The sequence below is a fragment of the Staurois parvus genome, unplaced genomic scaffold (assembly GCF_062004578.1).
Source record: "Staurois parvus isolate SC_StPar_1 unplaced genomic scaffold, SC_StPar_1.0 ptg000013l, whole genome shotgun sequence".
Lineage (NCBI taxonomy): Eukaryota > Metazoa > Chordata > Amphibia > Anura > Ranidae > Staurois > Staurois parvus.
In genome coordinates, this window is record NW_028317809.1 from 6,020,909 (window position 1) to 6,165,087 (window position 144,179).

The following is a 144,179-nucleotide window of genomic DNA, read 5'->3' on the forward strand; positions in this document are numbered from 1 at the left end:
CCTGGTACCATTTTCATAGGCTTTTTTGAGTTTGGACAAGGACACAGGGGCCCCATGATCCCCTATTGCCCGGGGGCCCCATGAGTTGTCAGTCCGCCCCTGGTTATTAGGCTCCTAAGCGACAACATATAGAAAAATTAGACAGATTGTTAACAATAAACAGCCTCGTTTTCTAAGGTGTGACGTTTGATATAGTGCTATTAGATAAATGAAAAATGTATAGTGATTGAAGTTATAAATTACCAGGAATTTCGGAAAAAAAATGGTTTCCTAAGTTATCTTTGGTGGTTGGTCCCTTAAAACTGACAGAATCAGCAGAGCCCCTAATTGGTTGGCTTTGCCTGAGCATCACTTACCCAAGTCTGCAGTAGAAGCTTGAGAGTTGATTTACTAAAGGGAAATAGACTGTTCACTTTGCAAGGGAAGTTTCACTGTTAAAAGGGAAATTTTCTTAGAGCTAGAATGAGATGAAGCCCTGTTGACTTCTATCATCCAATCATGTGCAAGCAAAATGCATTTTTTAAATTTTCCTTGCACTTGATTGGGTATCCTTTGCAAAGTGGAACTTCGCCACATTCACTGAGAAAAATTCCCTTGCAAAGTACAACTTCCCTTCAAAGTTCATTCTATTCAATAGAAAACACATAGGAGCTTATCTCAAAGATGATTGACAAAGCTCAGTATTCAATCAACCATTCTGATGAAAGATACTTGCTAATTTGTTATTAGGGTTACTTCACTTTCCTTATTGCTTTTTTCCCTTTATTAAAGGTCTGTTCAAATACCGACACTAAGCAAAAATACAATATAACTTTGTGAAGCAAGAAAATGTGATGCATACTATAGTGGTAAGTCAAGTGTTCATAATTGGAGTTCTGTAAGCTCAGCACCTGTATTTCACTGGAGATGAAGCACAGGCAAGTTTTGTGAAGCTTCATGTTGTGACAGCATCACTAGATCACAGCATGAAAGCAATCTTCTGTCTTTCTTCCTGAATTGAAAATGTTAGAAAATAGCAGCCTAGGTAAGTGCAACAGACATATACACCTAAACAAGAAGGTCACTTGGTGTTTGGAAATATTAAACATGTATACAACAACCAGAGGAAAGGTTATAATTAGTACTAGTACTATAATTAGTAATGCTATTTTATAACGTGCACACATCTTTTTGAGTGTTAAATACAATAAGCAGCATTAACAATACAACTCAAGCTGCTGTACTTTACAATGCACAGTTTTGGTATATAATGCAAAGATTATTAGAAAATGAATCACATTCATTCTAATTTTTCCATTATCTCAGCTTAACCGCTTTCCTGCCACCCTATAGCAGAAATACTGCTACAGGGAGGCAGGGGTGCACAAAATCGTGTATATATACGTGACTTCGTATTTGATTCACATGCGCCCCCTACCCGCGCTGCCATTGGTAGCCTCGGCTGTTAATCACCGGGTCCCGGCCGGTGATTCCCTGCCGGCACATGGTGATCTCTGTGTATCACGGACGGGGGAGAGACCTGTGTGTAAATAATACAAATCTCTCCCCTGTCAGCTCCTGCACACTGCTTTGTATGGCTCTGCTATGCAGAGCCATACAAAGCAGTGTACTTACAGTGGAAATGACACACACAGCACACAGTGAAACAGCCCACAGCTCACAGTTAACCCTTTGATCGCCCAAAATGTTAACCCCTTCCTGCCCAGTGTCATTAGTACAGTGTCAGTGCTTTTTATTAGCACTGATCACTGTATTGGTGTCACCGGGGATGTCAGTGACAGTTAGTCAGTTCCCCCCCAGTGTCAGAATGCCTGCCGCAATCAGTCACCACTATTACCAGTATAAAAAACAATTCCCAGTATAAACAGTATACCGCCATTTGTAGACGCTATAACTTTCACGTAAACCAATTAATTTAAACGTATTTGGATTTTTTTTAGCAAAGACATGTAGCAGAATACATTTTGGCATAAATTTATGAAGAAATTTGATTTTTAAAATGTTTTTACTGGACATGTTTAATAGCAAAAAGTCAAAAATATAGTTTTTTCTCAAAATTGGTAGTCTTTTAAAATGCAGAGGTGATCAAATACCACCAAAAGAAAGCTCTATTTGTGGGAACAAAGGACATAAATTGCATTTGAGTGCAGCGCTGCATGACTGTGCAATTGTTAGTTAAAGTAACGCAGCACCATATAGCAAAAAATGGTCTGGTCAGGAAGAGGGGTAAATCCTCTGGAGGGCAAGTGATTAAAGGGGTTGATTTACTAAGAGGAAATAGACTGTTCACTTTGAAAGTGCAGTTGCATGGGAATTATCCCCAGAGCATAGTGAATGTGCTGAAGCTTCACCTTGCAAAGAATACCCAATCACATTCAAGGAAAATAAAAAACAGCATTTTTGCTTGCACATGATTGGATTATGGAAGTCATTAGAGCTTCACCCCATTTATAAAGCTCTGGAGCAAATTCCCGTGCAGAGTGCAACTGCATTTGTAAAGTGAATAGTCTATTTGCCTTTAGTAAATCAACCCTAAAGTGTAGCTAAAGCCAATTTTTCTTTAGTTTTGGATTGATTGATGCCCCTGTCTAAAAGCAGATTTTCTGTCACTTTGGAGAGATTTCCTGCCAATTCCTGTTCTGTGTCAAGAAAATAAAGAGTAATCTCACTATTGGGACAGAGACAGCGATATTCCTTACCAAAGGAAATAAAGGCTTTGTATTTGGATATACCATTAACCACATGAGCTCCAGAGGATTTTTAATGACCAGGCCTCTTTTTGCTACTCGGCACTGCACTAATTCAACTGATAATTGCACGGTCATGCAATGCTCCCCCGAAACGAAATTTACGTCCTTTTTTTCACACAAATAGAGCTTTCTTTTGGTGGTATTTGATCATCTGTGTGCTTTTTATTTTTCACGCTATAAACAAAAAAATGCCAAAAATTGTGAAGAAAAACAATATTTTTTACTTTCAGCTATAAAAAATATATAGTAAACTCAAAGTTGGTTATAAATTTAGGCCAAAATGTATTCTGCTACATGTTTTTGGTAAAAAAAATCCCAATGAGTGTATATTGATTGCTTTGTGTGAAAGTTATAGCGTCTACAAACTATGGTATAGATACTGCAATTTACGCCATTTTTCTGCTATACAGCGCTGCGCTAGTTTAACGGACAATTGCGCGGTCATGCAATACGGTACATAAATTAAATTTACATCCTTTTTTTCCCCACAAATTGAACTTTCTTTTGGTGGTATCTGATTTCTTGTGCGGTTTTTATTTTTTGCGCTATAAAAAAAAAGACTGACAATTTTGAGGAAAAAATAACAATATTTTGGACTTTTTGCTATAAAACATGTCCAGTAAAAAAAAAATGCAAAAATCAAATATAGTCATAAATTTCTGCCAAAATGCATTCTGCAACATGTCTTTGCTAAAAAAAAAAACCAATACGTGTAAATTAATTGGTTTACGTGAAAGTTATAGCGTTTACAAATGGCGGGAAAGATACTGGGATTTTTAGGGTTTTTTTTATACTAATAATGGCGGCGATCAGTGAATTATGGCAGCGACCAGTGACTTATGGCGGGACTGCAGCGGACATTCTGACATTGGGGGGTACTGACTTGGGGTCACTGACATCCCCAAAAACACTAATACAGTGATCAGTGCAAAAAAAAAACCACTGACTCTGTACTAATGGCACTGGGGAGGAAGGGGTTAACTTTATTTTGCAGGGAAGGGTTATCTGTGTGAGGGGGAGTGCTTTACTAGGGGGCGGGGGTGTGTACTGGGCGGGACACCACTGATCGAGAGAGAGAAACTCTTCTTTCTCAATCAGCTCGTCCTCGAGCTGTCAGGGAAGTGACAGACAGCACAGCTACTGCAGCTGTGCTGTCTGTCACCGTTTGCCGCCGATCGCCGGGAAACAGCCGGTAAGGACCGGCTGTGACCCGGCGACTGACATCCGTGGAGGTGATCGGCGGGACAGATAGGGCGGCGGCGCGCCCCCTATCTGTTTACAAAAGACACGTTTTAAAACATGGTTTTGCCTGCCCGTGCCGCCCTGCCGCCGTATTTCTACAGTGGCAGGGCGGCAAGTGGTTTAACAAGGTTGAATTTGCCCCACGGAGTTTCTCAGATGACATTAACTTTGTGGCTTTTGCAATTTTAAGATACCTTTTAGATTGGTGCTTTAGTGCTCAAATCAACACAGCTCTATTAGGATCAGCTGCTTTACACAGAACTTGTTTTGTTGGACCTAACGTGGCTTAGAATATTGGGATAATCTCCAAAATACTTTCAGGAAAATCCTTAGAAGGTTTTTCCTTTTCTGCATGTCCTTCGGGCTTAACTAATAGACCTTTCTTGGCAGAGTTATTTTTATCCAGTCAGATGACATTACATGCTCACCCAGGCCTGTCTAACTTTACGAATTTTACAATGTCACACAACAACAGATACACCCTTATGTTTGTGTCTGTGGTACCAATTTTCTCTTTCAGATTCTGAGCCATAAATTTTAAAAGGACTTTCTAGAAGTCCCCGAGCTGCATTTCATGTTGTTTTAAAAGTGTAGGTCTTAGTTCCCAATGTAATTACTGATTTGATTAGCGTGTCTTAGAGAGAGCACCACTACATTTCTAGGAAGAAGTCTTCTCAACTCCCATCCACCGAATCTGAACCCCACCCAGTTTAATCGTTTGCTAAGTAACTACTGCTGCCAAGCAAGCTATGGTGAATTCCTGGAATTCCCCTTCCCTCTACATAGTGGAGGCCAAGAACCAAATCATTCAATACAATGACTCATGCTAAAATCGAAGATATCCAGCTAGCTAGAGCATGGAGATATGAAAAACTATGGCAACCCTAGGTGGCTCACTTCCTTCCACTAAACTTTGATGAGTCTTTACTGTTACCTTAGCAAAATTACTGCGCCATTTGCAAACCCTTTCAACACGACACCTACCTGCACATGACTTCCTGGGAATTCCCTTTCCACCCCTCCCCTTCTTTCTTCCTCTCCTTGTCTGCACATTATATACCTATATGGTGCCCAGACAAACTTAACCATACCCAATTATCGCTCCTTATGAGTGCTCATTCAACCCATGAACATCCATGGCCCCTCTTTCTCCATGCATGAGTAGCCCAGACTAGGCTAACTATTGATAACATCATGGGCCCGTTACTACCTTTATTTTGTATCCAACTTTATATTTTTACCCCTTCCCCTCTTGGAGCATGTTGTTGTTAATCCTGTACCCTTTTATTGCCTTTGATGTGTGCACCTATTACCCGTGATGTCCGTACTTTTATTCTCTTCTGTAATTTTCCACATTTGCAATGAAATATTTGCACAAGACACTTCAAGGAAAATACATATTTATACCTGGTACTTTGTTTTCCATCACATCTTGTGCTTACATCAGTATTTATTTTTTAGGGTGCAATCTAAACTCCTCCTCAAAATCACTAACGACCTACTAAACGCCAAAGCCAAGGGCGACTACTCTGTCCTTCTCCTGGACCTCTCTGCGGCCTTCGACACAGTCGACCACCCCCTCCTCCTTAATAAACTACTCTCCCTTGGCATCAGAGATACCGCTCTCTCCTGGTTCTCATCCTACCTATCCCGACGCTCCTTCAGCATCACCTACAATGGCGCCACCTCCCCCTCTCTGTTGGGGTCCCTCAAGGCTCTGTCCTTGGACCCCTTCTCTTCTCCATCTACACCTCCTCCCTGGGCACACTCATACACTCCCATGGCTTCAATTATCGTCTCTATGCTGACGACACCCAAATTTACCTCTCCACCCCTCTCCTCACCCCCACTATCTCCGCCCGCATCACTCACCTCCTAAACGACATCTCAGACTGGATGTCGCTCCATTTCCTCAAGCTTAACCTCTCCAAATCCAAACTCCTCATCTTCCCCCCTGCCTACACCCCCCCCCCAGCCTATCCATCACCACCACCAACACCACTATCACTCTTGCCCCGCAAGCCAAAGTCCTTGGTGTCATTCTTGACTCGAACCTCTCCTTCCTCCCTCATGTCAAATCACTTGCAAACACCTGCAGGCTCCATCTCCACAATATTGCCAAGATACGTGCCTTCCTCACCCCAGACACCACCAATCTTCTTGTACACTCCCTCATCATCTCACTCCTTGACTACTGCAACTCTCTTCTCACTGGCCTACCTAAGTGCAGGCTCTCCCCGCTCCAGACCATCCTGAACTCAGCGGCCAGACTCATCCACCTCACCACCCGCTCCACCTCTGCCACCCCCCTCTGCCTCTCCCTCCACTGGCTCCCGATTGTCCAACGCATCAAATTTAAACTTCTAATCCTGACCTACAAAGCCGTTCATAACACTGCCCCTGACTACCTCACCAACCTGATCCCCAAGTACCACCCTACCCGTACCCTTCGCTCCTCACAGGACCTCCTTCTATCCTGCTCCCTGGTCTCCTCCTCCCATGCACGACTGCAGGACTTCTCCAGGTCCTCCCCTATCCTCTGGAACTCACTGCCCCAATCCATCCGACTGTCGCCTTCCCTCCCCACATTCAGGCGCTCCCTCAAAACCCATCTTTTCAGGGAAGCCTACCCCACCCTCACCTAACGGCCTTTCTCCCTCATTCCTCCCACCACTTCATCCCCCTCAGCCACTTCATTCCCCTCAGCCACTTCCTATTGTTCCACTACCCCCTCCCTCCTAGATTGTAAGCTTGAAAGAGTAGGGCCCTCTTACCCCTCGTACGCTGTCTGTCTTTGTTGTACTGTGCCATGTATTGTCCCCCTATTGTACAGCGCTGATCAAACCCTTTGGCGCTATATAAACTCGATGTAATAATAATAATAATAAACTGAAGACTGCCTGGGATTTCTTAGGTATACTTTAAGAGAATTAAGTATAGAACTTTGGAAATAATGTTATGTTGAGTAAAGATATTTAATTTCCACATCTCTTTTGGTTTCCGTTTTTTATAAAAAGGTAAATTATTAAATAGCAATATTTTATGCGTAGTTCTTCTTGAATCCAAATATTCCAAATTTTCAGATAAAATCTCTTGTGTTCTGAACTACTGTATAATGCATAATGTACTGTATGATGTACTGTATACTGCATAAATGCCTAGGGTTTTCTTGCAGTTAGGCTTTATGATGACTCCAAGCTCCTCTTCATGTGAGTTCTACTTCAGCTATGTTTTAAGTTAAATTGTTGACCATTCATAAAAGGTGTCTCCATTCTCATCTAATGTTACTCCTACTTCACTCAGAAGCTCCCTAAAATATGCATTCCAGTGCACAAAAATGCCCAGTTGGCTACAGGTGATCCTTACTTTCACACAAGAAGATTCTGGTAATAATCCTATTAAAATATATGTATTACCCTCTAGAACTTGTTTTAATAAAGGTCCTCTATTTCCTCAGACTGCTTTCTAGAGGGCCCTGTATATACTAGTCCATGACTAACTCTCCGGCCCTTTTCTTAAAGTGTCATTAAATCCAAATCATTATAAACTGTCAATACATGCTAAATTACATTATGTTAGTACTCAGTTTGTCACTAGAGCATTCATTTTCTGTAGATTGCAAAACACCTGGTTGATCTTGCTGTTCACTGTCCCTCCCTCCTTGTCTTTGTCCCTGCTGTAGCCTGATATTGTGTAGACCAGTCATTGCTAAACCTACTGAACATGCTCCAGTTTCAGTTTTCTTCTAAACTGTTAATTTCCTCCTTTTTCTTATCTGTGCAGACCACTTGATTATAGAGTCACACATATGTGACAATCCCCTTACTCCATCCCTCTCCATGTCCTCCTATTGCTAAACACTATAGGGGCGGGATATAAGATGGTGATTGATGGAGGCTTTACCTCCCTGTTAGTCCCAGTACATACACACCATAGACACAGGCTGCAGGGGCATGACACAGTCTGTGATTGGCAGCACCTCCTCAAGATTTCTTTATAGTATGAACAAAGTGAAGGCTATTGTCAGTCAACTTAAACTCCATCTACAACATGTTATTGCAAAAAATAAATAAATACATAAATAAATAAAATAAACATTTGTTTTGAATATAGACTTGTACGAAGCTTGAAAACACTTTATTGCTAATAATTATTTATTTAAATTCTCTATCATGAAAGCAGTTTTTTAATGTCATGTGACTGGCACAGCACCAATCAATGCAGATTCATATTCTAGATGACCTCTGCTGCGAAAGAGCATATATCAGCATCCTCTTTCCCTAAGGATGTGAAAGACCTGTGAAATGTCACGCGACTGCTGAAGAGCAATGATTAAATAAGGTACTCAGGTGATTTTGTTTTTATATTCAATTAAATACAGTGGTATGATCTTTATACATAAATAGAAGTGATGATGGCAATTAAAGATTGTATGTTTAGCATCACTTTAACTCCTCCCGTCCCCTAAATAGCCCAGAGGCAGGATCTTCCTGAACAGACAGGGCTTTCCATGCCTTGGAAGGCAGGACCAAATGAAAGGAAAAGTAATTCCCTGTTACATTTAGTGAACAAGGTAAACAGCGAGTGCTAGGTATCAAGCTGCTTGCATCAAGGCGAAACCTCTTACCCTCTAAATAAATATGTAAAAAAAAATGCAGCGCTAAGAAACTATAATAAGCAATAAAGTGAGATACATGTAAGCGCCTTGTAGCTCTATATGTGACACAATATAATACAAAGTGGTTCATCCCAAAATAGACGTATTGGTATAGTGAATAAATATGTTAATAAGGTTCAAATGAAATAAAATGACTTGAGTGGTTATTGGTAAATATCATAAAGCCCAGTAAAAAAGTATTCCATATTGGTGAATTCCCAGACTGGGAGCTGATAATATGATTGCACTCACCAGAAGCGCAATATAAAAGCGCATTTGTGAATAAATTTATCCCATCATGGTCATCTGCATGTGGATGGGGATGTAGGAAATCATCTGGCACACGTCAGCATACAAGGTGATTAACAGGCCTCTCGCACAGTCTCCATGGACACCTCATCAGATATCGTTGACCATTGGATGGGAACACAGTGGGCACTTCGAAAACTCCACCTTAGAGGCTCGTTAATAATGAGCCAAAGAAAATACTTGATAGTGCAGTAATTTTATTATGACTTGGCGAATAATGAACAGAGTAAGGATACACTCACATCTGGCAACAGGTAAAAGTAAGATGGCCGACGGCCTTCCATGCGGCCTCAGTGGTGTGACATCAACAGCTAGGCTCCTCCCTAATGCTTTCGTGCTCATGCACGTTTTCAAAGGGCACGAGCACGAAACGCGTACAAGGCACTTGCACGTATCTCACTTTATTGCTTATTATAGTTTCTTAGCGCTGCATTTTTGTTTACATAATTCCGTGTTAAATGTTTGTCTCCCAATTCCTGCTTTTTCTTGCAATGTGTTTTCTACTCAGCAGTTTTTGTGCTGTTTAATAGCACACTGCTTTGCTATAATTATGTTTGTATAGCCAGGTAAGCTTTATTATTCTCTTCAGTGACCTTGTTATGTTTCATATTAAACCAGGAGCTTTTACCATATCTCCCATTCTGTATAAACTGGGCCATTTTCAAAATTAAATCACCGCAGAGGACAATATGCATTCAATTTCTTCATGTTGTATAGCTCCTATGTACAATCTAAATCTATTGAATCTAACAAATTCGCAAAGTGCTAAAGATCAGGAAGAAAATGGTCAGTCTGGTTTTACAGTAACCTACTGGGGGATATGCTTATGTACTTTGTATGTGCTGATCTGGAACACCTGCTGGCACTATGGTTCATGAACCTGAAGAGTTAATTTCTGGTGTCCACCAGCAGATGTCTATCAGCAGTCAACAGGTCCCATGAATAAGGCTTCACTTGCTTGTGGCTCCTGACCCAGCTGTTGTCCATGAACCTCCTCATCCTGCTGTCTACAATTGTTGTATATGAACCTCCTGATCCTCTATGGTTGCTGGTCCTGGACGTTTCTGAGCCTGCTGCCTGCAACAGTTGTCCATGAACCTCCTCATTCTGCTGCCTGCAACTATTGTCCATGAACCTCAGGATCCTGCAGCTCTGGTCAGGTGCAAGACATTTTTCCAATGATGGTTTTGACCTGAGTTGCAGCCCACATACAGTAGAGAGAGTTGGTTAGTGTAGTGTGCTACTACTGCTTTGTGCTGGTATCAGTGCTATATACGGTACTATATTCTGTGCTGTATATTTGCAGTGAATTGCAGTTTGTGAGGTTAGGGAGAGTTGAGTATAAGCCCACCTGCATTCACTGTGATTTCCTAAGATCCAACGGTCCTTTTTAGGACTACGTTTGTGTGTGTGCGCGCGTGTCAACAGCAGGTTCTGTTGCTGTATTGATGCTGTCCCCCTTTTGTTTGATCTTTTGGGGGGAGGGTCATTACCAAATGTCTCTTCTCTCCACCAGCAGACAAGGTGAGGCTATGGTAAAGGAGAAGATGGGACTATAATTGCACCTCATAGAGATCCACAAATAAACACAACGTTAAAATCAATTTATAACAAAGGTAAAATGTAATCAACATATTATACACTGTGACCATCAATTAATCTATTAAAAAAACCATTATGAATTATGTTGTCCCACAGAATTTATCATCCATACAGGGGCGGACTGACCATTCGAACACTCGAGCACTGCCCGAGGGCCCGGGGTCAGTAGGAGGCCCCATGAAATGCCCCTGGTACCCTTTATAGGCTTTTTTGGGAGTACTTTGAGTGTGGGTAAGGACACAGGGGCCCCATGATCCCCTATTGCCCGAGGGCCCCATGAGTTGTCAGTCCGCCCTTGCATCCATATATGGCATTTTTAGATCAATGCGTTTCATGATTCATTCACTTCTTCAGGACACAAACCACAGTCTGTGGAACATGAAGATTGTAACGTGTAAACATATCCAAAAGTTGATTAATCTTTGGAGAAATTTTATGCAGCAAATCACGTGAATTAAAAAAAAAAAAAATCACAAAGGGAAATAAGAGAACCTACCCCATTGCCAGGAAAAAGAAAAAAACACAGCATATCCCCCTCCCCACATTTTGAGCATGGGATCTTGTCCAGTCTGCTGTGGGGCAAAGATGTTGGGCACCCTGCTATACATCAAAACTCCAAGTTAATAAAATAAATAAATATAAATCTTACCCATATTAAGGGCATCAATTTTAACTTTTTAATTTTTTTAAAATCTTTGTGTCGCAGTATTATAGAACCCGTTAACCAAAGGAAACATGCTTCTCATGATGTCAACCCAGGGAAGGAAAAAGAAAATTTGGAGCCACAGGTTAAGACAAGGAAACAAAGATAGAAATAATAATGACAAAACCCCATCTATTGACACAATGCTCCATACACAAGTGCTTAAAGTAGGTAGGATCCCCAGGAAGATGTCCCTTGAGACGAAACATGCATAGGGCTGAGCATAGCAGTGATGTCAGTACACCCGCCAAAGAGAGTGGAGCATCTTCTGTGTTATGCTGCATGAGTTTGTGAGCACCTACAATAGTAAACATAATACTACACTATGGAGTTTTTTTCTGAGGTTCCTTGTGAATCTTTTTGAGCTTTGCAGACCGATTTTGGCATCTTGAAAAGGGAAATAGTCTGACCCAGCCATTCATCTGGAATTTGTACTAAAGCGCTGTGTGAAAGTGGGATCTATTGCTCAGGTAAGCAGTTCTGTGTGTAGGTGGAGCAGCACTGGATGGTTTTGACTGAGATCTCACACACCAGAAGAATGTTTCTTTACATGTTGGTGGACTGTTTTATCACTGATGAATATTGAGCAATGTGATTCATATTGATTGGATATTACTATGTGTTTGATATAGTAGATGGATTTTTACACAATATCTGTGATTATATATATATATCTGTTGAATATATAATTTAGAGACATTGCAACATGTTTTTTGCTGAGTTGGATGAATTACATGATTTTCTCCCTCATTCAAAGTTTGTGTTACATGCTGTGTAATTAATGAAAGAACTTTTCTCAATGGAGGAGGAAGAACTGAGTGAGTCCCTGTTAGACCATCTTCACTGCAGTTTTACCCAAGCACCTGAAGCTATTAGGCTTCACAGCTCTGGATGTTCAGCAACAGGAAGAGGACCAGCATCCATGCACATACGTTTTCTATAGAATTCGGTTGTTTGCACAATGCAGGTAAATATTCATTACAGACAAGTAATATCACTCAAGCTGTAGAGAATATTTTTTCCAGCTAAACTTTAACCACCTCCCGCACGCCATATAGTCCAATGATGGGCGCAAGGTGGTTCACTCATTCTGGGAGGACATCATATGATGTCCTCCCATTCTCACCGTGCATGCGCGGCTCAGGGAGCGCGCAGCGTGGTGATCGGCGGTGCGCTGTGTCCCTCGGACACAGCGGATCACCGATCTACGGAAAAAAACAAAGATGTCGGCTGGGTCATGTGATCAGCTGTGTCCAATCACAGCTGATCACATGTAAACAGGGAAATGCCGGTAATCGGCATTCTGCGGAGGGGACATGTACACTGATCATCAGGGCACTGATGATCAGTGTGCCCTGATGATCAGTGTGGCCCCAGGAGTGCCACCAGTCAGTGTCCATCAGTGCCAGCTGTCAGTGCTAAACAGTGCCACGTGCCAGTGCCCATCAGTGCCACATCAATGCCACATATCAGTGCCTACCAGTGCACATAAATGCCACATATCAGTGCCCATCTGAGCTGCCTTTCAGTGTCACCCATCAGTGCCAGTCAGTGCCACCTATCAATGCAAATCAGTGCCACCTATCAGTGCTGCCAATCAGTGCCACCTATCAGTGCCAGTCAGCGCCGCCTATCAGTGTGTGTCAGTGCCGCCTATCAGTGCTCGTCAGTGCTGCCTATCAGTGCCAGTCAGTACCGCCTAACAGTGCCAGTTAGTGCCACCTAACAGTGCCAGTCAGTGCCGCCTATCAATGCCAGTCAGTGCCGCCTAACAGTGCCAATTAGTGCCACCTAACAGTGACAGTCAGTGCCGCCTATCAGTGCTGCTTTTCAGTGCCCATCAGTGATGCCTGTCAATGCCCATCAGTGCCACCTACCAGTGCCTCCTCATCAGTGCCACCTATCAGTGTCCATCAGTGCAGCCTATCAGTGTCCATCAGTGCAGCCTCATTAGTGCACATCAGTGAAGGAGAAAAATCACTTATTTACAAAATTTTTAACAAAAACTAAGAAAAAAAATTTTTTTTCAACATTTTCAGCGGTTTTTGGTTTGTTTAAGAAAAAATAAAAAACCCAGAGATGATTAAATACCACCAAAATAAAGCTCTATCTGTCACAAAAAAATAATAAAAATTTCATATGGGTACAGTGTTGCATGACCGCGCAATTGTCATTCAAAGTGTGACAGCGCTGAGAGCTGGAAATTGGCCTGGGCAGGAGGGGGGTATAAGTGCCCTGTAGGCTAGCGGTTAAAGCTGAAGTTTAGGTACAGCTTTTGTGCATAGTTACATTAACCCAGCAATGTAAATATTAATGCAATTATGTATGTGTTATGCCTGACCGATCATTGAGGAAGCTGGAAATTGCTTCTGGGTTCCATGCTAAGTGGGTGCCCTGCTGCATTGTGAACACAGGAGCACGGGTGCCATTCAGAACACTTTCTATTTACTCAAAAAAAGTAAAGCATTCTGTTTTTGGAGGAAGTGGGGAGGTGGGCAGTGAGGCCATGATCTCCACCTTGTTCAATGACGGAATGGTTTGCATTACTTGAGAAACTGTTCTCTTAGCAGTGCCCATGCCAATCGAGTGACCTCCTATGTTTACTAAGTAGCAGGGAACCTGCTTGGTGTGGGACCCAGAAGTCAGCAGTGATTACAGTAATAGCTGTGGCTACTACAGTGATTTCCCACTTCCGTGGGAATCAGCCAGGTATGACATTATGCATACCAAGCTGGACCAATGCAACTGCAAAAAACGCCATAACACAATTTCAGCTTTAAGCATTTTCACTCGAGAGAATGTATGAAAAGAATTAGGAATGTGGGTAAAAAGGAAACCAAACGTATCAACTGCTAATCTAAAAGATAAATCAGTCTATTCTTTAAAAGTATTTGAAATAATTCAAGAAGGATGATAATGATCTGTTATTACTGTTCTAATTGCATCTACCCAAATTAAAATAATCTACTAATCATTGCCAACTATTTGTTATGTGTGGTTTATTGTATAAAATGTTAAATTCACTGGATTATGTTGTCATTGTAAGCGCCTAACAACTTGTTAATTATGTGTATATATTTTTATAACTAATCAAGTGACAAACCCTTAAGCAGAGGTTAATAAACATGTACTCTTGTCTCTTAATATTTAGGGAACAGTTTTACATTATTTAACAGTTCTTTTATCAGTTATTTATTGCAACATTAAAAAAAAGAGTGAGCAAGCTAAGCTGAAGATATGATGGGTAGCTCGAGCTTCCTATACACAGAATGAAGCTGCTGAACTTAATGCTCAGCTAGCAAGGAAATGCAGGAAAATATAACAGGTTCACTTAAAGAACCAACTCAGGGCTTGGGTTCTTGGCCTCCTTTTCCTGCCCCACCTCAAAGGAGCCCTAATGCTTTGAAGAAGAAACTTTATACTTACCTTTTTTGAGGTATCTTTGTCCAGCTTTCAAAATGTTGCTGTTGCTCTTCTCCCTCCTCTTCGTACAGCAGTTGGTTGATCTCAAAGGTTGAAGATGTGAGCCAAGGGCAAGGTATAGAATGTTGACACTAGGGGACTACAGGAAGTGCGTTGAATGATGTTGGCCATCATTCAACCCGGAAAAAAGAGCAATGGGTGGACCTGAAGTAAATCTACAATGGACAACAGCTGGAGATGCTTCTTTTTAAATTGCTCTTGGGGTTCTAATTTGTTAGATTATGCCCAAACTAGACTCGACTTAAAGTGGTTGCAAAACCTCAAACATGAAAAATGAACAAAGCACATCCCATTATCACGTGTACTAGCCTGAATCCAAAGCACTGAGTGTGGTTGCTCTCTGATCTCTCCTCTCTCTGCTATCTGTTTGAGTCACAGCAGGTGACTCATAGCATCAACTTTGTATGCTTCTTCTATGAGCCTGTTAGAGGGGGCTGTGCACCTTCCCTCCAATCAGCTATTAAATCTTTGCACCAGCTCCGTGGTGTGAGTATGATGTCAGATCTCTGTCTCCTGTTTTTTAGAGCTTAGAGATGTTGTGTAAAATGTGTGTTTTGGAAGACTTTAGAGGAGAGAGGGCTACAGATAAACAGATACAACTTATATAGGGAAATTTGTTTTATCACCGTGTATCACCTGAGGATAGTCATTTCACTGGGACTATGTAAAGGTTTACAACCACTTTAGCAGCCAGGAATGCATAAATGTAAGCAGTACTTTTGCTGTGGGGAGCATATAACTGACGTCCTTGCTTCCATTTTCAAGCCCTGGTTTTTGGCTGCTTAGGCACCCAGCACATAAGTGGAGGCAGGGAAAAACTCTTGAGCCATTTATATGTTTAAATCTCAACTACAGGCAAACCACTAAATTCACAAATAAGATACACTGTGGGAGAGAGGATATAGTGAATGTAGGGTCCTGGGTTTAGTAACACTTTAAGAACAGACCCTATCTTGTTTGTAACCCAGGGACCGCCTATAGCTTTTTTACCTGACAAGGGATTTGCATTTCCATGGATTTACACCATTTATCAACACAACACAGACCTGTCTGGCAAGGCAGGAGACCTGACTTATCTCTACTGCAGTCAATTAACACTTACAGGTCTTGCCCCTCCCTCAGCTTGTGACTGGACAGTGAAATGAGAGCAGTTAATTGATGAGCTTATCTCACTGTCATTCTTTTCTCTAATCCTATCATCATGTCAGCACATATGCATTGCATGTGAACCAACTAGCTTTTTGTGCTGCTTATCATGCTCCTTTGAGCTCTGCTGTACAGGGACTGCCAGAGCTCAATACCAGGTCAAACCCAGATACTTACTGTCCCTGCATTTGTTTCTTTCATATGTATGTATCTAGAGTTCATCTTTAAGTTGTGGCTTGGAAATTTACCTAAGGCTAACTCTTATTGATACTAATGACCAAACATGGTGGTGGGGGAGCCTAGGGAAGGTAATTATTTTATACTGCTGGTGGGGTTGCATTCAAAGTTAATGAACAAAGCTTGGGTCAATTAGAAAAAAAAAATTATATATAAATAAATTATATATATATATATTGTGGGGTTAGCTCAGGTGGGGGATCTCCTTCCCTGGGACAAAGGTAGACCGCACAGCAGGCTTTCGTCAAAATCTGACTGGTTGTCAGTTTTATTAAAAAGGTTTGCAAGAAATATCAAAATAAACAAAACATCAAAATAAACCCTTGCCATCCAGGCACTAACTAAACAGAAGATGATTCCTCTCTCAGAGGTGAAGGGCTTCTCCCTGTCACCAAAACAAAATAACAGCAAACCTTTTCTTGCAGGTATAGTCCATACACACAGCTCTCTCAGAATACCTCTCTGAGTCCCAGGCCACAAGCGACTCCTTGCTCCAGCCCTGCCCTTTTTGTATCACCTGTTGGTGGTCATTAGTGGAGTTCAAACTCTGGTTCGGAACCACCTCTGCCATTGTGGCCCCGAAAACCCGGAGTGGACTCCACCTTACACCTCACAGTATGACCTCATGCGAGGTGACACATATCTTCCATCCATCACTTTGCCGTTCATACTGTCACATATCCCCCCCCACTGCTCAAGCCCCTGCGGCTGAGCAACTGTCCCAACCAGGCAATGGACCCGGGAAAGGGCATCTACATTTCTTTGCAGTTTCCCCGCTCTGTGTTCCACTGTGAATTTGAACACTTGTAGCGCGAGAAACCACCTTGTCACTCGACTGTTTTTCTCCTTATTATCACACATCCATTTGAGCGGGGCATGATCAGTAACCAACTTGAACGGTCTTCCTAACAGGTAATATTTCAGGGCCTCCAAGGCCCATTTGATGGCCAAACATTCCTTCTCCACAATGGCATAGTTTCTCTCATGTTTGTTGAGTTTTCTACTTAGGTAGACCACAGGGTGCTCCTCCCCATCTCTGATTTGGGACAGTACCGCACCTAGTCCCACGTCAGAGGCATCAGTCTGTACCACAAACTCTGTTGTGAAATCTGGAGTCACAAGCACAGGTTGGGCACAGAGAGCTTGTTTCAGCCTTTGAAATGCGGTCTCCGCCTCGGGATTCCACTTAATCATGACCGACCCCCTACCTTTCGTCAGATCTGTCAGTGGGGCTGCAATGGTGGCAAAATTGGAGATAAACCGCCTGTAGTATCCTGTGATCCCAAGAAATGCCCGGACTTGCTTTTTATTTACAGGTTGGGGCCACTTTTGAATTGCCTCAATTTTATTGATCTGAGGCCTAATGAGACCTCGACCAATGATGTAGCCAAGATATTTGGCCTCCTCTAAGCCTATGGCACACTTTCTGGGGTTGGCGGTAAGACCTGCTTCCCTCAGCGAATCTAATACCGCTTGCAGGCAGGACAAATGAGACTCCCAGTCTGGACTGTGGATGACGACATCGTCCAAATAGGCAGCTGCATATTGGTGATGTGGTCTTAACGTTTTGTCCATCATTCGTTGGAATGATGCCGGAGCACCATGTAGACCAAACGGCATCCGCTTATACTGAAAGGACCCCTCGGGGGTAGAGAATGCCGTCTTTTCTTTTGCAGCTTCCGTTAAAGGAATCTGCCAATAGCCTTTGGTTAAATCTAAGGTGGTTATGTACCGAGCCGTTCCCAACCTGTCAATGAGCTCATCCACCTGAGGCATCGGGTACGCATCAAATTTAGACACACTGTTCAGTTTTCTGAAATCATTACAGAAACGAATAGTTCCATCGGGTTTTGGGACCAACACTATGGGACTCGACCACTCACTGTGAGATTCCTCAATCACTCCCAACTCTAACATGTCCTTTATTTCCTTTGCCACCGCTTCCCGCCTGGCCTCGGGTATTCTATAAGGCTTGACATTTACGCGGACCCCGGGCTGGGTAACTATGTCATGCTGTATGACCGTCGTCAGTCCAGGTAGGTGGGAGAAGAAATCTCCATTTTTCCTCACAAACTCCTTAACATCATTTTGTTGGGCTACTGACAAGGTTTCCGTTATAGGTACCTGAGGGGCCGCGGGAACCACGTCCTTTTGGGGGCTTGGTACTGCCAACAAACTTTCCCTGTCTTTCCAAGGTTTTAAGAGATTAACATGATAGATTTGTTCGGGTTTCCTTTTTCCTGGCTGGTAAACTTTATAATTTACTTCCCCCACTTTCTCCCTAATTTCAAAGGGACCTTGCCACTTTGCGAGGAATTTACTTTCCACGGTGGGGACTAGCACCAGCACTCTATCGCCAGGGTTGAAGGTACGGATCCTGGCATCCCGGTTATAAACCCTTCTCTGGACCTCCTGGGCTTGCTCCATGTGTTCCCGAACAAGTGGCATGACAGCTGCGATTCTATCCTGCATCTGTGAGATATGCTGGATGACACTTCTATAGGGCGTGGACTCTGTCTCCCAGGTTTCTTTTGCAACATCTAGCAATCCCCTGGGATGTCTACCATACAGTAATTCAAAAGGTGAATATCCTGTGGATGCCTGAGGTACTTCCCGTATAGCAAACATGAGATATGGTAGCAAAAAATCCCAATTTCTCCCATCTTTGTACACCACCTTTTTTAACATATTCTTAAGGGTCTTGTTAAACCTTTCCACAAGCCCATCGGTTTGGGGGTGGTAGACCGAGGTACGGAGATGGGAGATTTTGAACAATTTGCATAACTCTTTCATAACTCTGGACATAAATGGCGTGCCCTGATCCGTTAATATCTCCTTTGGAATACCTACACGACTAAACACCCGGACAAGCTCTTTGGCGATATCTTTAGCATAGGTATTACGCAAGGGGATGGCTTCAGGATACCGGGTGGCATAGTCAATTATCACCAGTATGTGCTGATGGCCCCGGGCAGACTTTACTACTGGACCCACTAGGTCCATGCCCACTCTTTCAAACGGTACTTCAATTATGGGTAGAGGTACTAGCGGACTGCGAAAATGGGGTGAGGGCGCAGAATATTGACATTCCGGACATGACTCACAATGCGCTTTGACGTCTCCATGTAAGCCTGGCCAAAAGAATCTCTGGGTTATTCTCTCCTTTGTTTTCTCTACACCCAGGTGTCCACCCATTATATGCCCATGGGCTAAATCTAGTACCATCCGGCGAAAGGGTTTGGGGACATCTAACTGTTCTACCACCTCCTCCCCTTGCTTTACCACTTGATACAACAAGTTATTGTTAAGAGCCATGTAGGGAAAAGACACCGCTACATCATTTTCAACTGGTTCCCCATCAATTATTTTAATGTTTTCACGGGCTCTATTAAGTGTGGAATCTTTCAGTTGTTCCGTACAAAAATCCTCTTTTCTGACCTCTAGGTCAGGCACCACATTCTGTCCACTCTCACTAGAGCCAGCGATCATCTCTTGTTCTATATCCTCAGTGTCTGGGGTTGGATCCACCTCCTCCTGCTCCCCAGCCATTACAGAGAAAGGACACACTTGGACACACCAACAGTTTCCCCTTCCACCTTGCCGTCAAAGGGGTCAGGAGAGAGTTCAGGAGTTTTCAGTGTTTCCCCAGCAGGGGGAGCTCGGTCCTCCTGACTCCCCTCCTTATCCCATAACTTCCAGAAATGTGGAAAATCTCTCCCCACTATGGCTTCATGAAGCAGAGAGGGTACCACCCCCACAGAATGAGTCACAGGGCCCCAGGGAGTATCAATCTCCACCAGAGCAGTCTGGTAATTACGTGTATCACCATGAATATAAATAACCCCAATAGTGCTAGGGTGTAACCTTTCCGGGTTTACCAAATCACTTTTAACTAAGGTCACAACACTACCCGAGTCTAGCAGAGCAGTTACTGGCTTTTCATCAATGGCAATCACACACATTTGCTTTTCCATGCGTTTCTGACATGCTGCAGTACATACCACCTGTGCAAAAAGAGACATGCTTTTTGCTAAATAAGCATTTTCACATTGCATAGGTTCATCATTTAAAGGACAGTTTGCAGCAATATGACCTAACGCATGACACCGATAACATTTGATATGTTCAGTACCTAAACCTCTAAACGGCTTTGGGGACCTTCCTGACCTATTTGGCCAGTCTCTAGGTCCTAAGCCTACAGTCTCATTATCTGACACAATAGTCTTATCGTTTTTTCCTGAGCCTTTGGCCCATGGAACAGTCTTACCGGATCCTCCGGATAGTTTTCCACCCCTAGTGACCTTGGGGTACGGCCCAGGTAAATGAAAAAAGTCCTCAGTGGCTGCATATCTCTCCACCAGGTCCACCAGCTCGTTTGCAGATTTAGGGTCTCCACGGCCGACCCACTTCCTCAAAGTGGCAGGGAGTGCACGCAAATATTGGTCCATGACCACACGCTCCACAATCTGAGGGCCGGACAATACCTCTGGCTGGAGCCACTTTTTGGAGAGATGTATCAAATCGAACATCTGAGATCTGGGTGGTTTGTCAGCCCTGTAATGCCACTGATGCACCCGCTGAGCCCGGACTGCAATGGTGACACCCAGGCGTGCAAGGACCTCAGCCTTCAGTTTTTCATAGTCCTGGGCATCCCCTGGTTCCAGGTCATAATAGGCTTTTTGGGATTCACCTGTCAAAAATGGTGCAAGCAGTCCTGCCCATTGCTCCTTTTTCCATCCTTCCCGAACAGCAACCCTTTCAAAAGTTGTGAGGTAGGCCTCCACATCATCCTCAGGTGTCATCTTCTGCAAAACATAGCTGGCCCGTGCCATTTTCTGCTCCACTGGCAGCGGATCTGCAGATTCCTTCTTTAATTCTAATAGGTGTTGGGCCACCTGCTTAAGGAGCTCTCGGTCTGCTTCTTGGGCCTCCGCAAACTGGCGATTTGTCTCCCGTTGTGCTGCATTGGCCTGCAGCAAGGCTCTTATTATTTCCTCCATCTTCCCACTTGCTCAGGAAGTGCCCGCATCCTCCACCATGTGTGGGGTTAGCTCAGGTGGGGGATCTCCTTCCCTGGGACAAAGGTAGACCGCACAGCAGGCTTTCGTCAAAATCTGACTGGCTGTCAGTTTTATTAAAAAGGTTTGCAAGAAATATCAAAATAAACAAAACATCAAAATAAACCCTTGCCATCCAGGCACTAACTAAACAGAAGATGATTCCTCTCTCAGAGGTGAAGGGCTTCTCCCTGTCACCAAAACAAAATAACAGCAAACCTTTTCTTGCAGGTATAGTCCATACACACAGCTCTCTCAGAATACCTCTCTGAGTCCCAGGCCACAAGCGACTCCTTGCTCCAGCCCACCTGTTGGTGGTCATTAGTGGAGTTCAAACTCTGGTTCGGAACCACCTCTGCCATTGTGGCCCCGAAAACCCGGAGTGGACTCCACCTTACACCTCACAGTATGACCTCATGCGAGGTGACACATATCTTCCATCCACCACTTTGCCGTTCATACTGTCACAATATATATATATATATATATATATATATATACACACACACAGTATAATATATATATATATATACACACACATACTGTATATATATCAATTAGCAACACATATATATATATAAAATTGACCACTAAACAGTCCCGTGATGTCTAATGAAAGTGTTAGTAAGACCAAAACAGTAAAATCAGTCTGTATATGCAGTACAGCATGCTTGATATTCTCACTGTGGAACCTAAGGGGTTAATCCTCTGCATTGTGTACAAACACTGTTTGATCCTGACTTCTCTGAGCCTCCCCTTTTTCCAGTGCCCCCTTCTTATCTCCTGATAAGACATATGTGTGGAGTCACTCTGCACATGCTCAGCTTGATGTGTATTGACAGGGAGGTTTTTTTCTCGGGAGAGTGCATGTGATCAGACAGAGGTCAGGGGTTCTGCATCCTCCTAGAACAGAAAAAAACTCCTCCTACAAGCTTTAACCAGAGCTCTGCTGGACACTGATAGAAGTCATAAGACTGCTCTACCTGCTGATGAGAAAAGGCATTTAGCAGTTTATATTTACTAAAATAATTTCATTTTCTTGTAGTGTGTACTGTGGAAGACCAGATATAGTGAATGCAGAGTCCTGGGTTTAGTAACACTTTAATACTCCCACAATGGAACTGGTATTATTTATTTAGCCTATAGCTTGTTTATTCTCTTGGTCAGTTAAGTTACATTACAGCATTTGCTGTGGCCCTCCCACTGAAAAACCTCAAATTGTTGTACAAAAAGTAAAAAAACTGAATAACAAAAATGTGTATGTAATGAATTTATATCATACCTAAAACATTAGATGAAATGAGCTTACAGTAAAAAGTTTTATATTAGCTGTTGAAGTGAAAGGAAAACAAAAATAAAAAGTGGAAGCAGGAATGTGTGACATGAGTAACAAAAATTTCGAACCCATAATCTCTTTGGATATTTATTAAGGAGCATAATCAGGAAAGAGTTAATGTTTTTATTTTTAACGGAACATGGGAGGCTGTTGATTTCCAGTCCTTAGTTCAATAACTTCCATGGAAGAGACAGTGTCTGTTTGGAATCAAAGCTCTAATCTGATATAAAATGTGCTTAGATGAATTGGCTGCTGCTAATTGTAATCATTAAATTCTATGAGTATGCATGACAGTGTTTCCACTGACAGTTTGTCTCAGCATGCCTGATTTTATATAGTGGCTTATCAGAAGCTCTCCTGTGACTGTAAGTCATCTGAGATCTGAATAACCAAGTAAGTAGAAAGCATTTAAAGCCAAATTTAATTCACAGAAGTACACATTCAGTCAGATAGTTATTGTGCTAACAATAGATAGATTGTTAGACTTATTTAAACTTTCCCATTATAGCAGTAACTGCACAGCCTGTTAGGCGCCAGAGTTTGACCACTCTGCGCAGCACACTCAGAAATCTTTCAGATCTGGTCAGACACACCCTCTCTCTTTCTCAGCACTATAAATCTCTATGATGATTCACTGTATGCCTGTCCTCTTCCTGTCTCTGAACTTCCAGTGCTGCAATGGTTAACAGCTTTGGGTCTTCGGGCATAACAGCAGTACAGATGGGCCAATGGGGACACACACCATTTCTCTATTGAGAAAAGTTATTTCATTGATCACACTGCTTCTGACACAATCTGTGATTGGGGAAGAGGATCCATTCTGTGGCTGAGCTCCTGTCAGGGCAGGGGCCGAGGAACGGACAGGCAGGCCTAACAATGTAACGCACTGGCTGACGACAACCACTACCCACAGACCGAAGTCCCTCAGGGCGCGGAGTCTAAGTCCCAGGCTGCCCTTCACCAGGGCCCCTGATGGTGGGGATGGACTTGACGCAGCCAGGAACCAGGTCGCGGCCCCCGAGACACCTCAGTTGCGGTAATGGCCGCCGCCAATGGCGTGTAGCTGGTGGAAGAGACAAAAGAGTAGTCAGACAAGCCGGGTCAACAACAACAGGACAAAACTAGTACAGGACAGCAGACGAGAATCACAGGTCACGAGCCGGGTTCAGCAACAGAGGATCAGATCAAGGGAGAATACAAAGAATAGTCAAGTCACAAGCCGAATCAGATACCAGGAGAGTCATGAGAGTCATAACAGAGTAATAGCAACACAAAGACACAAGTGCAAAGAGCATGTGCGGGCCACAGGCTTATATGTCATCAGCCACACCCCTCTGGGGGATGGACCACAGAGACCTGAAGGCATAAAAGGATTCCCATCATGCACAGCAGAATCCAAGATGGACGCCAGCACATGGAGTAACATAACCTCAGGGAAAAGGTAGGACCTTGACAGCTTCCCCATTTACAGATGGTGTTACAATTAATGTAATCATTTAAAAAACTTTTCTCAATAGAGGAAAGAGGGGAGTGCCCCCTTGGACCGCATGAAGACACAAAGTTAACTATTGTAGAGCCAGGATAAGGACAGGCATCTGTGCAGTGAAGATATCTCCAGGAACCATCTGCCTGGACAATGTAAGACAAACTGCATTACAAGTAAGTGATATGTACAAGCTTTAGGAATTTTGTTTATTGAATTTCATCAAAACCAAAAAGTTTACTTTGCTCATTGAACAGGGATGTAAAATAAAGCAAAGCTTCAAAAAGAAAAAAAAAATTTTTTTTTCAAGAAACACATACTTGTAAGCTAAGAACAGTCTATGTTAAAATCACATATCCAACGCCTGTTTTACCCCCAACCTTTAGGCTACTTTACTATACATTACTATGCATTAAGTTAATGTACTGTATTTTTCGCTCCATAAGAAAATGGGGGAAAATGTCTGTGCATCTTATGGAGTGAGTATGGAGCGGCCGGCCCAGTATTCTCACGCCACCGTGTTAGAATACTGGGCCGGCCGCTCGGCTCTTCTGTGCTGCTCAGTCCTACCTGTTCCTCAGTCCAGCACTGTCCTCACCGTCTTCTCTCCCTGGCGTCTTTAGTGTGGGCACCCAGCTGTGACAGCTTACAGCTTCACAGCCGGACGCCCACTGTGCATGCGCGAGAAGCGCTGCGCTTTGTGAATGGTCCGGCAGTCTTCTAGAACCTGTCACGTGTCCCAGAAGATGGGGAGGGAGGACAACTCTGCAGAAGTGGGAGCCCCCCCCTGCTTCCCAAAGGTCCACAGTCTCTGGTCATCTCCTGTACCATGTCCGCAGTCTCTGATCAGCCCCTGTACCGTGTCCGCAGTCTCTGGTCAGTCCCTGTACCGTGTCCGCAGTCTATGGTCTTCCCCTGTACCGTGTCTGCAGTCTCTGGTCATCCCCTGTACCATGTCTGCAATCTCTGGTCATCACCTGTCTGCAATCTCTGGTCATCCCCTGTACCATGTCCGCAGTCTCTGGTCACCTCCTGTACCATGTTCGCAGTCTCTGGTCATCTCCTGTACCGTGTCCGCAGTCTCTGGTCATCTCCTGTACCATGTCCGCAGTCTCTGGTCATCTCATGTAGTATGTCCGCAGTCTCTGGTCATCTCCTGTACTGTGTCCGCAGTCTCTGGTCATCTCCTGTACTGTGTCCGCAGTCTCTGGTCATCTCCTATACTGTGTCCGCAGTCTCTGGTCATCTCCTGTACTGTGTCCGCAGTCTCTGGTCATCTCCCGTACTGTGTCCGCAGTCTCTGGTCATCTCCCGTACTGTGTCCGCAGTCTCTGGTCATCTCTTGTCCTGTGTCCGCAGTCTCTGGTCTTCTCCTGTACTGTGTCCGCAGTCTCTGGTCATCTCCTGTACTATGTCTGCAGTCTCTGGTCATCTCCTGTACTATATCCACAGTCTCTGGTCATTTCCTGTACTGTGTCCTCAGTCTCTGGTTATCTCCTGTACTGTGTGTGCAGTCTCTGGTCATCTCCTGTACTGTGTCCGCAGTCTCTGGTCATCTCCTGTACTATGTCTGCAGTCTCTGGTCATCTCCTGTACTGTGTCCGCAGTCTCTGGTCATCTCCTGTACTATGTCTGCAGTCTCTGGTCATCTCCTGTACTGTGTCCACAGTCTCTGGTCATCTCCTGTACTGTGTCCGCAGTCTCTGGTCGTCTCCTGTACTGTGTCCGCAGTCTCTGGTCATCTCCTGTACTGTGTCCGCAGTCTCTGGTCATCTCCTGTACTGTGTCCGCAGTCTCTGGTCATCTCCTGTACTGTGTCCGCAGTCTCTGGTCATCACCTGTACTATGTTCGCATTCTCTGGTCATCTCCTGTACTGTGTGTGCAGTCTCTGGTCATTTCCTGTACTGTGTCCTCAGTCTCTGGTTATCTCCTGTACTGTGTGTGCAGTCTCTGGTCATCTCCTGTACTGTGTCCGCAGTCTCTGGTCATCTCCTGTACTGTGTCCGCAGTCTCTGGTCATCTCCTGTACTGTGTCCGCAGTCTCTGGTCATCTCCTGTACTGTGTCCGCAGTCTCTGGTCATCTCCTGTACTGTGTCCGCAGTCTCTGGTCATCACCTGTACTATGTTCGCATTCTCTGGTCATCTCCTGTACTGTGTTTGCAGTCTCTGGTCATTTCCTGTACTATGTCCACAGTCTCTGGTCATCTCTTATGATCAGGTGCGTTTTATGTAGCGAAAAATAAGGCATATATTCATCTGAAGTTTCCTAGTTTTGCTATTCTGATGAAATCCAGTTTTCTTTAATGCATTTCAGACCAATGTGTATTGTATTTAAAATGCCTGATAAGTCATTAGTTTGCAGACAGGCAGATATAGAATGTTAGGATTACATTCATAATGATTTTGCATTTATTTTATTATTTTCAGGACAATAAAATTTACATTTTAACATTATTTTCCTTGTGTTTTGTAGCCAGGTAAATGTGAAATACTGGGTATTCTCTTTTTATATATTTTTATTTATTTTTTTTCTTTTCATCCAACCTGTGGAACCTGCAACCTGATGAAGTCAGAACAATGGCTCATCTCCCTCTCATTTTCTTTGGATAATTCGGTACAATGCTTTACTTACAGAAAGGGACTGAAAGTAAACAGTTTCAGCTGTACTTTCTCTTTAGAAAACTCTTAATGCTCTGTGAATGCACTGTCAGGAGTATCAGTGTTATAGTCAAAATTGATTTCTTTTTTTAGTTACTTTTTTATTGAAAATAATGACATTTTCATGGTTTTATTACACTATAGAAAAGTTTATACATTATATGTCACCTGGACACTTTCCCTCTAAGTCTGTTTGTTGACATTTCTTGCTAGCTGAGAAGTTACAAATAAAATTTAACATATTTTCATCACAGCAGTTTGAAAGAATGGCAGCGTTCAGAAAGTGTATCGCTTACCACAACGCAGGTGGTCAGACACTATAGCTAACTTCTGTGTTCTTCTCCTGTAGCAGTCCCCTTTCCCATAAGGCAAGCACTTTGGTGCCCCCAGGACTTATACAGAATGCTATAGTGCCTGGCCACCACAATGGGGTGGGCGCAAATGGAGCAAAGCACACAGGTACTTGCAGTTGGCAGACAGGCAGAGTGGTAAGTTGACAGTCCAGATAAAAGGCAAGCATAAGTTCAGAGAGTAGTTGATATCAGATCCGAGGTTGTCAACGAGAGAATCCAAACAGCAGGACAGACAAAGAGGGAGCTTGTAGCACGTGTTACAAATGCAACATCACAAGCATGAGACTGCAGGTTTGGCTGGCTTAAATCATGTTTGGTCAGCACAAAAAGACTGGCCACATCAGTCACCTTTAAGGTGGACAGACAGACAGGGAGAATGCATCATAGCCAAAACCATGATTCTGGTATGAGACCAGCAGCTGTGATGGATCAAGAGCACTAGACACTCCTGACAGAAACATGGCATATCAATAGAAACCTATAAAATTAATGATACATAGATAACTGATTAAGCTGTAGATGTGTTCTGAAATTTTTTATTATTGAAATTCACTACTGATTTCATTAAAAGCTTGCTCTGTGTCACCAGTGATATAATCATAGCAATAATAAGTACATCTTGTACAAAAAATTCACAGGGTTTGACAAAAAGGGTTTCTTGCAAATCCCATTTCCCTCTGGCTTCACAGGAGTAATTTTCTGCCCCTCAATCTTTGTTTTGCCATTTGGAACCTCTAGTGCAGGGATATTGAGATAAAATTCATGGAGGTCTGATCATTAAAACTTTCATCCGAATGACTCGGGTTCTTCATATCACAGCCCCCCCCCCCCCCCTTACATTACAATTTCCCCTTTACATCACAACCCTCTTCGCATCACAGCCCCTCCTTTATACCTCAGTACTACCATTAAAATTGTTGAACCTCCTCTTTACATCACAGCACCCCCCTTTACAATACAGTGCCTTCTTTACTTTACAGTACCTGCTTTACATCACAGCCCCCTTTTGCATTTAAATCCGCCCATATTACATCACAGTGCCTCCTTTATTTAATTGTCCTTTGTCTCCCCTTCACATCACAACCCCCCAACCTTTACATTAGTGTCCTCAGCCCCCACCTCACATCAAAGCCCCCCTCTCCTTCACATCAGTGTCCTTTGTCACCCCTTTACATTACTGCCCCCTTACCTAAATCCCAGTCCCCTTTACAGCCCCCTTCTTACTTGCACCTCAGTCCCCTTCACAGCCCCCCCCCCCTTGTATCCCAGTCCCCTACACAGCTGCCCTTTTTTGCACCCTAGTCTCCTTTAAAGCCCCCCGCCCCCCTTACTTACATATCAGTCCCCTTCACATCACTTCTTCTTTGCACTTCAGTCTTCTTTACAACCTTACTTGCATCTCAGTCACCTTTACAGCCCCCTTCTTACTTGCACCTCAGTCCCCTTCACAGCCCCCCCCCTTGCATCCCAGTCCCCTACACAGCTGCCCTTTTTTGCACCCTAGTCTCCTTTAAAGCCCCCCCACTTACATTTTAGTCCCCTTCACATCCCTTCTTCCTTGCACTTCAGTCTTCTGTACAACCTTACTTCTCAGTCCCATTTTTAGCCCCCCCCCCCCTTACTTGCACCCAAGTCCCTTTCACAGACCACTTTCTTGCACCCCAGTCTCCTTTACAGCGCCCCCTTATTTACATCTCAACATCCTTCACAGCCCCCCTTCCTTGCAGCCCAGTCCTCACAACCCCCCCCCCCTTTCTTGTTTCCCAGTCCCTTTCACAGCCCGACTTCCTTGCACTGAAGTCCTCTTCACAGCCCCCCTTTTTTTGCACCCCAGTCCCCTTTACAGCCCCCCTTACTTTCATCTCAGCCCCCTTCACAGTTTATCCCTTCCTTGCACCCCAGTCCCCTTTACAACCCTCTTTTTGTTTACTGTTCCCCCTTCACAGCCCCCCCTTTCTTTCCTTGCAGCCAAGTCCCCTTAATACCCTTCTTTTCGATCCTACCTTCCACAGCAGGTAGAAGGCATGGGACATGTGGGACATGCTTTTCATGTTATCAGGCAGGTGATTAGTTGCTAGGAAAGCCTAGAAACCAATAGCTGGCTTGTTAATTTGAAACGTTAGATAGCTCCCGCCTGCTGGCTGGACATGCCGTGCCTTCTGCTTTCTATGAAGATGAATGTTGTGGCGGTGGGGAGGGGGGTAGGAGGATATCAACTGCAGAGGACATCCAGGCTTCCAAATGTTGGAGCTGGGGTCTGTATGGGATTGTCATTCAGTCCATTTAGTGATGCCTGCTCTAGCGGGTGGTCAGGCGAGGAGGGGGATCTGACTCCCCTTCCGATGCCCAGGTACCTCCCCCTCCCCTTCTCCCCTCCTTGATTCCCTTTTCTGTTACCTCCTCCCCTCCCCCTTTTTCTTCTTCTTTGCCCCCCCTCCTTTTTTGTAAAAACTTAAGAAAATTCCAGGAACAGCACATGCTAAGATGGTAAGCAGTGTACTACAAAGAATGGTTACCTATATTCCAGATTTCTGCATCTGTGTAATTGTGCTGTATGGAGTCGATATGTTCTTATCTTTTGGCCTCTTGCACTATGTTGAATAGTGCTGTATGCACACATTTCTGATTCTGTAACCTCTTGGAGACTCAGATTGTAATGTATGTGTCCATCATAAGTGCATAGAATTTTAAAAATACACATACAGACCTAAGCAGTATGACATTGTCAATACTGATAAGAAATGTAACACTACCCCTGTAGCGGCTGGTTCTTCCCCAAAAGTGTAGAGGCTGCCTGTCCACCCAAGCAACAGTCCACTCATCCCAGCTCCAATAAACAGCCTAGGGGTTGTCTTATTATTATTTATTGCTTGAAGTAACTTTAGCAGGAAAGTTGTTAGGTCATAGGAACTAGTAGTATTTAGCAATGGGAGAACAATCTTCTCCTTGAGTAATTGTGGGTGCTGGACAGTCTAATGCCTCACAGCTGGTTACCATGAAGCAAGTCTCTGAGCAGTCTAAAGCCTCACAGCTGAAAACCACTAGGCAAGTCTTTGGCATCTTGATACCATTTTCCTCTGCTCAACTGTTGGTACCCTGTGCAATCTCTGGAACACTACACAGTCACAGGGATCAGTTTAAGGTCATTGCTCACAGGTCCCCAGGACAGCTGCCACCTTCTATCTTCCTCTGGACACAGTCCAGTGAAACAGCTCCTTTCTAGACCAGATCCCCTGTGGTGATTTTCTACATTTGGTTCCAAGCAAAATCCATCCAGACCCTCAGCCCTAACACCGCTGGGGCCTCTAGAGCAGAGGTACAGTCCATGGACTGCCCTTCTGGCTCTGGAACTCTCCTGGGAAAAAGGAACCCTGCTCTCCACTGCTTCAGACTATTTACCACCTTTCCAGCCCCCCCCCCCCTCTCTATACTCTTCCAGGGATTGGCTGAATCATGATAAATATTCAGTCTGGTTATTTGAATCTTTCACCCTAAGCTCTAGAAGCGTCTTCCAGAGGAAGGGGGAAGCAATTAAACTCCTAGCCTGTGAAACCCTGAACAGATCAGGCCAAGCAATCACTGCTCCCTTGATTACAAAAGGAGACAAAAAAAATCAACCTACCTATGCTAGGAGGGTGCTATACATAAATGCAGGAAATTCTTGTGCAACTTATCGATATCTGCTGTCCATTATACACAGCAGAGAAAACACTTTAATCAAAAGAGTCAGTCACATGACTATGATAGGACACATGGCCAGACTCTCCTCCTGTTGTTTATATTTTACATTTAATTAGGCTTCTCCAGCTTTGGAGTCCAAAAGTCTGCAGAGTGCTAAGGACTTTTGTAAAGAACACTACTGCTCTTTATACATGTGCATTCTTTTAAGCAGCAGTATGGTCATGGTTGGGCCATACTGCTGCTTTAAATGGACCTCTTAGTGTTGGTAGCTAGGAAGGGCAGGGGATGGCACTTGGGAAAGCTTAGCCATGGTGACAAGGAAATTCAGGCCCAATAAGAAAGTGAAATAAAATCAGAGTAGGGCATTTTTTTTTTGAGTGCTTGTTCTCTTTAACTAGTTTGAGTGTAGACATGATGGAATCATACTGGCAAAGAAAGCCTTATTCCCTTACCTAGCTAATAGCCAAATCATTTAGGACGTTTAATCCAATTTTCTATCTAATTAAAACATTCCTCGTTCACTGCTCAGTAATGTTCTAAATTGCATTTTCTTCACTTTCTGTACTGCTGAATCGTCTCTTCCATGATATAGAGAATACAGTATAATGTAACAATTGCCCAGGCTTTCAGTTGTGCAATGCTTTATAACCTGGCACTGTAACATGGGGATGGGTGCGATTGTGCATTGTCTTAAGTATGTTTTGACTCTGTGAATGCTGAAAACTGCCCAGGACTTTCAAGAGCTGTATTCCACGTACAGTTTTCATTCTTTTTTTTTTAAATGATACCTGTGGTATTTCACATGCTGATAAAAAAAAAAAGAAATCATTCCAAAGGCTAAAGTAGTACTGTCCATGGATGAGTCTCTTCTAAGCTTTAACCTTTCAGAGGTTCTTTTTACAGCTATTTATTTTAAAATGTGTTTTTAGCTATGCCTGTGCAAATTGTAATAAACGGTTGTATAATTAATCAGAAGAACTAAACATGCAATGACAATAAAGTACTATGAAGACAAATTGCACTAAATATGGCTGCCAAACTAATATGATTCATTTTGCTCTTTCAAGCTTTCAAGCTTCAGTAATCAAAACTGTTAGGTGGACAGTATTATTATATATAGAAAGAATTATATAAGAAAATATTATCCTCTATTCCTAGTGTTGTAATTTTGTCTGTTGTGACTGTGAATACGTAGATTGTAAGCTCTAGTATGCACTTGTATAGAATTGTATTGCAACTGTGCTGCCTCCCTCAATTTTTTTAAAGTGCTGTGCAAACTGTTGATGCCATATAAACTCTGTATAATAATAATACGTTATAAGGGGTACTTATTTATCCCGCAATCACTGCAATGTGTGGGGGGGGGGGCAGGTATGTGGGGGACCCTTTATTTTATTGGGACCTCTACATTCTGATAGGCCCCCCCCCCCAAACTCCCAAATCCTCTTGGGGATCAGATGTGGGGAAGGCAGCAAGCATGTATCCCAGTTTTCTGTGCCATACTAAGCCACATACCTTTCAACAGTTGGAGGCTACTTTGCAAGGGAGGGGCAGCAAAGCCTCCCTTCCCTTGCAAAGCACTCTATTCCCATGTTGAGGGGACAAGGGCCTCATTACCACGTTCTGTGCCCCAAAAGAGATGGGGATGTGGGGGTTTAAAAATAAGGGGGCCCCCAGATATCTGTCTCTCATAGGGGAAGGAATATGGGGTACATGAGTACCCTTTATTACTCATAATGGGACAATTTCCACACAAATGTTAAAATCTGCATTTTAAGAAAAATTAAAAAGTAAGACATACAGTCAGGTCCATAAATATTGGGACATCGACACAATTTTAAAATTTTTGGATCTATACACCACCACAATGGATTTGAAATGAAACAAACAAGATATGCTTTAACTGCAGACTGTCGGCTTTAATTTGAGGGTATTTACATCCAAATCAGGTGAACGGTGTAGGAATTACAACAGTTTGCATATGTGCCTCCCACTTGTTAAGGGGCCAAAAGTAATGGGACAGAATAATAATCATAAATCAAACTTTCACTTTTTAATACTTGGTTGCAAATCTTTTGCAGTCAATTACAGCCTGAAGTCTGGAACGCATAGACATCACCAGATGCTGGGTTTCATCCCTGGTGATGCTCTGCCAGGCCTCTACTGCAACTGTCTTCAGTTCCTGCTTGTTCTTGGGGCATTTTCCCTTCAGTTTTGTCTTCAGCAAGTGAAATGCATGCTCAATCGGATTCAGGTCAGGTGATTGACTTGGCCATTGCATAACATTCCACTTCTTTCCCTTAAAAAACTCTTTGGTTGCTTTTGCAGTATGCTTTGGGTCATTGTCCATCTGCACTGTGAAGCGGCGTCCAATGAGTTCTGAAGCATTTGGCTGAATATGAGCAGATAATATTGCCCGAAACACTTCAGAATTCATCCTGCTGCTTTTGTCAGCAGTCACACCATCAATAAATACAGGAGAACCAGTTCCATTGGCAGCCATACATGCCCACGCCATGACACTACCACCACCATGGTTCACTGGTGAGGTGATATGCTTAGGATCACGAGCAGTTCTTTTCCTTCTCCATGTTCTTCTCTTCCCATTACTCTGGTATAAGTTGATCTTGGTCTCATCTGTCCATAGGATGTTGTTCCAGAACTGTGAATGCTTATTAGATGTCGTTTGGCAAACTCTAATCTGTCCTTCCTGTTTTTGAGGCTCACCAATGGTTTACATCTTGTGGTGAACCCTCTGTATTCACTCTGGTGCAGTCTTCTCTTGATTGCTGACTTTAACACACATACACCTACCTCCTGGAGAGTGTTCTTGATCTGGCCAACTGTTGTGAAGGGTGTTTTCTTCACCAGGGAAAGAATTCTTCGGTCATCCACCACAGTTGTTTTCCGTGGTCTTCCGGGTCTTTTGGTGTTGCTGAGCTCACCGGTGCGTTCCTTCTTTTTAAGAATGTTCCAAACAGTTGTTTTGGCCACGCCTAATGTTTTTGCTATCTCTCTGATGGGTTTGTTTTGTTTTTTTCTGCCTAATGATGGCTTGCTTCACTGATAGTGACAACTCTTTGGATCTCATCTTGAGAGTTGACAGCAACAGATTCCAAATGCAAATAGCACACTTGAAATGAACTCTGGACCTTTTATCTGCTCATTGTAATTGGGATAATGAGGGAATAACACACACCTGGCCATGGAACAGCTGAGAAGCCAATTGTCCCATTACTTTTGGTCCCTTAACAAGTGGGAGGCAAATATGCAAACTGTTGTGATTCCTACACCGTTCACCTGATTTGGATGTAAATACCCTCAAATTAAAGCTGACAGTCTGCAGTTAAAGAACATCTTGTTCGTTTCATTTCAAATCCATTGTGGTGATGTATTGTGTCGATGTCCCAATATTTATGGACCTGACTGTATATATATATATATATATATACACACACGCGCACATACATATATATATATACACACATACACACACACAATATTGCCATAAATATTGGGACACTCCTCCAAATGATTGGATTCAGGTGTTCCAATCACCTCCATGACCACAGGTGTATAAAATCAAGCACCTAGGCATGCAGACTGCTTCTACGAGCATTTGTGAAAGAATAGGTTTCCACCTGTGCAATAAGTTCATCCGTGAAATTTCCTTGCTACTAAATATTCCACGCTCAACTGTTGGTGGTATTATAACAAAGTGGAAGCAATGTGGAACAACAGCAACTCAGCCACAAAGTGGTAGACAACGTAAAATGACAGAGCGGGGTCAGCGCATGCTGAAGGGCACAGAAGTCACCAACTGTCTGCATAGTTAATAGCTATAGACCTCCAAACTTCACTGGACCTTTAAATTTGCACAACAACAGTGCGTAGAGAGCTTCATGGAATGGGTTTACATGGCAGAGCAGCTGCATCCAAGTGCAATGCCAAGCGTTGGATGCAGTAGTGTAAAGCACGCCACCACTGGACTCTAGAGCAGTGAAGATGTGTTCTCTGGAGTGACAATCATGCTTCTCTATCTAGCAATACGAAGGACGTGTCTGGGTTTGGCGGTTACCAGGAGAATGGTACCTGCCTGAGTGCATTGTCACAAGTGTAAAGTTTGGTGGAGGGGGGATTATGGTGTGGGGTTGTTTTTCAGGGGTTGGGCTTGGCCCCTTAGTTCCAATGAAGAGAACTCTTAAGGCATCAGCATACCAAGACATTTTGGACAATTTCATTCTCCCAACTTTATGGGAACAGTTTGGGGATGGCTCCTTCCAGTTCCCACATGACTGCACACCAGTGCATAAAGCAAGGTCCATAAAGACATGGATGAGCGAGTTTGGGGTGGAGGAACTTGACTGGCCTGCACACAGTCCTGACCTTAACCCGAAAAAGAACACCTTTGGGATAAATTAGAGTGGAGACTGTGAGCCAGGCCTTCTCGTCCGACATCAGTGTCTGACCTCACAAATGCGCTTCTGGAAGAATGGTCAAGCATTCTCATAGACACTCCTAAACCTTGTGGACAGCCTTCCCAGAAGAGTTAAAGCTGTTAAAGCTGCACAGGGTAGGCCAACTCAATATTGAATCCTACGGACTAAGACTGGGATGCCATTAAAATTCATGTGCGTGTAGGCAGGCGTCCCAATACTTCTGGCACTATAGTGTGTATGTATATATATATATATATATATACAGTTGCAAGAAAAAGTATGTGAACCCCTTGGGATTACGTGGAGTTTTGCATGAATTGGGCATAAAATGTGCTCTGAACGTCATCTAAGTCACAACGATAGAAGAACACAGTCTGCTGAACATAATACTACACAAACATTAGATGTTGGCATGGTTTAATTGCACATAACATGTAAACATTCACAGTGCAGGGAGGAAAAAGTATGTGAGGCTATAGCTTAATGACTTCTCCCAGAGCTAATTGGAGCCAGGAGTGAGCCAACCTTGACTCCAATCAATGTGATGATATTGGATGTGTTGCTGACAGCTGTCCTGCCCTTAAAAAACACACACCTGTTTTGGGTTTACTGGTTTCAAGAAGCACTGTCTGATGTGAACCATGCCTCGCAGAAAAGAGCTCTCAGAAGACCTACGATCAACAATTGTTGACTTGCATGAAGCTGGAAAGGGTTACAAAAGTATCTCCAAAAGCCTTGATGTTCATGTGTCCACGGTAAGACAGACTGTCTACAAATGGAGAAAGTTTAGCACTGTTGCTACTCTCCCTAGGCGTGGTTGTCCTGTAAAAAAGAGCACAGCGCAGAATGCTGCTTGAGGTAAAGAAGAATCCCAGAGTGTCAGCTAAAGACCTACAGAATTCTCTGGCACATGCTAACATTTTTGTTGACACATCTACAATAAGGAAAACATTAAACAAGAATGGAGTACATGGGAGGACACCACGGAGGAAGCAATTTCTGTCCAAAAAGAATATTGCAGCACGTTTGAGGTTTGCAAAAGAGCACCTGGATGTTCCACAGCACTACTGACAAAATATACTGTGGACAGATGAAACCAAGATTGAGTTGTTTGGGAAGAACACACAACACTATGTGTGGAGAAAAAAAGGCACAGCACACCAACATCAAAACCTCATCCCCACTGTAAAACATGGTGGAGGGAGCATCATGGTTTGGGGCTGCTTTGCTGCCTCAGGGACTGGACGGATTGTTGCCATTGATGGGAAAATGAATTCCAGAGTTTATCAAGACATTTTGCAGGAAAACGTACGATCATCTGTCCGCCAACTGAAGCTCCGCAGAGGATGGGTGATGCAACAGGACAATGACCCACAGCATACAAGTCATTCAACAAAACAATGGCTGCAACAGCACAGAATACGCCTTCTGGAGTGGCCCAGTCAGAGTCCTGACCTCAACCCGATTGAAATGCTGTGGATGACCTTAAGAGAGCGATTCACACCAGACATCCCAAGAATATTGCTACACTGAAACAGTTTTGTGAAGAGGAGTGGTCCAAAATGACTCCAGATCGTTGTGCAGGTCTGATCTGTAACTACAGGAAATGTTTGGTTGAGGTTATTGCTGCCAAAGGAGGGTCAACCAGTTATTAAGTCCAAAGGTTCACATACTTTTTCCTCCCTGCACTGTGAATGTTTACATGTTATGTGCAATTAAACCATGGCAACATCTAATGTTTGTGTAGTATTATGTTCAGCAGACTGTGTTCTTCTATTGTTGTGACTTAGATGACGTTCAGAGCACATTTTATGTCCAATTCATGCAAAACTCCATGCAATCCCTAAAACCTCAGCTTCATTCAAAAATGTCCCCTCCGCTGCTCACAAGTAGCACTGATGGACTGAAACCTGACCTAACCACTCCCTAACTGGGCATCTGCCTCATCTTCAGAGGTAATTTCACAGACCTGCAATTATCTATTGCAGTTTGCTGCCCAGGACTCAAGGTGCAGAGGGTCACAAATACACAGAAAATTGGCCCTGTTTTATTGAAGTTTCAAGTATTCAAAACATTTTTTTGAAAGCGGTATTAAGATATTAAAAGTAACCCATTTTAAGACAATTAAGTGTATATAAAGAAGGTGATGAAAAATCTTATTATCTCATGTCACCCTTAGAGTAATGGAAGAAAAGTAATAAAGCAGCTCCGTTCTAATGTACACAGCTGTGCTGGCTGTATAGGCTTATCCAGAGCTTGCAAGTCATGCTCATGAAAGGTCACAAGCAACAGCGCAAGTTCGACAATGCTGAACATCTTGGTGTTTTTTTGTAAAAGCAGTACTGTACATGGATCAGTACAGCCAACACAAATTGAATGTGTTTTTGTGTAGTGCCTTGCAAAGTGAGACCTGCTGAAGATCATGGTATTTTTCTTCTTTCACCCATTTAGGGCCTTTTTACATAGTTGTCAGTATTAACAATCAGCTAATACAGTATCTGCATTGTATTACATACTATTCATCTCATACAATCAATTTGAGGGATTGTATCTGCTGAAACTAATCCTATAGATCTACAGTAAAAAGCATACTTTTTTCCAACTACAAAAGGCAAAGAACAAAGACAAATTACAGAACCTAGAGGGGCCTATTTATAGACCAGGTTTAGTAACATAATTCTTGTTTGGCAGGCCAGTGATCCCTGTATTTTATAATCTACTTCTAGCCATAAAAATAATAATGAGCAAATGGCTGTGCATATTTTTAAGTACTTATCTGAGACAATGAATATGAAAATGTAATAAAGACCTGCACAAAAGCCATGCCTGGAAGCTCCTAGTTGCAACCATACAACCCCCTAGTCTTGGGGCAATGCCATCCTGAAATGTTGTAAATAAAGTGTACCTAAACCCTAAAACTAAAATAATTACATTGTATCTTACTAGTTCTTAGATGTGAATATTTATTTTCATATTTTTGTGATTTATTGGTTGTAAAAGATAAGCACACTTCTACCTTCCTTAGAGTATATGCTATACATACATACATGAGTAAATACATACAATGTGCATATGGGCCAGAGCAGCACAGCCACTGCCCTTAATTGTCTGAGCAGGGCTGGATTTATATAAATTGGGGCTGTGGGAAGGACCCATTCCAATACTTTTCTCCATTGTGATTCAAACCAGAATTGGGGACCATACAGTGAGGAACAGAAGTATTTGAACACCCTGCGATTTTGCAAGTTCTCCCACTTAGAAATCATGGAGGGATCTGAAATTCACATTGTAGGTGCATTCCCACTCTGAGAGACAGAATTTAAAAACAAATTCAGGAAATCGCATTGTATGATTTTTAAAGAATTTATTTGTCTTGCACTGCTAAACATAAGTACTTGAACACCTGAGAAAATCAGTGTTAATATTTGGTACAGAAGTCTTTGTTTGCAATTACAGAGGTCAAACGTTTCCTGTAGTTCTTGACCAGGTTTGCACACACTGCAACAGAGATTTTGGCCCACTCCTCCACACTGATCTCCTCTAGATCTGTCAGGTTTTGGGGCTGTTGCTGAGCAACACGGAATTTCAGCTCCCTCCAAAGATGTTCTATTGGATTTAGGTCTGGAGACTGGCTAGGCCACTCCAGAACCTTGATATGCTTCTTACAGAGCCACTCCTTGGTTATCCTGGCTGTGTGCTTCGGGCCGTTGTCATGTTGGAAGACCCAGCCACGACCCATCTTCAATGCTCTGACTGAGGGAAGGAGGTTGTTGCTCAAAAGCTCACAATAAATGGCCCCATTCATCCTCTCCTTAATACAGTGCAATCGTCATGTCCCCTTTGCAGAAAAGCACCCCCAAAGCATGATGTTACCACCCCCATGCTTCACAGTAGGGACGGTGTTCTTGGGATGCAACTCATCCTTCTTTTTCTGGTCTTGCCCATGGTAGTAGTTGGCGTCTGACTGACTGTGGGGTGGACAGGTGTCTTTAAAGAGCTCAGACAGGTGCTACTAAGTTAGATTAATGAGTGGAGTAGAGGTGGACCTTTTAAAGGCACAGTAACAGGTCTTTGAGAGACAGAATTCTTGCTGTTTCTTAGGTGTTCAAATACTTATGTTCAGCAGTGCAACACAAATAAATTCTTTAAAAATCATACAATGTGTTTTCCTGAATTTTTTTTTAAATTCTGTCTCTCAGAGTGGGAATGCACCTACAATGTGAATTTCAGACCACTCCATGATTTCTAAGTGGGAGAACTTGCAAAATCGCAGGGTGTTCAAATACTTCTGTTCCTCACTCTACTCTTGTTAATGGGGGTAAACAAATGCCTCACTATAAGTGATTCAGTGAAATAAAAAATGATCCTACATTTGTGGTCATTGAGAATAAAAGTGTTCCTGCGTTCGTAGGAGTAAAAAATGTCCCTGCATTAGTGGTCAGTGGGAATAAAAAATATCCTTTCATCAGTGGTCAGTAGAAGTAATAAATGCCCCTCCATCATTGGTCAGTGGGGGTAAAATACTGCCCCTATGTCAGTGGAAGTAAAAATTGCCCAAGTGAGTTGAGAGATATATGGGGCCATTATAAATCTACAGTATCTGCTACCTATCTAGGTCATAGATCACAGTGTGCCTCAGAAGGAAGCCTTCCAGCTTCATGACTCATGAATAACCATGTCCTTAAGTAACACTCACCTTTCCCATTACCACCGATCAATGCAGCACTATGGCACATTTTTTTAGTCTACAGAAATCTGTCCCTACCATCAAAAGGATATGTGACTGTGCTTTTGACAATAGTGAGAAATAATTACTTTTAATAGAATAGTTATTTGTGAGCCACCAGGAGTTAACTTACTCTATTATTAGTGTTAATTGTGTGCTTAAGTGAATATTTATTAAATATTGGATCGCCAGGCACTAATTACACCCTCTCTAGGTGTATGAAATCACAAAAGGTTGATAATATTGGAGCGCGGTACAGTATAAGAATTCATAGAGAAATAATTAATATAAACCCTATAATTGCTTAAAGCTCCACACTATTTATGTTGCCTCACTTCATATTATCTTACCTGCGGATTACAATATTAAAGCTGATCTTCATGCAGTCCTAAAACTTTCTCTTTAACTCATTCTCCATGGCGAACTAGGCTCCTAATTCTTTTTTACTAACCTTTTAGTCTTGAGTTGTTTTCATGGTCATAGTTACATGGTCATGGTTTTTCAGGTTTAAAAATCTAAATTTTGTAGTACCAGAAGGAGGCATCTGCATGACAGCCAACATCACTTCTGGTCTAAGCAATCCTACAACTTCCAGGAGACCTTGGTGCTGGCTATTGGGAGTAGAAGGTGGAGTATGACTGCTTAACCTATAGTATATACTGTTTACAAGCCTTTGTTGGCCTTCAATTGATTAGAACTGGAATTTTACCCCTACCTCCCTAGACTGCTCAATACAATTTGTTGCCAACCCAACCCCTTCGTTTTTGTACTTCTCTACTTTACAATTTTGCCTTCCACATTTGTGCCTGGATTATATGTCTTTTTTTTTCTTCTGCCTACTTGCTAACAGCCATTCATTCCTGTAGACAAATAAAACATAAGAGCATTACAAAAAGTTGTCTTCTTTTCTTCTGTCTATCCCTATGGCTGCCATATTTGCATCTTGTAAAATACTGACAGCATTGTGTGTGGATATATAGAAGGGAGTGTCCCTCAAAGGACTTGTTTGGCCACATAAAAATAACATATGGACAGACTGACACCAGAAGGGTTGAGTGATTGGTAATTAATTGCAAGACAATGACGCACATGTATCAAATTCTAGTGCTGGGAGATGGTTTAGACTGTTGGTAGTCAAAGTACTAAGAGTAAGAATGGGCCAGCACAAATTCTGAAATTTGTGAAATTTGCTGCCATGTGCCTCGTGAAGCCTCTTGTCTTGAAACCCCTGTAAGTTGTGACAGGGAATGTAAGTTTAGAGATTGGCTAGAGAACCAATGTTGCAGGTAGTACTGATCATGTTTCAATGTTTTAATTATTCTCTTCTAGATGTGTAATGTATGTTGTGAAACTGTTTTGCTGCTGCTAAGTTGTGCCTTGCAAATTTGTGCAGTTTAAGAATGAGTCGTGTGGTACTTTGGTTGGCACAGGGGTGTGCCATCATTAAGGGTGGAGGGATGTAGGCAGGTGGAAAGCTCCCTATTACGGTTGGCTTCTCCTTAGGAGAAGTCTTTATGTGATGTTCTACTGGGTGTGGTGAGTTAAGTAGAGCCAATGCCTGGGATGAAGAGTTTATTGGTGCAAACCTGGTCAGCTATGGAAGGGGCGATGATGAAGGAAAGGAGTCCCCTGCCTGACCATGAGAGAGCACCCCCTCATGTACCATGTGTCAGGTGGCCCAGTCTCCCGTGTTTCATGTTTTGGGAGATTGTACATTTGTAGAGATGCATCTCTGGGCATGTGTAATTGAAATCCAATGAGATCTGCAAAATTTTACAAGATTTCGTCATTACATCCAAGAGATTTGCATGCAACTGGAGAAGCTGGAGGAGCTGGGTGAAATAGGCCAGTACCAATTAAAAAATTATTGCACAGATGTTTTACTGTTTTTGTGATTAATAGCAATTGCTTTACATTTTGTCTTGATTTAAAAAAGCAATGGGCTCCATTCACAGAAGCAGACTGCATGCAGTATTTAGACATAAGGACACATTTTGCCTAAATACCACATGCGTTCCTAAAACTGTCAATTCAATATACAGTTTTGCAGTATTTACCACAAAACGCTTGGTAAAGACTGCATGAAAAGGTGTTAAACTCAATTCACAGAAGGAAATAAATAATTAAATGCATGTGGTAATTAAGTAGTGGTGCAGGCATGTGGTATTTAAGCAATATAAAAATATAATAGGCAATTGTAAGTAGTTTCTGCCATTTTTAGATCAGTTCTCTCCACAGTAATGCATAGAAACCTAAATATGGAAATCATTGGGGTTGATTTACTAAAGGAAAAACATCTTTTTAGTTTTGGAGAGTGGAGCCGGATTAGAACATCTGTCAAGTTTTTATGTCTGTGCCCCCATTAGATTCATCCTCTCTATTTGTCCTGTTTACCATTATCATTGAAAGTGAAACTAAAAGAAAATCCCAAATTTTGGGTTATCCCCAGAAAAGTAATAGAGGGGATATCTTCCAATGGGACACAGATGGCACAAAAAAAAAAACTGACTGGGGGTTATAACCTCCCTTACTCAATCCAAAATGAAAAAAAAAATAATTTTGCCTATAGTTTTACTTTAAGGCAAATAGATAAAGTGCAATTTACCCAATCACATGCAAAGAAAAAAAACAGAATTTTTGCTTGCATATGATTGGATTATGGAAGTCAGCAGAGCTCCCTCTCATTTACTAAGCTCTGGAGCAACTGCATTTGCAAAGTGCTCAAACTATGAGCCTTTAGTAAATCAACTCCACTACATTTAGTAAATCCACCCAATTACATGTAGTAAAATATTCTTATTTTCTCCTGCCATTTTGCCAGATTTTTAGAGACTTTTTTGTGCATATACAAGCATAAACATCATATGCTGCAAAAAAACTCCCAATTACTCCAAACATAATACAACATACATGTATATCACACTGGTCTAATCCCTTGTTAGAACATATGCCGTATGTAGTGGGGATACTGCACTTTTTCACAATTATTTTTAGAGATAACTTCCCACTGACAAGTTCCCACTGACATAATTTATCTTTTTAGCGATCTATATGGGGGAATTCTTTCCAGTGATCATGAGTGTAAAGTGCATTCTTCCCTCTGACCATCACACTAATGTATCATGCGTTGTAGATATTTTTAGCAGGGGTTCCCTGAGACTGGAAAGTTATTTCAAGGGTTCCTCTGTGTTGAAAAGGTTGAGAAAGGCTGCTTGAAATTGTAACTAAAGGGAAAACTTTATTTTTAATTTTGGATAGAGTAATGGAGGGTTATAACCCCTGTCAGTTTTTTATGTTTTTATTTTTTGTCCCCATTAAAAGATGTCCCCTCTATTACGTTTCTGGGGATAACAAAAAATGTGGGATTCTCTTTTCATTTCACCTTCAATGATAATGGTAAACATGACAAATATAGAGGTAAATCTTCCTAATGGTGACAGAAATCAGTGAAAACCTAATAGGTGTTCTAATACCTCCCCACACTATCCAAAACTACAAAAAAGGTTTTCCTTTAGTTATACTTAAGTAAATACATACATGTCAAATACAGAATGAAAAAAGTATCAAAATCTCACACATAAATAAATACCCTTCTTCCACCAATACAAATAGACAACATAGTATTTTTTATTGGCGGAAGAAGAGTATTTATTTATGTGTGTGATTTTTGATACTATATTTCATTCAGTATTTGACATTTAGGAATACAGTTGTGCTCAAAAGTTTGCATACCCTGGCAGAAATTGTGACATTTTGGCATTGATATTCAAAACACAACTGATCATGCCAAAAAATACTCTTTTATTGAAGGATGATGATCATATGAAGCCATTTATTATCAAATAGTTGTTTGGCTCCTTTTTAACCGGTTCCCGCCCGGCCTATGGCCGAATGGCGGCCGGCAAAAACCCTCGTCCCTCTGGGTGGACGCCATATGGCGTCCTTTCAGGCATGCGCAGTTTGCATGCCTGCAGAGCCAAGCAGCAGCGCGATCTGTCACCGGCCGTGTACCTCGGACACAGCCGATGACAGATCTGTGTACCGGCCCCGTTGCCAGTACCATGTGACAGCAATCACAGCAGGTCACATGACAGTTGTATACAATGGATGGCTTCCTATCATGTCATCCATTGTATACAAGTGTGGCTAGCTGTGAATGGTCACAGCGATCACATGCACAAGCTGGGCCAATCACAGCCCAGCTGTGTCATGTGATTAGCTGTGGCCAAATCACAGTTAAGAAAAAAAAAATCCTGAATGAATCGATTTCATTCAGGTAAATGCTTGCTTATAGCAAAGAAATTCTTTAGCAAATTGTGTAAAAAAAAAATACTGATCACTTCCCCAAAGTAGTACAATGTTACTATGGTACTATAGTTACTATGTTATATGTTACTATGGTAACATTGTACTACTTTGGTCATAGTGAAATATGAAAAAAAAAATCTTTAAAAAAAGAGAGAAAATATAATAATAAAAAAAATAAATAAAAAAAAATTATCAATTTTTATTTTTTTCGTACTATCACCAGTCAGTGTCCCTGATCACCGCCATGTCAGTTATATGATGACACTGTACTGCACTGGTGACAGTATGTAAAAAAAAAATAGTGAAAATAATTTTTTTTATTTCCTCATTTCCGAAAAATTATGACAAAAAAATTACAACTTCAAAAAACTTGCCATGCTGTTATGAAATATGTCGGACTGTCTACTTTGCAAAAAGGGGTCATTTGGGGGATATCTGTACTGTTTTGATATTCTTGGACCTCAATTCTTCTGGCAGTTGTGGCTGCAATCTTTCTTGGTCTACCTGACCTGGCTTAGTATCAAGAGATCCCCAAACTTTCCACTTCTTAATAGGTGATTTAACAGTACTGATTGGCATATTCAAGGCTTTGGACATCTTTTTATATCCTTTTCCATCTTTATAAAGTTCCATTACCTTGTTATGCAGGACTTTTGACAGTTCTTTTCTGATCCGCATGGCTCAATATCTAGCCTAGTCAGTGCTTCCACGTAAGAGCTAACAAACTCATTTACTATTTATACACTGACACTAATTGCAATTTAAAAGGCCACAGATGTGCGATATTAACCTCTAATTGGCATTTTAACCCGTGTGTGTCACCTTGTGTGTCTGTACCAAGGCCAAACATTCCAGGGTATGTAAACTTTTGATCCTGGCCTTTTGGGTGATTCCTGTCATCCTTATGATTTAAAAAAGGAGCCAAACAACTATTTCATAATAAATAGCTTCATATGATCATCATCCTTCAATAAAAGAACATGTTTTGGCATGACCAGTCATATTTTCAATATCAATGCCAAAATTTCACAATTTCTGCCAGGGTATGCAAACTTTTGAGCAGAACTGTATATTTTGTATTACGTAATTTAAAAGACAAGTATGGTATTTATTTATTTTTTAAACCATACTTACCTAGGTGGAAGCAGCATTGGTCTGAAGCTGCATCTGTCCCCTGTCGGCTGCAAGTGTAAGAACTCAGCGATCACATGACCGATGTTCGCTGCGTTTTCACAGCTGCTCTGAGCAGAGAGCGGTAACTATCAGTCACCGCTCTCTGCTCTGCCCCCTCCCACCTTGCTCACTGGAGTGCTGGACTGTGGATGGGGAGGGAGCAGCTGGTTCAGGCTCTCAGCACACTGCTGAGAGGCTGAGCCTGGTGCCGCTCCAGACTCTGGGATGGATCCCAGCTTTGAAGTTGGAATCTTTCCCCAGCCTGGACCAGTTGAGTGATGCTAGCCGACAGTAGGCTTCAGCCCGCTCTCAGGGGAAAACGGGTCACAGGAATGCAGAATGAACTGTGATCTACAGGGGAAGTACAGCCAAAAGAGCTTTGGCTGTACTTCTCCTTTAACTTAGTTGTTCTTGATACACCATGTGTGTCTTGTGAAAGCAGCTTCCCTTTGACTGGTATTCCAGTCACCTTTTTTCTTTTATATTTATTTATTTCATGTACTTATAAAGCGCCATCAATTTACAGTGCTTTACATAGATATATTGTACATTCACATCAGTCCCTGACCCTCACGGGCATACAATCTAAGGACTCTAACTCACATTCATGGATACACATACTAGGGACAATTTAGACAGGATCCAATTAACCTACCAGCATGTCTTTGGAGTGTGGCAGGAAACTGGAGTACCCGGAGGAAACCCACGCAGGCACAGGGAGAACATGCAACTCCAGGCAGGTGGTGCCGTGGCTGGGATTATGAACCAACGATCCGAGTACTGCCAGGCAGAAGTGCTAACCATTTAGCCGCTGTGCTGCCCATATACATACGTTGTAGGGACTGCACAGACTTAGTGAGTTGGCATATTTATACAGTTTAAACCATTTTACCTCTTTATTAGCAATAAAAACTGACAAGGGTTCTAATTCTTCTCCACTGTGTCCATCCCACTGGATATTTCAGAAAAATACTGCAGCAATATTAGAAATTTTTTGTGAATGTCCAAAAAATTTGGAAAGATGCTAATCTGTATTTTACTGCATTTCTTAAAGTGGCCAATACTGCTTTGTGAATGGAGCCCATTATAACATAACACCGCCCCACCCCCCAAAAAAAACCCATCAATAAATAGTAAGAAAGTAATTTAAGCTGCCTCCTGTTTAGTTATAGTTAATGCAGTACAAGCTAGACCCTCCCTGTTTCCTCAGTCAGTGTTAGTTCTTTGTAGGGGCATAGCTTAGGAAAGTCATTGTCTTCTTACACATCAAAAGACTGAATATATTTCCTCTGTACTGAGAAGTAAAATTGCATTGGATTCAACTTCAGTGTCTCATTGAAGAGTTAAGCTGCCCATAGATGGTGCCCGGTCAGCAGGTGGTTAGTGTGTCTGGACAGACTGGGTCTAAGGAGGTATATCAATGCATAATTGAGAAAATCAATGTTACGGTCTAAAGTCAGGCTTGGAGGCCAGTAGCTATAGCAGTGGAGCAGCACCCAAGCAGGGCAGATATACAAGCAGGTCACACTGGTGGATGGCATGGGTTCACCTGAGGTGCTGGGTCTAAGTACTAACCGGTATACACCAGAGCTCCTGATGGTGGAGATGGGTTTTACTGTGTGTTAGTACCAGGTTGCGGTCCTCAGGATTGCCCCACCAGGAGGTGAGCAAGCCAGAGTCTAGTAGTAGATAAGCAGGTAGGGTTCAAGCAGAAGTGTAGCCAGTAAACAGGGGATAAGACAAAGTGAGCACTCTTGGTGTAGCAGCTGTAGCACTAAAGGTAACCATATAAACCTCAATAAAACTGTATAAATAAAAGTGCAGCGCTGATAAAATGACAAATAAAATGACAATATAAGTTCATAAAAGTTCATAAATAATAAATGATAATGAATGATCTCACTGTAGCAGAATTCATCCCCTCTGACGACGTGTGTGGCATGAAAAGCTTTAGGAGGAACCAACACACCGTGACGTCACGCCGCTGGAGCCACGTGCAGGTCCAGCGACCATCTTTTATCTCGGTCAGTGCTGCGTTCACTCTGCAATACTGTTAACCCATTTTTAACCAAATTGTCATGGAATAAAGCTTTTTGAAATTACTACACTATGGGCACTTATTCTGTGGCTTTTCTTGGAGCTACTACTTACAGAGCCTGCAGATGATCCTTACCTATCCAGCACCCAGAGGAGGGAATCCCTGTAACCAGGCTGAGCATCCATCCATCCTAAAGGGGACCTCTGGATGAGCAGATTTCACTTAATCCCAAGATTCACTGCTGTGCTGTTCCATACCTAGAAGGAAGTTCACCAGATGCCTGACATACCTCGCCTCCCTAAGTGGTCCATGGTGGATTTATTTATATGCGCATATTCTATGTGCTTCTGGTAAATGCGCAATTTTACCGCTACTACCAAGCACAAGCATTTGAATTCTGCTACAGTGAGGATCATTCATCATCATTTATTATTTATGAACTTTTATGAACTTATATTGTTGTTTTATTTGTCATTTTATCAGCGCTGCACTTTTATTTATATAGTCAGTAAATGAGCCAAAGGTCAGTAATGAATGGTTGCAGGTTGGGATTAAGTAGAAGCATAGTCGAGGAACAAGCCAAAAATCGGTAACAAATGGAAGCGAAGATATGGACGGCAGTGGGAGAGACAAGAGTGAGATATCGGCTTCTGAGAGACAGGCCGGGTCGGTATCGTGCGGGCAGCGTGGTACAGGAGGAACAAGCAGAGAATGGTCGGGGTCACAAGCCAGGTTTAGCAGGTAGCGTCAGCGCGGTACCGAGGATCAGGCAGAAGGATGGTCAGGCAAGCCAGGGGTTCAACAGGAGACGGTCAGCAGAGGTCAGGATCAAAGCAGGGTCAGCAACGAGGCAGGAATACAGGATACCAGGTACAGGGGCTCATGGGAAACATACACCAAGGCCCTGATCACAGGCCTGGTCATTCCTTAAATACACCTCCTGCAATCAGCCCCAGGTGTTGGCTGACTACAGGAGTGAGCTTCTGGCTGCTGAGAGCACCCGCTGGTCAGCCCTGGTACTGCAGCCCACATGGCAGGTGAGTCCCACCACCAGTACTGAGTCCATTCCTTACACCCAGGTTCAAGTCCAGGACCTGATCATCAATCACTTTATATCAAACTTTACTGATGAAAGGTTATGAGACGCTTCAATAAATTGACAATATCTTCTGACTGCATTCTTTATTTCATGTATAGCAACCATGACAGGCTCTGGTAAACAAAGCAGCTTGTGGCACATAAATTATTCAGTTTAGTCACCTCAGTCATTGCAGTGTCAGAGGTCAGTGTGTATGCCCAGCTTCTTTGTAATAATTTATGGTATTTTTCATTCATTGTATAATTTACAGCTGTGGTTTATACATAATAGATGGCTTTAGCACACAATTTCCAGATTATCCAGATAATCCAGTAATAGAATCTTGGGTTAGACTACCATGTGAAGAGTTGAGAAAAAACATATCAGGTTTGCCACTTGCGGTAACAGATTACTGGGAGGATTAGCAATGTCAAAGAGACATTAGGGTGTGGAAAAAAAAGAAAATCATGACTGTGCAGGGATTGACAAGCAGGATAATGAGAATCACATGTACGTATCAGTGCAGGCTTTATATGACCACAAACATATCAGTCATATGGGAATCACATTGATAAGGATTTGCAAAAATCTTTTAGAAGCACTTATATTATACTTAATACTTTTCTAACCCTAATTACATTCACTGCACATTTCACATAGCTTTCATTTTTTGTTGCAGGATGACTTCACCAAGTGGCTGTGTTTTCCCACACTTGTGTATCTACTGGATCATTACCTACTAATGTAGTCACTAATAATTGCTGTAAAGGAGACTTTTGTTTAACATGGATGTTATACTGGTTCTCAGACACAGTTGGGGGGATTTACTAAAACTGGTGCACACAGAATCTGGTTCAGCTGTAAAAAGTAACCAATCAGCTTCTAACTTCATGTTGTTCAATTAAGCTTTGCCATGAAAACCTGGAAGCTGATTGGTTTCTGTGCATAGCAGGACCAGATTTTGCACTCTCCAGTTTTACTAAATAACCCTACTGTGTCAAAAGCAGATGGAAGTATTATAACCAGGGGCGGACTGACAACTCATGGGGCCCCCGGGCAATAGGGGGATCATGGGGCCCCTGTGTCCTTGCCCAAACTCAAAAAAGCCTATGAAAAAGGTACCAGGGGCATCTCATGGGGCCCCCTACTGACCCCCGGGCAATAGGGGATCATGGGGCTCCTGTGTCCTTGCCCAAACTCAAAAAAGCCTATGAAAAAGGTACCAGGGGCATCTCATGGGGCCCCCTACTGACCTCGGGCCCTCGGGCAGTGCCCGAGTTTCCAAATGGTCAGTCCGCTCCTGATTATAACACAAGATATAAGGCGAGTGCAGATAATATGGTAGCTGCTAGCACAAAAGGCAAGGTAACAAACCCACAGTAATCAATTCAAATGTAAGTGCAGCGCTAAAGCATAAGTGACAAATGCAATCAGAGTGCTTATGTGAATAGAAGTGTTCATACAACAAAAACGTCTCAGATCATATAAAATCATAGAATCATAAAAAACTCTACAAATCTGAACATAAATAGTGAATATAAATAGTCAGTGGCACTAAAGGTCACAGAAGTGCCAAGTGATACGTGTGTGCTTTTTAGCAATATTAGTGATTATACATAGTCCGTGGCACTACAGGTCACAGCAATGCCCGGTGTTCGCAGAACTACAAGGTGCAGCAATACCAGCTGGGATGCTCGAGAATGCTCATGATCCAACATGGGAATCCACCACCTTACATGGATGTGCACTCACCAGAACGCTACTTATATAATAGCGTTAATGCTGATCCTTATGGGGGGTCTCAAGAAGCCATAAATAGGGACCGGAGTTCTCCAGGTTCAGGGCTATGCAAAACCAGCCAAGGATCCTCCTAGGAGGAGAAGCTCACCACAGGAGCCGAAGGTATGGCAATATAGTGTAGTATTTATTGTAAATAGTTAAAAATAATCCACGTGGATACAGCAAAGAGTTTAAATGCATAAAAGCATACCAAGATGGCCGCTGCTCCGAACTCTGGCTCCTGCGGCGGCGTGACGTCAGCACGTAAGGCTCACCCAAGTATTGACAGGGATCAGTAAAAAGAAAGAGGAAGATTTTTTTTTAGATTTTTTTATATAGCATATAAGGGAAAAAAGGTTACAGTTACTCTTTGAAGGAAGACCATTATGAAGCAAACTAGCCTCCAAGATGTCACCCTCTAATTCTTGGACTGCGGACTTCTTCTGCATCAAGGAAGTTTAATCTTTTACTTTACTTCACCTCACTGCCCCAAAGCTAGCATGCCACCCAGGAGTCAAAGAATGGACGCTCCAAGCTGAGATGTACCACATTTTGTTTCATGACAATCTCCCTTTAGACAATAGTTATCTGTAGGGGTCCATGCATACTGAGCTTAAAAATACACCAGCTCTTTTGACAGGAAAAAAACATTCATATAGAGCTCTTTTGTACAGCCGTTTAGGAGTGTTTATCGTTTTTTCTGCCAGGAAACTCCTCTAAAAAAACTTAAACCAGATTTGTTTAGGCCTCTAAACACTGAGCCTAAAATATGCCTCTGAACATCGTATTGGGCATGGACACATAAAATAACACTGAGCTGCTTCTACAGGCAAAATACAAAACTCCTGTAGAAGCAGTGTTTTTTAAGCCCATGGACCCTGAGGCTCGGTTCACACTCCTGTGACTTGGGATCTGACTTGTGAGACCCTCATTGCATGATATGTGAAATCCCATGTTAGTCAATGAGAGCTGTCTTAACTAGCACTACTGAAGTTGCTCTGACTTTAGAAAAGGTTCCTGTACTACTTCAAGGTGACTTCTTTAATGAAAGTCGAATCCTCATCTATATTGATGTGATTTAGATCCAACATCACAGGAAGATTACCTGTAGTTGATGTTCTCATTTTCCACAGGCAAATTTGCATGGCATGAAAGCCACTTCAAAATTGCATCAAGTTGCATCAATGTAGTACCCAAGTCGCATCAAGTTGCCAGGAAATCATCTGGCAATGTCGTGCCATAAGTTGCAGGACTTTCAGGTCGCAGTAGTGTGAACCAACACTAAATTTAAAACATTATCACAGTAACATTTTAATTGTATCCTAACACTTTTCCTAATATTTAACTTCATAACTTCCCTTCCACAAAATTGGCTTACAATTATTTATGCTGATCAGTGTTAAGCAATGAGAATTTTTAAGTTAAAAAAAAATGTGAAAAAATAAAATCCTAGCATTAGATTTGTTTTAGTTGGTTAAATCTAAGGCAGCTCATACAATAAAATGAAAGCAGATTAGTCGCATATTGGGGGGGGGGGGGAAAGGGGCAGTGGAATGGGGTAATACAAGGCAGAGACTGTTGCTTCCATATCCAGGTAAAGATGGCCAAATATGATCAGATTCGGCACCTACCTAAAATTATTCATTTTTATGCTCAGGGAACATAGTATGCAACAATCTTTCCCTTTTTTAGTGTGGACTAAATATAACCAGTCTGGACCTTTGGATACTGTGCTAAGCACGCATCCATGAAAGGGCTAACAAAAAAGGTAATATGAGAGTCATAAAGCAGTGCAGTCCTCATAGGACAACAATTGCACCCCCACAACCACCTGACCAGGGATGTTTGGAAGAATCTGTTGTCCTCATCAATATAAAGCACCCCTTTATGTTCAGGTCATGTGGCCTTGTATGGCTCAGGAGTGGGGGGCGCATGCCCAACCCCGCCTTTCCTGGCCTACCGGGTCACATGTTCAGATAAGGGTCTGGTATAGATTTTGGGGGGGAACCACACGCCAATTTTTTTTCAATTTTGGTGTGACGCCCCCCTCAAAATCCATACCAAACATGAAGAGACCCGAAGTGGGTGCCACCTCCCAGCTAAAAGTTCATATATTCCTTAAATTTCACATGCCTGGACCAGTACTTAATGCATGCAATTGTTTATTGCCTTTAGTGAATTTAATTGAAATCTGTCCCATTCCTACTAAACTGGATCCATCTATGGCCAGTTTAAGTCTGTTAATTTTCAACTTTCTTTAACAGACCAACCTGTCCTGCAAAAGTGGCAATTAGAGTAATGTGTGTGTGTGTGGGGGGGGGCCTACAATGGTCAACTTTTATTCATATATGTACAATGTGAACCTTTATTCAAGAAAGGAAAAAAATGTTGCTGTAACTGCTTAAAAATGGTTATCTGGAGTTCAGCTTTAGTTTGTTACTCAAATCCATCTAAATCTGCTAATCTAACATTACCTTCTCCCCAGATTGACAATGCTGCTGTCCAAGGGTGTCTCTGTTGCACCAGAGTGGAGCCACACTAAAACAAGGAGCGTGTTACTCACCAGATCACCAGGTGAAAATAAAGGAAAAAAGCCTAAGGCCTCATATAGACTTCTGTTTAGGAGCTTTTGGCGTTTTTTTGCCAAAGCCCCAAAACTCAACTCAATAAAAGACTATGAAGTTGACTCACTAAAGGCAAAATAAGCTGTGCACCTGAAGCTCTAGATATGAGGGGAACATGCAAGGAAAATAAAAAAAACAGCATTTTTGCTTGCAGATGATTGGATGAAAGAAATCAGCAGAGCTTTGCCTCATTTCTGAGCTTCTCCTCGGATCTAAAGCAACTGCACTTGCAGTGCACAGCCTATTTGCCTTTAGTAAATCAATCCCTATGTGTCTACAGTATGTACACATAGACTTTTACCAGAGCTTAGGAGCAGCAGAGTATAGGGGCAGTTAAGCCCTGGTTCACGTATATGCGGCCGTGTGGGCCGCGTTTTGTGCGGGCACGAGAGTCCAATCATTTGAATGGACTCCCGTGCCCCGTGACACGCAGGGAAGAAGTTCCTGCACTTCTTCTGAAAACGCAGCCCACACGGGAACCTCAGTTCCCAGTACGGTTGCGTTTTCCAGTGAGGGCGGCACGCCATTAGAACTAATGGCACCTGCCCGTGGGTCTGCATTCCTCTGTGCGGGTGCTGAGGCTGCATGGATTTTCATGCGGATCAGCAGCGGCACCTCCCGCACAGATGTGAACCTAGCCTTAACATTCCTCTTCTGAATGCAGAAGAATTGTGTTCAGGAGAGAAACGTTTTAGCCCAAAAACGCGAAATCGGGTGTAAGCGCATGTAAACGCTAGCCGTGTTTAGCGCTTGGGCATTTATTCATGCCAATGGAAAATACTCTGGCCAATCAAATGAATAAACATCCAAAGGCTAAATGCAGGTAAACACACATACATGTAGCTAAACACGGTACAGCGTTTATGAGCGTCTTTGCTGCGTTTGGTGTTTTTTTTTTCCTGCCAGGAGAGCTAAATGTCTAGGGGAGTACATGTGCATATGAGGCCTAAAACAGAAAAACAACTGCACCACATCTATGAATTGGTAAGCTGCAATACATTACATTCTTGTTTTTGGGTTTAACACCGCGTTACCTGGGGTTCTAGGGATAGGTAACCACATTCAGCCAGCCTCTCCAAAACTCCACACAAAACAGACACACATAGGTTACAACCCAATAGAAAGAAAACAAATCTGCTTAAAAAAGCTTTAAAAGGGATGAGACCCAAGCTTGCATTTGCAGCCTTACAGAAAGGATAAACAGGGCTCTTTTATTTAAGTCCAATGCATTATACTTTGCATAACTCACAAGCTAGCACCATGTTCAGTAAGAATGATATGTGGAAAAAGAAATAAATATGTATCTTGTAAAACTACTGTCTGTAAAATGCCCACTGATGCAGATCTGTGCTTTCAGAAAGAGCAGAAGAAAATGATTCACAAATTTCCATTAACATTCCAGTGATAGCAATAACAATTGTTACAAGAACAGAGCTGCATGCGGTGCTGATGCTTTGGGCTCTACTGCCATCTGGAGGACCCATTTGTCCAGACACGTTCAATTAAAAAGAGGTTCCCATAGTTCTTTATATAATGCTGTAGTGCACTTTTTCATATGAAAGCGGAGTTCTATTCACCCTGTCAAAAAATAAAAGTTAGCAGCTACAAAAACTGTAGCTGCTGACTTTTAAAAAACAGCCACTTCAGTGTGGGCACCCGGCTGTGACAGCTTGCGGATTCACAGCCGGGTATCCACTGCGCGTGCGCGAGTAGCGATGCGCTTCATGAATGGTCCTGTAGTTTTCTGGGACCTGTCACGTGTCCCAAAAGACGACAGGGAGGGAGGGAGGACACCTTCCGCTTTCGATTGCCTAGGCGATCGGATTGGAAGTGGAAGCGAGTACCTCTCAAATTCGGGTACCCACTCCCCCCCTGCTCCCCAAAGGTGTTAATCCTTAATGGGGAGGAGGGGAGCAGTCCTTAACCTCCATAGCGGTCTGATTATGTCCATATTTCTGTGCTCAAAGCGGTACATTTTTTTGCATGGAAATATGTATTTTTTTTATTGTAGGCCTGTAATTTTTAGGAATATCTCACTGAAATCTGTCCGAACAAGAGTATAGTAAACATTCTGGGTAGGATAAAACTTGAAACACAAAATCATAAATTATAATTGAATAAATAATCATAAAAAATAATAATATCATAATAAGAAATTTAATTCAATAATATAATCAAACCAACGTCCCAACGCTCACAGGGGACGGAACCCAGATGACAGATGCCGGCATCCGCCGGATTACATTGCCGGGGACACTGCAGGAGGGACATCGCGGGAGCGCAGGACAAGGTAAGTGATCGAGGGATCGGGGAGCAGTGCCGCATGGTAAGCCTGACTGTAGCTCGGGGTTACCGCTTGTGGTACTGAAACTTTACCCCGAGCTACACTCGGGAATACCGCCAGGGGGGTTAGAGCGGAACTTCCCCTTTTGGGTGGAGCTCTGGTTTAAGGATAGTTACTGAAATACATTTCTGCCCAAGCTTCATGGATTAGTTTAAACAATTGCAAAAGTGAACACATTTTTGCAAGACTGTAGGAAAATGTTGAAAGATATCTGCATCAGTGTGGCTTCCTAAAGCCTATTATTCATCTTCATCACGGGTGTCAAACTGACGGCACTCCAGCTATTGCCAAACTACGAGTCCCATGAGGCATTGCAAGGCTGACAGTTGCAAGCATGACTCCCAAAGGCAGAGGCATGATGGGACTTGTAGTTTCGGAACAGCTGGAGGGCCGCCAGTTTGACACCCCTGGTCTACATTAAAAAAGAATTCCAGGTATGGATATTTTTACATGGTTACATTGGTCCAGCTTGGACCGATATACTGTAACTATGTATGTACCATAACCTGGCCAATTATCCTGGAAACTGTTTCAGCAGTGATTTCCACTAGTTTCCAGGTACCATACCAAGTGGCTGCCCTGCTGCATTGTGAGCACAGGATATTGCTAGCTCGGCATGGGTACTGTTCAAAGATTACTTTGCATTTTCTCAATGAATGCAAAGCATTCTCTGATTGGATGAGGTGGAGAGGCAGGGTGGTGATGTCACTGCCTCCACCTCATCAAATCAGAGAATGCTTTGCATTCACCCGTGCCAAGCTAGCAACCTTCTGTGTTCAGTAAACAGCAGGGAACCTACTTGGCACGGGACACGGAAGATAGTGGAGATCACTAGAGAAGTACTGCCGGGATTAACCAAGTATAATATATGCATAGTTACATCAGTCCAATCTGGACCAATGTAACTATTTGATCAGTTCAATACACTTCCCCCCCTTCCTGCCCAGGCCATTTTTCAGCTTTCAGTGCTGTCACACTTTGAATGCCAATTACTCAGTCATGAAACACTGTACCCAAATGAAATGTTGTATCATATTGTTCACACAAATAGAGATTTCTTTTGTTGGTATTTAATCACCACTGTTTTTTTATTTCTATGACAAACAAAAAAAGACCAATATTTGTAAAAAAAAACCCACATTTTTCTTCATCTCATCTTAGTATCTGTGAAAATTATGGAATCCATGAATTATTGTTTATATATTTGAAAATCGATCAGTCCTGATGTACTGATGGCCTGTCTCATTTCTCGAGGCCCCAAAATGCCAGGACAGTACAAATACCCCCGAGAATGACCACTTTTTGGACAGTAGAAAGTCTGAGGTATTTATTAAGGGGCATGGCAAGTTTTTTTAAGGTAATTTAAAAAAATATATATATTTTAACATACTGTCAATAGTGCAGTACAGAGTCATCATATATAAGGTGTGGCGGTGATCAGAGACACTAACTGGTGACAGTATGCAAAAAAAAAATATTCATTTGTTTCATTATTTTTTTTTTTTATGACATTTATTTATTTAATTTTTCCATACAGTGACCAGGGCAGTACAGTGTTACAATAGTAACACTGTACTACTTTGGGGAGGTGATCAGGATTTTTTTACACACTATGATAATCACTATTTGTTGTGAATGAATCCATTGATCAAGTGTGTATTGCTGTGATTAACTGCGATTGGCCACAGATAATTACATGGTACAGATGGATTGTGATTGGCCCTGTCTGTACCATGTTATCACTGTGACCGATCACAGCAAGCAACAGATTAGTACACAATGAATGGCTATGAATGGAAGCCATTCATTGTGTACAATTGCCATGTGATCTACTGTATTTGGTCTGTCATCCGCTGTGTCCAGTGGACACAGTGGGTGACAGATCGCATGGCAACACGGCCTGTGGGGGGTACACTAGGTGCAATCCTGGGAGAACATTATATGACGTCCACATAGGAATGGGAGTGCTCCCACTTGGCTGTCTTTTGATTATAAGCTGCGTGGGAAGCAGTTAAAAATACTCATACCTAGAATTCTTCTTTAAATCAGCTGCATGCATGATCAGACTGAAAGTCCTAAAGACAAGATATTTTTCTGAAACCTGGTTTGAGGAATTTCACCGATGCTCACCGATAGCACCTGAGAAATTATTTGCCATATATTAAATGCTTGTCTGTAAGACAAAGAATGACGATATTGAGATGACAGCATCTTTGCTTTAGCCATTTCTTGGAATAGACTGCCTTAAACGTAGGATTTTGTTGAATTAGCAACAACCCATATAGCAGAGAAGTCTTGCTGGACAGCTAGTGTGAGCACTCATATCCATATGTGTCTCACCATTTGGAACTATGGTTGGGTGTGCACCTTCATGCAGGGGCATGCACATTTGCACCAAATGCACTACTTGAGGCTCAGCTACTTAGTGTTGAGTGATCTTCAGCTGTAGCCTGTGATCTGGTTTGACCTGGGCTTTATGGATTGTTACCAACTCAGCTTGTTGACTATCTGCTCCTTGAATTCTCCTCTTCTGTCAATGCCTCGACTACCAATTACCGACTACTTGGCCTGTTACTAGACCCTGTGTAAATTAATGTAAAGATAAACAGGATTCCCAGGATCAAGAAACCAGTGTGAACTTCTGGACATGCTTCTAGGCAAAAGGGCAACACTAGATGTGCTGTGATGGGTCAGTGCATGCACATAGCAATTGGCGTGCATGCTTGGAGCCCAGTGGCCTATTTAAACTGATGTGGTCACTGAGAGAAGTTGCAAAACAGTTGAAAACCTGCTGTATCTGCTTATCCGTGTATGACCTGGTTATCCCCTTGGACACTGAATCTGCCTCTTGTCTCTTCTCTTCTCATCTGATTACCAATGACCTCAGCCTGTTTACTGGACTTGTCTTTTCCTTCTGATTTTGTAGTGGTTTGTCCGACTGTTTCCAACCTTGACCTGCTTCTTAGACTATGCCCTGTCTGCTAATTCGGTTTCATTCTGTCCTGCTATTTATGATTTTGGCCTGCTCTCTGGTTTCCTCTAATTCTTCCTACTCTGGTGCCAAGCTGTTCCTGTGTCCCGAGGTTCTTGTAGCTCCTGGTTCTACCCATTTACAGTGTGGATTTTGTGAGTCAGCTACCACTGCACTCATGCCACTCTGTGTCTTCACATGTCTTCCATCTCCTTGCCCTCACACATCTTCACCTTCAGGATTGTTGAGCAGGAGGTACAACAGAAGCTTCTACAACATTCCAGTCTTCAACAGGTATATGATACCTGGCTGCTGCTCCTCATGATCCTTAACTGCCCACAAGTAGCTGACCTTTCCTTGTTTACTGCAGAGCTGGTATCTTTGTTGCCTCATTTTGTTGTTGACCTTGACTTGATTTCTGACTGTGCACCAATTTGACCTTGAGTCTTTCACTGTTTACCTACTGGAAATAATCCATTCCTTTTCAACTGCAATTTTCTGTAGGTCACAATCTGCTCTGTAGCTACATTGGTGTGTTCAGACTCCAGTTGTTGCTGCTCATACACAACTACAAAGGCCCTGCACTGCTTCCTTGCCCAAGTGCTATGTGTTATATTGGTAGGTGATTTGGGGCTAGAAAAGCAAGAAAGGTTACCCTTGTCACCTTGGTGTCCTCTCAGCAATATGTAACAGGTCAAAGAGGGAGCCAAATGAAAATTCCTGAGCAGGGGCAGACTGACAACTCATGGGGCCCCCGGGCAATAGAGGATCATGGGGCCCCTGTGTCCTTGCCCAAACTCAAAAAAGCCTATGAAAAAGGTACCAGGGGAATCTCATGGGGCCCCCTACTGACCCCGGGCCCTCGGGCAGTGCCCGAGTTTCCAAGTGGTCAGTCCGCCCCTGTTCCCTGAGGAGTCTTTATTGTTCAACTGATTAGCACAAGCTAGTGCTGGTGTTTACAGTAGAAGTGACAAGTATCTTCTCACTTTTACTGTGAACACCAGCACTGACTGTTCTTCATAACATCCTTTGCCTGAAGATCAGTCTGTTTAGCAGTACATTGGAGTCCATTTAATATTCTGCTATTTCACTCAGCCCTGATGAAGGGGGATAGTGAGGTCCCCAAAATGCATTGGCTGACTTTTGCCCTGTTTGCTGTGGCCAGTTGAACAGTAAAAACTTTAGACTACTAATGAGTTTTCATTTGACATTCTCTTGGGTTTCTTAATTCAAATTCGGGTGAATGTAAATCCCGACATGGGCACAGCGTGACCTTACTGGGCACCACAGACCAACCAAAAGTCAGGTTCCCTTTTCTGTGTGAGTCCCCACTTCCATAGGAAATACCTTAACTTACAGTTCGGCTGACACATCACGCTTGCTGCTATTTCTCAGCTGAACCAGGTTCTTAACTGAAGGAGATGCCAGTCTAACGAGGTTTCAAAACTTTTCTTGATAACTTAATTGAAGGTATAATAAGAACAGTTCCGTAACATGACAGAGGCATTTGGACAAATTAGAAACACTTCATAATTCTTTTATGTGCGAAAGCTGATAGCGTTACACTGGATACGTTCTGATACTCTGGATTTGAGGGCATGGAAAAAATTGGTTAATGTGGATCTTCAGATGTATGAGATGATGTATGAAGCAAGGGGGTGTGCAGGGAAATTCAGAAAGATATGGTCCCAGTGGGTGGACTCCAGTGAAACGGTACCGGATGATTCTTAACCACTTGCCTACAGGGCACTTATACCCCCTTCCTGCCCAGGCCAGTTTTCAGCTTTCAGCACTGTCGCACTTTGAATGACAATTGCTCAGTCATGCAACACTGTACCCATATGAAATCTTTATAATTTTTCTAAGACAGATAGAGCTTTCTTTTGGTAGTATTTAATCACCTCTGGGTTTTTTATTTTTTGCTAAACAAACCAAAAACTAGATGTATGATACATATGTCACAAATCTTGGAAGAATGTAACATTCCTACTGTTTGATGGATTGCTAATGTTTTTTTGACATGTATGCATATTTGGATATGTATTTGTTTGCATACGGAAATAAAAACGCTTTAAAAAAAAAAAAAAGAAACACTTCATAGGCGGTTCAGCACTCTCCCTCTTGCAGGTTACTTCCATCCTGCTCTAGTGTTCTCCCCAGGGCCACAGGACAACAGGTACTCCCCAGATAGAGAAGACTTCTTATTGTTGAGACTACATGATAGCAGTACAGACCCAGGGGTGGACTGACCATTTGGAAACTCGGGCACTGCCTGAGGGCCCGGGGTCAGTAGGGGGCCCCATGAGATGCCCCTGGTACCTTTTTCATAGGCTTTTTTGAGTTTGGGCAAGGACACAGGGGCCCCATGATCCCCTATTGCCTGGGGGCCCCATGAGTTGCCCCTGGACAGACCCCAACCAGTCCAACAAGGGTAGATGCAGCCAGAAGCTGCTACTTATTCTGTTGCATATGACTTCTCCTCCCCTATGTCTACGCACAGTGCTTTTTATAGTTCTACGGGGGTGCCACCTAGTCAGTGACCTGCAACCCTCCAAAATGCTGATCTGTCTACTACACTACTCCTGCAGACTGAAAAGCTACAGGAGAAAAACAGGAATGCCTGCCCCAGGTCTATAGTCATTTAAAAGGGAAGTATGGGCTGTATAAAAATATATATATACTCACCTAGATGGATGCAGCATCAGTCCAATACTGCATCTGTCCCCACTGGCTCTACACAGAGAAGTGAGTGATCAAAGACCGCGATCGCTCAGTTCTCCCCCTGCGCTCTGAGCAGAGAGCCAGGACTGACAGTCTACAGCTCTCTACTATGCCTCACTGAAGTGTTGGCCTGTGGAGGGGGTGGGAGAGGCTGCCTCAGGCTCTCGGTGGATCCCTGAAAGGCTGAGCCAGGTGCTAGTCCAGGGTTCTGGGTGGATCCTGACCAGGGGTGGACTGACCATTTGGAAACTCGGGCACTGCCCGAGGGCCCGGGGTCAGTAGGGGGCCCCATGAGATGCCCCTGGTACCTTTTTCATAGGCTTTTTGATTTTGGGCAAGGACACAGGGGCCCCATGATCCCCTATTGCCCGGGGGCCCCATGAGTTGTCAATCTGCCCCTGATCCTGACCATATGGTTGGGATCTTTTCAGAGCCTGCACCGGCTCTGTGACGTCAGCCAACAGCAGGCTTCAACCCGCTGTCAGCTGAAAATGTGTCAGGAGTGCAGAATGAACTGCAATCCTGCGATCCATAGAAGTACAGCCAAAGACGTTTTGGTTAAACTCCTTTAAATAGTAAACCAGCTATCTGAACCCTGCAGTATCTGACTAACACTTGCTACCTGCTGGCTGCAAAGGTTTAATATCAAGTAGTTATATGCTTCTTATTATACACTAGTACATATTTACCTGTCTATAAAGGAACTGGAAACATGTATTTCTTATTCCTGGGCCCAATATAACAATTATGAAAATACATAGAAAAATACTATATATTTTTTTTAAACAACAGCAACTGCAACTATAATGAGATGTCTCTTGTGTATTGTTAGTAGCAATATAATAAATCTCTAGCCAAAACTTTGTTGTGTATACGGCAGGGAAGGATCTAACCCTTTCCCACCCAAAAAGTTTTTTGTTTTTTTTTATACATACAATATACTGTCTGTCTTTCCCTATATTCAAGTCTTGATAACCACTTGTTACCTCCTTAGTAGGGTCACAGGCAGCAGTAAAGCATCTCCTAGATTGTAAGCTCCAAGGAGCAGGGCCCTCCTAACCCTCTTGTATTGAACTGTATTGTTTCTGTATTGTCTCCCTCTATAATGTAAAGCGCTGAGCAAACTGTTGGCGCTATATAAATCCTGCATAATAATAATCTTAGATTGTAAGCTCCAAGGAGCAGGGCCCTCCTAACCCTCTTGTATTGAACTGTATTGTTGCTGTATTGTCTCCCTTTATATTGTAAAGCGCTGAGCAAACTAATGGCGCTATATAAATCCTGTATAATAATAATAATATTAGACTTTTTAGCAAAGTAGTGGTCAACTTACTAAATATCAACATGCCTATAGGTCTACACAATATATTTGTTTTTGTATTTTTGCTATTGTAAGGACATTACATTGTGATGCACCCATAAAAAATATTCTGATATGGACAGCAGAGGGCGCATTTGAGTGTAGTGGTTATTAAAAAATATTATTTAAGTAGACAATTGTCAACTTATTTGATACACATGGTAATAATTGGCATGTAAGTGTAAAACACACATACAGTATGTCAGCCTTTGTGGGCGAATCTTCTCACAGGATACTCTTCCTTAAAGGAATTCCAGGCTTTAAAAAAGCAATTTAAATCAAAAGCATAGCTAAAACACAAAACTTGGCTTCCAAATAGGAAATTTACAGCATGCCCAGTAGCATTCATTGAAAACATTTTCTTTCAAGAGCATTAATAGCATAACACTAGGTGGCGTTACAAAACATGGGACAGCAGGTTTTCAATAGATTCTGTGAGGAGTATCATGTATCATGTCATAACAATATTCATTATCCTTCCATCAATGTATGGTGAGTCACTTTTCTTGAACAAGTAAGTACATATCAGGCGTCCTATTTATTATAACACTAAAATTATGTTTTTGATTAAAAGCTTGGTGAAGTTATTTGCAAATGATATGGAGACAATTTTTATTGCAAACCACAAAAAAACTAACAAATATGGAAAAAAATAGAGAAACAGAATTTTTTTTTTCTTTTACAAAAGCTAAAAACCTGCCAAGAAGAAAAGAGAGAGATAGTAGTTGAGCTAAGATCTTTCACGTATAGGTTAGGACCACAGCTGTCCAACTTACTGATGACCTCTACACCTCTAAAAGTAACACACATCAGGTATGGGAAGAGGACTCTGCAAGGGCTTGTTATGACAAAAGATGTTGTAAGATGATGCCTTTTGCATTTAACTTATCACTGAGTTTCTTGTACCAAAGATCCAGGGAATATCTGATTGCCTTCAGGAGATCAGGAAAAGATTTTTTATCCCAACTGGAGCAAATAGATTTTTTGGATTTGTTTTGTCTTTCTCTGGAGCAACTGTGGGTATAGGGTTCTGTATATGGATGTATTCCATTTTCTATTTGTTTACTTTTTCAATTGGTTGCTTTAGATTGAGTTTTTTCTCTTTTCTTTTTTTTCAATCTTACTATGTAACTGCTGCAGTGCGGACATGCCTTAACCTCCCTGGCGGCATGATTATTTCAGATTTTTGGTGCTGAAAGCGGTACCATTATTTTGCATGGAAATTTGGCGTTTTATATTGTAGGCCTGTAATTCTTAGGAATAACTCACTGAAATCTGTCCGAACAAGAGTCTAGTAAACATCCCGGGTAGGATAAAACTTGAAACACGAAATCATAAATTATAATTTAATAAATAATCATAAAAAATAATAATATAATAATAAATTTAATTCAATAATATAATCAAACCAAAAACACTGAAATTTGAAATATAGCGCCAAGTTCGCACATCACTGAGCAAAGTCGCAAAATCATTTTCAGTGTCTGATGACGAATTTCCCCACGAATCATTATCACTCAATTCTGCAAGTAGTTCTAATTTACTATCGCTGTTCTCTAGCTGGTCTAAAACCGCTTTTGAACTAAAGGGACGCTTTTTGGACACCATGGACATTTCTCAGTTTCCAGGTAGAAAGAACAGTAAAAATGCAGGCAGGGCACAGGACAAAGCACTAGGGACAAAATGTATGTGAAATGGTTTGGTACAGTAATGTTTTACTATGTGATTTTAGTGATTTTAGTGAATGTCACTTTGTGTCATTTTCAAATTTCCCGCAGTTCCGTCCCCCGTACGTCCCAACGCTCACAGGGGACGGAACCCAGATGACAGATGCCGGCATCCGCTGGATTACATTGCCGGGGACACTGCAGGAGGGACATCGCGGGAGTGCAGGACAAGGTAAGTGACCGAGGGATCGTGGAGCAACGCCGCATGGTAAGCCCGAGTGTAGCTCGGGGTTACCGCTTGTGGTACTGAAACTTTACCCCGAGCTACACTCGGGAATACCGCCAGGGAGCCTACAAGAGCTCTGAGGAAGAAGGAATCCCCCTTCAAAACGCGTCAGCTTTACCCTGAGAGTCTCCCCTCTTGATGGGATTTGCACATGTCTCCTATTGCAGTGCTTTCATTTTGGATTTTAAATGCCTTAGATATTTCCACTTTTGTGAGTATATTTCTTAATCCATTAAATTTACCATTTGCTTACTGAGGTAAGGCGCAAGGTTGGTGCACTTTTGTTTTTGTTCTTCACTACATGCCTTAAAAGGACTTGTCTTGTTCAAAGAAACACAAATCAGGTCAAATTCAGCATCGGGACTGTCAACCACACTGCAAAAAATTGTACATAAGATTCCGCTGAACTGAGTTTCATGCTCATTTCACATATATCAAAAGCAGAAAAAAATTAAATGGTCATGTCATGGCAAATGATCATCCGTTTACATCCATTTCTGATCAAGTCTGTTTTTTTAAAATGGAACAAGTCTCTATCTTTGTTCCATTTAAAAAAAATGGAAGTGGATGAAAATACTTTGATTTACTTATTTTTATGTACTTTATGAACCAAAAGTTAACCTCTGACCCAGGTAATGGTCAGCAAAGGAAGTATCCCCTTCCAAGCAAGCATGGCAAAAGACATGTCTCATGAGCACCTCATTAACCTGGTATATGCCAGGCCTGGCCTGCAGGGCACCTAATGCCTTTACTACAGGGACAGATTGAAAAGCTCTGTTTCAGGCAGTGACACCTAACTGGACCTAATTGGACATCATTAATCACTTCAAGACTTGACACTTTCACCCCCTTCCAGTCCAGGCCAATTTTCAGCTTTCATCACTGTAAAAATTTGAATTAAAATTACTCTGGCATGCAACACTGTATCCAAATGAAATTTTTTTTCCATTTATAGCATTTTTTGGAGACAGACAGAGCTCTTTTTGGTGATATTTATTTACCACTGGGTTTTTTTTTTTTTTGCTATATAAAAGAAAAAAATACCGAAAATGTTGTTAGTTTTTGTTATCACATTTTGAGAATAAATATACTTTCTTCATAAATTTTGACCAAATGTATTCTGCTACCCTTTTTGGTAAAAATAACCCAAAATAGCATATATTATTTAGTCTGTGTGAAAGGTATAGCGTCCACAAATCATGATACGTATATATATATTTGAAAATTGATCAGTCCTGATGTACTGACTACCTTTTATAATTTCTTGGGGCCCTAAAATACCAGGACAGTAAAAACACCCCCCAAATGACCCCTTTTGGAAAGTGGACAGTCTGAGGTATTTAATAAGAGGCATGTTGAGTTTTTGTAAGTTGTCATTTTTTGGCAACATTTTTTGGAAAATGATGAAAGCCGGAAAAAATCTGTTTTTTTTTTCACAAAGTTATCATGCGAAAGTTATTTCTCTCACGCAGCATAGGCATGCTTACAATTACACCCCAAAACGCATTCTCTAACTCCTCCTGTATATGGCGATAACACATGTATGAAACTTTTTCATAGGCTAGCCACATAGAGCGGCCTCACATATAATAAGCACCGTTAGACATTCTAGAGTCAAAAATTACACATCTAATTTTTTGATTACCTATCACATTTTTGGAGGCCTTGGAGCACCAGGACAGTGAAAACACCCACAAAATGCCCACATTTTGGAAAGCAAACACCCCAAGGTATTTTCTAAAAAGGCATGTGGGGTCTTCTGAAGATTTCATTTTCTGCCACAGGTTTTTGGAAAAGGTGGAAAGAAAATGAAAACGTATTTTTCTTAATGCAAAGTTATCAATTAGTAAGATATTTCTAATACACAGCATAGGCATACTTAAAATTACACCTCAAAACACATTCTGATACTTCTCCTGAGTATAGCGATACCACATCTGTAAAACTTTTTTGCAGCCTAGCCACATAGAGGGGCCCCATATCCAATAAGCACCATTGGTGCTCTAGGGGTAAAAATTACACATCTACTTTTTTGACTGCCTCTCGCAATTTTGGAGACCTTGGAGCACCAGTGGAACAGTGGAAACACCCACAAAATGAACACGTTTTGGTAAGCAAACATCCCAAGGTATCTTCTAAGAGACATGTGGTGTCTTCTGAAGATTTCATTTTTGCCACAAGTTTTTGGAAATTGTGGAAAGAAAATTCAATTGTATTTTTTTATGCAGGTTGTCAATTAGTACGATATTTCTAATACACAGCATAGGCATATTTAACATTATACCTCAAAACACATTCTACTCCTCCTCCTGAGTATGGTGATACCACATGTGTGAGACCTTTTCAAAACCAAGCCACATAGAAGGCCCCATATCCAATAAGCACCTTCAGGTGTTCTAGGGACAAAAATTACACATCTCATTTCTTGACTGCCTATCACATTCTTGAAGGTCCTGGAGCACCAGGACAGTAAAAACACATATAAAGTGACCGCATTTTAGAAAGAAAACACTCCAAGGTATCTTATAAGAGGCATGAAGAATTCTGAAGAATTCATGCGCTTGAGAAATTTTTTTGGAAAATGAGGAATGAAAATGAAAATTTATTTTTTAACGCAGAGTTGTCAATTAATAAGATATTTTTAATACACAGAATTGTAATACTTAAATATACACCTTAAAATACATTCTTCTACTTCTGAGTATGGTGATACCACTTGTGTGAGACTTTTTCACATTATAGTCACATAGAGGGGCCCCACATCCAATAAGCACCTTTAGGCACCTTTAGGAGTTCTAGGGGCAAAAATTACACATCTTATTTCTTGACTTCCTATCACATTTTTGAAGGCCCGGGAGCGCCTGTACAGTGGAAACACTTAAAAGTGACCACATTTTAGAAAGCAAACACCCCAAGGTATCTTATAAGAGGCACAAGGAGTCTTCTGAAGACTTCATGTGTTTGGAAAATAAGCAATGAAAATGAAAATGTTTTTTGTACTCAAATTTGTCAATTAATGGGATATTTCTAACACCACAGCATAAGCATACTTAAAATGACACCTCAACACATTCAGTATGCTACTCCTCCTGAATATGGCAATACCACATGTATGAGACTTTTTCACAGCTTAGCCACATAGAGGGGCCCCACATCCAATAAGCACCTTTAGGCATTCTAGGGGCATAAATTACATATCTAATTTCTTGACTACCTACCACATTTCTGAAAGCCCTGGAGCACAGGACAGTGGAAACACCCACAAGGTGGCCACATTTTAGAAAGCAAGCACCCCAAGGTATCTTTTAGGAGGCATGGGGAGTCTTATGAAGACGTCATGCTTTTGCCACAAGTTTTTGGAAAATGAGGAATGAAAATGCATTTTTTTAATGCAAAGTTGTCAATTAATTAGATATGTCTAATACACAGCATAGGAATCTTTAAATTACACCTCAAAATACATTCTGCTACACCTCCCTAGTATGTTGATACCACATGTGTGAGACTTTTTCACAGCCTAGCCACATAGAGGGGCCCCACGTCCAATAAGCATCTTTAGGTGCTCTATGGGCATAAATTACACATATAATTTCTTGACTACCTACTGTTACGTGACTGCCCCCATAGCACCAGGAAGTTGAACAAAGGGTAAACTGAAGAGTATCTGTGGTTTCAGTAGTGTAGCTGTCTGCAGAGGATGGGTTGCACTGGTGTTGCGCACAAACGTAGCCAGATGGGTCAGAATTGGTGCCTGGCAGAGACATGGTCAAAGGATTGGTCCAGACTACCCCTGTCTTGTCTTAAATCCTACTTCCACAGTGGCAGGGCAAAAGATCAGTCCAGGCGTTAGGCAAAAATCATGGTCACTTAACAGGCCAAGGTCAGTTCAGATGGAAAGCAAAGTGTCAGAGTCACATCAGCCTCAGTTTGGTGCCAGACGGCCTTTATAAGAAGGCTCATCACTTCCTTTAGTTGCTAGATAATCTCTAGCTCCCCGTGCCCTGTTCCTGGTTCCTGTTTCCTGCGATTCTGACTTGTGATTACCTGTTACCGACTCGGCTTGCTCCTGGACCTGTCTACTCTGATTTACCCCTGATCTGACCTCGGCTTGGCTTACGGACACTCTCTCCCTCTTGCTCCTCTGTGAATGACCTCGGCTTTCCCATCTGACTACGTCCACTCTGATTCCCACATGGTTCCTGACTTTGGCTTGAACCGACTACCCAGTAAACATCCAAATCCCGGAAGGGCTTGCATACTACGCACAGGTGCCTCCTGTCTACAGACCTATCTCCGTGCACCAGCTGTGCTTCTGAGTGGACCACTAACCAGCTCTCCTACAGGCGACCTGTGCAACTTTGGGCCTGACTCCCGCTGTCCCACTCTCAGGAGAGCCCGGAACTTAGCCACAAGGGAAGTCCTCTCTCCATTGGCCTCCATCACCACGTAAGTGATACAGAGGCATGGTTGATTAACAGGCCGAGGTCAGTTCAAGAAAAAGGCAGAAACTAGGTGGATAAACAGTTCAGGTGGCAGGCAGAGGCATAGTTAATGAACAAGCCAGGGTCAGTTCAGTTGGGAGGCAGAGGCAGGCAAATGGGTCCAGACAGCAGGTAGAAACATGGCAGGGAAATGTCAGGTAGAAACAAGGGAAATATCATCACCATACCTTCAGCAATATCGAATTGAAGTGTTATATCGAAGGAGGCACTCTGCTATACAGAGGTCAGGCTGGTCAGGGCTTTGGTCACAATAGTATCGGGTGTCATGGCGAATTCTGTTTTTGGAACACACACGACATCTACTTTGAGGTTTGCAGTCTGTTTGGGTAGGGGGGATGATATTGGGAAAATGTCTTTCGTGCAGTCTACTCACTGCATCAGAGCAACCTTGTTGAAGTGCGGGTCTCTCCTGATAGATGAGGGATGTGACAATCTCTTCCTGATAGTGTAAGAAGGTGACGGGTCTTTGTGTGGACTTCTGATAAACTACATAGGAATTGTACAGGGCCAGGTAAAAAGGTATATGGATACTTTTATATACCAGTGGAGTGATCGTCTGGTGGCTAAGGATGGACGTAACATCTGATCATTTAAATTCACTCCCTCCATGAACTGGTTGTAATCGTGTATGCACTGGGGTTTTTGGATGGGTCCATGCCTTGTTTGAATTTTCAATGAGCTATTGTTGTGGATAGAGGACACATCTCATTGTCTTGCCACTGAAGGGCCAAGATTTCATCATTCCTCAGACTGGCTGACTCCCTTATGTTCAGCCTGGTGGCAGCTAGTTGTTGTGGGAAGCCCTTCCAGGTGGGTCCAACTGTACCTCAGGCTACAGTTTTGTTGAGGTAAAGGTGGCAAAAAAGCTTGTATAAAAATTGTCCGCCTAAAGGTGGTAGCCCTTCTTGAAGAGGGGGAATACAAGGTCCCAGACAATTCTGCTGCTGGTCCCCATATAGGTTGGGGAGTCAGGGGGGTTCAGCTTGCTGTCCTTTCCTTCATAAACCTGGAAATTGTTTACATACCCTGTGGCCATTTCACAGAATTTGTACATCTTTAACCCATTTCTAGCCCATTTGCTTGAGATGTATTGTTTTATGCCCAGAAGTGGATTAGTGATTCATCCACGCAGATGATTTTGTCTGGACAATATATTTCAGGAAATTTTGGTTAAAAAATTGATCAGTGGCTGAATTTTATAAAGTTTGCCATACTCAGAGTGACTTCTTGGAGGGCACTGGGAATTATTGCTAAAGTGTAAAAATCACAAATTATTTTATAGCGGGTTTGGGACATAGTGGCGGAATAGATTGGCATGTGTTGTATGGGATTTGTGGACCAATAAGTCTGCAGTTAATTTTTTTTCCATTAGTCCCATATTTAGTATGAGGCCAAGAAACAATTTAAATTCTTGAATGGTCAGGGGTCTCCACTCAAACGGATAAACAGAGGTGGGATTTTGGATAATATACTGCTAAGCATAAAGGTTGCATTGATCTACAACCAAATTCTAAAAAGCCTCTGTGACAAATAAATTTAAAAAATCAATGGGACTAAAATTTTTGAGTTTTTACCTGAATGTAAGGCTGGGCTATGAATAGGGGGAATATAGGTGCTCCTAAATCTGAAGGTAGCCACACAGGGTTTAAAAGTGCCTCTGGGACAGCACTATGGGCCCTCATCCTTGGTGGCCGACGTGGATGTGGTGGATGAACTGCACTACTAGTGCTAGCCATGTCACAGGGAGGTATTGAGCTGCTGGTTGTTGCCTGCTGATTGTTGAAATGCATTATTCTTTTAGTTGAAAACTGTTCTTCTTCGGAGTCAGATTCTGAACCACTGCCATCTGCAGGTTCATATTCTGAATCTGAGTCTGACAGTGAGAGTTTCCCGCTACTTTCATTCATCATGCTCAGAATTTGGAACGCCTCCTTGCTGGTATAGGTTTTTTTTACATGGCATTGGCACTAGTGTGGCAGTGATTAGGACCCACTGGTATGGCAATGACCAGGACCTGCTGGTATGGTACACACTGGACACTGTTGGGCAGAGATCAGGGACACCTTGAGTTGGCTGGCAATGTTGTGTGTGTGTGTTTGTGTAAACTGTGTGCAGAGGCTGAAAATTATTCACAGTTAGCTGGAATTGCGGTGATCAGGACCCGCTGGTATGGCGGTGATCAGGAACTGGCTGGCATGGCAGTGATTAAGAACCGGGTGGCATGGCAAGGATCATGAACCAAGCTGGCGATGATCAGGAACCAAGGGGTATGGTGGTGATCAGATAGGGAGGTGACTTGGGCAGTGGTATGGCAGCACTGATGACAGCCTGGGCAGTGATCAAGGACACTGAAGAGGCTGCTGGTGCTGTAACTGTATATAACTGTCACACTTCAACTGTTGTAAACGGCTCCTCCTCTCACAGGCAGATCTCTGTGTGAGGAGAAGAAGCTGGAAGCTGCACCATGCGGCTTGTGTTTACATTTACACTGTGTCCTCATTGGACATACTGGATCACATGGTATAGGACCGATTTAATTGGTTCTATATCATGTCATGTGATCCGCTGTCTCTGGGCAACAGATCAATCACACGGCTCGCAGGTGTACGCTCTAGGAGTCACACACGAGCCTCAGATGCAGGCTGACGTTCCAGTATGTTAGCCGGCATCGGCGCTGCTCACGTCCTGCTGTCTATATGCTTTCAGCGGACTGAAGAAGTTAAAGTGGATCTTTAGCCAGAAAATTAAGTCCTGATAGATCAGTTCATGCTGGCCCCTGTTGCAGGTATAGCTATGTAACATTAAAAATAAGTGCCTATACTGTTTAAGATCCAGTAATGCACTCAACCTGCTCTGCACATGCTCATTTGCTTTCTATTCTTGGCACTGTGCCTAAAATCAGAGTCATTATGGGCTGATCTGCTGACAGCCTCAAGATTTACTATTGCTGAAGGGGAAAGAAAGAACACAGATTAGGGAAGGAGCAAAGAAAAGTAGGAGAGGTAAAAGGACAAACTCTGCTTCCAGGGAGACAAAAAAGAGTTAAAATTACAAGGATAGTTTCTTATCTTTTCTCCCTAATATTCTGTCAGACTTCCACTCCTCTTCCCCTACCCCCAGACTGACAATGCTGCTGTCCAAAGGTGCCCCCTGTACTTCTTCAACCAGAGTGGGGTCACTCGAATACAGGAGGTGTGTTACTGACTGGATCACCAGGGTACAATAGACAGAAAACATCCAAAAATAAATAAATAAGGAGGCAAATGTAAATAAATATAATAAATGTGAAATTATAATAATTTCATAAATAAGATGGCACAATCATACTAAGACTGGCTATTCTTGCATAAGCTCAGTCATGGCTGGTTCTCTTTAATCACTTGTCTACCAGACATTTATACCCCCTTCCTGTCCAGGCCAATTTTCAGCTTTCAGCGCTGTCGCACTTTGAGTGACAATTGCGGGGTCATGCAACACTGCACCCATATGAAATTTTTATAATTTTTTCACACAAATAGAGCTTTCTTTTGGTGGTATGTACTCACTGCTGGGTGTTTTATTTTTTGCGCTATAAACAAAAAAAATTCTTTGTTTCTATTATAACATTTTGCAAACAGGTCATTTTTCTCCTTCACTGATGTGCATTAATGAGGCTGCACTGATAGGCAACTCTGATGGGCACTGATAGGCAGCACTGATGGGCACTGATGGGAACTGATAGGCGGCGTAGATGAGGTGGCACTGATAGGCGGTACTGATGAGCTGGCACTGATATGCAACAATGATAGGCACTGATAGGCAGCACTGATAGGCGGCACTGATAGGTGGCACTGATATGTGACAATGATGCGGTCGGCAAGTGGTTAAAAAGCCTCTGTGAGCATTGTAAAAAATGATAACCTTGTAGCAGGTAGTTTGTTAAATCTGTTACTCTCTTGAAGAGTTCCAAGCACTGCTGCTCTCTGACATTTCTAGGTGTGTCAGATTGTGTGTTTTTTGCCTGCCCTACCCCTACATCACTACTTTGGCATGTACTGATGTAGGGGTTGGTAGAAGAAACTACATTGAGCAATGAGGGACATGCTATCTGGCACATAGAAACACCCAGAGCTCCTCAGGAGAGCAAAGATTTACCAAATTACCTTCCAATAAATCAATAATAGCAAATGCAGTGCTACACAAGTGATAAATGAATAAATATATATAAATAAATATATCTTCATATATGCATACTGTAATAAATGTATAAACATGCGCTGTGGAGCGCCATATTAGATGGTGATAATAACGTCTAGATATGACGTATAAAGTGCAGTAGTGACACAAAGATAAATAGATATACAAATTTAAAGTCCAAAATCAGTATAAAGTGAATTCCGTGACTCCAGTGGCTGGAAAACGAATGTATATTGCACTAACCAGAAAGTGCAATAAATCAGTCACTTGAGTATATCAAACCACTCCTGGTCATCTGGATCCGAAAGGGTAACTCAGAGGATCATCTGGCACGCGTCAGCACATCAGGTGATCAGTAGACTATATACATTAGTTTTCCAGCCACTGGAGTCACGGAATTCACTTTATACTGATTTTGGACTTTAAATGTATATATCTATTTATCTTTGTTTCACTACTGCACTTTATACGTCATATCTAGACGTTATTATCACCATCTAATATAGCTCTCCACAGCGCATGTTTATACATTTATTACAGTATGCATATATGAAGATATATTTATATTTATTTATTCATTCATTTATCACTTGTGTAGAGCTGCATTTGCTATTATTGATTTATTGGAAGGATTTGACGTTTTACCTTTATGCTAGCGGATTACCTTTTTTACCTAGCGCTCGTTTAGCCTTTATTATTTTACCAAATTACCTGCTGAAAGGGTGAGTATTAAGCTTCTTATTTCACAGGGTGTTCCATGTGTATTTTTTTTTTTTTTTACTGCAAAAATTGTTACTCTCACTGTTCTGCTTGCATACTGTAATGGTCAAATATCTCAATTTCAGATTTTCATACATTTACCAATTCTAGGCTGAGATTAACTCAAGCACCTAGTGACTTCTCTGTGCATATTATGGGCACTTTTACATGCATACTTCTGAATGTTATTTCGCATAGCGTACATTTTTAGATATGTTTTGCCAACTTAGGTAACAACTTTACCCTGCCAGTAAAACAGGAGGAAAACATGTGACTTAGAAAGCTGGAATTAGTACTCAGTAATCCAGCAGAGTGTATTAAAATAAGGGCTCGTGTACACTGCAGCTGCTAAACTGAAGCTGTTCAGCATTTTTTTCAGCAGCCCCTGAACTCTCCCTAATGTTTTCCTATGTGTCCATGTACACATCTTCATTTACAGGCATTTGAGTTTACAGTCTTTTTTTAACACACCAAACTTGCGTTCAGGAGTAGATTTTACCTGCATTTCAAACGCCAAACACTTGTAAATGCGGTTATCCGCGTTTATAAGCGTTTGCGTTTAGAAGCGTTTTTTAACTGCTCAATATCCAGATGCTGTCCAGAGCCTTTTTTCATCATCAGAAATGCATGCAAAGCGTTTTCCATGTATTCAAATGGACCCAGTACACCAGTGCAGTCAGTTCCAGGTTTCGTGTGAAGGAAAAAACAGTAGAACGTGCTGCATTATGCTCATGATGGGATCCATAGTGAATACAACCAGAAAAGACAGGTCATCTCAACACATACTGCCCTCTCTGCTTCTGCTCTCTCTATTTCTTTCAAAATGTCTGAAATAGTTAACTATTTACTATTTTTAAGTGCATTCTGGGCATTTGGGAAGGTCTCCCGAGATTATTTTTTAAAAATGCAAATGCACATAAATGCATTATGCAAACCCTGCTAAACTGACTTTTTTTAACCTACGTTTTACAGCAGTCAGTTTCCATTATTCAGAAGAGTTTTCCAAACGCCCCGTGCACATGAGCCCTAAGGGTAACAGAGCTGGTATATTATATGTAGAAAGTGAGACTGACAGTTTACCATTTTAGAAACATACTTGCCATTATTGCTCTTTTATTTTGAATGAGAGGCAAAAAGTCCTACACTGACAGCCAACCAAATGAAGTATTTTGGAAACAGAAATAAAAGGGTCCTCTCAGCTGTGGGAACAATGACCTCTTGAAAAATACAAGTAGGACTTGATGAGGCATGGCTAGATTCCATGATGAAGCTGCTTGTGTCTCAGTCACAGTAGGTCTGTGTCTTCAGAAGCCTGATTTTATTTAAAGAAGATCAGGAATTTTTTTTCTTCACATAATTTTTTTTTATTTTGAAACTCCTATTTACATTCTATGGTGTTGATTTAGGCTGGCCATACATTATACAATTATCTGCAGATTTTCTGCCCAATTTCCTTTAGATTTACCTTCAACTATGTAGTGCAAGGGCCTGCCTAATTGGATACAACTGAAAGTGTTGTTTAGGTTTGTCCTCCTATTATATGGTTTTTGGTAAATCTAAACCAAAAATCTGCAGATAATTGTATAATGTATGGCCAGCCTTAGTAAAACTGGAGAGTGCAAAATCTGGTGCAGCTCTGTGTAGACACCAATCAGCTTCTATCTTTTTTGTCAAATATTAACTGAACAAGCTGAAGTTAGACGCTGATTGGCTACCATGCACAGCTGCACCAGATTTTGCACTCTCCAGTTTTAGTAAATCAAACCCTATGTTTCTCAATGTGTGCATTATATACGTCAATTGCATCCATTACTGTTTTCTTGCTTTTGGTGTGTTGACTTGGTCACTAGGATGTAAGTTTTGTTTCTTAGGTTGAGATGGCTAGTTAATAATAAAAGTAATAGAAAGTAAAACAGAAAAAAGAACCTTAATTTGTGCACATACTGTTAAAAAATGAATCAATTTGTTGGTTATATTAATTTGTATTGGATTCAGGAGGCTCAAGTATTCAGAGAGGTTTTTCTGAAAAATGTTACCTTCTCAATAGTAACAATTCCTGTGTATTTAAAGCAGAACTTTAATAGGACTTAACCACTTCAATACTAGACACTTATACCCCCTTCCTGCCCAGGCCAATTTTCAGCTTTCAGTACTGTCACACTTTGAATGACAATTGTGCTGTCATGCAACACTGTACACATATGAAATTTTTATCAGTTTTTTTCACACAAATAGAACTTTCTTTTGGTTGTATTTAATCACCACTGAGTGCCAAAAAAAACGGAAACTTTTGAAGCTGCCCATCTCATTTCTTGAGACCCGAAAACGCCAGGATAATACAAATACCCCCCAAATCACCCATTTTTGGAAAATAGACAGTTCAAGGTATTTAGTAAGAGGCATGGTGAGTTATTTGGAGGTTGTAACTTTTTGTTGCAATTTTTTTGGAAAATGTAGAAATTTAAAAAAAAAATCACAATTTATTTTTTAACATATTGTCACCAGTCCAGTACAGCGTTTTTATATAACTGGTGTGGTGGTGATCAGAGCCACTGACTGGTGACAGTATGTAATAAAAATAATAATAATTTAATTTTTATTTTTTTCAACATTTTCTATTATTTTGTTTTATTTTTTACATTATTCTTTCTTTTTTTTTTACTATTTTTTTCAATACACTGTGACCAAAGCAGGGGCGGACTGACAACTCATGGGGCCCCCGGGCAATAGGGGATCATGGGGCCCCTGTGTCTTTGCCCAAACTCAAAAAAGCCTATGAAAAAGGTACCAGGGGCATCTCATGGGGCCCCCTACTGACCCCGGGCCCTCGGGCAGTGCCCGAGTTTCCAAATGGTCAGTCCGTCCCTGGACCAAAGCAATACAATGTTACCATAGTATCATTGAACTACTCTGGGCAAGTGATCAGGATTGTTTTTCTTAACACATTATGATTGCTAATACCAAAGTATTTCATTGATATTTGCAGTCATTGTTACTGAATGAAACTGATTCATTCAGTCTTTTGTTGTGATTAGCTGTGATTGGTCAAAGCTCATCACATGATACATATGGGCTGTGATTGGCCCTGTCTGTATCATGTGACTGCTTTGACCAGTCACAGCTAACAACATAATTGTATACAATTAATGGTATGACAGGAAGCCATCCATTGTATACAATTGACATGTGATCTGCTGTGAATAGTCACAGCGGTCACATGACACTGGCAACAGGTCGGTGTTGTGATATGTTATCGTCTGTGTCCCGTGGACACAGCCGTTGACAGATTGCGCTGCTGCGCGGCTGATGAGCGGCTACTTTTGACAGGATGTCATATGACACCCAGTCACAATGAGGAGTGTCCCACCTGGCAGTCAATCTGCTATAGGCCGGGCGGGAAGGTGTTAATAACCTATTATAATATATATTAAAAGATATATTTTGCTGCAATACCTGTCTTAATTCCAGAGCTGTCCCTAGTAGTACTTTTTTTGCTATTTGATGTCCTCAGTCTTCTGGCTTTGACAATGACTAGCATAATTCAACCCCTTCCACTCAACCCAGGTTGTCATAGACCCACCCTCATTCAGTCTGTGACTTGTCATGGAAAGGGAGCACAGTGATGAGCTCATTTTTGTCAGACTACTTTTTGCTGCCTATATTCCATTGAGATTTCCATTCACTTTCTGTCCTGAAGACACAAGAGGAAGCCAAAGGGAACGTCTTCAAAAACTAGGTACAGCGCCTTCCTATACAACTACCACTGGAACTAGTAACCCCAGTGAAAAATATTCACTCACCTGCTGTTCAAATTACAGCTAGAACATTTTGGATTTCCCATTACTATCTTTAACCCACTGTTTGCTGAAAACGGGTCACTGGAGTGCAGAACTAAGTGCACTCTTGTGATCAGTGTTGTATTTAGGTTCCATGCTGCCCTAGGCAACACAAAAATTGCCCTCCCCACGGAGAGACCCTGACACCGACCAACACCCCCTTCCCCATGAAGAGAGCCTGACATTGGCCAACAACACCCCAGCCCCTCCCCCCCTCATCCGAGAGAGCCTTCGACTACCACTGCCCCCCATACACTTGCAAACCCCCCTGGCAAGAGATAAGACACTCACCTTCACAGCTCCAGACATCCCCGGGAACAAGAGTTAGGCTCTGCATACACCATCAAACAGGGGAGGACTTACAACTCATGGAGCCCCCAGGCAATAGGGGATCATGGGTCCCCTGTGTACTTGACCACACTCAAAGCACACCCAAAAAAGCCTATAAAAGGTACCAGGGGCATTTCATGGAGCCCCCTACTGACCCTGGGCCCTCGGGCAGTGCCCGAGTGCTCTAATGGTCAGTCCGCCCCTGCCATCAAACAGCCCACAGCCTCTCTCAGATCCCACCTGGTCCCCGTGCTGTGTGTGTCCCTTCTTCCTTTCCTTCTTTCGGGGGATGGCGCTGCCCCCCTGAAAAATACTGCTGCCTCCCTAAAAAATGCCGCCCTAGGCAAATGCCTTGTTTGCCTTGTGGTAAATACACCCCTGCTTGTGATCCATAGAAGTAGGGCCACTTAGGCAAAATGCCTTGTAAATTATACAAGCATATTCATCATTCTGAAATGACAGTGGAATGTAGTCTTAGTGCAAGTCCATAAATGTGTAAGCTGGGTTGGTAGATCAGCAAAAACAATGCTTATAGGACACACACAATATCCGTCAGCTCCTCGCCCAAGATCAGGGAATCTCTCGCAGACATGTACAGCAAAAAACAGCAGGGCCCCAGATCAGAGTAAAAAACTTGAATATATACTCACTCAGTGTACACAGCCTGTATACTACTCCAGTGGTTGCCTTCTTTGTCAAGGTATTCTCATTTACAGTGTTGATAGCTGAAACTATTTTTAGTTTGGATAGAAAAGGAGAGGGCTAAAACCCTAGCAGGTTATTTTTACCTCTCTTTGTCCTTCTGGGGAGATTTCCCTTAATTTCCTTTCCTGGAGACGCAACAGGAAATAGAAGGAAATCTCATCACAGTAAGAGGAATTCCATCTTACCCTAGGTTCACACCTAAGTGTTTTCTGTAGCGTTTTGCAGAAACACGGTACAGTCCATTTAATATGATTTCCAATGGGACACGTTCACATCTGCGCATTTTGACCCGGTGCGTTTTTTGAAAAGGGTCAGGGACTTTTTTGAACTCAAACAGTTGCGTTTTTGGTTTAATAGACTTCAATGGAAACGCTACAGAAAAGCATGTATTGAGTTTTTGTGCATTTTTGCCACATTTTTTGATACATTTTAAATCTGCCAAGCAACAAGAAAAATTTTAAAATAATAAAAAAACGTGAAACGCTTCAAAACGCTGCAAAAATACAAAATGCAACGCAGAAATGGCTCAAACGCAACCTGCATAGGTGTGAACCTAGCCTTAGGCAGGTGTTATCAAAACATTTGTCCACATTGAATGATTTACACACACATCTTGATCTGGTGACTGCTGTTAAAATGTAGACAGACTGCTCTTAAAATGCTGACAGATAGAGGTGTAGATCCCTGAGGGGACATAGCAGTAAGACATTGACAGGTGTAATTCCCCACTGTAATCAAAACCAGGAAAACACGTTTTGTCTTTACTATAAGCATAGCATTTATACCATTACTATAAGCATTTGTAAAAAATATATATATATATATATATATATATATATATATATATATATATATATATATAATAAAAATACCATTACTATAAGCATATTTATATATATATATATATATATATATATTTATATAGTTATTTATAGATTATGAAAATGATTTAAAACATCAGTTTAAACATTCATAATCTGTAAGAATATTTAATATACAGTTGACTCGAAACCATGATATTTTTTACTTCCTCTAACCTCTTAGAGAGCCGGTTCTCCAGGTTCTATTATTTACAAGAAATCAAATGAAGAGCAGCTATTGCTATTTTTAGTCTGAAAGTGATTCCCAATAACAGGTAGATTAAAAGTATTTTTTCCTAGCACAAGCTGAGTTGATTTTTTTTCAAAGGTTACTGCAGCACTTTGCACTTTATCATTGATATTTGCTATGTCTTGCTATAAGCTTTTGTAAGTAATAAAAATCCAGTAAACTCTAGCGAGGTTACTGATTTCATCTCTGCTATGTTACTTATTTTCGGAGATACTGGAATATTTAATTAGCAGTGATGAGCAGATCAATTTACTCAAACTGAACTGATATGCAGCTCAGATGTTTGTTATGGAATAGCATTCCAGCTGATCCACACAGAGAATTTGCAATAGGGTCATTTAGACCTTTTAATGTATCCCATGTTCTCTTCCAGAGAGCATAAACTGATATGAATATGTCAAAAAGCGTTCAACTAATATACTTGGTTAATACAGAACAAAACCAATATGAAAATGAACTGAGGAGGGATCAAAGGTATCCTCCTCCAATTCTTCAGTGCTGACAGATTAACAAGTAGTCTAAATAACAAAATAAATTGCAGCCCTAGATTTGTAGATAGTCTATACAATTAATGATTGTAGGAAATGCAAATGTGCAAAGTGTAGTTATTTATAGCAACCATATTTCTTTTTATTCCTGATTTGCTTAAATTCACACAGGCGATTACTCTCCACTGTTACATAGTTAGTCTGGCTGAAAAAAGACAAAAGTCCATCCAGTTCAACCATAAAAAATGTGAGTGTGAGGAGCAAAGTGAGCTAGAAGATCATATCTATAAAGAAAGTGTGTCCATGCAAACACTATAAAAAGTCTTGGAAATTGTAAAAATCATTCAGAGCAATAGAATATAAATATATGGCCATATATTCATCATATCATTGCAGCCGTCGAATGATCACGTCATTGCAGCCAACAGGAGGTCATCACAGTAGGAGGTTACATAGTTATTTAGTCTGGCTGAAAAAAGACAAAAGTCCTTCCAGTTCAACCATAAAAAAAAAAAATGTTGTAATCCTACACCCACAGTTGTTCCAGAGGAAGAAAAAAAAACCCAGCAAAGCATGATCCAATTTGCTCCTACAGGGAAAAAATTCCTTCCTGATCATCAAGAGGCAATCAGATATTCCCTGGATAAACTTTACCTATAAATGTTAGTATCCAGTTATATTCTGGGTATCCATTAAAGAATCCAGGCCTTTTTTAAAGCAATCCACTGAGCTGGCCAGAACCAACTCTTGAAGGAGTCTGTTCCACATTCTCACAGCTCTTACTGTGAAGAAACCTTTCCGTATTTGGAGATTAAATTTTTTTTCCTCCAGACATAAAGAGTGTCCCCTTGTCCTCTGTGATGACCTCAGGGTGAATAGCTCTACACCGAGTTCACTATATGAACCACTGATGTATTTATACATGTTGATCATATCCCCCCTTAATCTCCTCTTCTCAAGAGAGAATGAATTCAGTTCCTCTAATCTTTCCTCATAGCTGAGCTCCTCCATGCCTCTTATCAGTTTGGTTGCCCTTCTCTGTACTTTCTCCAGTTCCCCAATGTTCTTTTTGTGAATTGATGCCCAAAACTGAACTGCATATTCCAGATGAGGTCTTACTAATGATTTGTACAGGGGTAATATGATATCTCTCTCTGGAGTCTATACCTCTTTTAATACAGGAGAGGATTTTGCTTGCTTTAGAAACCGCAACTTGGCATTGCATGCCATTATTAACCACTTCCCACCTGGCCTATAGGAAAATAAAGACCGGGTGGGACTGTTGTCAATACGGGAGGGCATCATATTCCTTAACAGATTGCGCCTTGCCAGGGTGAGATCTGTCGGACACAGCTGAAGACAGATCTGTGTAACGGCCACGTTGCTAGTACCATGTTACCTGCTGTGACCAATCAGAGCAGGTCACATGACAGTTGCAAATAATGGATGGCTTCCTTTCATGCCATCCATTGTATACAAGTGTGTTTAGCTGTGAATGGTCACAGTGATTACATGCACAGGCTGAGCCAATCACATCCCATCTATGTCATCTGATTAGCCGTGGCCAATCACAGCCAATCACAACAAAAAAACCTGAATTAATTGATTTCATTCATTTAAATGCTTACTTATAGCAAAGAAATTGTTTGCTATAAGCAATCAAATTGTGTAAAAAAAAAATACTGATCACTTCCCCAAAGTAGTACAATGTAACTATGGTAACATTATACTACTTTGGTCATAGTGTAATATGAAAAAAAAACATTTGTGAAAATAATTTCTTCACTTTCCAAAAAATGATGACAAAAAATTTACAACTTCAAAAAACTCGCCACGCCTCTTATAAAATACGTTGACTGTATACTTTATAAAAAGGGGTCATTTGGGGGATATCTGTACTGTTCTGACATTTTTGGGCCTCAAAAAATTAGATTGGCTGTCAGTACTTCAGGACTGATCGATTTTCAGATATATTCCATAGTCTGTGAACTCTATGACTTTCCTACAGACTAAAAAATAAATACTGATTTGGGTTATTTTCACTAAAGAAATTTAGCAGAACACTGGCCTAAATTTAGGAAGAACAATTATTTATTTGCAAACTTTTATAACAGAAACAAAGAAAAACTTTTTTTTTTCAAGATTTTCTGTGTTTTTTTGTTAATTTAGCAAAAATATAGCAAAAAAATTAAAACCCCAGTGGTGATTAAATACCACCAAAATAAAGCTCTAGTTGTGTGAACAAAATGATAAAAATTTAGCTTGGGTACAGTGTTGCATGATCGCTCAATTGTCATTCAAAGTGTAAGAGTGCTGAAACCTGAAAATTGGCCTGGGCAGGAAGGGGGTAAAAGTTCCCGGTATTGGAGTGGTTAAGCTTATGATCTACCAGAACTCCCAGATCCTTCTCCACCATTGATTCCCCCAGTTGTACTCCCCCTAGTATGTATGATGCATGCTGTTCTTTCAACTTTTTTCCGATCACTTCTACTACTAAATGCCTGCAATGTGTACACTTGTTCTTTTTACTATCAAATTTTGCCATGATACAACATAGTGCCAAAGAGCACTTAAAAGGCCAGGAATAGGTACGTACACACCCTCACAACAGTCATACAGCTTAACCCCTTGGCGCCGGTGCCTCCCGGCCCTTTAAGGGTTTCAGAAGCTGGGAGGCGGGTGGGGTTTTAGGGTCATGTGAATGCTGTGATTCGATGTCACGGCAGTTACATGATTGGGAAAGGTCCCGATCACAAGAGGAGATCGGGACCTTTCCGTGAGTACCGGACATGTGTGCTGAGAGCATGCAGGGCGCACACTCTCAGCACATGTTTTTTTTAATTGGACGCAAATGTGCGGCCACTCGGTGTCAAGGCCCAGACTCCGAGAGGCCGCACATTTGCGTGCACTCGGCGTGAAGAGGTTAAAGTAAATCTACCACTTTGCAAATTAAGAGGTTATCTATACAGCCCATATTTTCAGCTGCTTAAACTGAGCATGCCACTTTGCCCACTGCCCCATTTGCCAACTGGAGCCCTTGGAAATACATAGTACGTTTAGGTATGGTGGAGAATGTGACTTTCTCCTCTCCCTCCCATGTATGGTTCCTCCCATGATTGCTCCATTTCGGTCTAAGCTTACACAGGGCTTTCTACTTGGAAAACTGAGGGAGGAAAAAAGGGTGGTGGGAGAGAGACATTTGGAAGGTAAACGTTAGAAGCAGATAAGGTGGACTAAGATGGGAGTTTGTTATTAGTTTGTTACTTTACTCTCAATAGGCATCATGAAAAAATTCAAAAAGCCAGATTTGATCCACTTTCCAAACTAGCAAGCTTATGCCTAATTTGGTTTCTCCTAGGATCAGCTCCATAGAAGTATATAGAATGTTTCTGACATCCATTTAGAGGGCACATGGTGATGGTGATGGCACCAAGAAGTGGATAACAGTACTCTGGACTCACTGACTAGCAGATGTTTTTCAGTCGGGTTAATGCTCAGTCATATAAAGAACACTGGTTATATTTAGTACTATGTATTCATTAGCATTAACTAGAGATAGCTGAATCTTCCAGAGATCAATTCACCAAGGGTTATTTGAATCCTGTTTAATATTCATAGAACCTGAATTTAGCTGTGAATCCCATTTAAGTCTATGAGAGGGGAAAATCCAGTTACTGAATTCTGGACATTTTTAGGGCTTGTACGCAAACTGTAAAAAAATAAAAGAAAAGGCTTGGTAAATTAGACACTGCCATTGGGGTCTTGTATCAAAGCAAAAAAAAATACCATGCAATGAGGTAAGGCTCTTCTCAAAGGACTGAGGGCAACATTGAAAATCATTCAAATAACATTTTGGGGATGCCTTAAAGGGTAAGAAAATGTTGTGGTGTTTTAAGAAACAGAATGATTTTAAGACAGTGATGCTGGCAGTGCATATTTAGCTGTGGAGTGTAGTTTTTTATACTTTTATAATTAGCTTGACTTACATATGTAACACTACTCCAGCAGGAGCCACGGGAATACTGTCCAGGTTTCCCCACAATCTTTGCCCCACAGCCAGGCACTCAGGTTCATTCACACTTTTCTTCAATGACCAGTCTAGGGGTGTTGTTTTTGTGTTTTTTTATTTATTGAGAACTTGGATAAGTTTGAGGGAATTGGGTGGGATAATCCAAAGACAAGAACTACTGTATGTACACTTGAGAACTTAGGTATTCTTCAGGACAAACTATAATAAAGTCTGTGCTTGTAGCTAACAGTAAACTTCAGCTTCAAAGCAGTAAAAATAGTTAACTGTAACTTCCTTTCTTAGAGCCACAAGAGCAGAGTCCCTTTAAGTATACGATTATCTGGACAAAGCTTTTCAGGACACCAGCCGTGTGTTCCCTTTACCTAGATCCACTGCTGATCTCTAGCACTGGAGGGGGTGACAAAAGCACAAAGGTCCCCAAGATCTTTCAGAAGCATCTGTGCTCACTCAAGGCTCAATGACAGCTGGTTTCCTCCTTCGAACTGCCATGCGACACCTTACTCTGGTTATCTTCAGCACACAACCCCCCCTTAGTCAGCTCTCTTTAGTCCCAGGACCTCAACATCCAAGCCCTCAGGTCGCCCACCTGAGGCCCTTATGACAGCAGACACATCAGCATTGCCTGGAAGGGCAGCATGCCCCCTCCAGGCTGGACTAAACCTGTCCAGGAGAAGAGCATGAGCTCAGTGTGCTCACTAAATATATACAGTCTCCCAGCATACCATCACAGCCTGCCTCTCTGGCATAGGCCAGAACTGTATCAAACTTCACACAGTCACACCTATCATCCAGAAACTTCTCAAGCTCTCTGGATGCAGAGGGAGCTATCAGACTGGCAGTAGCTGAACACACTGAGCAGACCTGATTAGCAGAATGCAGCTTCACTTAGTACAGTGAACAAACTATGCTTTTACTTAACCACTTCAAGTCCGGACACTTTCACCCCCTTCCAGTCCAGGCCAATTTTCAGCCGCCTATCAGTGCCCATCAGTGCTGCCTAACAGTGATGCCTAACAGTGCCAGTCAGTGCCACCTAACAGAGCCAGTCAGTGCCGCCTATCAGTGCCAGTCAGTGCTGCCTTTCAGTGCCACCTATCAGTGCCATATATGAGTGCTGCCTTTCAGTGCCCATCAGTGATGCCTATCAGTGCCCATCACTGCAGCCTCATTAGCACACATCAGTGAAGGAGAAAAATCACATTTACAAAATTTTATAACAGAAACTAAGAAAACCCTTTTTTTTTTCCAACATTTTCAGTTGTTTTTGGTTTGTTTAGCAAAAAATAAAAACCCAGAGGTGATTAAATACCACCAAAAGAAAGCTCTATCTGTCTCACAAAAATGATAAAAATGTCATATGGGTACAGTGTTGCATGACCGTGCAATTGTCATTCAAAGTGCGACAGCGCTGAAAGCTGAAAATTGGCCTGGGCAGGAAGGGGGTATAAGTGCCCTGTAGGCAAGTGGTTAAAGACGAAGTACTACTTGACCTGATATTGACTAGGTCAGTCACTGAAGGTGAGAGCACTGTATAAAAGGTGGTGGGACTCACTGACCAATTGGTACAAGAAGAGATGGTAGATGAACAGTTAATAAAAAATACACATCTCTAAGAAATCACGTAGTGATTGAATGAATATGAAGTGGATATTGGGAAACTACATATATTAAATAGAGACAATTGCACAAGGATTTGTATATACTTTTTGTTTATTTCTTGTAATAAATATGTTTTTGTGACTATTTTTGTTATATTGGATATGGTTCTTATATTGAAGTGTGTGGACAGGTTGCACAATATTTTGCACAGATTTTGACAATTGGTAGTGCAGCATCCTTTATTTATTTATTTTACTTTTGCATTGCATGAACACAAGTTGGTGTTTGCAGCAGCTTTTACAGTATATAGAAACAGCACATTACACATGGATTTGGGTAGCATACAGGAGACAGCTTGGGGGTATTTATTAAAGCAGAGTTCCACTTGACCTATCAAAAAATAAAAGTCAGCAGCTACCTGTCCCTCGGTCCCGTGATGTGTCCCCCACAGCCTGTTTCACCGGCCGTCCTGTATTCCAGGAGGCCAGCATCTTCAGTGTGGGCACCCGGCTGTGACAGCTTGCGGGTTCACAGCCGGGTACCCACTGCGCATGCGCGAGTTGCGCTGCACTTCGTGAATGGTTTTGTAGTCTTCTGGGACCTGTCACGTGTCCCAAAAGACTGCAGGGAGGGAGGGAGGGAGAGAGGACACCTTCCATTTCCGATCGCCTAGGCCAGTGGTGGGCAACCTTTTTTTTCAACTGAGCCAAATCTCGCCAAAACCACGATTGAAATTTATTTTGAGAGCCACATTTTTAAAACTGAAAATACATCCCCCATATAGTAATTCATCCCCCATAGTAATTCATCCCCCATAGTAATTCATCCCCCATATAGTAATTCATCCCCCATAGTAATTCATCCCCCATATAGTAATTCATCCCCCATAGTAATTAATCCCCCATATAGTAATTCATCCCCCATATAGTAATTCATCCCCCATAGTAATTCATCCCCCATATAGTAATTCATCCCCCATAGTAATTCATCCCCCATATAGTAATTCATCCCCCATAGTAATTCATCCCCCATATAGTAATTAATCCCCCATATAGTAATTCATTCCCCATATTGTGTCAATTCACTTACCTTTGCTCCGCGCGTTCCTCTCGCCGTGTTCCCGCGCCATTCCGGTCTTCAGGGCGGACTGTGAGAGGAGAGGAGTTCGTCACGCTGCCCCGCCTACATCCTGACAGCCAATGTTTGCCACGCTCCGCGGGCCGTAGTTTGCCCATTGCTGGGCTAGCTGCAGAGTCCTGACTTTTGGGGCGGCCGCCCGAGAGGAGGGAGGGGAGCGGGCGCCCGGCACACAGAAGAGCCGCATTAAAGAGTGTAAAGAGCCGCATGTGGCTCGCGAGCCGCGGCTTGCCGACCACTGGCCTAGGCCATCGGACCGGAAGTGGGAGTGGGTACCTGCCAAATTCGGGTACCCGCTCCACCCCCCCAAAGGTGCCAATCCTTAATCCTTAACAGTCCTTAAAGCGAAACTTCCCCTTTTGGGTGGAGCTCTGCTTTAACATCTTAAATAAAATTATCATTGATTATCATTTTGTAGCGTGGCTGTCTTTTTTTTTAAAATCCTCCTTCTGTTCTCTCTTTTTTATTGTGTCAGTGTCTGACCAAGAACCTTCATGGTAGGATCACCTAATATTATTTTAATTAAATCTGCAAATTTAAAAAAAGATTGAGAACAACTGTTGAAATAACATAAACTTGTTAAAGCTCATATAAAACTTTGGTGATTGGGTCTAGATCTACTTTTCCTACATGATTGCTAAAAAATTTGTTAATTTACAATTGATTTTTAACCGAACAAGTATAAAATAAATGTATACATACATAGAGATTTAAACATGATTTGCTAGCAGCTGGCTTTATATCCTGTACTCCAAGCACAAATATACTTGTTCATCCTCCAGGAAATCATTGTACCTCAGGCCGATCATTGTTTAGTTCCTGCTTTTCTTTCATTCCCACATCCTCCTTCTGGCAACATTTAATATTGTCCTTGGTAATTCATTCTGTGCAACACATAAACTAGCTTATCCCTCCAAGTCTAGTTCTAACTGCGTATTAGGAAGTGTATGAGATAACAGCTGTCAAGCCCTGTAACTCCTCACTTGTCTCATTAAGCATGTGATAGGAAAGGGTCATTACAAAGCTGTATAAATGTTATTATTATTATTATTATTATACAGGAGTATTATATTATTATACAGGACTTATATTTACTATTATTATAATATAAGATTTATATAGCGCCAACAGTTTACTTAGCGCTTTACAATATAAAGGGAGACAATACAGCAACAATACAGTGCAGTACAAGAGGGTTAGGAGGGCCCTGCTCCTTGGAGCTTACAATCTAAGATTATTATTATTATACAGGATTTATACAGCGCCAACAGTTTGTTCAGCTCTTCACAATATAACGGTAGACAATACAGCAACAATACAGTTCAATACAAGAGGGATAGGAGGGCCTGATCCTGGGAGCTTACAATCTAAGATTATTATTATTATTATACAGGATTTATATAGCGCCAACAGTTTGCTCAGCTCTTTACAATATAACGGGAAACAATACAGCAACAATACAGTTCAATACAAGAGGGTTAGGAGGGCCTGATCCTGGGAGCTTACAATCTAAGATTATTATTATTATTATACAGGATTTATATAGTGCCAACAGTTTGCTCAGCACTTTACAATATAACGGGAGACAATACAGCAACAATACAGTTCAATACAAGAGAGTTAGGAGGGCCCTGATCCTGGGAGCTTACAATCTAAGATTATTATTATTATACAGGATTTATATAGCTCCAACAGTTTGCTCAGCACTTTACAATATAAAGGGAGACAATACAGCAACAATACAGTTCAATACAAGAGGGATAGGAGGGCCCTGATCCTGGGAGCTTACAATCTAAGATTATTATTATTATACAGGATTTATATAGCGCCAACAGTTTGCTCAGTGCTTTACAATATAACGGGAGACAATACAGCAACAATACAGTTCAATACAAGAGGGATAGGAGGGCCTGATCCTTGGAGCTTACAATCTAAGATTATTATTATTATTATTATACAGGATTTATATAGCGCCAACAGTTTGCTCAGCGCTTAACAATATAACGGGAGACAATACAGCAACAATACAGTTCAATACAAGAGAGTTAGGAGGGCCCTGCTCCTCAGAGCTTACAATCTAAGAGATGTTGTACCACAGTTCATCTCTGTACAATATGGTGAGTGCTAGATCACTGTGGGAAGAGCATTATTACAAATGGCACATTATATTATAACTGTCTCCGCCCGAATCACTAGCCTTCTGAACGACATATCAGACTGGATGTCTCTCCACTTCCTCAAACTAAACCTTGCTAAAACCGAGCTCCTAGTTTTCCCCCCAGCCCACGCCCCCTCCCCGACCTCTCCATCACGACCAACAACGCCATTATCAGTCCCAACCCACAAGCCAGAGTACTAGGTGTCATTCTAGACTCCAATCTGTCTTTCCAGCCCCAGATCCAATCGCTGACAAATTCATGTAGACTCCACCTCCGCAACATGTCCAAAATACGCACGTTCCCAACTCCTGAAACCACAAAGCAACTCATTCACTCCCTTATTATATCACGACTTGACTACTGTAACTCCCTCCTCGCCGGCCTACCCCAACACAAGCTATCCCCGCTTCAGTCTATCCTGAATTCTGCGGCCAGACTCATCCACCTCACCAACCGTTCCGTATCCGCCACGCCCCTCTGCCAATCCCTCCACTGGCTTCCGATTGCCCAACGGATAAAATTCAAAATATTAACATTGACGTACAAAGCTATCCATAACACTGTCCCAAACCACATCACCGACCTGATATCCATCTACCACCCAAAATGCACTCTCTGCTCCTCACAAGACCTCCTACTCTCCAGTTCCCTGGTCTCCTCCTCCCATGCCCGTCTCCAGGACTTCTCCAGGGCTTCCCCAAACCTCTGGAACTCACTACCCCAATCCGTCAGACTGTCACCTTCCCTCCTCACCTTTAGGCGCACCCTGAAAACCCATCTCTTCAGAGAAGCCTACCCAGCCCTCACCTAATTGCTGATCTCCTCCGCTCTTCCTACCACTCCATCCCCCATAGCTATTTCCTCCTGTACCACTCTCCCTTCCCTCCTAGATTGTAAGCTCCAAGGTGCAGGGCCCTTGAACCCCTCGTGTATTGCATTGTATTGTTACTGTACTGTCTCGTGTACTGTCTCCCATTATACTGTACAGCGCTGAGCAAACTTTTGGCGCTATATAAATATTGTATAATAATAATACCCGATATTAACAAATCTTGCTGGCTATACTCTCATACAGGGGCGGACTGACAACTCATGGAGCCCCCGGGCAATAGGGGATCATGGGGCCCCTGTGTCCTTGCCCACACTCAAAAAAGCCTATAAAAAGGGTACCAGGGGCATTTCATGGGGCCCATTACTGACCCCGGGCCCTCGGGCAGTGCCCGAGTGCTCGAATGGTCAGTCCGCCCCTGCTCTCATATATATACTTACAGTATACCTGCATAATTAAAGTGTTACTAAACCCACAACAGTAAAATCAGTCTGTTTATGCAGCAAAACATGCTTGTTATACTCACTGTGGAACCTAAGGGGTTAATCCGCCACATTATGTAAAAAAATAAGTTTGTTCCTCTCTTCTCTGATCCTCCCCTTCTTCCAGTGTCTCCTAAATATCTCCTGACAGAACAGAGGCTAGGGACAAGCCGCACATGCTCAGTTTGGTGTGTATTGCTAGACATATTTTTTTTTTATTCTTGGTGTCTTGGACTTGGTCACTTACAGACCATTTACCGTGATCTACCAGTGAGCCAAATTAATATGAGAATACGTGCACGTGGAAGTAAGACACTGACACTTCGCAGTTTGCCAACTTCCTAAAATTCTGTTTTATTGAGGAACTAACAGTATCATTTATAGGGCATATGATGCAGGCAAAGCATATACATTGATTGGGTGAAAAGTCCACTGGGTTTCTGCGTGTTCTTTCATCCGTGTTGATATCTTCCAATCATTGTCCCCAAAGAGACTCATTCCCTTTTATGGGGGTTGTTTACATTAAAAGATACTTTTCTCCTAATGAGTCACCAAGGGTGAGACTCCGGATGAAGGCGCCATCTTAATTTATCATCATTGTTCTGTCAACCTATATCTGATTGTTTACTTGAGAGTAAGGAATTTAAAGAGCAAGAAACAGACAGTAGCAAGACTATAAAATTGTCATTTTACTGATCATCTAATAAAACGTGGACTGTCAATCACAATCCACTACATTGGGAGAGTGCATGTGATCAGCACAGGGCCAATCAGCACTCTCCAGACAGAGATCAGAGGTCCTGCATCCTGCTACAAGAGAATGAAATCTCCTCCTACAAGCTTTAACCAGTGCTCTGCTGGACACTGATAGAAGTCACAAGACTGCTGATGAGAAAAGGTATTTAGCAGTTTATGTTTACTAAAATAATTGCATTTCCATGTTCTGTGTACTGTGGGAGAACAGATAGGGTGAATGCAGGGTCCTGTAGTAACACTTTAAATCTTGTTTTTTTGCATGGCATAAATACCTTATAATGCTGCCAGTCTACAGGCCTACCTTCAGAAGAGTGACAACGGCAGAACCTGCAGTGAATTCACTGCAGCATTGTCACATTCAGCACCTGCCCAAGGCTGCATCTCTAAGCACGTCCAGGAAGAAGGTTATTTATTTATTTCAGGTATTTATATAGCGCCATCAATTTACGCAGTGCTTTACATATAAATTGTACATTCACATCAGTCCCTAACCCTCAAGGGGAGTACAATCTAAGGTCCCTAACTTACATTCATACATACACATACTAGGGACAATTTAGACAGGATCCAATTAACCTACCAGCATGTCTTTGGAGTGGGAGGAAACCTTCACAGGCACAGGGAGAACATGCAAACTCCAGGCAGGTGGTGGGGTGGTTGGGATTTGAAACAATGACCCTAGTACTGCCAGGTGGAATTGCTAACCATCAGTGTTGATAACACTCCATCACACCTCCAGTTAGTACTGGCTATGTAATCCAATGGGGCATCCTGCCTCTAGAGGAAGTGACTCAGGGTGCCTTTTTGAATTCCACCTTTAGTGCAGATGCACACGTGCGGTACGGATTGAAGGTTTCACAGCTAATTGATACAGTAGTTGTTCAGTGGTTCAGGACAGGTTTAGATCAGGTTCCCATAGAAGTCAATAGCTTGTAATCTGCACCTAAAGCAGACCACATTGCTCAGAAATTGTACAGGACTCTTTTTCAATCTGCACTGAATCTGTACTGCCAATGCACTGGACATATGTGAACAGGCACCATGGGAAGCAATGTTATTTCACATGTCATGCGGATTGGATGCGGTTCAAACTGCATCCAATCCACATATATGTGATCAGACACTCAGACTCCAGTGAGTGAAAACCTCAACAGCTTCTGTGATAAGGTTATCGGAGAAAAGAAAAGAATGTATTCACTTTTAGAAAAAGGTATGTTGAAACCCAACATAAAGGCATGTCTACATGGTAGGAAGGCGTTCTTGGCAAGCCAGATATTTTGCTTGACTCGATATTAACTTTAACCTAAAAGCTTAATATGTCTACTTGCTTATGACCTGTATGAACAGCTATCGACTAATACTGGCCATACTTTGGCAATTTGCTTCTAATTTTTAAGTGACCAAATAACCAAAATCCACCTGTGAAATGGTTTAAAATGCCTCTTGACTGGTGCTAAAGTGTTTTTTTTTTTATCGATGTCCACAAGGATTTTTTTTTTATATATATTTTTATTCATTTTCAACATAAGTAAACAAAATATATCAAAATGGACAACTGAATTCCAATCAAATAGAATAAAATGAAAGAACAAAGTAAAAAAATAGATCAAGAGAAAATAAAAAACAGGCATTCTCGTATCCATACCATTTTTGATATAGATATAACATAGAACAGCAGTAATCTGAACATTATTAATTCAGAATTTTGGCATATTTCGGAATGTTTGCACTGAATTATAAAGAACAAATTCTCAATACTTAAATGAGTGAATAATAACATTGTAATGAGAAATGCTTCAAACAAGAAAAAAATTTAAATAAATAAATACATAAAAAAGAAAAAGAGCATGAAGAGGACAAAGACAAAAAAAAAAAAGAAATAAAAAAAGGAATGCAATCAAGTTTTGTATTCAAATTCTCATGAATATTACGTCCTAAATCATGAAAATTGAGTATTATTGCAGAGACAAACCTGTTCAACTCAAATACCAGGCTTAAAAATTGACAAGCCAATATCAGGGACACAAATAGATCATGCTGAATAGAACATCCAATGCTTATTTTGCATATAATAAAGTTAGTTTAACGCAATTTCAATCTACCTAGAGAATTGGATATATTTGTTGTATGATACCATTTTGAATAGCAAAATTTCGCAATTTCGGAATCTGATAGAGTGTGTTCCATGAAAGATTGCCATCTTTTGAAAAAACGAGCCATGGATCCATAAGATTGTGGAACAGTGTCTCATTTCTCAATATACATTAGGGCTTTGAGATCTTTTTTCACCATAAATAGCTCGGGGGTTTAGCCAGTGTCCAAGATTTCAAGATAACTTTTTGTGCAGTAAATAGGCATAACCAAGCCCATGGAGGAATAAATTGCTTATGTAGATTATCTGTGTTTTCAGGAGTATTTCCTGACATATTAGAGGACATTTTGCCATCCGTATAGAGGTGATACCATAAATATAATTCAGAACTTGTGTCCAGAACTTTGATATCTGAAAACACTCCCAGAAACAATGAAATAGCGATGGCCTGAAAGATTTACACCATGAGCATAAGGATAAAGAATCTCCACAAGGATTTTGATTGATCCCTGGAAAGTAGAGAAAAAAAAAAAAGCTAACTTGCAGGTTGTAGGTTGCTTGTAGCTGAAAGATGAGTGAAAATTATAAAGCCAAGCTACTGTGCAAGTGGCTATAGATAAACATATTTTCTCATGTAAATGTAGCGCCATCCTAGGTAGCTAGGGGGAGCTAAACTTCAATGTTTAGATAGGGGCTGAGCAGCAGCCCAGGTGTGATAGCCAGACTGGGGTCAAATTATGGTCAGGGCTTAGAGGCTCTGCAAGTCAGCCCCTCTGGAATTTCCCCTTGCTCTAGGGCTTTGGAGGAAGATCCTAAAGGCAGTGGGTGGATCTGAGGAGTTGATGGCTGCACTCTTGAGGGACCCTAGCCAGTCCCAACAGAAGGCTTGGCAAGGGGAGGGGACATCCTTAAAAGTGTTGAAGCCTGCTCAGTAGTGGGAGGGTTTAAGAAGAAGCCGTGATTGGACTGGGGTAGACTGGCAAGTTGAACTGGATAGTTCTATTTTTTAAATTTTTCACATAGTGACACCCTCCGTGTTCACTGTTTAAAAAGCCAGTTATAGACTTGGGCAGGTAATCAGTTTTTTTGTATGCTTTGTAGGTTCAGTGGGTGCACTGGACTCCCTAGCTGCCGTTGTGCTATATGCTGGGTGTCAGGTGCGCTCCCATAACCTTTAATGAGGGTTGGGGCCCCCTCACGTTTATCTGCCCTTGATTCTATTTATTTAAATGCATGTGCCTCCACTGTGAGGACTCTCTAGATTTATAGAGTTAGGACCACAGATACTCAGGGTGCCGTGATGTGGCTCTGTGGCTTACGTATGTATTTGCAAATGTGTGCTAACTAAACCCCTGTTTTTAAATGCATGTTTCTAGATAGGTTAACTTGGTTTTTGATAGTTAGCTAACTGGCTGACAGATTGAACTGGCTTTTCTTATCCCCCTTTGTTGATAAGTTATACATATCCATGTTCCTTGCCGACAAAAGCCGTGATTGGACTGGGGTAGGCTGGCAAGTTGAACTGGATAGTTCTATTTTTTGAATTTTTCACATAGTGACACCCTCCATGTACACTGTTTAAAAAGCCAGTTAGAGACCTGGGCAGGTGATCAGTTTTTTCTTTTTTCTTTTTTTTTTCTTTTTAAGGAGAAGTAAGGCTGAGAGGCAGGAGCCTGGGAGGGAGCCCAGGCTGGAAGGGTCTTACCTCCAGGAAGAGGGACCTTGAAAGGAAGAAAGCTGTGGACCTCACATGCCCCCTAAGAGGCCTGGCAGCAGGGAAGGAGTAACTCAGCTGATAGGACTGGTAGCAGCCAGCTACACAACAGCAGCACAGGAGAAGGACTCAGTAAGTACTGCTACACCCCCTGGGCCAGAGAGGGGGAAGAGCATTGGACTAACTCTACACCTGGGACTGTTACAGCTCCAGTGGCAGCTTTGGACTCCCTTGCCCAGGAATTCCTCTCGACAGCTGGATGAAGAAGAGGATTTATCTGGGGTCTGGGGTGGTATGCTAGGAGAGGCTGGAAAGCTCGCCTAGAAGAGAAGCTCTGACTATAAGGCTTGTAAATAGTTCAGGACATTTGTCTTCAGTTACCATTCCCTTGGGCATTCCATACACCCCTTACCCCATCCAAGTTCTACATCCCTAATAAAACTTCAAAACAAAGCTCAAGGGCTGGTTTTCTGTCTCCTGATGCAAGTCTGAACGGAAGATGTGTTATGCTTGGCTGTGCACGACTACAGTGGGACCCAAATCTTCTAGTGACTCCTAAAGGGGTAGTGCTACATAAAATAACAAGCAATGAGTCCTCTGTTAAAGTGGTTAATCCTCCACATTGTATAAAAAGGCTGTTTGATCCTGTCTGATCCTTCTCTGCTTTTACTGTACCCAATCCATCTGCCATAGTACAGAGCAGCAGTGGCAAGTCTGGACATGCACTGTTTGGTGTGTATTGCTAGAGAGGTTTTTGGGAGGGTGTATGTGATCAGCACAGGGCCAATTAGCGCTGTCCGGACAGACGGTCAAGGGTCATGCAGCCTCATAGGACAGTCAGAGGAGAATGAAAACTCCTCCAAAAAGATTAACCAGTGCTTGGCCAGACACTTATAGAAGTAATAAGACTGTTATATGCTGCTAATGAGAAAAGGTATTCAGCAGTTTATATTTACTAAAATAATTGCATTTCCATGTTCTGTGTACTGTGGAAGACCGGATATAATGAATGCAGGGTCCTGGGTTTAGTAACACTTTAAGACTGGCCAGAGATTACTTTTTTTTTTTGGTCAGCCAGAAGGCAGCTAGAAAACTAACAGATTTCACCATCCACACAAATGAGGTGGATGGAGGAATCCTCCCCACTTTGCCATTGTATTCTGAAACCAGGACTTCTGTTGTGTCAGAATACACTCATCAGCAACTACAGCCCATTGGCTGCAGACTCTGATCGGGAAAAATTTTCCAACAAGCCTGTGCAACAGAATTCAATAGCAAGATTAAGTTCTGTGGAGTGGGAGTGGCCACACTTGGATTGAAATTCAGCCAGTTCATCTGGGATTGGACGGATTTTGATCCATTTATGGTCATTTTAGCCACACTCATGATCCTCTTCTGGCTAATCCAGACAATAGGTAGATGCAGAATAAATGCAGTGTAAACAATAACATGCCTCCTGTCCATTGGAGGACTGACCATTTGGAAACTAGGGCACTGCCTGAGTTCCCGGGGTCAGTAGGGGGCCCCATGAGATGCCCCTGGTACCTTTTTCATAGGCTTTTTGAGTTTGGGCAAGGACACAGGGGCCTGTGTCCCCTATTGCCTGGGGGCCTCATGAGTTGTCAGTCCGCCCCTGCTTCTGTCCAATGAAAAATCTTCGTGCAATCATAAATACATCTGTCACATAACTATATACAGCATCACAAAATGGCCTGAGTGATGCATTTGATGCTTTTACCCATCAATGTATGGGCACCTTTATTTTTCAGAGTTTAAATTAGGAGGATTTGAGTCAATGCAGCCCTAGGCACACTAAGCCTTGGATATAAAGAGGAGAAAATTCTTCATTACAATCCAAACACCTTTATGTTGTTAATGTCACATGAAAACCTGTGTAACAAACTGTGCTCACCCCCTAGGAAAATGTCACCTGTAGTAGAACTCTTTCACTACCAGGTCTGTACGCTGTAACAGCGGGGGGGTTTACACACAATCCAATAGCTGTCGCCACCGTCATTGTGTGTAAAACTGACAAGAAGACTTCTGCCTGTCAGGTGGATGCTTTTGGGCGGCTATGCTTGCCCATCTGCAGGCCCAGGACCTACATGGTGGGTGCCTCGAGGTTGATAAAGAAACAGGATTGCTTTGAAACGTGGCCCTGTATATTGGGGTACACAGCGGTGACAGCAGGAGGTTTTCAGCTCTTGGACTTCTGACCCTGCATCAGTTCCATCCACCTCTGCTGGCAGTGTCATTGCAACTCACCCCATGCTTTTTTTATCCCTCAAACCACCTGACAAGCCTCTATATACCCCACAGTTGTTTATGAATGCAACCTTTGATTGTATTTTGTCAATTAAACTTTCTTATGCATGATAAACTATGGGGCATGCGCTCCTCTCTCTCCTTTCTTGTTTTACCTTGTTTTATGTTGTTCCTGCTGTTGGGGCAAGTTAGAACAGAAAGAGAAGAGAAATTATTTGGCTGTTAGGGGGAAAAAATCTAATGTATTACAGCTTAAAAAAGGACTAGGAGTCTTTCCTAAGAACATTCTCTACTTTTTTTTTATAAACTACCAAAACTGAAAGTGTTGTTTGCTCCTTAACCACATAAATGTAACACCCTAGTGGTTAGCTAGATAGGATATTTGTATTTTTTCTTTTTTTTTAGATAAAGGCTGAGTAGCAGCCTGGGGATGAGCCAACCTGGGAGTGAGGTAGTGAGGTCACCTCAGGGCAGGCTGTAAGGCTCTAACAGGTCAGAGTTTCTGAAGCTCTCCCACCTTTCCAGAAACCTGAAAGCTTTCTGGAGCAGGGGAGGAGGCCCAGATCTGCATGTTTGAGTAACCTTGAGCAATCCCCTGGCAGGAGGCTGGACATGGTGATCAAGGCAACCCTAAAATATCAGAGAGCCTGGGGAATAGTGGGCAGCATCAGATGGAAGATGGATTGAAGAAGGCTGGAGTGAGAAGCCTGGGAGGGGGCCCCAGGGAGGGGAGCCTACCTACAGGCTGGAGAAGAGGATCTCCACTGCCTCAACATCTCCTGGGAAGAACAGCCTGTGTAGCAGGAAAGAAGCCAGCCCAGTGTAAGGTCTGAAGGCAGCCACCAACCCACTAAGCTAACAGGAGAGGACAGTGTGAGTACTCTTACACCCCTGGGTCAGATAGGAAGAAAGGGCGGTCAGGTGCAAGATGCAACTAGCTTCGCATTCGGAACTGTTCAAATGACAGCTTCTGGGTCCCCTTGCCCAGGGAATACCCTCAGTGCAGCTGGGTGAACAGGAGGTACACCGAAGGGGTTTAGTGCTCCTTGAATATAGACTGTTGCTAATCTGCATTTTTGTACATAGTTGCTAAGGAGTTGTCCTCAAGTTGTACAGTTCCCTGGGCATCCCATATACCCCTAGACACTATCCAAGTTTAACCCCTTAATAAAAATCACAAAACCAAGCTTGAGGACTGTTTACTGACTCCAGTGTGCAAAATGTGGGAAAAGCATGTTGCCTTGCCAAGCAGAGTATAGGGGGGCCCATTCAAATCTAGGTGCCCCTAAGGGGGTAGTGCTACTTAAAGTTTAGGTGTTTAAGCCTAGTATGCTTTATCTTTCCTATCCGAACTTATTTTTGAAAAGGCAGACTACTACTCATACTCTGTACATTAAATGGGTTTAAAGGGATACTCCAAAAATATTTCAAATTGAGAAAAATAAGGATCATGTTCCCAACAGTGCCAAAGACAAAATGGTTTTCAGATCTTTGTCAGTAAGGTGGGATATTGTAATCAAACAAGCTGACAAAGGAGATCATTTGTGTTGGATGGATGAATGGATGTGTCTCAATATGAACACAAGATTTTGAAACATGAGAAAGTTTATAAGAAATTCTTAAACAATCCAACTTTTCCCATTCAGCGTAAAATAAACAAACGAAACAAGCTACACAAGGAGTGATATTGAAAAAGAGAAAATGCTCTATACTGTAAAACACCCTATTATTCCTATCTTGTATGTCTTGCCCAAGATACACAAAGATCCAGTGCCTCCACCCAAGAGACCTTTCAAGTCCATAGCGGAGTTGGTCTTGGCTCCCTTGATACAACATTATAATCACATTATGTCACCTTTAATACTTCGCCACAAATCATGTTTGAGTGACACTGAAGATTTTATGAGTAATTATGTAGATTGGACTGGCGGCTCTATACTAGCAACTGTGGATATTGTAAGTTTACAGACATCAACTGAAAATGAACAAGGCATACAGTGTTCACTCTACAAATATATGTTGCGCTCCAAAATATTTCTCAAATAATAATTAAATTAATATCATTAAATTAATTCATATTATGATACAAGTAACTAATCATTTTAATACTACATATAACGATTTTAAAAGTAAGTATGCCAATTTCAAAATGACATAAATACAAATAATGATACCATTTTTGGGGTTTACTCAAACACAATCCACATTGGAGAGGTGACAATTTAGTCCGTGAAATAAGTAAAAAAGAATCATTTTGGATTTACGAGTTAGGAAGTTTAGCACCAGATGGTTTGAACAAGGATTTTGATTTATCCTGCTTCATCAGTGACATCTAGGTTTGGATAATACGTACATACATGATAGGATGACATTTTTTGATTTTAATTATGTAGATCATGTGAGTGGGGGAGGTTTTTCGTCACATTCAGTATGAATATAAAACAGGTGTATACTTGTATATTGAGTGTGAGGGATTCTTTCTGCACCTTATTAGTAAGGATAAAAAATGATTATTTTAATATATTTTTTATTATTTTATTTTGTCTTTTATATATTTTTTATTTATTTTATTTTTATTTTTAATTAAAATATTTTTTGATTATATATAATTATAATTTGTTTAATGGTATCATTATTTGTATTTATGTCATTTTGAAATTGGCATACTTACTTTTAAAATCGTTATATGTAGTATTAAAATGATTGTAATGCACAGTAAAAGAAGAGGTTGTTTAAATCCAGGCAGTCCGATGAGTCATATGCAAAGTATCTTTCCGAGATAAGTAGCGTAGTAATTGAAACAAATGTGTCAAAAGGAAGGAGGGTTTGTGCTTCCAATTTGACCCCAAAAACATGGCCGCCTCCTGTACATCTATGGGAAAATGGAGGACAGGATATATATAAGCTGGCAATGGAAGAGTGATTGACCTATCACAACCCCCTGATGAAGCCACGTGACTGGTGGCGTAACGCGTAGGGGAGGGGCTACGTCATCACTCGGAGAGAAGCCGCACAACACGATAGACGGCAGGTGTATGACTCAGAGGCCAGCAGAGGATTTCCAAAGCGGTATTGCGATACTTAAACCTGTGTAATGTGAGTTTAATACTTGGATGGTGGGAATAAAAAGTTTTAAAAGGTAAAACACTATGTCTTCAATTTCATCTTGCATGCAGAGAAACACAAGGAGAGGATAATTAGGAGGTCTGGGATAACAAAATGAGTGTGTAACCCCTTAGGGGATAATCAGCCACCAGAGGATACATCCATTACTCCTAAAGGAAGGATCTCTCAATTTTACCAGCAAAAGTATATGTCTAGCAGGTTCCAGGGAAAGTGAACCGAAAGCGTGTATAGCCTAATTGCAGGCATTAAAGGAGGTGTGCGCACATCTTCACTATTTGAAGGATTCACAAAAGTCACAAATTGAAGAACAACAAGCACCAAGTCACTATATAAACAATTGTTTATTCAATGGGACTATTATTTTGATGATATTTTGAGTTATATTAATCAATAATGTATGATTCATGAGCATTTGGTTATTTTTATTTATGGGGGATCATTTAAATGTGTTTTAGTTGAGGGTTATAAGTTGGTTCACATTTTTTATTATATTAAATGAGGGTATTATGAATTTAAATGAAATTGAGGGTATTAGTAAGTACATCATGTCACTAATAGATGATTTATGAGCACTTGATTTACATTTTTTAGAGGAGTACATCATGTGGAATTATTTTGATATTTATTTGGAGGTGATTGATTAGTTGAAATAATTTATTTAAATATCTTTTTGGTATTTTTACACTCTTATTAGTTACTTGTATCATAATATGAATTAATTTAATGATATTAATTTAATTATTATTTATTGAGAAATATTTTGGAGCGCAACATATATTTGTAGATATTTCCAACACAGTTGTAGTTATGTGTTTCATGTTTGCGATCCTCTAGAAATTATCACACCTGTGGCTCGCAAGTTAATCTGATTCATTTATACCTGTATACAGTGTTCACTGCTAGCTAAACTCCCATACATTTTAGTAAATATACTTACATACACGTCATTTAATGTGTCTTTGTTGGAATTAGTGTTACTTAATAAGTACTTTATGTATAGGTGAAAATATGGAATAGACACCCTCAGGAACTAATTTTCTTTTCTTTTGGGTGAACTCAATAATATTGTATTATTTTCAACCTAGCCATGTAACTATATGTAACCAACATGAACAAGGCATATTAGCTACTATCAAAATGCTGATACATTTTAGTAAAGATTAACACACATATTAATTGTATCTCTTTTGAAACTGGTGCTACATAATAATTACATTATTATAAATAAATGCCAGCAGCTACAAATACTGTAGCTGCTGAAGGACATTTACTGTCCAGGGATCCAGCGATGTCCTCACCTCACTTGTGCCTTGTGAATGGTCCTGCAATCTTCTGGGACCTGTGAAGTGTCTCAGAAGGCTGCAGGGGAAGTGGGGGGGGGGCAAACTTCTGGCTCAGATCACCGCGGTGCATCTGACCGGAAGTGGGAATGGGTACCCCTCAAAACCAGGTACCCGCTCCCCCCAAAAAAGTGTAAAATATGGCAGTGAAGGCGAACAAGCTAAACTTCCCCTTTTGGGTGATGTTCCACTTTAAGGGTAATTATACTGTACAACTGAGAGGAGCTGCTGTGGGCTCCACTACCTCACCCCAGTACTCTATTGCATGTTTGGTGGAGGAGCAATGTGTGTAATCTATTAAGAACACATTGTGAAACTTGGTGAGGGTTTATACTGTAGATACTATATTTTTGGTGGTGCAAAAGAATGTCCTATCACAATTCTGAATTTCTGAATAACATGATACCAAAGATCTGTATCTATACAAAGTCTACAGATAGCAACCAATTGTAGTGAACCGAGTGTATAATTAAGTGCTAAGAGGTGACACTTTTAGCCATGAACAGAACTGTTACACGGTTGCAGTTAGCAACTTTGACAACTGCCAAAGCTCTTTTGTGAGATTATATATATATATATATATATATATATATATAGTATATTTATCATATAAAATGTGTACAATCTGCCAAAGCTCAAGTGCTAAAAGGTAAAACCCCACTGATAAGATGTTATCTAAATCACTTTAAGTAATCCAATGGGACTGTAAATTGATATTATCCATAACCTTTCAGCTCTCTCCAGACTGGGAAATCTATAACTAACATTATAAAGCTCACTTCACATCTTACAATCTTATTCTACAATCTATTTTAGATCCACAAACAACTATGTTGTGCAAGGGACTGCCTGACTGAATAAAAAATGGATTGGTTAATTTTGCTGAGTTCTTATATTACATAGTTTTGGTCACAGCTTTTTTTCTCAGAGAATAGGTGCAGGAACTCCCCACCTTTTGAGTCACCCCCTTGTTTCCACCCCCTACCCACCTCTGAGCACCGTCCCTTGGTTTCACTTCCTACCCACCTCCCAGTACCGCCCCTTTTAGAGAAAACAGAACAAAGTATAATTTTGCAATGCTAAGTAATTTGTAAGTAATACGTTATTGATAACAAGAAAAGCAATTATATACAGTAGATCCCCTGCAGCCAGCAACAATTGATCCCCCACACAATTGACCCCCCAACAACAAAATACCACCACAGTAATTATTGACCCCCATCAGCAACAACAGATCTCCCAGCAGACAGCATCAATAGGACCTCCAGCAGCCAGCAACAATAAACTCCTCTTTCAACAGGAGATCCCTCCCAGCAACAACTGACCCCCCAGCAACATATGATCCCCCCAGCAACAATAGGCCCCCCATGAACAAATAAATTCCCATCAGTGACAATAGATCTTCCAGCAGCCAGCATCAATAGACCCTCCAACACACCCCAGCACCCCTTACCATTACATATGTTCAGTGCTGGAGGTGCCAGAACTGCGTTCCCCTGCGTTCCTGCTGAAAAAAAAGCCTTGGTTTTGGTAAATCTAAAGTTTATTGTACAAAGTTTGCACAGTCAGATTGAAAAGTGTATGGTGGCAAATTGGCCTTGGTAAAATCTGCAATAAAAACTTTATTAGTAAATGCTTCTTATTCTTACAAAGGTGGTTAAACGCAAAAGCATGTAAAACATGGTATCCACCCAAATGGAGACAGTCTCAAATCACTGAATACATATAGGTGCAGGACATCAGCCACCCTCTGCTGTCTACTTAATGAGGCATTGAGCTGATTCATTTCAAGGGCAAAACAAACCTACCTCAGAGCTCTAAAGAATTTTTTTTTTTTGCCCTCGAAATACAGTATGTTAGCTCCATGCATCATTACTTTGACAACAGAAGATGTCTGGTCAAGTCCTGCAGTTAACTGTAGCCAGTATATTGAAAATAACTCCACTTGGATGGTTACTATCTTTGATCAACTTTGTTTTTAAGCACATTTGTGAGTAGCATTTACTAATAAAGTTGTTAATGAATATATGTTACCCTTGTTTAAATTATATTGGTGGATAACCAAAACCATAGCAAGCCATGCAGCTATGGGGCCTAGTTTGTGTTTGAAATCCCTCCAATCACCTCCACATTTTCTTGCTGGCTGTTTGCTTTTTCTCTTCAGGTCTGGGATTGTACATTAAAAGAGTCTTCATTTCAGGTAGATTACTACAAGATGCTGGCCTACTACCTGATATAGAGTCATTCTGCTTTAAAGCGGTAGTCAACTGCAAAACAAATAAAAACATCTAAAAAAGTTAAGAACATAATGTGCTAGTATGCATTGCATAGTAGCACATTTTGAAAGACTTACCTGAAATCAAAGCCCTCCAGCGGAGCACTGTCACGGCTCCCCAGGGCTTCCATCTTCAACCGGTCTTCCTTCTGGGCTGTGGTCGTTTGACTGGCCGAGCCGCGGTGACGTTACTCCCACGCATGCATGCAGGAGTCTCGGCTGTGGCACAGCTCTCTCAATAGACGGTGAACGGTTCACATTTAGAAGCTATTTACCGTACCTAGAGGTAAGCCTTATTAAAGGCTTACCTGTAGGTAAAACATGAAAAATAGACCTTACTACCACTTTAAGGAAGCACATGTGGCTGTCCCCCACTTTGAAGAAAGGTAATAAGTGACTGGCTTAGGCTGGCCATACATTATACAATTTTCTTGAGAATTTTGCTTTAGATTTACCAAAAAACATATAATATGAGGTCAAACCTAAACAACACTTTCAATTGTATCCAATTAGGCAGGCCCTTGCACTACATAGGTGAAGGTAAATCTAAAGGAAATTGTAAGAAAATTGTAAGAAAATTGTATAGTGTATGGCCAGCCTTAGGGAATGCTTTGACATAGAAATTGTAGCAGCTATCCACCCTATAGGAAAAAGCTGCTAAGTTGCCACCAGAACTCAAGGTTCCTAAGGAGCCAAAGATTGGTAGGTTTTTCTACTAGCCAGTATAGTCTGTGGGAGCACAGAGAGTATTGTTGAAGAGGATTAGAAGTCAGAGTTTATTTGATGTTCCCTTATTTTTTTTTTTATAAATATTTATTGAATTTCAATCAGATATAGTTAACAAACATTTTCTACATTAAATAATCATTATGTTCCTCATAATTTATTTATTTCCCACAACCCTAATCCCCCCCTTAAAGCCCCACCCCACCCACACCCATCACCACATCCCCCCACCCCCCTCCATCCCACTCTGCCATTTCTTTTCAAATCCAAAGGGAAGAGAACGAATAAATAAATAAATATATAGCACTATCCTTTTTCTTTCTAAAACGCATTTCTAAAAAATCATTGTTCGTCAAGAGGTATAAATCAACTATATTTCACTTTCTTGTCTAAATTCTTCCCATTTTCCCCACTTTTTATGGTACATCTCCATCCCGTCTATGTGTGTGTAATAAAGTCTTTCCATCTCACATAACTGATTCATTCTAATCAACCAATCTTCTTCCGTCGGGACCTCCCTTTTTTTCCAAAACTTGGGAATCAAGCTTTTGGCTGCACTCAGAAAGTACCAAATCCCTGAGTCCTTATATGATCTCACTGTAAGCTCAGAGATATGAAGGAGACATAACTCTGGGTCCAATCTAATATCGATCTTAGTAATTTTCCTCATTAAATGGACGATTTTCCCCCAAAACACCTGTATCTTTGAACATTCCCACCAAATGTGATATAGTGTACCCACTTCTCCACAACCTCTCCAACATAGTGGAGAGTTCTCCTCATTCATCTTGTGCTCCACACTCGGTGCGATGTGCCATCTAACTAAACACTTAAAATTTAATTCTACTTCTCTCATACTAATATTTTCGTGAATTAATCTAAGCATTTTCCTCTGCTGTCCCTCATCGATCTCCCTACCCATGTCTTTTCCCCATTTCTCTACATAAATTAATTTTGTGTCAGTGTCAAGTGCCGTTAAGATTCTATACATTTTAGCAACACCGTGTCTCCCATCTCCCCGTGTATCTAATAAACTTTCAAAAAAATTCCAATCCTTTTTAGTTCTCACCGGTTTTGGGAGACTATCAAAAAAATGTTTTAATTGATGGTATCGAACCTCGTCCATTCTGCTAAAAACCTCTCCCTTTAATTTCTCCATCTCTCTATAAGATCTTAGTTCCTCACCCACCATTATATCTCTCAATTGCGCGTCCTGTTTAATAATCCAATTCCCCGTGATATCTTCCTTCCCCGGAGCAAAGTAATCTGTATTTTTAAGTGGCATTAACTGTGAGTTGAAAACCCAACCCCTTTGTCTGTGTAACATCTGCCAAACTTTTAAAACAATAGAAGTGTATATACTTGTGTTAACATCTAAACCTCTATGGTGTGTAGGTAACCATATAATTCTATTCAGATTGGACCCACTCAATATATTTTCAATTTTAACCCAACTTTTACCTGGGTTATGAGTCCAGTCAAAAATTCTCGCAATCAAGGTCGCTTTATAATATCTCTTGAAATCTGGGAGCCCTAAGCCTCCTCTCTCTTTAATTCTAGTCAGCGTTTCATAGCATATCCTCGGTTTTTTTTTCCTCCATATATACCCCAACAGCATTTTCCTTAATGTCCTGAAAAAAACCTCTGGAAGTTTAATTGGGATCATTTGAAACTTGTATAAGACTTTGGGCAAAATAATCATTTTTATCAAATTTATACGACCCATCCAAGACGGATTTCCAGTTCCCAACCTCTTCAAATCCTCTTTTATCTCAATTAAAAGTGAAATATAATTAATCTTATACATATTATTAATTGAGGCAGACAATTTTACCCCAAGATATTTTAGTTCCTTCTCTCTCCACACAAAGGGGAATTCTTGTATTTTTTCTTTTTCACTATTTTTAAGATTTATATTTAAAATTTCAGATTTTGTTGGATTGATTTTTAAGTTTGATATTTCCCCATACTCTTTCAGTATTTTCATTAAGTTTGGTAGAGAAATACGAGGGTTTCCAACGAAAAACAATAAATCGTCCGCGTAGGCCGCTACCTTATGTTCTCTATCACCTATCTTTATTCCTTTTATATTGATATTTTTTCTTATCATTGACAACAATGGTTCCAGGGACAAAACAAACAATAGTGGGGATAGGGGGCATCCCTGTCTAGTTCCATTTGACATCCCGAAGAGCTCCGATCTTCCTCCGTTTACCAAGACAGTGGCTGTGGGGCCTTTATATAAATTACCAATCCACTTCCTAATTCTATCCCCCAACCCCATCTCCACCAAGGTGTCCATCATAAAACTCCAGTTCACTCTATCGAATGCTTTCTCTGCATCAATTGACAATAATATTACTGGGGTCTTCCCTTTTTTTCCCTCTTGTATAAGCAACAATGATCTTAGTCCGTTGTCTCTACCTTCTCTACCCGGGACAAATCCCACCTGATCCTCATGTATCCATTCTGGCAACAAGGCCTTAAGCCTGTTTGCCAGAACTTTTGCAAACAATTTAGTATCAACATTCAACAGTGCAATGGGTCTATAACTTGCACACTGAGAGGGGTCTTTATCTTCCTTGTGAATTAAAACTATATTGGCCTGTAAGGACTCTCCCCTAATTTCCAATTTATCTCCGAGGGCGTTCATATATGTCTTCAATCTAGATATTAATAACTCTTTATATTTTTTATAATATTTTACAGTGAACCCGTCTGGGCCCGGACTTTTCCCCACCACTGTATCCTTCAATGCTATTTCTATTTCTTCTAACGTAATTTCTGAATCCAAAGAATTCAGTTGACTTTTACTTAATTTTGTTAGACCTGCATTTTTTAGAAATATACTTCTTTTTTCTTTATTTACTATATCAATGTTATTGGGGGTGTCCTGGGGTATAATGTTGTATAATTCACTATAATAATCTTTAAATACTCTAGCGATTCTTTTAGTTGAGTGGACCATTTCACCCTTGGAGTTTCTTATTTTTTCTATATAATTCCTATTTTTCTTTTCCCTCAACGCCCTCATTAACTGTTTTCCCGGCCTATCTCCCCATCTATACCTTTCGCTTGTTAATTTATTAAAGACTCTTCTTTTTTCTTCCTCTATTGTCCTCTCTAATTCATCTTTCTTTTTTGTTATCTTCTGCTTTAGTTCTTTCGAGATATTCCTTTTATGAGCCTGTTCCAGATCAGCTATTTCATTTAAAAGTCTATTGATCTTTTCTCTCCTTTCTCTTTTCTTTTTTGCCCCTATTGCAATAAGTAATCCTCTGATATAGGCTTTATGGGCTTCCCACAATATTGCAACAGACACTTCCTCAGTATCATTCTCTTCAAAATATCTTTCAATTTCTATTTTAATCTTTCGGTCGATCTCCTCATCCAAAAGAAGTGCTTCATTCATCCGCCACACAAAACCACCTCTATCTTCACTACCCCATCTTAACTTCATTGCAACCGGAGAGTGGTCTGAGATAGAACTCCCTCCAATCATAACCTCTACCACGGAGTCTATAAATTGATGTTCTACCAATACGTAATCCAATCTGGAGTAAGTCTCGTGAACATGTGAATAAAATGTATAATCTCTATCTTTCATATGCCTGATTCTCCATATATCCACCAGCTGACACTCATTCAATGATTTCTTTAATAATCTCAGGGACCTATACTCCTCTTTCCTTACTTGGGAGGTAGTATCCAGCCGCGGATCCATACAAAATCCCCCCCCACTATCAATCGACCTCTTTTAAAATCCATCAGCCTCTGCAATACTTCCCTTAGGAATATCTCTGGTTTCTTATTTGGGCAATATATACTAGCAACTGTACAATCAATATCCTGCAACTTACCCCTTAGGAACAAAAACCTGCCCTCTGGGTCTGTTATTCTCTTCTCCACTTCAAACCTAATATTTTTTGCAAACCCTATAGCTACCCCTTTTGCTCTTCTAATTGGTGAGTCCGCATAATACCATGTCGGAAAATATCTTGAGCGCAGCCCAATCTTAGATTCCAAATCCAAATGTGTCTCCTGCAGAAAAACCACTGAGGCTGTCCTGTGTTGTAACTCCTTAAATAATCTAAATCTCTTTCCAGGGCAGCTTAATCCCTTTACATTAAAAGTTACAAACTGAACTTCTTCCATGTTGGCCTCCTCTTTCTTTTCTCTCTCTTTCCTCTACCCGTCCTCTTACCCTTACCCCTCCCATGCAGAGTATTACCCGTCCAACCCCCCCCCTCCCCATCTCACCACCCTCCTCCCCCCCACATCCCACCACCCCCCCCCCTCCCCCCACCATCCCCTCCAGGCCTCCTCTGCCTATGGATCTTTATCTACCTTAGATCCCTACCTCAGGGGTTCAACTCCTCCCATGACCGCACTCCCCCCCCTCCTCCCCTGTATCCCTTTATCCATTGCTTCTCTATTTCTTTTTCTAACCGGCTGCCAATGTTCTTCCTCCAGATTATATAACTCTCCCTCCTCCACTTCCCAACCCGGAATCTCTGGTTTCTGTATGCCAAATTTATCACAAAAAACCCCCACTTCCTGTGGGAACCTCAGGACCGCTGTGATTCCTTCCCTCCAGCCAATTAAACCCGCTGTACGACCCCATCTATAGTTCACATTATGTTTCTTAAGCACTTCTAATAAGGGTTTCAACAGTCTCTTTTTTCTCAAAGTCTCTGCTGTTAAGTCCGCAAAAATTTGGATGTTTTTCCCTCCATATACAATACTTGTTCTTCCTTTTACCTTTTTCCATATCTCTTCTTTATCACCGTGATTATAAAATTTAATGATTATATCTCTTGGTTTTTCTAATCCTTTTTCTCGATGATATTTCCCTATCCTGTATACTTCATCCAGTTTACATATCGCCACATCCTGGTTATCCATTATGGAGGTCAAAATTTTACCAATTAAATCCTTTAAATCTTCCCCCAAGGTCATCTCTGGGACTCCTCTTACTCTTAGATTATTTCTCCTTGCTCTGTTTTCTTGTTGTTCCATCATATACAGCAGTCTTTTTAGGTCCTTTCTATTATCTATTATCTCTTTTTTCAAGGTTGGGATAATTTGGGCATGTGTTTGAACTTTTTCCTCCGTTTCCTCCACCCTAGTTAACAATTGCTCCAAATCTTCCCGAATCGTGCCCATCTCTTGCTTTATTGATGTTTCCAGATTTTTAAACATCTCAGCCATTTCCTTTTTATTTGGTATTTGAAGGTCCCTTTCAATTTCTCTCGACTCAAAGCCTTCCATTGATTGTTGACTGTTATACACCGGACCCAGAGAAAGTCTCGGGCTATTATCCAGACTTATTTCCAGTTCACGTTTTTCACTAATTCCCTGGGATCTTTCTGGAGTAAAATTTCCCTGTGACGTAAATTTTTTAATCGTACCGGTTTGGGGGTTCCTAGACCCAGCCCCTTTGGTATTTTTGCCTTTCATGATTCTTTTAAAGTTTTATTCTTACTCCTTTCCTTACAATCTATCAAGTCTTTTGACCCACCCTAGGACTCTCCAGGTTCAAAGTCCGAGTTCCTTAGACATCAGATACAGGATCTTATTATGAACCACAGTTATCACTCACCCTCCACGTTGAGCTGTCCTTCAGGGTATGATTTTCTTCTGTGGCAGTCTTCTCCTAGGGGGTTACTCTTTATGAGGTTAACTTCTTCTGCTAGGAACAGTATATAGTTTCCCAATGGTGTGGAATAATAAAAACTGGAGATATATCTGAAGTAGCATGGAATTAGTATAATTTGTTAACAGGGTTAGAATAGTCATATAGGGTAACATAGAGGTATGGAGGTAGGAGGTAAAAAGTATAATACTATATTACTGTAGTATATATAATAAATATTCACACGGCAGCAGTCACAATGTGGAATATGTTGAATATAGAGGCAATGTGGGGGCAGTATGTCAACATTCCAAAACTTGTGGTACCAGTTTACAAGATTCACCCCTCATAGGACTCACAGGGCCTCTCCTCTACTGTTGTGTCTGGCGTTTCTCCCACGTGGCTGCGCCGTCCTGACTGTCTCCTTGCGTACACTCTCCTCGTCGCACAGCCACTGCAAAATGTCCCCAGAGAAACAAGGGCTTTCTCAGAGAGCCACCCGAGGAAGCCTGGATAACCTCAGGGTGCGAGAGACTGGCATGGGGTGCTTATCATGTGGTTTTCCTTTGCCACCCCGATCCGCAACCAGTAGAGAGCCTGCTCTTCTCCGGCCTCCTAAGGCACTGGCCGGCCGGCCGGAGTGCTCCTCCGCGGCCACTCACAGCTACGCCTTCCTGTCTCCCGGCAACCGCTCTCCTTGTCTCTCCGCTATCGCGAGAAGCGAGTACTCCGATGTCACACTCCGGGTTCAGCTCCCGGCCGTCTCCAGCAACCACCACCAGCCAGGCGGGTGAGTCCACTTTTCTCCAGGGCAACCGGTCAACAAACTGGGACACCTGAGGAGGAGATAATCGGGGGGGAGACTATCGGAGAGTGTTTACTCTACACTCTCCAGTGCCACCATGCTCAGGTCCCTCCCCCTCTGATGTTCCCTTATTGTTCTTCACCTTCACATTCCCATTTCTACAGTTTCCAAATACAGTAAACTGCTGTTAAAGTAGGTTCTGCAAAGCGACTGGCATCCAAGTTATTTTTACTAGTATCATAGTGAAAGAAGCAGCCCTAAGGTGAATGTGCTGGGAATATTACAACCAATTAAGTGAATTGGGACATCTCAGTGCAACCTGTTATACCACCAGGAAGTCATTTGTTCTGACCTTGTGATAAACTGTATTACACATATAAAACTACACCTTTTCCAAAGTGTGAATTCAGTAGAAAAGTAGACATATATGGAGAGGAATTGTATAAGATATATAATTATAAACATTAACAAGTTAAACTTTTTGAAGAAAGAGATAAAATCCTATTTTGCTATATTGCATTCATGCACAAATGTTTAGCACAATTTCTTATTAAAGAACTGGATATATTTATCTCTACAGAACTATTTAAGGTTGAAAGAATTTAATTTACCTATGTAATATTGCATGATCACATGCAGAATTATATGAGTTCATTATCTGCATGGGATTGATATAGACAATTTTATCTTTTTTATTTGTTCGTTACCAATATATCAATCTTGTTTGCATGCAATATGAGTCAACCTCAAATTAAAGCGGAGCTCCACCCAAAAGGGGAAGTTCCGCTTTAAAGACTGATACCCTGCTCTCCATTAAGGATTGGCATCTTTGGGAAGCGGGTACCCGAAATTGACAGGTACTCGCTCCCACTTCCACTGCGATTGCCTAGGGTAATCGGAAGCAGAAGTTGTCCTCCACCCTCCCTCCCCATTGTCTTCTGGGACATGTGACAGGTCCCAGAAGACTACCGGGCCATTCAGGAAGCGCAGCGCTACTCACGCATGTGCGGTGGGTACCCTGCTGTGAAGCTGCAAGATGTCACAAACGGGTGCCCACACTGAAGATGCCGGCGCCTGGAACACCAAAGGGCTGGTGAAACGGGCTGCGGGGAGGACACCGCAGGATCATGGGACAGGTGAGTGGCTGTTTTTTAAAAGTCAGCAGCTACACTTTTTGTAGCTGCTGACTTTTATTTTTTTACAGTGTGAGTGGAACTCCGCTTTAAACTTTCCACACAAAGCTTTCAGTGCAGCTTTATTTTAATGCTGGTGGAACTACATTTGTACAAAGAAGGTAAAGTACATAAATGGATGCATTATTCGCTTAGGAATTGCTTGATTATTTTCAGGCTCCTTGTTGCTCTGCACCCCTCTCTGAAAGCCCAACCCCTGCTGATATCACAGTGGAATCTTAACCGGATAAATCACTCTCAAAATGTATACTCATGCATTGATTGGAGTAACCTAGTAGGATATTTATAGCAACTTCAATGTACAGTAGCTTGGTTACACAATATAAACAGCATTGGCAAGTACAGAGTCAGTTACTACTTGTGTCAACTTTAAACAAGGAAAGAAAACAACACTTATCACAAAGTCTCAGTTAGTGTTAGCAGGCCTGCTTTTCAGAAACTAACCCAATATATTTAACCTGAGGTGGCTTTACAGTCCCTAGTCAGCAGCGTGAACTATCAAACAGGTTGTCAGGAATGGACTTGCCAGTAATGGTGGGACTCACCTGCCTTGTGGGCTGCAGTACCAGGGCTGGCCAGCGGGTGCTCTCAGCAATCAGAGACTCAACCCTGTAGTCAGCCAAACACCTGAAGCTGATTACGGAGGTGTATTTAAGGGATGGCCAGACCTGCAGTCTGTGCCTTGGTGTGTGTTTTTCTATGGGCCCCTGTATCTTGTTACCTGCATTCCTGTTCCTGTTCCTGCCTGACTGACTCGTTGCTGACCCTGCCTGATCCTGACCTCTGCTGACTTCTCCTGTTTGATCCCTGGCTTGTGACCCCGACCATTCTCTGCCTGACCCCCTGTACCTACCTGCCCGTTAGTTGCTGTACCCGGGTCGTGACCTGACTACTCTCCGCCTGCTCCTCCTGTTCCTACCTGCCCGATTGTTATTGACCCAGACCTGCCTGACTACGCTTGCATTGTATGTATTGTTATCTGTGGGTGGTTTGGTTTGGTTCGTTTGCACTGTGTTTTATGTTTTAGTATTGCACTGCGTTTGTATTGTTAGTATTAATAAATTATATTGTTTATCACATATCTGAAGCCTGCGTTTCCCTGCGTCAGTTCACACACCTCTGGTCATACCCGGAGCCCTGACATTACACCAAGGCCAATCCTGACCAGAAGTGGCTGCACAGGGAAGCCATCTTGGTTTATTGTTGCTAGGAAGGATGGATCTTGATGAGATTGTGTATTTATCTCTGCTAGTGTTTGATGACAGAGAATATGCATATCAGACTCTGAAGGAGTATCCCAGGGATCAACTACTAGAATGTATAAGGATCACTCATTGCCTAGTAGATCAGGGCACAGAATTCTCTGAGGTGCAGCCATTGATTCAGGTTTGTTCTGAGTTGGTTTCATCTGGTACCCCCGAATGCAGGGATGAATTTTTGCCGCCATTTAGTGCCGACCAGGTAGAGTCCCTGGTATGGTTATTAGAGGATGATGTGGATTGCTTCTTGGAGCATTATGCTGCATGTTCACCACAGGTATTAAGGGATTGTATAAACGCAGTGCAGTCATTGACCAGACAGGCTTTGTGTAAGCTGAGCTTTGTTCAACCCATACTGCAGACATGGTCAGACTTGTTGCACCCAGCCTCAGTCAGCTTACAACATCATTCCTCCACTCAAGGCACTCTTCCTGCATCCCCGACAGCACCCCCAGTGACTGCCCAGTATACTCTAACTACCACATACCAGTCCTCTGCTCCCACTCGCTGCACCTATCCTTTCTTTAACCCTGTAAAGAAGTCCTCTGTAGCAACTGCTCCCTCCTCTGTTCCATCTTCCAGCTCTTCTCTGTCCTCAGCTGCTCCATTCGTTTGCAGACCTGCGTTTACTTGCAGTGCTTCAGTAATTAAAACCAGAAAAAAGCGAAAATTCTTTCCAACCAGTACCATCCTGCCAGTATCCAAACCGGTGAGCCTGCCGTCTGAGAACCTGCCTTCCGTGGTTCAACCTGGTGACCCGATGCCCGCTGTCGAGCCAGACGATCCAATGCCTGATGACCCAGTGCCCGCTGTCATGCCTGGTGACCTGATGCCCGCTGTGGAGCCAGACGATCCGGGAACCTGATGACCCGGTGCCCGCTGTCATACCTGGTGACCCGATGCCCGCTGTGGAGCCAGACGATCCGGGAACCTGATGACCCGGTGCCCGCTGTCATACCTGGTGACCCGATGCCCGCTGTGGAGCCAGACGATCCGGTACCTGATGACCCGGTGCCCGCTGGCATGCCTGGTGACCCGATGCCCGCTGTCGAGCCAGACGATCCAATGCCTGATGACCCAGTGCCCGCTGTCATGCCTGGTGACCCGATGCCCACTGTCGAGCCAGACAATCCAGTGTCAGATGACCCGGTGCCCGCTGTCGATCCAGACGATCCGGTACCTGATGACCCAGTGCCTGCTGTCATGCCTGGTGACCCGATGCCCGCTGTCGAGCCAGACGATCCAACGCCAGATGACCCGGTGCCCGCTGTCGATCCAGACGATCCGGTACCTGATGACCCGATGCCCGCTGTCGAGCCAGACGATCCAATGCCTGATGACCCAGTGCCCGCTGATGATCCAGACGATCAGGTACCTGATGACCCGATGCCCGCTGTCGAGCCAGACGATCCAATGCCTGATGACCCAGTGCCCGCTGTCATGCCTGGTGACCCGATGCCCGCTGTCGAGCCAGACGATCCAGCGCCAGATGACCCGGTGCCTGATGTCGAGCCAGACGATCCGGTACCTGATGACCCGGTGCCCGCTGTCGTGCCAATTGACTCAGAGCCCACTGTCATGCCTGGTGACTCGGTGCCCACTACCTTGCCAGATGATGCGGTGCCCGCTGTCGAGCCAAATGACCTGATGCCTGGTGACCCGATGCCCGCTGTCGAGCCAGACGATCCAATGTCTGACCCAGTGCCCGCGGTCATGCCAGTTGACTCGGAACCCACTGTCGTGCCTGGTGACTCGGTGCCCACTGCCTTGCCAGATGACGCGGTGCCCGCTGGCGAGCCAAATGACCTGATGCCTGGTGACCTGATGCCCGCTGTCGTGCCTGATGACCCGATGCCCGCCACTCTGCCTGGGGGCCCGGTGCCTGCCGCCCCGCCTGGGGGCCGGGTGCCTGTCGCTCCGCCTGGGGGCCCTGTGCCTGTCGCTCCACCTGGGGGCCCGGTGCCTGTCGCTCCGCCTGGGGGCCCGGTGCCTGCCGCCCCGCCTGGGGGCCCGGTGCCTGCCGCCCCGCCTGGGGGCCCGGTGCCTGTCGCCCCGCCTGGGGGCCTGGTGCCTGCCGCCCCACCTGGGGGCCCTGTGCCTGCCGCTCCTCCTGGGGGCCCTGTGCCTCTGCCCGGAGTCCAGCCCGGTGTGCCTCTGCCCGGAGTCCAGCCCGATGTGCCTCTGCCCGGAGTCCAGCCCGATGTGCCTCTGCCCGGAGTCCAGCCCGATGTGCCTCTGCCCGGAGTCCAGCCCGATGTGCCAGTCTTTGATATCCCGCCAGTTACCAGACCCGGGCGGTGGAACATTTTGCCCAGCTAGGACTGTTTGGAGCGTCCTGAGGCCGCTCCTTGAGGGGGGGGGGGTACTGTCGGGAATGGACTTGCCAGTAATGGTGGGACTCACCTGCCTTGTGGGCTGCAGTACCAGGGCTGGCCAGCGGGTGCTCTCAGCAATCAGAGACTCAACCCTGTAGTCAGCCAAACACCTGAAGCTGATTACGGAGGTGTATTTAAGGGATGGCCAGACCTGCAGTCTGTGCCTTGGTGTGTGTTTTTCTATGGGCCCCTGTATCTTGTTACCTGCATTCCTGTTCCTGTTCCTGTTCCTGCCTGACTGACTCATTGCTGACACTGCCTGATCCTGACCTCTGCTGACTTCTCCTGTTTGATCCCTGGCTTGTGACCCCGACCATTCTCTGCCTGACCCCCTGTACCTACCTGCCCGTTAGTTGCTGTACCCGGGTCGTGACCTGACTACTCTCCGCCTGCTCCTCCTGTTCCTACCTGCCCGATTGTTATTGACCCAGACCTGCCTGACTACGCTTGCATTGTATGTATTGTTATCTGTGGGTGGTTTGGTTTGGTTCGTTTGCACTGTGTTTTATGTTTTAGTATTGCACTGCGTTTGTATTGTTAGTATTAATAAATTATATTGTTTATCACATATCTGAAGCCTGCGTTTCCCTGCGTCAGTTCACATACCTCTGGTCCTACCCGGAGCCCTGACACAGGTAGACTAGCTTACTTAGGGCCCTCAGGACCTGAAGGCTATGAGCCTGAAATAAGGAAAGATCTCTTTACCTCAAAATAACCAATGTTCTTTAAAAGGCAGTGGAAAGTCTTCTGTATGCATGATGGGGCCCAGTTGGTGCACAGCGAGAAGAAATGTGAATTATGGTTCTCTCAGGAACAATGCAATAAAGAAAGGGAAGAACAGCACTCCCCCCTGGAAGCAGCAATTGACTGGGGTAATGTTCCTTTAAAGTACTAGTCACTAGTGAATCTAAAACAAGTGGTTAAGCTGGCAGAAGTGATTGTTGGCACAGGGCAACCCTTCTCTGGACTGCAAGACTATTGACACAATACCTCCCTAATAGAGTGAATTGATGATGATGGTGACACAGTGGTGGTTCAGCTTGTGGACTGACTGTCCTGCTATCATTTCTGATGATAAGGCTGTGTTGAGTGTGGTCAAACACTGAAGGAACTAGACCGCAACTTCTAATAACTATGTGCAATGTCTGCGACTGTATGCAGGATAGCAAAGGTGTAGCAGGTGTCATTGTTTCCTGTCCTTGGTAATGCTTGGGACTCTCTCACCCGTGGGGCGACATCTGGCGAATTCTGACGGTCTTTCTCTCTCCACGGATAAGGTCTCCACACACTCTCCGGTCCTGCCTGCAGTGTTCTGTCTGGTCACCTGCTGTTCAGATTAGATCTCTCCACAATGCAGCAAGGTCAGCGATCAGCAGACTATCTTTGCCTCCCTTCTCTCTCTCCTTTCATGGCCTGGTCCAGTCCTCCCGCAGTTAGTACACTCCTCTCTCCAGATCTCTCCCCTCTCACTTCCTGTCCCATCTCCCGGGCTTTCACATATATATGCCTCCGCCCACATGCCAACTCCTCTGGGAAATGTAGTTCTTTACTATGCTGCTCCTCAGTAAAGTCCTGCAGTTCAGCATACAAGTTCCATGGGGCAGCTCTATGAATGCCACTGTTCTGCAGGACACTGCCATCTTGTGTCCATTTTAACATCCTGCATCAACACTTGTAGCAGCGTTTTACATGATATTCATGTAAAAGAACTGGGGTTATATAACAAGCTGGATGATCTGCATTTATTATGAGTAACATAAGAACATGGATACAGAATGGAAGTTACTGTATGTTTCCAACATCAATAAACAAAATCGATGGTCCAAAAGTAGGGAAATATCACCTATTTTCTTGTGATTCATTGCTAATTTTGTCCAACAAACTTCAATACAGAGGCAGGGGAGCCTATGTTTCAATGTATCAAAAAAAGTTCAGACATTCACAGCTTCGGTCTCAGGGCAACCTATAAGAGATGCGGGGCACATTCACCAGATACCTGCTGCTAACACCCATGGTATAGCCCATCCCCTACAAAAAAGTCCAATAGATTCTTAACCTCCCTAGCGGTATGATTCTTTCCGATATTTTGTGCTGAAAGCGGTACCATTTTTTTGCATGGAAATATGTAGTTTTTTATTGTAGGCTGTAATTTTTAGGAATAACTCACTGAAATCTGTACGAACAAGAGTCTAGTAAACATTCCGGATATGATAAAACTTGAAACACGAAATCATAAATTATAATTTAATAAATAATCATAAAAAATAATAATATAATAATAATACATTTAATTCAATAATATAATCAAACCAAAAACACTGATATTTGAAATACAGAGGCAAATTCGCACATCGCTGAGCAAAGTCGCAAAATCATTTTCAGTGTCTGATGACGAATTTCCCCACGAATCATTATCACTCAATTCTGCAAGTGGTTCTGATTTACTATCGCTGTTCTCTAGCTGTTCTAAAACCGCTTTTGACGTAAAGGGACTCTTTTTGGACGCCATGGACTTTTCTAAATTTCCAGGCAGAAAGAACAGTCAAAATGCAGGCAGGGCACAGGACAAAGCAGTAGGGACAAAATGTATGTGAAATGCATTGAAACAGCAATGACAGCAAAAATGGCATTATTTAAAAATTTCAAATTTCCCGCCGGTTCCGGCGCCCGTACGTCCCGACGTCACAGGGACCGGAACACAGGAGCCGGATGCCGGCATTGGCCGGAGGAGATGGCTGGGGACGCTGCAGGGGACACATCGTGGGAGCGAAGGACAAGGTAAGTGCTGCAGGGACCCCCTGAGCAATGCCGCATGGTAAGCCCGAGTGTAGCTCGGGGTTACTGCTCTTGGTACTGAAATTTTACCCCGAGCTACACTCGGGAAAACCGCTAAGGAGGTTAATAAGCACTGGAGGAAAGAGAGCAAAATTGTTTCTCATTAGGCCTCATGCACACAGTGTGTTTTTGCAACCACGTTTAGGGGTGTGAGCTTCCAAACGTCTCTCCATGTTATCCTATGTGTCCATGCACACATAGACTTTTAGAAGGTTTTGGAGGCAGGGGCTTTTAGGAGCTTTAAAAAAACCCCACTGCTAGTGCATCCAGGAGCAGCAGTGTTTTGGCAGAAAACATGCTTGACGAGTGTAAACAGGCCTAAACGTGTGTTAACGTTAGGCACGTTTAGCGATTGAGCGTTGATTAATTTCATTGGCCAGAATAAATTATTATTCTGACCAATGAAATTAATTAATGCCCAAGTTCTTGATGCCTGTAAATGGGCTTAAATGCCTGTAAAAGCATTAGACACTTTTACAAGCGTCAAGCGTTTTTTCTGGCAAAACACTGATCATCTTGACACGCAGGTTTCCATTGAAGATAACTTCTGTTTATGTCATCATATTCTGTGATAGGTTCAGTTTAAAGCACTTGATGGATACCAGTCTATTTTCTTGAATTGTCAACAAGCTCAAGATTAACATTTAGGCCTCATGCACACTGATTTATTTATTTACTCCCCTAGAAGCCTCCTCCTGGCAGGAGCATTTTGGCCAAAAAAACACTTGACGCTTTTAGAAGTTTGTAACATTTTTACATTTGGGCGTTAATTAATTTAATTGGCCAGAATAAATAATTTATTCTGGCCATTGCACTAAATTAACACTCAAGCACTAAAAGCACCTAGAGTTTAGGCACATTTAAACGTGTTTACACTCGTTTAATCGTGTCAAGTGTTTCTTTCTGACAAAACACAGCTGCTCTAGGACGCCCTGGCCGTGAGTGTTTTTTTCCTCTGACTAAACTCTCCAGCTACAAACTACCATAGAAGCCTTCTCCTGGCAGCAGTGTTTTGGCCAAAAAAAATGCCTGATGCTTGTAAAAATGTGTACCAATGTGTAAAAAATGTGCGAGCAAAATCCTCCCTTGTATTAAAAGAGGTATAGATTCCAGAGAGAGAGAGATATCATTTTACCCCTGTACAAATCATTAGTAAGACCTCATCTGGAATATGCAGTTCAGTTTTGGGCACCAATTCACAAAAAAGAACACTGGGGAACTGGAGAATGAACAGAGAAAGGCAACCAAACTGATAAGAGGCATGGAGGAGATCAGCTATGAGGAAAGATTAGAGGAACTGAATTTATTCTCTCTTGAGAAGAGGAGATTAAGGCGGGATATGATCAACATGTATAAATACCAGTTGCAAGAAAAAGTATGTGAACCCCTTGGTATTACGTGGAGTTTTGCATGAATTGGGCATAAAATGTGCTCTGAATGTCATCTAAGTCACAACAATAGAAGAACACAGTCTGCTAAACATAATACTACACAAACATTAGATGTTACCATGGTTTAATTGCACATAACATGTAAACATTCACAGTGCAGGAAGGAAAAAGTATGTGAACCTTTGGACTTAATAACTGGTTGACCCTCCTTTGGCAGCAATAACCTCAACCAAACTTTTCCTGTAGTTGCAGATCAGACCTGCACAACGATCTGGAGTAATTTTGCACCACTCCTCTTCACAAAACTGTTTCAGTGTAGCAATATTCTTGGGATGTCTGGTGTGAATCGCTCTCTTAAGGTCATGCCACAGCATTTCAATTGGGTTGAAGTCAGGACTCTGACTGGGCCACTCCAGAACGCGTATTCTGTGCTGTTGCAGCCATTGTTTTGTTGAATTACTTGTATGCTTAGGGTCATTGTCCTGTTTCATCACCCATCCTCTGCGGAGCTTCAGTTGGCGGACAGATGGTCGTACGTTTTCCTGAAAAATGTCTTGATAAACTCTGGAATTCATTTTCCCATCAATGACAACAATCCGTCCAGGCCCTGAGGCAGCAAAGCAGCCCCAAACCATGATGCTCCCTCCGCCATGTTTTACAGTGGGGATGAGGTTTTGATGTTGGTGTGCTGTGCCTTTTTTTCTCCACACATAGTGTTGTGTGTTCTTCCCAAACAACTCAATCTTGGTTTCATCTGTCCACAGTATATTTTGCCAGTAGTGCTGTGGAACATCCAGGTGCTCTTTTGCAAACTTCAAACGTGCTGCAATATTCTTTTTAGACAGCAATGGATTCCTCCGTGGTGTCTTCCCATGTACTCCATTCTTGGTTAATGTTTTCCTTATTGTAGATGTGTCAACAAAAATGTTAGCATGTGCCAGAGATTTCTGTAGGTCTTTAGCTGACACTCTGGGATTCTTCTTTACCTCATGCAGCATTCTGCGCTGTGCTCTTGCAATCATTTTTACAGGACGACCCCACCTAGGGAGAGTAGCAACAGTGCTAAACTTTCTCCATTTGTAGACAGTCTGTCTTACCGTGGACACATGAACATCAAGGCTTTTGGAGATACTTTTGTAACCCTTTCCAGCTTCATGCAAGTCAACAATTCTTGATCGTAGGTCTTCTGAGAGCTCTTTTCTGCGAGGCATGGTTCACATCAGACAGTGCTTCTTGAAACCAGTAAACCCAAACCAGGTGTGTGTTTTTTAAGAGCAGGACAGCTGTCAGCAACACATCCAATATCATCACACTGATTGGAGTCAAGGTTGGCTCACTCCTGGCTCCAATTAGCTCTGGGAAAAGTCATTAAGCTAGGGTCTCACATACTTTTTCCTCCCAGCACTGTGAATGTTTACATGTTATGTGCAATTAAACCATGGCAACATCTGATGTTTGTGTAGTATTATGTTCAGCAGACTGTGTTCTTCTATTGTTGTGACTTAGATGACGTTCAGAGCACATTTTATGCCCAATTCATGCAAAACTCCACGTAATTCCAAGGGGTTCACATACTTTTTCTTGCAACTGTACATCAGTGGTTGATATAGTGAACTCAGTGTAGAGTTATTCACCCTGAGGTCATCACAGAGGACAAGGGGGCACTCTTTATGTCTGGAGGAAAAGAAATTTAATCTACAAATACGGAAAGGTTTCTTCACAGTGAGAGCTGTGAAAATGTAGAATAGATTCCCTCAAGAATTGGTTCTGGCCAGCTCAATGGATTGCTTTAAAAAAGGCCTGGAATCTTTCTTAGATACACAGAATATAACTGGATACTAACCAGGAGCGGACTGACCATTCGAGCACTCGGGCACTGCCCGAGGGCCCGGGGTCAGTAGGGGGCCCCATGAAATGCCCCTGGTACCTCTTTATAGGCTTTTTTGGGTGTGCTTTGAGTGTGGGCAAGGGCACAGGGGCCCCATGATCCCCTATTGCCTGGGAAGCCCCATGAGTTGTCAGTCCACCCCTGATAGTAACATTTATAGGTAAAGTTCATCCATGGAATATCCAACTGCCTCTTGGGGGATCAGGAAGGAATGTTTCCCCCTGCAGGAGCAAATTGGGTCATGCTTTGCTGGGTTTTTTTTGCCTTCCTCTGGATCAACTGTGGGTATAGGATTATAACTTTTTTTTTTTAACGGTTGAACTGGATGGACTTTTCTATTTTTTCAGCCAGACTAACTATGTAACTATGTACATGCATTTACGCACTTTTAAGTGTTTGGGTGTCAATTAATTTAATTGGGCAGAATAAATAATTTATTCTGGCAACTGAAATAAATTAACACTCAACCACTAGACGCACCTAGAGTTTAGGCACATTTACATGCATTTAAGCATGTCAAGTGTTTTTTTTTGGGGAAAAAAGCAGCTGCTCTAGGATGCACTAGTAGTGGGTTTTTTTGTCCTGCCACTAAACTCTCCTGTCACAAAACACTGCTAAAAGCCTACAGCATGTCTGCAGGAACGTAGGATAACATACATGGGTGTTAAGAGGCAGTAAAAAAAAAAATGTTTGACGCCCCCAGAAGTGGCTTCAAAAATTCCCAGAGTGCAGGAGGCCTTAATTAGAGGATCAATAGGTCTGAAATATAGCTAGAGTTCTATACCACTATTGGAAATACAATTTGACCTTTGTATTCAGCAATAACTCTGTTCCCTGGCAAACTAGGAAAGTCATATCAATGGGTATGTATAACTGGAGATAAAGAAACAATACTCTTTGTTTACCACCTGCTTCATTTATAGTCACAAAGGTAGAAAATGGGCTGGCAGCCAGTTATTATTGATTTTGTATTTTACACATTTCATTTCTATCTTTTAACAGGTTTCAGGTGAAATGATAACAGCAAAGCAGCAAATAGACCTACCCCAGCCTAAGTGAAAAATGTATTCATTTAGTAAATGAACCCTAAAGAAAACGTTCACATTTAGCTACGCTACTAGCAAAACTATGAAAACTGTTTTCTAAGGAACAAGGGAGCGATACTTTTGCAGGACTTTTATGCAGTATGTTCTCCTTGTGGGAATCTAATATTCATAGATATTTGCCAGATGAGGGGGATTTTTTGTTCAAAGCCGTACTCCAAACCAAAAATATACACAGGAGTATTGTGATATCATAACGCTGCTGCTTGAAGGCTGCAAGACCAGTGGCATGGCCACGGAGACTTAAAGTGTTGCTAAACCCAGGACCCTGCATTCACTATATCCAGTCTCCCACAGTACACACAACATGGAAATGCAATTATTTTAGTAAATATAAACTGCTAAATAACTTTTCTCATCAGCAGTTAGAGCAGTCTTGTGACTTCTATCAGTGTCCAGCAGAGCACTGGTTAAAGCGGAGTTCCACCCAAAAGTGGAAGCTCTGCTTGTGTGCCTCCTCCGCCCCTCCATTGCCATATTTGGCACTTTTTTGGGGGGAGCAGATACCTGGTTTTGACAGGTACCCGCACCCACTTCTGGTTGAGCAGGAATTTCGTCCCCCCTCCTTCCTCTCGCAGTATTCTGGGACACTTCACAGGTCCCAGAAGACTGCTGGACCAATCAGGATGCTCAGCACAACTCGCACTTGTGCAGTGAGCTCCCGGCTGTGAAGCCGCAAGCTGTCACGGCCTGGTGCCCACAGTTGAGATGCCAACTCCAGTGAGAGAAGAGGGAGAGAAGGCACGGCACAGGTGAGCACATTGCTGGACCCTGGGAAAGGTAAGTGTCTGTTCATTAAAAGTCAGCAGTTACAGTTTTTGTAGCTGCTGACTTAAAAAAAAATGGCTGGAACTCCACTTTAAGGCTTACAGAAGGTGTTTTCATTCTCCCCTGATTTTCATACGAGGCTGCAGGACCACTGACCCTCTGTCTAGATACTGCTGATTGGCCCTGTGCTGATCACATGCTCTCTCCCAAGAAAAAAATAAACTGTCTAGCAATACACACCAAACTGAGCATGTGCAGCTTGTTCTATCAGGAGATAAGTAGGGGGACAGTGGAAGAAGGGGAGGATCAGAGAAGACAGGACCAAACATCCTTTTTACACAATGCAGAGTATCAACCCCTTAGGTTTCAAAGTGAGTATAACAAGCATGCTTTACTGCATACGCAAACCACTTTAACAGTGGTGTTGAAACTTGACATAACAAGTCATTCTGACTGACACTTCTAGACTAACCAACAAGGGGGCACTTCTGCAATGATTAGCAGTGAAGCGGTACTTCTGCGCAGACTAGCAGCACAGAGGCATGTCTCTAATGACCATCAGTAAGGGGGCACTTCTCTATAGACAAGCAGTACGGGAGCAATTCTCCAATGATTAGCAGCAAGGGGGCACATTTCAACTGATCAGTGGTAGGGGGAACTTCTCCACTGAGCAGCAGAAAGGGGGCATGTCTTCACTAATTCTAGAAATAATATAGAAACTGACTATTCACAGAAATAAGGCAAATTACAGAAATGGCACCACATACAGTACGCTGCAGGCACGGTTTGTCCACATGGCATTTTCCAGTAGTAATATATCAGATTCTTACATACCACTTAATACCAGAGGAGCATTGATATTGCTTGTTTACATTGCGATCCTAAAATGTCTTTGAAGATATCCAGCTGCCAGTGGGAGACAGGAAACTGACAAAGGAGACACCCAGTAAGCGAGAAATACTTTCCCTCATTGACAGGTACCTCTCCTTAATGCTACTCCTTTTCTTTCTCTAAAAAAGTGAAGATGCTGTCCCTATTTTACCCCTACACTGCGAGCACACCAAATGATGTAGAAATCCCATTTTTTTATGGAATTATTCTCAGTCAAGATGGCTATCCAAATTTCGTGGGATTTTGGTATCCAATAGGATTACTGTCCTCCCCAAGAAAGCTGCCGGGAGCCCATAGAAGGGGACAATTAGTCCTCAATGGGCTCCTGCCAGCTCCTAAAAAAAAAAGGATAATGTCACCATGAGGTTAGAGGAAACACTGCAGCCTCCTTCTGTCTACATAGAGCCTCTTGCAGAAATTACATTGTGCAAAAGTGGGAGCATATTAACTGACCCTCGACTTAGGGGTGAGAGACGAAAACCTGAGAAGTGGCCTTGATGGCTCTGTGGCGGAGGTCAGCAGCCAGTAGATTGCAATCTATCAGTAGATCATGGTCAGGGCTTCCTGACCCATCATCCTGGAGCATCAAACAGAATGCAATGCAGGACTACTTGTAAAGTTGGAGCTGTAGTGGGGAGCAAGAGCCACATAAGCCGATGTGTCTCCTCTGTAGTGCTGGGTCCTGTCCCATACAGAGTGAAACTAACTGCTCTCCACCTCTTATCCCAGTTAGAGGTCTCCAGAGTGGTACCAGCAGCAGGAAAGAAGATCTTTAGATCAGTGTGAAGTAATACACTGGGCATAATAGTATAGGACTGCTTTCACATTGATGTGCTGCAGTTTACCCATACCCCGGGTATACTGCAGTGTACCTGCAGCTTTCCTGCAGGTGGACTGCACTTTGCCATAAACTTCTATTATATCCTACAGGTGTGGTACATTTTCTGAAAGCACACCAAGACTCCTGAATGCAAGGGTTTTGGTGTGCTTTCAAAAAGTGCACCACACCTGCAGGATATAATAGTATACGGCAAAGCACAGCTAACCAAGGAAAATCGCAGATGCACTATGCTGCTCCCTCAGTGCAGGTAAACTGCAGCAATCAGTGTGAAAGCAACCTTTTAGGGGGCTCAGAACAGTAAGGGTTCATATACTGTACACTTGGAGTTTGGAGGGGTGGCAAAACCCCATAAATAAGATGCGTTTTTACCACCTCCACCCCAACCACACCCCCTTTAGCTGCAGTGGCCATGTGTGTACACATGTCACAACCGCAGCAGCAGTTATATGTCCTGCCATGGTTGGTGGGTGTAGCACCTGCCAAGCATAACCCATTCAAGTGAATGAAGCCATTTGGCAAGTGCCCTCCAACCTTGTGCAGTACAGCAAACAAAGCAGGCAGCATTGTGATGCTTTCCCACCACCTGCCTTAACCCCTTGGACCCCATTACTTGAATGGGTCACGATTTACAGGTGGTAGCACCCACCAAAAGCAACAGGGGGTTTAATTCCTCCTGCGGCATGTGTACGCCTTTGAGGGAGAACGTCACCAGCACACTGAGGATCACCAGTATGGGTCCAAAAATCACATGCCTGATGTAGGGGTCTTGCGAAACTCTGAAACGTTGCCTTGCTGTAACTATGTGATCGTTCATTAAAACTTTTGGACCCATATTGAGGATCCTCGGTGTGTTAGTGACATTCTTCCTTGCTGATTCTGTTCAGTTCCGGCCAAGGTCGCTGCAGCACCCATTTATACACACAGCCATTTTTAACGCAGGAATGTGTGCGTTGTGATTGTACACTTGCATGTGTACACCTCTGGCTGCTGCTTCAGTAGCTAAAGGGGGCAGCAATTGGGGGCAGTAAAACTGCGATTAAACTGCAGGGTTTTACCACCACCCTCCCAAGTTTATATGTGAATGAGCCCTAAGGGTGCTGCTGCCAAATGCAACTAAGGGCTCATTCACAAGTGCAGCAGGCACTGCTGTTCCTCTGAAAAGTGATTCGAGTGTATTTGACAGGTGGTGATGAGGCAATATGTTGCCTCCTCACCACCTGATTTAAACCCATGATTGCTGTGCAGTACATGCAATTCTGACAAGGTAGTACGGCAATTAAAAGTTTAAATCAGGTGTGAGGAGGTGACACCATGCCTCTGTTCAGGTAAATCTCCACCTCTTTAAGGTTGCCTACCCCTAATTTATACCATAGTTTGTAGATGCTATAACTTTTACATAAACCAATATACACTTATTGGGATTTTTTAACAAAGACATGTAGCAGAATACATTTTGGCCTAAATTTATGACTAACTTTGAGTTTACTATATATTTTTTATACCCAAAAGTAAAAAATATAATTTTTTTCAAAATGTTTTCGTTTATAACACAAAAAATAAAAAACCCAGAGGTGTTCAAATACCACCAAAAGAAATCTCTATATGTATGAAAAAAGGATATAAATTTTGTATGGGTACAGCATTGCATGACCGCGCAATTATTAGTTGAAAAAGTGGAGCGCCAAATAGCAAAAATGGCCAGGTCAGGAAGAGGGGTAAATCTTTCAACATATAGTCTTGTAGTCAAAGTCATAGTATATTGTATATTGTGTATTCAACTGTTTGCCTGAGGTTCCACTTTGAAGTGAACAGAAGGAAAAGTTAAAAGGCTCTATTTTGAACTAGTACAATAAGCATACTTTAATGTACCGGCCCTTTTACTTTTTTGATGCACTGCCAGGTTTCAAGTTTCTGAGAATGTCAAAATCTACATGGGGTTGCTCATGTTTCCCCTTGTCCTTACATGAGAATGCTCAGACCTGGCAACAATCTGCACAAGCACCATATTGTTGTAGGCAGTGGGAGTGGTATGTAATGATCCATATCCAAAAGTACCAGGTATTCCCCAAAGATCAGATGGCAGATATAGCAGTAGTGGATTGCTATAAAGTGAACTTTATCATTTTGTTTAGTATGGCGAAAGTACACATTTGGGTCAATTCACTAAAAGATAAATACCGCATTCATTTTGTAGGTAAAATAACTAATGCTGTTTTTCTCTAAACAGTAGTCAATTCACTAAAAAACATGCGTTATTTAACAAATGCATTAAATATTTAAAGGGGTTGCAAAGGCTCAAGGTTTTTTACCTTCATGCATTCTATGCATGAAGGTAAAAAAGCTTCTGTGTGCAGCAGTGCCCCCAGCCCCTCAATACTTAACTGAGCCTCATTGCGATCCAGCAATGTGAATGACAGCCGCAGCTGTCCCGGGTCTCTGCCTCCTCATTGGCTCCTGTTGCTGTCAATCACAGCCAGTCAGCCAATGAGGAAAGAGAGAGGGTGGGGTCAAGTCACAGCTCCACGTGTGAATGGACTCACAGAGCAGCAGGTGCTCCCATAGCAAACTGCTTGCTGTGGGGGCACCTGACAAACAGGAGGAGCCAGGAGAGCCTGCGGGGGACTCGAGAAGAGGCTGCTCTGTGCAAAACCACTGCACACAGCAGGTAAGTATAGACATGTTTGTTATTTTACAAAAAAAAAAAAGAAGAAGCTTTAGAATCTCTTTATGTTTTGCAATATTTAGCACTTAAAATGAGCGTTTTTTTTTTCGTTGTGTTTTCAGTTTTTTTAACATGGTAAGACAGAAGAAGATAGTTCTGTAAATGAATGCACACTTAAATATTGTGAAACTGATAACATACTAGCATGCTTTCATTCACAGAAAGATCTCCCTCTGGTGAAATCTTACAATTCATTTGCATTGCTGAGCTCAGGGTAGAACATTTCTACACTGATACATTGCATACTATTAATTTATTTGCCAGTGCAGAGTTCCCCTCATTTTTATTTTGCACATTACTAAAATACTGATTGCCTACTGCCAGGAGATAAATAACAAATGTGTACTTTTTTTAGTGAATTGACTAATGATTTATCTAATATTTTTGTGGTATATATCTTAGTGTTTAACAAATGTGCAGTATTTACTTAACATTCAATATTTTTACTTTGATGAATTGACTCTTTTATTAGCTCAAGCAATATTTCTGAAAACATTAGGCACGTGACCTTCATATTGCATGCAGAATCCTTTAGTGAATTGACCTCATTGACTTTTATTAGCCAAGAAAATAGAAACAGAAAGTAAAAGCTACATGTAAACTGATGAGGGGGACTTTTTGTTTATGAAAAACTGAAAAATTTCCAAAATTAGAACCATTTCCAGGAACAACTCTCTAAAACCGACCATGTTCCTGGAAATATGGGACAATTAGTAATTATGTTAAACTGTCAGAGTCAAATGTAATCCAAAGAGTAAGTGTTTTGGGATCTACTAAATGTGACAATTTAGGATTTTGTGTTGTGTAAGAAAAAGTCACTTATTTATTTTTGTACTCTGTAAAAAACAAAAATAAACAAAAAAATGTATTTCAAATGCAGAACTGGCACAATTGCTATATGCAAGGTGGCAATTTGTGATCTTTGCACTTACATTTTTATAACAGCTTATCTGTACAGACACAAAGCTAACTGATGGCAGTCAGATTTTGATCTATATCAGTGGTCTCCAGACTGTGGCCCATGGGCTGCATGTGGCCCTTTGTTTGCCTTTACTCAGCCCTTAGGGCAGTATTCCTCTCATTGATACAAGGCATTATTTCTTCCTGCTTACACCAATGATGAGGCACCATTCTTCACCAACACCAACAATGGGGCATAATTCTTCTCATTGATGGCAACAGGAGGGTCCTATTCCTTCCGCTGACACCAGCGATGGGCAATACTTCCTTTCACTGATATTACTGTTGGAACACTATTCCTCCCACTGACATCAAAGATGGAGCATTATTCCTGCCACTAATACCAACTATGGGGCACTATATCTTCCAGAGACATGAAAGATAGGTCATGATTTCTTCTACTGGCACCAGCGATGGGATAATATTCCTACCACTAATACCAATAATGGGGCACTTCCACTTATACCAACAATAGGGCACTATTCCTCCTCCTACTGCCTACTCCCCGGACTTGGTACATAGGCTTGCCGTGCTGCCGGGGCTTGTGTGTATCTATGAAGCTGAAAACTATGCCATCGGTAGTTTTACAAACAGCAGGGCTTCCCAAGGCAGACAGGTTCCGGCGGAGATACCAGTCTAATGATGTACCACCCCTCTGAGGAGCAGTGGATGGGCAGTGTTGAAGGTGGAAGATCACATTTGATGTGACAACTGTGATAACATCGAACTTACATTGCACAGTAGAAAAGCCCAGCAATCTACTTTTGTATTATGCCAAGAAAAATTGACGATGATGAGGAAACTAAGAGAGCTGTTGTATAGTGCTGAAAGATGGTCGTCTAGGTTAGAAGGCACTCATCATGGATCAAAGCCTATGGAACGTCCTGATGTTGATGTTGCTGGACAAAAAAAGGAAATCAGAAGCTGTAAAGACATTATCACCATGGGAACATGGAACATACATAGTATGAAACAAGGAAAACTGGAAATTGTTAAACATAAAATGGATAAAGCCAACATCAATTTATTAGGAGTCTATAAACTCAAATGGACAGGACCAGGACACTTTCAATCAAATGAACATTGAATATGCTATTCTGGTCACAAAACTTATAGGAAAAATGGTGTGGCATTTATCCTCAACAATAAGCTCTCAAAGACGGTACTAAAATGCAATACAAACTGTGATAGAGTCATCTCAATCCGTCTACAGGTAAGGCTGATCAATGTCACCCTAATCCAAGTGTATGCCCCAACAACAGCTACAGAAGAGGAGAATGTAGAGTTGTTTTATGAACAACTTCAAAGTGCAATAGATCAAGCAGTGAATCAAGATCTACTAATCATCATGGGGCACTTCAATGCAAAAGTGGGATGTAAATCGAAGATGCAGTGGCTGGAAAGTATGGCTTAGGAGAAAAAAACTAAACAACAGATTTTCAGTTCTGGATACAGGCGATAGAGAGCCCAAAGAGTTATGGAACAATATCAAAACCAATTAGTGAAGAAACTGTAGAAGAAGAAAAAAAGCCAAAAAATCATCTTGGATTTCAGAAGAAACTAGAAAAGAGTCATAACAAAGAATGCAAGCCAAAATTTCTGGTGATAGAGTAAAAGTATTTTAGATAGCTTGAATGTTTCAATGCCAAGTTCGGAAAGATAAGGAAAGATGTCTTAAGGATATTTGTCAGAAAACTGAGGCTGAACACATAAAAAAGGAAAACCAGACTAGCTTTTCAGGACATTAGGAGATTGAGGTAAAAACACTGAATGGTCCAGAGAACATTACAAAGAGATGGTTATACAGAAAATTTGTATAAAAAAAGCAGTGTGGATAACAGTTTTGAAAGTGATCCAGAGAGTGATGCTGAAGACAAACCAGATATACTAAAGGAAGAAGTCATAGCAGCAATTAAAGCTTATTGAACAGTACATCACCAGGTATTGATGGGATTCCAATTGAGTTAATCAGAGGCTCCGAAGGTGCCATCATTGCCCTTACTCTGCTATGTCAGTGGATCTGGAAAGAAAAAACATGGCCAACCGACTGGAGAAGATTGTTGTTCATTCCTATATATAAAGAAAGGAGATGCCAAAAATTGTAACAATTACAGAACAACTGCATTAATTCCACATGCTAGCAAAGTATCACTGAAAGTAATACAAAGGAGAATTCAATCATATGTTAATCGAGAAGGCCGAAGAACAAGACACATTATTGACAATGTTGCCAAAAAAGCTATGATGGATATTAGAGAAGAGCAAACAATACCAAAACACTGTACTTTTGCTTCATTGACTACATTAAAGGATTTGGTCGTGTAAATTATGGAGGACTCTGTTGCAAATGGGAATACCTAAACACATGACACAGTTAATAAAGAACCTCTACAAAAATCAAGAAGCTGCAGTGAGAACTGAATATGGCAACACTGGTTTTTTGATAAAAAAGGGTGGGATACTCATTTCCATGGTCATCAGTGGGAAACATGCTATGTTACACTGATCATCAGTGGGGAACATGCTATGTTACACTGATCATCAGTGGGGAACATGCTATGTTACACTGATCATTAGTGGGGAGCATGCTGTGGTACATTGATCATCAGTGGGGAGCATGCTCTGGTACATTGGTCATCAGTGTAGAGAATACTGTTGTACATTGTGGATCAGTGAGAAGCATGCTCTGGTACATTGAATATCAGTGGGGAGCATGCTCTGGTACATTGGTCATCAGTAAGAATAAGTAAAGTATTGAAGAATGCCCCTTATATTGGTCATCAGTGAAAAGATCACTTTGGTGCATTGGTTGTCAGTGAGAAGAATATTCTGTGATATTGGTCATTAATGGGGAACAGGCTCTGGTACATTGGGCATCAATGGGGAACAGGCTCTAGTACACTGGTCATCAGTAGGGGGCATTCTCCAGTACATTGGTCATTATTGTGGAGAATATTCTGGTACATTGGTTATCAGTGGGGAATAAGTATGCTCTGGTACATTGACCATCAGTGGGGAGCATGCTCTGGTATAATTATTATCAGTGGGAAGCATGCTCTGGTAAATTGAATGTCAGGGGAGATCTGGTACATTGGTCATCAATGGGGAACATGCTCTGGTACATTGGTCATCAGTAAGGAGCATGCTCTGGTACATTGGTCATCATTGTGGAGAATACTGTGGTACATCGGTCATCAGTGTGGAATGAGCATGCTCCGATACATTGATCATCAGTGGGGAGCATACTTTGGTACATTGATCGTCAGTGGGGAACATGTTCTGGTATATTAGTTATCAGCAAAAAGAATGCTGTGGTACATTGATGATCAATGAGGAGCATGCTCTGGTTGATGATCAGTGGGGAGAATGTTCTGGTAGATTGGTTCTCATTGAGAAGAATGCTCCTTATATTGGTCATAATTGAGTAGAATGCTCTAGAACATTGGTCATCAATGAAAAAAATGCTTTGGTGCATTGATCATCAGTGGGAATAATACTCTGTTATGTTGGTCATTGCGGTCTTGGGATACTCAGTTTCATTGATCATCAGTGGACAGCATGCACTGGTACATTGATCAATAGTGGAAAGCATGCTCTATAAAATTGATCATCAGTGTGCAATATATTCTGGTATATTGGTCATCAGTGGGGAGCGAGCATGCTCTGGTACATTGATGATCAGTGTGGAGCATGGTCTGGTACATTGATGATCAGTGAGGAGCATGCTCTGGTACCTTAGTCATCAGTGAGGAGAATGCTTTGGTACATTATCAGTCAGGAACATGTTCTTGTACATTCCTTATCAGTGGGGAACATGCTCTGGTACATTGGTTATTGGTGAGTAGAATGCTCTAGTACATTGTCATCAGTCAGGAACATGTTCTGGTGCATTCATCAGTTGGAAACATGCTCTGGTACATTGGTTATCGCTGAGAAGAATGCTTTTTTACATTGGTCGTCAGTGGGGAGCATGCTCTGGTACATTGGTTATCAGTGAGAAGAATTCTTTATTGCATTGGTCATTAGTGGGGAACATGCTCTAGTACATTGGTCATCAGTGGGGCTATCAGTGGGGAACATGCTCTGGTACATTGGTCATCAGTGGGAAGCATGCTCTGGTATATTGGTCATCAGTGGGGAACATGTTCTGGTATATTGGTTATTGTTGAGAAGAATAATCTGGTACATTGATGATCAGTGAGGAACATGCTCTGGTACATTGATGATTAGTGAGGAGCATATTCTGGTACATTGATCATCAGTGGGGAGTATGTTCTTGTAAATTGATTGTCAGTTGGGAGCATGCTCTGGTACATTAATCATCAGTTGGAAGCATGCTCTGGTACATTGATGATCAGTGGGAAACATGTTCTGGTACCTTGGTCATCAGTGAGGAAAATGCTCTAGCACATTATCATCAGTCAGGAATATTTTCTGGTACTTTTGTCATCAGTGGGGAACATGCTCTGGTACATTGGTCATCAATGGGGAGCATGCTCTGGTACTTTGGTAATCAGTGGGGAATATGCTCTGGTACATTAGTCATCAGTGGGGAACATGTTCTGGCACATTGATGATCAGTGAGGAATGTGCTCTGGTACATTGGTCATCAGCAAGGAACATGCTCTGGTACATTGATGATCAGCGAGGAACGTGCTCTGGTACATTGGCCATTATTGGGGAGCATGCTCTGGTACATTGGTCATCAGCGAGGAATATGCTCTGGTACACTGATGATCAGTGAGGAACATGCACTGGTACATTGATGATCAGCAAGGAACATGCTCTGATACATTGATGATCAGCAAGGAACGTGCTCTGGTACATTGGCCATTATTGGGAAGCATGCTCTGGTACATTGGTCATCAGCAAGGAACATGCTCTAGTACATTGGTCATCATTGTGGAGAATATGCTGGTATATTGGTCATCAGTGGGGAGCGAGCATGCTCTGGTACATTGATGATCAGTGGGGAGCATGGTCTGGTACATCGATGATCAGTGAGGAGCATGCTCTGGTACATTGGTCATCAGCAAGGAACATGCTCTGGTACATTGGTCATCATTGTGGAGAATATGCTGGTATATTGGTCATCAGTGGGGAGCGAGCATGCTCTGGTACATTGATGATTAGTGAGGAGCATATTCTGGTACATTGATCATCAGTGGGGAGTATGTTCTTGTAAATTGATTGTCAGTTGGGAGCATGCTCTGGTACATTAATCATCAGTTGGAAGCATGCTCTGGTACATTGATGATCAGTGGGAAACATGTTCTGGTACCTTGGTCATCAGTGAGGAAAATGCTCTAGCACATTATCATCAGTCAGGAATATTTTCTGGTACTTTTGTCATCAGTGGGGAACATGCTCTGGTACATTGGTCATCAATGGGGAGCATGCTCTGGTACTTTGGTAATCAGTGGGGAATATGCTCTGGTACATTAGTCATCAGTGGGGAACATGTTCTGGCACATTGATGATCAGTGAGGAATGTGCTCTGGTACATTGGTCATCAGCAAGGAACATGCTCTGGTACATTGATGATCAGCGAGGAACGTGCTCTGGTACATTGGCCATTATTGGGGAGCATGCTCTGGTACATTGGTCATCAGCGAGGAATATGCTCTGGTACACTGATGATCAGTGAGGAACATGCACTGGTACATTGATGATCAGCAAGGAACATGCTCTGATACATTGATGATCAGCAAGGAACGTGCTCTGGTACATTGGCCATTATTGGGAAGCATGCTCTGGTACATTGGTCATCAGCAAGGAACATGCTCTAGTACATTGGTCATCATTGTGGAGAATATGCTGGTATATTGGTCATCAGTGGGGAGCGAGCATGCTCTGGTACATTGATGATCAGTGGGGAGCATGGTCTGGTACATCGATGATCAGTGAGGAGCATGCTCTGGTACCTTGGTCATCAGCAAGGAACATGCTCTGGTACATTGATGATCAGCGAGGAACGTGCTCTGGTACATTGGCCATTATTGGGGAGCATGCTCTGGTACATTGGTCATCAGCGAGGAATATGCTCTGGTACATTGATGATCAATGAGGAACATGCACTGGTACATTGATGATCAGCAAGGAACATGCTCTGATACATTGATGATCAGCAAGGAACGTGCTCTGGTACATTGGCCATTATTGGGAAGCATGCTCTGGTACATTGGTCATCAGCAAGGAACATGCTCTAGTACATTGGTCATCATTGTGGAGAATACGCTGGTACATTGGTCATCAGTGGGGAGCGAGCATGCTCTGGTACATTGATGATCAGTGGGGAGCATGGTCTGGTACATCGATGATCAGTGAGGAGCATGCTCTGGTACATTGGTCATCAGCAAGGAACATGCTCTGGTACATTGGTCATCATTGTGGAGAATATACTGGTATATTGGTCATCAGTGGGGAGCGAGCATGCTCTGGTACATTGATGATCAGTGGGGAGCATGGTCTGGTACATCGATGATCAGTGAGGAGCATGCTCTGGTACCTTGGTCATCAGTGAGGTGAATGCTGGTACATTGGTTATTGGTGAGTAGAATGCTCTAGTACATTGTCATCAGTCGGGAACATGTTCTGGTGCATTCATCAGTGGGAAATATGCTCTGGTACATTGGTTATTGGTGAGAAGAATGCTTTTTTACATTGGTCATCAGTGGGAAGCATGCTCTGGTGCATTCGTTATCAGTGAAAAGAATTCTTTATTGCATTGGTCATCAGTGGAGAACATGTTCTAGTACATTGGTCATCAGTGGGGCTATCAGTGGGGAACATGCTCTGGTACATTGGTCATCAATGGGGAGCATGCTCTGGTACTTTGGTAATCAGTGGGGAATATGCTCTGGTAAATTGGTCATCAGTAGGGAACATGTTCTGGCAGATTGATGATCAGTGAGGAACGTGCTCTGGTACATTGGCCATTATTGGGGAGCATGCTCTGGTACATTGGTCATCAGCAAGGAACATGCTCTGGTACATTGGTCATCAGTGGGGAACATGTTCTGGCACATTGGTTATCAGTGTGGAGCATGCTCTTGTACATTGTTCATCAGTGGGAAATATGCTCTGGTACATTGGTCATCAGTGAGGAACATGCTCTGGTATATTGGTCATCAGTGAGGAACATGTTCTGGTACTTTGGTCATCAGTGGGGAACATGTTCTTGTACATTGGTCATCAGTTGGGAATATGCTCTGGTACATTGCTCATCAGTAGGGAACATGCTCTGGTATATTTGTCATCGGTGGAGAACATGCTCTGGTACATTGGTCATCAGTTGGGAACATATTCTTGTACATTGATCATCAGTAGGGAATATGCTCTGGTACATTGTTCATCCGTGGGGAACATGCTCTGGTATATTGGTCATCAATGGGGAACATGTTCTGGTACATTGGTTATCAGTGTGGAGCATGCTCTGGTACATTGTTCATCAGTGGGAAATATGCTCTGGTACATTGGTCATCAGTGAGGAACATGCTCTGGTACTTTGGTCATCAGTGGGGAACATGTTCTTGTACATTGGTCATCAGTTGGGAATATGCTCTGGTACATTGCTCATCAGTAGAGAACATGCTCTGGTATATTTGTCATCGGTGGAGAACATGCTCTGGTACATTGGTCATCAGTTGGGAACATATTCTTGTACATTGATCATCAGTAGGGAATATGCTCTGGTACATTGTTCATCCGTGGGGAACATGCTCTGGTATATTGGTCATCAATGGGGAACATGTTCTGGTACATTGGTTATCAGTGTGGAGCATGCTCTGGTACATTGGTCATCAGTGGGGAATCTGCTCCGGTACATGGGTTATCAGTGTGGAGCATGCTCTGGTACATTGGCCATCAGTTGGGAATTTGCTCTGGTACATTGGTCATAAGTGGTGAGAATGCTCTGGCATATTTGTCATCAGTGGGGAGCATGCTCTGGTACATTCATGATCAATGAGGAAAGTGATCTGGTACATTGGCCATTATTGGGGAGCATGCTCTGGTAAATTGGTTATCAGTGGGGAACATGCTCTGGTATATTGATGATCAGTGAGGGACATGCTCTGGTACAATGATGATCAGTGAGGAATGTGCTCTGGTGCATTGGCCATTATTGAGGAGCATGCTCTGGTACATTGGTCATCAGTGAGGAACGTGCTCTGGTACATTGATGATCAACGAGGAACGTGCTCTGGAACATTGGTCATCAGCGAGAAACATGCTCTGGTGCATTGATGATCAGGGGGGAACATGCTCTGGTGCATTGATGATCAGCGGGGGACATGCTCTGGTACATTGATGATCAGCGAGGAACATGCTCTGGTACATTGATGATCAGCGAGGAACATGTTCTGGTGCATTGATGATCAGCGGGGAACATGCTCTGTGCCACGTACCTGACCGGAGGCTGCAATAGAGAGCTCCCCTTATGGCTAAGTGCAGTGCGCCCCTGGAGGTGGAAACAGGAGGTGCAGTGCCCAAAGAAGCACGGGTTGCCAGTGGTGTTGCTGCTTGGAAGTGCCTGATGAGATGGAACCTGTGGGTGCTCCAGTTGCAGGAGGAGTTTCTCCAGAGAACACGTGGATCCTGGAGGATGGGTAGAGTAGTCAGTAGCCAGAGCCAGGATCAATATGGAACAGCAGACGAGCAACGTCAGGATCAAGCTGGGGTCATACACAGAGCAGCAGCAGATAGGAACAAGGTCAAGATCAATCCAGGGTCATACACAGAGTAGCAGCAGACAGAAGCAAGGTCAGGAGCAAGCCGAGGTCATACACAGAGCAGCAGACAGGAACAAGGTCAGAATCAAGCCGGGTCGGTAATGGGTAATCAGCAGTAAACTCAGGAACACAGGAACGGGAGGGGCTGACGATAATCCAGCAAGCACTAAGCAGAGCTGCAGTCCTTATAAAGTGAGGAACGTGCTCTGGTACATTGATAATCAATGAGGAATGTGTTCTGGTACATTGATAATCAGCGAGGAATGTGCTCTGGTACATTGGCCATTATTGGGGAGCGTGCTCTGGTACATTGGCCATTATTGGGGAGCGTGCTCTGGTACATTGGTCATCAGCAAGGAACATGCTCTGGTACAATGATGATCAGTGAGGAACATGCTCTGGTACATTGATATTCAGTTAAGGAACATGCTGTGCTACATTGGCCATTATTGGGGAGCATGCTCTGGTACATTGATGATCAGTGGGGAGCATGCTCTGGTACATTGGTCATCAGTGAGGAACATGCTCTGGTACACTGATGATCAGCGAGGAACATGCTCTGGTACATTGATGATCAGCAAGGAACATGCTCTGGTACATTGATAATCAATGAGGAACATGCTCTGGTACATTGATAATAAGCGAGGAACGTGCTCTGGTACATTGGCCATTATTGGGGAGCGTGCTCTGGTACATTGGCCATTATTATGGAGCGTGCTCTGGTACATTGGTCATCAGCAAGGAACATGCTCTTGTACATCGACGATCAGCGAGGAACATGCTCTGGTACATTGATATTCAGTGAGGAACATGCTGTGCTACATTGCCCATTATTGGGGAGCATGCTCTGGTATATTGATGATCAGTGGGGAACATGCTCTGGTACATTGATAATCAGCGAGGAACATGCTCTGGTACATTGATAATCAGCAAGGAATGTGCTCTGGTACATTGATAATCAGCGAGGAATGTGCTCTGGTACATTGATAATCAGCAAGGAATGTGCTCTGGTACATTGGCCATTATTGGGGAGCATGCTCTGGTACATTGGTCATCAGCGAGGAACATGCTCTGGTACATTGATGATCAGCGAGGAACATGCTCTGGTACATTGATGATCAGCAAGGAACATGGTCTGGTACATTGATAATCAGCGAGGAACGTGCTCTGGTACATTGATAATCAGCGAGGAACGTGCTCTGGTACATTGGCCATAATTGGGGAGCATGCTCTGGTACATTGGTCGTCAGCAAGGAACATGCTCTGGTACATTGATGATCAGCGAGGAACATGCTCTGGTACATTGATAATCAGCGATGAACATGCTCTGATACATTGATCATTATTGGGGAGCATGCTCTGGTATATTGGTCATCAACGAGGAACATGCTCTGGTACATTGATGATCAGTGAGGAACATGCACTGGTACATTGATGATCAGCAAGGAACATGCTCTGGTACATTGATGATCAGTGAGGAACATGCTCTGGTACATTGATAATCAGCGAGAAACATGCTCTGGTACATTGATAATCAGCAAGGAATGTGCTCTGGTACATTGATAATCAGCAAGGAATGTGCTCTGGTACATTGGCCATTATTGGGGAGCATGCTCTGGTACATTGGTCATCAGCGAGGAACATGCTCTGGTACATTGATGATCAGTGAGGAACATGCTCTGCTACATTGATGATCAGCAAGGAACATGCTCGAGTACATTGATAATCAATGAGGAGCATGCTCTGGTACATTGATATTCAGTGAGGAATGTGCTCTGGTACATTGATAATCAGCGAGGAACATGCTCTGGTACATTAGCCATTATTGGGGAGCATGCTCTGGTACATTGATGATCAGCAAAGAACATGCTCTGGTACATTGATAATTAGCGAGGAACATGCTCTGGTACATTGGCCATTATTTAGGAACATGCTCTGCAGTATTGATGATCAGCGAGTAACATGCTCTGGTACATTGATATTCAGCAAGGAACATGCTCTGGTACATTGATAATCAACGAGGAGCATGCTCTGGTACATTGAAATTCAGTGAGGAATGTGCTCTGGTACATTGATAATCAGCGAGGAACATGCTCTGGTACATTAGCCATTATTGGGGAGCATGCTCTGGTACATTGATGATCAGCGAGGAACATGCTTTGGTACATTGATATTCAGCGAGGAACATGCTGTGCTACATTGGCCATTATTGGGGAGCATGCTCTGGAACATTGATGATCAGTGAGGAGCGTGCTCTGGTACATTGATGATCAGCAAGGAACATGCTCTGGTACTTTGGCCATTATTGGGGAGCATGCTCTGGTACTTTGATGATCAGCGGGGAACATGCTCTGGCACATTGGCCATTGTTGGGGAGCATGCTCTGGTACTTTGATGATCAGCGGGGAACATGCTCTGGCACATTGGCCATTATTGGGGAGCATGCTCTGGTACTTTGATGATCAGCGGGGAACATGCTCTGGCACATTGGCCATTGTTGGGGAGCATGCTGTGGTACATTGATGATCAGTGTGGAGCATGCTCTGGCACATTGTCCATTGTTGGGGAGCATGTTCTGGCTCTCTGGCCATTTGTGGAGGGAATGCCCTGTACATTGGTGGTCAGTGGTCTGGTAGGTGATATTGGTGCTGGAACCATGCACTAACTTTGGTCTGCTCATGGAACTCCGAGCATCCTATGGAGGGACCCCAGCAGTTACCAGACCCCCGGCTGATATAGTCACAGGTTGGGGTAACGGCCTTTTCTGTAGAATAGAGTTCCATAAAAGGGAGCAGGGTTACCAAGCAAGCAGTTTGCACCGCCCCTCCCCTGTCAGTGCCCATGTGCAGAGCCCCCTCCAGGCCCGCAGTAGCCGTGGCTCTTTATGCATGTCTTTCACGCGTACATGCAGAGCCGGGAGTACACGCACTAGTGCTCAGTGCACATCCACGCCGCGTGCATGCTGCTCCCCTCCCTCCATGGCAGTTTCCTGGGCGGGCGCTAGGAGGAGCTGCCACTAGCAGCAGCGGGAGGAGGAGGGTTTTTTGGCCTCTGAATGGATGAACTTCGGATTGTCCTCTTCCGTTTCCAGCACTTGAAGAAGCCGAGGAGCCAACAACAAGTCCAAGTAGTGTCCGCCACTGACAATAGGAGTGGAGGGGGCGCCCCGGGCTGTGTGTGCTGATGCTGGGGCACTGCCTTGTGTGCAGGGCATGCATGCATGCTGCCTGGGTGAGCATTGTGTAGTGTGTGGCATGCCGTGGATGCAGCCTGCTCCCCTAGCTTTGTCTATCTGCTGCCTTTGTGTGTGTTGTGTCTGCAGTGCATGCCAGCCTCGCTCACCTCTCACTCATCCCCTGCTATTGGAGTGCCTGCTGTGATTTGGTGGCATTGGTGCAGTGTCTATGAGCAGCCCCCCTTTGTGTGTGTGACAGCTGCTGGCATTGGCCATACCTGGAGAAGGTGAGCCTGCTGAGCCCCTAGTCTGGGTGGGTGGGTGTGGGCACCATGAAGAAGTTTTCTCGAATGCCCAAGTCGGAGAGCGGAGGAGGCGGTGGCGGTGCAGTGGGTGCTCTGGGTGCTGGATCATCTTCAAATTTTACCAGCGGAGGGGTGACATTGGGCAGATGTTTCACCATTGGCCGGCATCAAGTGACCGTGGAGGAACTTGTGGCAGAAGGTAACCTTTTATCACATTTACCACGTAGGACCATTGTTGTGGCCTGTTTCCTGTTATCGCCGCCATCTGATGTATAGATAACTGATTGTTCTATACAATTGCCTGTACACTTTGTTTCATCAAAGTCCAAGAATAATTGAGTACTGTCTGCGATACTTTTTTTTTTTATTTGCATGAACGTCCAAATTTTTAGGATACGCTTTTGGGGTGTACACCCTCTTCTGCAAGGTCCAAGCTGTACTCGTATGGGTGGAATGTACAGAGCTTTGTGATAGGTGAAGGTGGACAGAACTAAGCAGTGGTTTTCATCATGCTTTTGTGTTTTTATTTATTTTTGTTGTTATTATTATTATTACATTACAGGATTTATATAGCGCCAACAGTTTGCTCAGTGCTTTACACTGAGCAAACTGTTATCTCCTAGATTGTAAGCTCGAAAGAGCAGGGCCCTCGATTCCCCCCCCATGTTTTGCATTGTATTGTTACTGTTCTGTCACATGTTCTGTCCCCCTTTGTAATGTACAGCGCTGAGCGAACTATTGGCGCTTTAAAAATACTGTATAATAATAATTATTATGCAGGATTTATATAGCTCCAACAGTTTGCTCAGCGCTTTACAATATAAGGGAGACAATACAGCAACAATACAGTTCAATACAAGAGGATTAGGAGGGCCTGATCCTGGGAGCTTACAATCTAAGATTATTATTATTATTATACAGGATTTATATAGCGCCAATAGTTTGCTCAGCACTTTACAATATAACGGGAGACAATACAGCAACAATACAGTTCAATACAGGAGGGATAGGAGGGCCTGATCCTGGGAGCTTACAATCTAAGATTATTATTATTATTATTATACAGGATTTATATAGCGCCAACAGTTTGCTCAGCGCTTTACAATATAACGGGAGACAATACAGCAACAATACGGTTCAATACAAGAGGGTTCAGAGGGCCCTGCCCCTTGGAGCTTACAATCTAAGATTAATATTATTATACAGGATTTATATAGCTCCAAGTTTGCTCAGTGCTTTACAATCTAACGGGAGACAATACAGTTCAATACAAGAGGGTTAGGAGGGCCTGATCCTTGGAGCTTACAATCTTTATTACAAGTACTTATATAATGCCATCACTTTACATATTTGATACACATTGACATCAGTTCCTGCCCTCAAGGAGCGTACAATCTAAGGTCCCTAACTCACATTCATACATACTAGGGACTAGTGGTGCACTGAAATGACAATTCTGGTACCGAAATGGAAAATTCAAAATGTACTTGGCCAAAAACCAAAACCGAAATGTGCAGTTTTTAAAAATGAATATATATTTTTTGGAAAAAAATACTTTGATTAAAAAAAACAATATATACCCCAATTGTTTTGTAAAATATGAAAGAGGATGTTAAGGCAAGTAAATAGATACCCAACATGTCACATTTTAAAATTGCGCACGCTCATGGAATGGCGTGAAACTGCGGTACTTAAAAATCTCCATGGGTGATGCTTTAGAAATGTCTACAAGTTAGCAGTGTAAAGTTACAGGGGAAGTCTAGTGTGAGAATTATTGCTCTTGCTCTGACATTCATGGCGATACCTCATGTGTGGGGTTTGAACACCATTTACATATGTGGGCATGGCTTACCTATGCATTCACCACTACGTGTGAGGACAGGGGCACGTTAAACTTTTTTTTTTTTTATTATTTTTATAATTTTTTTTTTTTTTTTGCACTGTCCCTTTAAAACATTTTTTAATCACTTTTTTTCTTATCACAAGAAATGCATGCATCCCTTGTGATAGAAATAATTAGTGACAGGTCCTCTTTATGGAGAGATATGGGATCAATAAGACCCCACATCTCTCCTCTGCAATGTAAAGCATTGGATCAAACAAAAGCATTTATCTAGTAATTTAAAAAAAAAATGGCTGGAACCGAAAGTGACATCTCTCCAGTCCTCCAAGGGCATAGAGATGAGTGGAGGCCATCTTTCCTTCACTCATCTCTATGCCCAGCACCAGGATTGTTCGATGGTTACTCAGGTAAGGCTGAGAACTACCGAGCAGTGGAGAAGCGGGGTTTTATTGGCACCTATATCGGTGCATTTTTTAACTTGGGCCGATGGCCGAAAGGGGTGTTTTCTGCCGAAGCATTTCGGCCACCGAAATTTCAGTGCATCCCTACTAGGGACAATTTAGACAGGAGTCAATTAACCTACCAGGATGTCTTTGGAGTGTGGGAGGAAACAAGCGTACCTGAAAGAAACCCACGCTGGGAGAACATGCAAACTCCAGGCAGGTGGTGCCATGGTTGGGATTCCAACCAATGACTAGTGCTGCCAAGCAGAAGTTCTAACCACTTAGCCACTGCTTTTTGCTTTGGATAACAAACATCAGGAAAACATTATGGGACTTTGCAGGCCAACAATTGTGCTCACACTTTAT

The 144,179-nt window shown here is 42.4% G+C and overlaps 1 protein-coding gene and 1 long non-coding RNA gene across 3 annotated transcripts in view; both read left to right on the forward strand.

Annotated features, from left to right (window-relative positions):
* Positions 1-23,837: 23,837 nt before the first annotated feature.
* Positions 23,838-95,370, forward strand: LOC149473589 (uncharacterized). Its single transcript, XR_016312560.1, has 3 exons — positions 23,838-23,963; positions 24,040-24,181; positions 94,851-95,370. It is a non-coding gene; the product is annotated as an uncharacterized LOC149473589 (long non-coding RNA).
* Positions 95,371-140,993: 45,623 nt separating this feature from the next.
* Positions 140,994-144,179, forward strand: part of BMP2K (BMP2 inducible kinase) — a 231,130-nt gene continuing 227,944 nt past the window's right edge. Inside the window, exon 1 of one of the 2 annotated variants that reach the window (XM_089675396.1) lies at positions 140,994-141,726. In XM_089675396.1, coding sequence (XP_089531522.1) covers positions 141,555-141,726 — 172 coding nt within the window. In that variant the 5' untranslated portion in view covers positions 140,994-141,554. The remainder of the gene's footprint in view (positions 141,727-144,179) is intronic. The other variant, XM_089675406.1, reaches the window with a different exon arrangement.